The 144,179-nt window shown below is 44.7% G+C and overlaps 1 protein-coding gene across 1 annotated transcript; it reads right to left on the bottom strand.

The window, feature by feature from the left end:
- Positions 1-27,081: 27,081 nt before the first annotated feature.
- On the bottom strand, positions 27,082-137,988 carry LOC147685089 (uncharacterized). Its single transcript, XM_086940964.1, has 4 exons — positions 137,766-137,988; positions 133,937-134,056; positions 92,854-92,946; positions 27,082-27,318 (listed from the first exon to the last, which is right to left on the bottom strand). The coding sequence occupies exons 1-4, from the start codon at positions 137,958-137,960 to the stop codon at positions 27,220-27,222; spliced, it is 507 nt and encodes a 168-aa protein (XP_086797090.1). The 5' UTR covers positions 137,961-137,988; the 3' UTR covers positions 27,082-27,219.
- Positions 137,989-144,179: the final 6,191 nt, after the last annotated feature.

The raw sequence follows: 144,179 nt of genomic DNA, 5'->3' as shown, positions 1-144,179 counted from the left end.
TTCTTGTTTGTTGATCAAGGATAAAACAGGAACAGGTGATACAAGATATAAACCAACAAGTCAAGAGGAAGAAGTGACTCACGAAGACCAAGAAATCATAATGAAATTTCTAGATGAAATGAAGAAAAGATTAAAAATCATGGAGGATGACATTAAAAAGCGAAAACAATGCAAATTACACAGAGATTGTGGAGACTATGAGTCAGGGAGGATTCTGACTGATAGCAAGAAATATGATCACCTATATGAGAAGGATAAAACAGGAACAGGTGATACAAGACATAAACCAACAAGACAAGAGGAAGAAGTGACCAGTGTAAGTGACACCAACACAGAGGACTCAGAAACCAACAGAACCTCGGAAAGTTCATTATCAGACAGAGAGAGAGTCACTCGTCCAAAAACAAATTTTTTAGACGAATACCGGCTCATGAAGGAGAGCCGGCAAATAACAAGATCCATGTCCAGAATGAACCAAATGGAAGACTCCCCGAAACCGAGGGGAAGAGGAAGGGGAAGTGGAAGGGGAAGAGGAAGAAACGAATTGGACAAAGAAGAAAGAAAAGAGAAAAATACGGAGTACATGGGAAGAAATACACGCTCCAAGAAGAACTTCTAATGGATGACAAAATGGTATATCAAACCATTGTTAATTTAAGCTCTAAGACAATTAGCAATAGAGACAAACAAACTTTATGTTTGGGTTTATCATTTTGCCCATCAGTACCAATGAACTATGTGGACAGCAGAATTGATGTTTTTAAATATTGTCGTAAGTTAAAACTTAAAAAATGGCATAAACTTAAACCTATTAGTAGCAGAGAACTGCAGCATTCTGAGAGAGCCACACAAGAACAGAGACTAACAATAGGGGATTTTGACACCATGATAGTCCTTCATGAATTACAAAATGACCCAGATGCAACCATGAACAGTAGAGATACTTTATTGATCCTTGATGAACTAGAAATTAGGCATGATAAGGCAGCATGTAGCAATATTAAACCTCCATCTACTTTTGTCCCCAGAATACCCCATGACAATAGAATATTTCCAAAATCTAGTGAGCAATGATTTGTTAAAATTTAGACAAAATATTTGGCCAAAGAAAATGAAAAATTTCAAGCATAATTTGACTAACACACAGAAAAAAGCCATTAAAGATCTAGCTAAAGATGAGAATATAATAGTCAGACCATCAGACAAAGGGGACAACATTGTCATACTGGTACACAGTCAAAATATCGAATCTTTAATTTCGACTTACACTTATATCGAGTTGCTAATATCGAAGGGACAGAATATCGATGTCCAGAATATCGATGGCCAGAATATCGACCCTAAGGTAAGTAATATCGAAATTACTTATATCGATAGCATATATATCGATGTAAGTAATATCGACATTACTTATATCGATAGCATATATATCGATGTAAGTAATTTCGATTTACTAATATGTTAGAAATTTTAGTTAAGTATTTAAATTAATTGTTATAATATGTGTTTAATATGTTTTTATAAATAAAAAATATATAAAAGTAAATAATATGTTTTACTACCAGAGCGGGTTGTGGGTTTTTAGGGGAATAGAGTGGGAAGTAATTTATTTGTAATTAAATAATTATTTTTTAATGATTAATTTATTTTGCAATTAAATATTAATTGGCAATGAATTATTTTAATTGATTAATTGATTAATTAATTGATAATTTATGTATATTTTTAACTAAATTATATGTTTTACTACTGGAGCGGGTTGTGGGTTTATAGGGGAATAGGGTGGGAAGTAATTTAATTGTAATATTAATTAATTTTGGGTAAAGGAGTATTTTTAGGGTTCCGGGTCAGTTTTGGGTTTTTGGGTAAAGGGGTATTTTTAGGGTTCAGGGTCAGTTTTGGTTTTTTGGGTAAAGTGGTATTTTTAGGGTTCAGGGTCAGTTTTCAGTTTTTGGGTAAAGGGGTATTTTTAGGGTTCAGGGTCAGTTTGGGTTTTTTGGGTAAAGGGGTATTTTTAGGGTTCAGGGTCAGTTTTCAGGATTTGGGTAAAGGGGTATTTTTAGGGTTCAGGGTCAGTTTTCAGTTTTTGGGTAAAGGGGTATTTTTAGGGTTCAGGGTCAGTTTTCAGTTTTTGGGTAAAGGGGTATTTTTAGGGGTCAGGATCAGTTTTCAGTTTTTGGGTAAAGGGGTATTTTTAGGGTTCAGGGTCAGTTTTCAGTTCTTGTGTAAAGGGGTATTTTTGGGTTCAGGGTCAGTTTTCAGTTTTTGGGTAAAGGGGTATTTTTAGGGTTCAGGGTCAGTTTTCAGTTTTTGGGTAAAGGGGTATTCTTAGGGTTCAGGGTCAGTTTTCAGTTTTTGGGTAAAGGGGTATTTTTAGGGTTCAGGGTCAGTTTTCAGTTCTTGGGTAAAGGGGTATTTTTTGGGTTCAGGGTCAGTTTTCAGTTTTTGGGTAAAGGGGTATTTTTAGGGTTCAGGGTCAGTTTTCAGTTCTTGGGTAAAGGGATATTTTTTGGGTTCAGGGTCAGTTTTCCCTACTGTTGCACCCACTGGAGTGGGAATAGTAATTATTGTTAAGTAAGTATATATTATATATGATTTGTAAATATTATTTTTTTATTAAATATGTATTATTTTTTTTTACCATTATTAAATATATTTAAATATGTTTAAGTAATTTATAAGTATTATTTACAGTATTTTTTATGTTATTTTAAACCCAAAAAAACCCGATATATTTGACAACGATATTTTTAACATCGATATTATTTTTTCGATATTTTGGTACTTACCATGTTGTACATAGGGCGTCGATATTTTTGCAATCGATATAATTACGCCGATATTTGTGTAGGTCGAAATTCTGTCTGTCGAAATTCTGTCATAGATCCTGTCATACTACCCAAGGACCTGTACATCAAGGAAGTCCTTAGACAATTACATGATGACCATACCTACAATACATCCAGTAGAAGTGAGTACAATAACAGTATCATAGAGATTTGGGGGAAGCTACAAGAACAGAATGATAAGGGCCTCCTCGAATGGGAGGAATTTAGCTTTCTCAAAATAGACCATCCCGTTCTGCCCCTCATGTACCTACTGCCAAAGATCCACAAAAACAGGAACAATCCGCCAGGAAGACCCTTCATATCATCCTGGGGATGTGTTTTCGAAAAAAGTATCAAGATACGTGGATCCTTTTCCTAGAGAGTTTGTTTTCACCTAACCCTCTTACATCCACGACACAAAGGACTTTCTGGGCAAAATAGCTGATCTCAAATGGGAGAGTGACTATATTCTTATCACGTTAGATGTAAATTCACTCTATACTGTCATAGACCAAATGCAGGGAGTTGAAGCATGTGCTAGATTTCTAGGGACATTGGGTATCTAGATCACACAAACATGATCTTAAAGATGATCAAACACTGCAGAGAGAATAACTTTTTCTTATTCAATGGGGAAATGTATAAACAAAAGCTCGGAACCATGATGGGTAATGTGTTTGCACCGAATTTTGCAAATTAGTTTATGGGGGCATGGGAAGAAGACATCCGCACCAATGCACACTATCAGACTGCCCTTACCAAGGTACGGACTTGGCTAAGATATATAGACGATATCTTTATGATTTGGCAGGGAGAGAAACGTGAGGCTTTACTTTTTATTGAATCCCTTAATCATAACGATAGAAATCTGACACTGACTAGCACCATAAGCACAGAAGAGGTTGAGTATTTGGACACTAGGGTGATAATCAAGAAAAATACAATTGAGACGGTTTTATACCAGCACAGCGGGAAATACACTACTCCATGCTCCGAGCAGCCACCGGGATAATCTCAAATGGAGCATACCATACGGGGAGCTGCTCAGGGCCAAGAGAAACTGCAGCACGATATTTGATTATCACAAGGAGGAATGCGTCATGATTGAACGTTTCCAAGATAGGGGCTATCCCAACTGGGTCCTCAAAAAAGCAGTAGAAAGGATAACAGAGGTGGAAAGAGCAAATATTCTGAGGACAGCAGAACGAGAGGTTACTACCAAGGAAGAAAACACTTCACGCATGATCATGACATTTAATGGGAAATCCAAACTGATTCAAAAAGTCATCAACCGACATTGGGGAATCCTTAAGAACGACCCATAATTGGTGCAAACTTACCTGACAGAGCAAGCATTACCTACAAGAGAGGTAGAAATCTACGAGACTTGCTGGTGCATAGCGATCTGTCAAACATTGTAGAAATTAAAGGTATTGATCTACAATGGTTCTTCCCGTGTGGCCATTGCAAGGCCTGCGGGAACAGCAAAATGGTGAAAGAATATTGGTACACCAGCACCAATAAGAAGATGCCTATAACACAGTTTTTAACATGTACCAGCAACTTTGTCATCTACGTACTTGAGTGTCCATGTAAACTCAAGTATGTGGGTAGTATGACTCACATGGCTAAGAAACGCGTCCTCGAACACATGAGGGCGATCACCAACAAAGACAAGCAATATCCTATTGCCCGTCATTTTGCCAGCCACCATTACTCAGATTGCTCTAAATTGATGTACTATGCAATAGAGCAGGTCCTGCCCAAGGCCAGAGGAGGCAATAGAGTCTTGAGGCTAAGAGTCGAGACATATCGTAGGGATGTGTACACCCTTTCCAACAGGGCACAACCTTGATGATGAAATGGCTATACATCTACAAATGGAATGATTCTGCATTAAGCTCACACTTGATTAGATGTCCTAGCCCTGATGATGATGATTTTAAAAAAAAACATTGGATGCCACTGATATTTTTTTAATCATTTCTGTATTATATTTATTTTATGCATCTATGTATCTCTTTATTACAGGAGAAAAGGAAGGGGACACGTCTCTTACCTGTGGCAACAGGAACCCTACCCTTTTCTTCAATTCATCATTCAACCATGTTCCAAGGAGCAAATAGGAACGTTAAATTTTAAATTGCACTTTTGATCGTCTTAGGAACACAGGGGACAATGCATAGGGAGCACTTAGCAGTAGACAATTATAGACAGAGATAAACATTGAGGAGGAGTGAACTGTCTAATTTAATCATGTTGGCTAAGGAACCTATCCAATATACCCACTAACCAGGGAAGAATTGACACATCACATATGTTGTACTCAGATGCAATTTGGAGTCGTACTATTCTGCCCGATGAGTTCGCGGTAAAATACACCCACTGAAGGTTTAAATATATATATGTATTGTTAAAATCGATTTGACATTGACTGGTACCCACTAGTTAGATCGACACATGAACAGAAGTAGAATGGGCACTATGCCAAAATCACCGCGCTCAAACATACACACTCAAGGGGGGAATCACTGTATCCGGAATGCACAGCGTCCAGAAGATAAAACAAGAGAACTATATCGCAGAGGGAAGGATACCGAGTTAGATATAATGTTTGATAGATGCAATACACTTAAAGCACTAGGGGCCAGATGTAGGTCACCAAATACCGGTTGGTAATGGACGATTTCGGCCGTTACCGACCGGCATTTGGTGATTGAGATGTAGGGGGGCTTAAAGTTACGGATTCGGTATATTTACAGAATCAGTAAATTTACCGATTCTGTAAGTTACTGAATCGGTAAATTTACCGAATCTCAAATTTGTGATGTAGGTGGCACTGAAAACAGTGCCACCGGCCCTTAAGAATTTGTTATTTACCATGACATACTATGTCATGGTAAATAACTAATTCCTGTGTACATGCACATCAATGCATGTACACCTGTGCCATGTAGCACACATACATGCCCTAAGGGCATGTATGTGTGCCACGTGGCACACACGCGAGAATCAGGGGTGCAACAGGGTGTCAAAGTGACACCCTGTCCCCCTTGCAAATTCGGTAATTTTACCGAATCGGTGTTTACCGATTCAGTAATTGACATTGATTCCTATGGGCCTCAAGGCCCGTAGGAATCAATGGCAATTACAGAATTGGTAAATACCGATTCATTAATTACCGAATCATACTGATTCGGTAATTAATTCGGTAAAATTACCTACATCCCGATTGCCAGTTCTTAAATACCGAATCAGTATGATTCGGTATTTAAGAATCGGTAATCTGGGATTACATACATCTGGCCCTAAGCATCTAACAGTCTCCAAATGAGTGACATTCACATGACAATGGTTACATTAGCATATAATGAAGGACACTTAGCAGACACGAATGCAGCAAAAAATTACAAACAAGTACATATTGTCACCGAGATACATGACATGAAAGGTTGAAAGTTGACAGCCTCCAGGACATTACATATGTTTACAGCAGTACAAAACATAATTTATGGAGGGCAAATTCCATGTAGAATGTGCATACCAATATGGCGCTTATGAAAACGAGCATTACACTTGAGTTGGTAGTCCTTCCATTATGTTTACATTTCTATGTATGTACTGGCTACTGTTAGGGTGAAACGCTGTGTGAACAAGCCACTACGGTGGGGAAACGTGTCACGCCGGGTTTATGAACTATAATAAACCCCCACTTTAACTACACTCAGCTTGTGTGGATTGCGTCAGAGGTTTTCTGAGAGAGCAAGAGGATCGCCGTTATTTATGGATATTGTTTACCGGTTTCTCCACCGAACTCACGCCACCCCAAAGATTGGGAGCACTGTTTCGGAGTATCTCGCATTGGATTTATATATATATATGTGTGTTTACATATTTAAAACGAAGTTTATTTGCTGTATTTGTAAAAATATCAATTTAATTATATACATTTTTAAATTAAAGTTAGTATTTAATCTATGTTTATTTATATAATTTAAATCATATATATTTAAAATCGATATTTGATAACACTTTATTATTGTATACAATATTTGTTTTCACTATTTTTGTACTTACCTTTTTAAGTATAGGGAGTCGATATTTTTGTATTCTATATTTTTCCTTCAATATTTTTCTCATCTATATTTTTGTGGTCAAAATTCTGTCAGTGAACCGACATTGCTTTTACAGTTATTTTCAAACAAATGTTTCACCTTGTTAAGTGCAGTTTCTACATTTTATTACATTGCAAGTATCTCAATAATCTGTACTGCATATGTTTATGATTTTTAAGTTTCGGAAAATGAAGCTAATACATCTTTCTGGTCAGTTTTTGGTTTTTGGATTGATGTCCATGTGTTTGTAAGGGTCCGTTATCATGAAGGCAACATGCACCAAATTTAAAATTACAATAAAATGATACAGGTGTGTTTCTTTAAATTTCTTAAACAACCACATTACACAAACATATGGATTACACATTGGTATGTTATTGCTTGTAAGAGAGATTTCAACATGCACAAGTCTTGATTACATGTGAACTGACAAGTCAAAAGGTAACAAGTTATAAGAGAAGCTTACCTTTGATTCCGGCAATGACAGTGTGAATTTGCTTTGTGATCAAGTAGCAGCAGCAAAGGCAGGACTTGTACAATCGGATCCATGACAGTAAAGGGGAGTGTGAAATAGAAAGAAGGTAAGTTTCAGCCTTATATCTGTTCCAATCCGTCAACTCAGGTGTGGAGTGTCCCCCCCCACATTCATATCTGCATGAAGGCACATTGTGGCTGGCCCTGTGTGAAAACTGGCTGTACTCCCTCTGACAGCCACTTTTGCCTACGGTGAACATACCTGGCTGTCAGGGCCACTTCGACGGTCTTTCGTCTATGGTCCCATCAGTATAAAAATAGAGTGATCGGATCGCTTAGTAGGCGTATGAGAAATCCGAAGGAAAAGCCACAGTGGAACCATTTCCGTCAAGATCTAAATCAGGCCCTTAATCTTTTCAGAACTTTCCATGCATAAACACTTGAATATTTACGCTATTTCAAAGGAAATAGAGACAGTGTGTCATTTCCTTAGGTCCTCAATTAAGTTTGACACTGTCAGAGCCCATAGAAATAATCTGACTTGTCTAGTAAGCCCCATTAAGAAGAAAAGTATTGATTTTGAAGATAAGCGGGCTAAAATACACAATAGAACAATGAGAGGGATAGACATCATGAAGGATGCATAGAAGAGTGAGAAAGAGAAGTATAAGAAGATGGAAGTTTACACTAAGTTAAACATGGACTGGCAACATCTAGGAAAATGTTGTATATAAAGAAGGGATGACAAGGCTCACAACCAGTGTAAGGGGCTGAGTCAGTGTGAACACAAGTTTTAGATTCTAGATAACACAGACTAAGCGCTTGCAGGCAAGGATCCTGTTATTCTTGGAGTTTATTAAGAGTGTGAACAGCAAGCTTATTTTAAGTTGCCCGCCAATTGGGTGGGACATACTACTTAGTTTTACTTTTCTCTAAAATCTTCATGTTGATTGTTTAGATGCTCAAGCAGTTGTGTTTTGTACAAGGGCCAAATGTAGTAGTAGTGCCTCTCAAAATGCCAGAGACATCTTGGAGCTATGATTTCTCCAATAGGTGTTGTTTTAAATTATTTGATGATAAGAGAGCATCCCCCACTATTGCACATGCGGCCCCATCTTTAATACAGATAGCACTAGTGTCCATGTAATGCCAGTGATATCGAGAGGCGTTCCCTCATTTGAATCGGTGCGTGGCAAATGTGTAAATCACTTTTTCTCTGCGCCCATGCCGTGTTACCGACATGGGCAAACATACCATCTGGAGGCACAATGAAAGCACACAAAAAAAGATGACACGCTGCCCTCTCAAGGGATGAAAGAGTGTTCCATGGACCCCCACAGACATCCACTTGCATACAGGTGCAGTCATTCACTGTACTTGCCTGCAAAGGGACCTCTAATCCTTCTTAAAAGCGTTTTTTAAACCTCCGCTCCGTACTTCTCTTGAATGTGCTGCCCTAGGGGCAGCGTGATTTCATTGCTGCCCTAAGACAGCTCATTACCTCCAGTCCCTCCCTTGCCTTCCTTCCATACAATTGAGGCTCCGCCTCCCACCCAGACCCACCCCCAGCATAAAAACTCTGCCCGCCCCCTCCTCCACCTGTTTTTTTTTGTCTCCCTAGTGGGACTTACCTTCAGTTCCTCCCTGTGGCGGTGCCGGGGAGTCTTCGTGCTGGTTCTCTGCGGCGACGGTGTCCTCAGCAGCGTTCTCCTGGCTGTGTCTCCTCTCCTCGTCTCCCTCGTGGTTTGGGGGCGGAGCGGTGACTCGGGAAGCCGCAGCGTTGTTGGGCGGTCCTCCTGTGGCTGGGGCTGTGTTTCCGGGTCGGGCTGTCATGGATGCCTCCTCCCGGACTACACTCTTCTGGAAGACCTGGTAGGACGGGTTGCTGCCCGTTTTTGTTTTTATTTTTTATGTTTACTAAGTTGTAATGAGGGTAGGGCCTGTTTTTGGCGGGTTTTCAGGCCGGGCTGTCATTGGTTCCCGGTTGTGATTTTTTTCCCTTCATATAGCAGCGAGGGGTTTTCTGCTCCTCTGTACTTCTGCCATGGGTCGCAAGCAGGCGTTTAAGCGGAACAATGTGGTGTCTTCTTCCTCTTCCTCCTCGCCTGAGTTTTCTCCTGTTCCCTCCAAGCGCCCTCGGTGTCGGGGCCTTTCTGGGGGTGATGTGCCTCTCATGTCCAAGGAGGAGGTGCAGGGCATGATTGAGGCGGCTGTGTCTAAGGCTCTCCAGGCTCGTCCGGTGCCTGCGGCTTCTTCTCGTCCACGCTCCCTGGATCCTGCGAGGGAGGTTTCCTTGTCGGATGATGATGGTCCTTCTACCTCCTCGGGTGGGAAGTTTATCTCCAGGGAGGAGAGATAGGATATTCTGGCTCATGTGCGGTACAATTTAGGGTTCCCTCCTTTCCAGCTGGAGGCGGATGGGAATCTCTTTCCTCAGTATGCTTCTCCCTCCAGGTTGGGCATGCCTTTTCAGGGTCCGGTCAAGGACATGGTGCTGAGGGAGTGGCGGGGGGTTGATAAGTTAGAGGTCCCTCGCTTCCTTCAGAAAATTTACCTTTTGGAGGGGGTGGACCCCTTGCCTCACAATTTGAAGCTGGACTCTATCCTGGCCACTCTGATTGGCAAGACGGCTATTCAGCCTGAGGACTGTACCCCGGCGGATGCTACTGATAAGAAGGTGGATTCTGGCCTTAAACGCTCCTTTGCTGCTGGGAACCTGGGCAGTCTTTGGTTCAGGATTTTGAGAAATTGGCTGCAGCGGTTCGGGAGGGCTCTGAGTGCTCTGACCTCCTGGCTGCTATGGAACAGCAGGCTAGGCTATTGGCGAACATTTTGTCGGATGTTATAAAATCTTCGGCTATGTCCACTGGGGCTTTGGTGGCGGCACGTCGTTCCCTCTGGCTCCGGTCCTGGAAGGCTGATCCTGGGGAGAAGGCGGCTTTGTTGAAATTGCCTTTTGATGGACTGGCTCTGTTTGGGGACCAATTGCCTGCCATGATTTCGAAGGCTTTCAAGGAGCTGAAGCATGCCTTGCCGTATAAGGGCGGGGCGGCTCCGTCTGGTAAGCCATGGAGTAGGGCCCCTCGATCTTCCCCGAAGCGTGATTCTCGTCAGTCTTTCCGCAGGAGGCGTTTTCAGCCCCGTTTTTCTCCCAGGCACGCTGCCTCCGCTCCTAAGGGCCCTGCCAAGGAGGGTCCCTGACAACTACTGTCTGGCCGGTTCCCTGCTGGTGGGGGGTCGTCTTCGGCAGTTTCTTCCTCGTTGGCAGCAGGACGTTTCGGATGGCTGGGTCCTGGACACTGTGGGTCATGGGTACGTGATAGACTTCCTGCTGGTTCCGCCGGATTCTGGGGTTCGGCTGACTCCTCTGCCTGTCTCCGGTCCCCGCAGGGTGGCTCTGCTGGACGGGGTGTCCTGTTTACTTGCCAAGGCTGCCATCTACCGGGTTCCTGTCGAGGAGGTGGGGACAGGGACCTACTCCATTCTGTTTCTGGTTCAGAAGGTGACCGGGGGCTTTCGGCCTGTCCTCAATCTCAAGTGGGTCAACGCCTGGGTTCGGCCCGTGCACTTCGTATGTTGACCCTTCAGGCCATCATTCCTTTGGTTCAGCCTGGCGACTTCCTGGCATCCATGGATCTCGAGGACGCTTATCTCCACGTCCCGGTTGCCGCTGCTTCTCAACGTTTCCTGAGGTTCGCTGTGGGAGACGCCCATTTTCAGTTTTGCGTACTTCCCTTCGGCCTCAGGTCTGCGCCCAGGGTTTTCACAAAGGTCCTGGCGCCTCTCGTGGCTCTCCTTCATGCAGAAGGGGTTTTCATTCATCCTTATCTCGACGACCTCTTGTTGCATGCTGCGGGGAGTCTCTTTTGCTCTCGCACATCGGGAGGGCCTTGCAGGTTCTTCAGGGACACGGATTTTTGGTGAACTGGGGAAAGTCTTCTTTGGTCCCGTCTCAAGACTTGGTGTTCATCGGGGCTCGTTTTCAGACTTTGCTCGGCCATGTTACCTTGTCCGACAAGCACCTGGTGTCTCTTCAGTCACAGGTTCGGGGCTTGATGTCCCGGGAGGCTTCTCCGGCGGTCCAGTGGCTGCGGGTGCAGGGACACATGGCTTCCGTGGTGTTTTTGGTTCCATGGGCTCGTTTTCATCTCCTCCGCCTGGCCAACTGGATCCTGTTGGGTTGGTCACCAGGGTCTCAGAGTCTATTGTCCCTGCTGCCCATGACGGACCGGATCCGGAAGGAGCTTTCCTGGTGGCTCTGCCGCCGACACCTCCTGGCGGGGGTTTCTCTGACTCCCCCGGCTCCGCTTGTGGTGACTACGGACGCCAGCCTGTCCGGGTGGGGTGCTTGGCTGGGGTCGGAGCAGGTTCAGGGGTTCTGGTGTCTGCTGGATTCCCGGAGGTCCTCGAACTGGCGGGAGCTGAGGGCGATTGTGCTTGCCCTGGTGCACTTTCAGGACTCTCTGAGGGGGCATTGGGTGTTGGTTCAGACAGACAATCTGGTGGCGAAGTCCTATGTCAACCGTCAAGGGGGGACCCGGTCCAGGTCCTTGAACTTGATTGCCAGCGTCCTCTTTCGGTGGGCTCAGGTCTGGGTGCTGGGTCTGTCGGCTCTCTACATTCGGGGGGTGGACAATGTGAGGGTGGATCTGTTGAGCAGGGCCATTCCGTCGTCTCGGGATTTCTCTCTCCCTCCCGGTGTGTTCCTCCAGTTGGTGGGTCGTTGGGGCCTCCCTGTGGTGGACCTGTTTGCGGATCTGGGGAATGCCAAGGTGGTGCAGTTCTGTTCTCTGGGCAGGTGTCCCGGGTCTCTGGGGGTCGACGGCTTGACCTGTCCTTGGCCTCACGGTCTGCTGTATGCCTTCCCTCCCTTTCCGCTGCTTCGGTCCTTTCTGGTGCGGGTCCGGAGGGATTGTGCTCGGGTGTTGTTGGTGGCTCCCTATTGGCCTCGGGCGAATTGGTTTCCTCTCCTGACCGAGTTGTGTTGCAACCAGGAGTGGGTCCTTCCGGTGGTTCCGTCCCCGTTGGAGTTTCCGGCCCTTCCCCTGGATTCTCTCCGGAGGTTGCACCTGACGGCCTGGCTGTTGAGCGGCAGGGCTTAGCTGGGTTGGGGGTTCCTGCCCAGTTGGCGGTTACTTTGCAGGCGTCGCGTAGGTCCTCCACTCTGCTGTCCTATGCCAGGCATTGGCGGGTCTTTTCGGTCTGGTGTGCTGGTAAGGGTGTTGACCCCACGCTTGCTGACCTCTTTTTGGTGATGCAGTTCCTTCAGGATGGGGCTCTTCTGGGGCTGTCGGTGGCTTCTCTGCGGGTGCAGTGGGCAGCTATTCAGGCCTTTAGGGGCTCCTGGCGTAATTTGCAGGATGATGGGGCTCTGATGCCTCGTTTTTTTCGGGGTCTGTTGAACTTGTTTCCCCGTTCTGTTCGGTCCTTCCCTTCGTGGGATTTGCATCTGGTGTTGGATGTCCTGTCTGGTCCTCCCTTTGAGCCCCTTGAGGGTCTCGAGTTGCGTCTCTTGACTTTTAAAACATGCTTTTTGTTCGCTATCACCTCTGCGAGGCGCTTGGGGGAGTTGGGGGCCTTGTCTTGCAAGTTTCCTTTTTGTAAAGTCTTTTCGGATCGGGTGGTTCTGGTTCCCGTTCCGTCCTTTGTCCCTAAAGTAAATTTGGCTTTTCACCTCAGTCAGGAGGTGATTTTGCCTGAGTTCTGTCCTGCTCCTTCCTCGGCTGAGGATTCTCGCTTGCATTGTTTGGATGTCCGTCGGGCCTTGCTGTGGTACCTCCATGTTGTTGAGTCCTTCCGGGTGGGGGACTCTTTGTTTGTTAACTTTGGTCCGGCTCGGAAAGGGGTTAAGCCTTCCACGGCCTCTTTGAGTCGTTGGATTAGGTCCACGGTCTTGCTGGCTTACCATCTTAAGGGTGTGGTTCCTCCTGTGGGGGTTCAGGGGCGTTCCACTCGGAGTATGGCTGCTACGGTGGATGAGTTGCATGGGGCTTCTGTGGTGGAGATTTGTAGGGCGGCGACTTGTTTTTTTTCGTCTACTTTTGTACGCCACTATCGAATTGCGAGTCTGGAACGTTTGGATAATGTTCTGGGCCACAGGGTCTTGTCCTCTATGCAGGGCCAGGGATGTTGATCTGCTGTGTTTTGGGCACTGTATTAAATGTTGGTGTTCTTTATCACTTAGTTGTCCGTCTCTGTTTTCTTCTGCTTGCTATGTCCTCAATTGTATGGAAGGAAGGCGAGGGAGGGACGGGAGGTAATGCTTCCATTTCTAACGATAATGGCATTACTCCTAGTCCTACTCCCTCGCCTTCCTTCGAGGACCCTCCCTCCCTCCCGGTGCAGTTCAACTGAGTGCTAGCTCGGCTTGTTTACGTACAGGTGGAGGAGGGGGCGGGCAGAGTTTTTATGCTGGGGGTGGGTCTGGGTGGGAGGCGGAGCCTCAATTGTATGGAAGGAAGGTGAGGGAGTAGGACTAGGAGTAATGCCATTATTGTTAGAAATGGAAGCATTCTTCCTAATAGGGCGCACTTTCCCTGTTTGCACCCAGCGCACCTGCTTAAACATGCGCTGCGGGTCAAACAGGTAAAGTGTATTCTATCTGTAATAGTGTGCACTTCTCATGTTTACGTCACAGCGCCTGTTGGGAGTCAATCGTGACAACTCCAAATCAGGAGGGGGCCTTGCTGTTATTGCTAAGTCCCACCTCATTATGAATATAAAAAAAAATACCTAACCTGGGGCTCATTGAAGCCATGTATCTTACGATAATGGACTCCGCCACCACGATCTTTGCTGGCATCTTGGTTTATAATCCCCCCCCTTGCCACTTCCGCATCTCTTAGCGCCTTGCTACATTCAATTGCGGATTTTTCCCTTAAACACTCTTATTTTACAGTGTTGGGAGATTTCAATCTTCATGTTGACAATCCCGCCTGCACCCAAGCATTTTTTTTTCTTGAAACTTTACAGGGCCTGACCCTGTCCCAGTTAATTAAGGGTCCTACCCATAAAGCAGGTCACACGCTTGATCTTATTTTTACGAACCACCTTGGCATCACCTCTCTTCCTTCCTTACCCCTCACGTGGTCAGACCACTTCCTCCTCCCTTTTGAAATCAGTGTCCCCTCCCTGCCCCTTCCCTCCTCCATTAACAGAGATATTGGACGTAAATGGTCTAAAGTTACCTGTGAGGCCATTGATCCCTGTTTTCGCTATCATTTTAATCCATTAGTAGACCTTGACAAGGAAACAGTGAGATTTAACTCTGCTCTCACCACTGCATTAGATATAATTTCCCCTCTGGCCCCCATGACTTACTCTAGATCTCGCCCATCTGCTCCTTGGTTCTCTCCCACGTTGAGAGAGGAAAAGAGCAGATGCAAACAGTTGGAACGAAAATGGCGCAAGTCTTACGACCCTACCATCAAATCAGCCTATAAAACGGCTTTAAATAAATTTCAAAAACTTAAGAGGTCCACGATGAGAGCTTACTTCTCAAAACTTATTCAACAGGCTGAGAATTCTTCAAAAACTCTCTTCACAATTGTGAAGGATTTCGTGAATCCGCCTGTATTGAAAGCCCAATATGCCCCCACTCAAGGCCTCTGTAACAGACTTTCCGATTTTTTCCAGGAAAAAATCATCAAACTATCGTCTTCCTTTGATCCTGTCCCCAGCCAGGAGTATCAGACACCCAGCTCTGTTCATTTAATTCCTTTGTTGAGCTGACCTCAGATTCAGCCCTGACACTTTTAAACCAGGTTAAGTCAGGATCTCCGCTGGACCCAGTTCCTGCGAAAGTGATGGTTAATCTTGCCCCTGTTTTAATCAACCCCCTCCTCGCTATATGGAACTCATCTTTGACTCTTGGCCAATTCCCTTCAGTTTGGAAACAAGCTAGGTTGCTCCCTATTTTAAAGAAACTAGATGCAGATCCTTCCCAATTTAGAAATACCGTCCCATTTCTCTTCTGCCTAAACCTGCCAAAATTCTAGAGAAAGTGGTCCAGAAACAATTGGCCCTTTATCTAGAAACTAACTAGTTGCTGCATGATTCACAGTCCGGTTTTAGAACCGGATACAGCACTGAGACTGCTTTACTAGAGGTATCGGAGACAATTAGGGAATCAGTGGACAGGGGCGAGGAGGCCATGCTGGTCCTCCTGGACTTGTCCACTGCATTCGATACTGTGTCTCATGATATACTGGTGACTAGGATGCAGCAGTTGGGGATTGGAGGCACGGCCTTGGCATGGATCAAATCATTTCTCTCAGGGAGATCCCAAAGGGTACTTCTGCGTCCTTTTGAATCAGAGGACAAACCCCTCGTATGCGGTGTGCCTCAGGGCTCCGCCTTAAGCCCTCTTTTGTTTAACGTGTATTTGGGCCCTCTTGCCAGGGTAGTCGGATCTTGGGGAGTCAGAGTGGTCTCTTACGCTGATGATACTCAGCTCATTTTTTCTTTTAGAGACCATTCTGACTCACATTTTTCCAACTTTCGTAACTGCCTTGGCAACATCTGTACCTTGATGGCTTCCAATCATCTGGCCCTAAATACAGACAAAACTGAGGTGCTCTTTTTTAGTCAGAAATCAGCCCCCCCAGCCAACTTGTGGTGGCCTACCGTGCTGAACCCCCCTCCCAATCCAGTACAGTCAGCCCGTAATCTCGGCTTCCTTTTTGATAACACCATGTCCTGTAAAGCTCAGGTTAACAAAGTCACCGCAGCTTGCTTTGGCAAGTTGCGCATGATGAAATGAAATGAAATGAAATGAAAAATTCCACTTATATAGCGCATAACTGCCCGGAGGCCTCGCAGCGCTGGTGACTGATTACTGTGTTCGACTGCAGGGCAGAGTTAATGCGCTTTTGAGAACAGGTAGGTTTTTAAGTCTCTCCTAAATGACATCAGATTGTCATTTTGTCTAAGGGACAGAGGCAGGGAATTCCATGCCTTCGGCCACCCCAATGGGCTTTCTTGATTTTTGCCGTAGTTGCCAAGTGCAGAGAGGCCGAACGAAGAGTTCTAGACGGCACATAGGGCGGTACTAGGGGGAGCAGCACTGCCGGGCCAGTTTGATGAAAGGATTTGTGCAGAATGCACATGGCCTTGAACAATGTTCTTGCAGCCACTGGGAGCCAATGAAGCTCCTTTAGGGCAGTTCTCGCTGACTGCCAACGGGGGATGTTAAACAGTAAGCGCGCGGCACAATTTTGAGTGACTTGGAGTTTTTTTGTCACTGATGCCGGAGCCCCTAGATATAAAACATTTCCATAATCCAGGCGGGAGAGTATCAGGGCCTGTACCATGACCCTTCTCGCCTGGAATGGAAGTAAGGGGAGCACTTTCCTGAGCATTTTCATTAGCCCCATGCATACGGAGGCTGTTTTAGTGGCTTGAACCGAGAAATCAAGTGCTCTATCCAGCCAGATTCCCAAACTCTTTATCTGGTCCTTTGGGAGAGGAGGGGCGCCGAGACACGAAGGCCAGTTCAACAGAAAGGTAGGAGAAGGGTTACCTAGTAACATGATCTCGGTCTTCTCCCCGTTGAGTTTGAGATGGGAGAGTTGCATCCACTCAGCAACAGCCTCTAGACACGGACCCAGGGTGTTAGACGAACCCTCCTTGTGGTCCAAAGAGACCACAAGTTGGGTATCGTCAGCGTAGGTGACAATCCGCACACCGTAGGGGAGAACAATCTTCTCTAGAGGCTGCATATAGACATTAAACAGTGTGGGGCTCAGGGAGGAGCCCTGAGGAACCCCACAGCATGATCAGGAAGATCTTTCCTTACCTCCCTCAGACTTCCCGCAAAACAATTGTCCATGCTCTCATTACGGCACATCTGGACTACGCCAAAAGCCTATATGCTGGAGCCCCCCTCTATCTCAGTGACCGATTGCAAATCGTTCAGAATGCGGCAGCTAGGCTTATTGGAAACATCCCTACTCGCAATTCGGTTAAAGCATATCGGAATGATTTACACTGGCTCCCAATCGCCCGAAGGGTTCAGTTTAAAATCCTGACCCTTGCCTTTCGAGCCATTCACGGAATAGGCCCAACCTACCTGAGCAAAAGACTCAAACTATCTAAGTCAGAAAGACACCTAAGATCCAATAGCCTCCATCTACTGACTGTTCCCAGATTTAGGCTCGCCCGGAGTGGTGGCAGAACGTTCGGTGTGACGGCGGCTAAATACTGGAACGACCTCCCTTTGGACCTTAGGTTTACCGAGTCTGAGCAGATCTTCCGACGCAAATTAAAAACCTGGCTGTTCACCCAACCTTGAGTAGGAGTGCCTCTGCAGCACTAGGCTGGATGGTAGGACCCTGGCGGCCTTCTCTGGTGATTTACTTGTTCTCTTATAATGTAGTTGAAGAAACCAATAATACGAGTAGATAGGTAGTCGAGTTGAACAGAGTGGGTTTATTACAACCTCAGCCAAGCACAGCCACAAGTAACTGCCTAATACAGAATCCTGCAGGCAAGTACATTCTCAGAACCAAGAACGATGGGGAGAATGACATAGCTTAAAGGGGAAGGAAGAGACAACAGGAGAGAACATCACACATCTCCCTTCCTTTACAAAAAATGAAAAAGAACATCACACATCTCCCTTCTATTATAAAACAAGTAAAGAGAAATAAACAAAAGAAAAACAAGCTAAACATAATCTTTCAAGTAGTATGGAGCACTACGAATCCTTTGACTTCTTGTAGAAGGAGATGACAACCTGTCAAATGAAGAGTTGGAAGGAAAGGACGAATTATTGTACAAACCACTAACATCATGAGTTGTGTCAACAGTCAAATTGGGATTAACAACCACAACACGACTCCTGTTCCAGATTCTCTCATCTTCAGTCTTAACAGCATTTTTAAACACTTTTATAACAGATCTAACATCGGTATATTTGGACCATGGTTTGCGTCCAACAGGAGTCTTTATTTTTACCAAATCACCGACTTTAACATCTTGAAAATTTACGCTTTTCCTTTTGTCAAAGTAAGTTTTGCGAGCGTTCTGCTTGTACAACTCTCTTTCCCTCCAACCACCTATGTCATTATTCACCAGAGCTTTGTTTAAGCACATCCACCCAGGACACAACAAAGTATTAGGAATCCTTCCTTTGAACAGCTCAAATGGAGACCTCCCAGTAGTGGAATGAGGGACAAAACGATATGTATTTATCCTGTCCTGGAGAGTGGTTTTCCAATTTAAACCTGAAGCACGAGCAAGTTGGATTGACTCCTTCAGCGTTTTATTGACCCTCTCTACTGCACCATTAGTCTCTGGGTGATAGAGTGAACACTTCTTATGAGTAACACCACACCTTTTTAGAAAATCAACAAAAATAAAGGAACAGAACTGAGGTCCATTGTCGGACAGAATACTATTCGGGAAACCTTCCTTGTAAAACAAAGGTTCCAAGAACTTTATGATGGAATCAGAAGTGATTTCCCTGACAGCAGAGACCTCAATCCACCTAGAGTAGAGATCAATAAGTACAATAAGGTAAGGAGTATCGGAAATGCCAGATAAAGGACCCAGGATGTCAATGGCAACTTCATCCCAAGGATGAGAGGGATGATCGGATTTGTCATCCTTAACTTCAAAACAAATTGACCTTACTTGAGGTTGAGGCCACCTTCTTCTTGAGTTGTCACTATTATACGTTTTGCTCCTGCACAATTTTGCAAAATGACCCTTCTTATTACATACATTACATGTTACTTTCAAAGCAGGACACATAGGTGAATTAGCCAAATGATTAATTTGACCACATCTAAAACATGAAAATTTGTTTCCAGAGGAAGAGGAAGAAGGATTAGTTGGCCTAATATGTTTTTCATCATTAATGACATTTTCTACTTTCTTTAATTGATAAACAGTCTCATCAACTTTTACTTCATCCTTAGATTCAACAGTGGATGGCTTTTCTTTCTCTTTCTTTAGTTCACCAACACATCTCGTCATGTGTTCTACTTGTTTTGCAATAGTTAAAACTTCATCTAAAGGAGGTTCATCCTTCAGCCAGAGTTCCTTTCTTATATCATCATGCGCGCATCTTAAAACGAACTGATCACGTATACGTTCATCCAGTGTCTGTCCAAAGTTGCATGACGAAGCAAGTTTTCTCAAAGAAGATACGTATTCTTCTACTGTTTCATCCTTTTTTTGTTCACGCAAGCCAAAATGGTACCTTTCCATGATGGTGCTAAGTCTAGGTAAATAATGTCTGTCAAGTTGAAGAATGGCTATTTCGTATTCGTTAAGAGTTCTTTGTTCAGCAGCTGACAGATCCGGCAAATGTTCGAGAACATCTTGACCTTCACCACCAAGACAATGTAGTAAAAGTGAGTGTTTTCTTTCTGCGCTTAAGTTGGTTCCACAAACTCTGGCATAATTAGCGAATATTTTTTTCCATTTCTTCCATTTTACATTAGGCTCACCTGGACTCGTAAGAAAAAATGCAGGTTGTGTTACATTTTGCATTTTGAATTAAGGTAGGTAAAAAAAATGTTTTTAATATATATATATATATATATATTACCTACTGGCAATAGCCAGTAGGTATATATAGTTAGGATTTTTTTCCTATGGGATTTTTGAAAATTCTATGTCGAATAACTTTGGCGTTTGAGGACAGAATTGGCTGATATTTTCAGGAAAATGGAACATTTTGTTTCTGAGCAGCCCCTGAAAATTTGGGGGGGTTTCGTCAAGGGGGGGCCGAGAAAAAAGGGGGGTCCCAAAACGTGTTTTTCCCATGCAATTTTCCATAGGGCGGTTGGCCTCACTTTTAGCCTGAACGGCTGAATGGATTTACACCAAACTTGGCAAAATTGTAGGGACTGGTAGCCCGATGTGCCTTTGCTATGTCTCAAGATATAGGCTCCAGTGGTTTTTACGAAAATTAACTTTGAAAAATATGTATTGGGCTACATTGGGCTATATATATGTTGGAGCCCAAATGTAGCCCAATGTAGCCCAATGTAGCCCAAAGATGGCCACCAGAGACAAAAAAAAACAAATGTAGCCCAAATATCAGCCAGATGTAGCCCAACTATAGCCCAATGACAGAATGTCCCAGAGAGTTCTAAAGAACAACTAGAGTGCTAACAGTCCTGCTTATTACAAAGGTATGGCACACCTGAAGGCATCTTGATTGGAATAAAGTGGTAACTCTTAAAACATTTAATTTAAAAAGGAACAAAATGAGGGGGCTCATTTTGCCATAGAAAGTATGATTAGCGAATATATGACGAAATCCCGCATACCATCAGTCCGCAAAAAAAATCCCGCATGTACTATTAGGCCGCAAATTAAAATAACGAAAACTTTTAGAACGAATATGCCTTTAGCATACACTAAACAACTAAACTACCCTAAACCCTAAAACACTACCCCCAGCATGACCCTACGCTACACAAACAGTACAACACTACCCTACACCCTAAAACACTACCCCCAGCATGACCCTACACTACACAAACACTACAACACTACCCAAAACCCTAAAACACTACACCCCAGCATGACCCTACACTACGCAAACACTACAACACTACCCTAAACCCTAAAACACTACCCCCAGCATGACCCTACACTACGCAAACACTACAACACAACCCTAAACCCTAAAACACTACCCCCAGTATGACCCTACACTACGCAAACACTACAACACAACCCTAAACCCTAAAACACTACCCCCAGCATGACCCTACACTACGCAAACACTACAACACCACCCTAAACCCTAAAACACTACCCCCAGCATGACCCTACACTACGCAAACACTACAACACTACCCAAAACCCTAAAACACTACACCCCAGCATGACCCTACACTACGCAAACACTACAACACTACCCTAAACCCTAAAACACTACCCCCAGCATGACCCTACACTACGCAAACACTACAACACTACCCTAAACCCTAAAACACTACCCCCAGCTTGACCCTACACTACGCAAACACTACAACACTACCCAAAACCCTAAAACACTACACCCCAGCATGACCCTACACTACGCAAACACTACAACACTACCCTAAACCCTAAAACACTACCCCCAGCATGACCCTACACTACGCAAACACTACAACACTACCCTAAACCCTAAAACACTGCCCCCAGCATGACCCTACACTACGCAAACACTACAACACTACCCTAAACCCTAAAACACTACCCCCAGCATGACCCTACACTACGCAAACACTACAACACTTCCCAAAACCCTAAAACACTACCCCCAGCATGACCCTACACTACGCAAACACTACAACACTACCCAAAACCCTCAAACACTACCCCCCAGCATGACCCTACACTACGCAAACACTACAACACTACCCAAAACCTTAAAACACTACCCCCAGCATGACCCTACACTACGCAAACACTACAACACTACCCAAAACCCTAAAACACTACACCCCAGCATGACCCTACACTACGCAAACACTACAACACTACCCAAAACCCTAAAACACTAGCCCCAGCATGACCCTACACTACGCAAACACTACAACACAACCCTAAACCCTAAAACGCTACCCCCAGCATGACCCTACACTACGCAAACACTACAACACAACCCTAAACCCTAAAACACTACCCCCAGCATGATCCTACACTAAACAACCACCACAACTCTACACTACACTAACACAACACTACACTACACAACACTACACTACACTACACAATCACTAACCCACGAAAAAATTAACACAAACCCACTTACCTCTCTCGTCATCGTGGTTTTCACAACGCAAATGCATTTACCATACATGCCTTTAAAACGTAATTCTTTGTAAAGGCATGCGCGATAAATGCACATGAGTTTTGAAAAAATGCGGGATAATGGTATGCGAGGTCAATGACCTTGCGGGATAATGGTTTGCGGACTGAAAGTCTGCGGGATAAAAAATGCGGGGAAATGGCTGCAAACCATGATTAGCAGCAGACTTCCCTGGTGAGCACTAGCTTTACTACAGTGATCTAATGAGCAACTAGAGTGCTAACATTCAGAATTTATGGCAAATGTGTGACACATCTGAATGCCTTCTTGATAGAACCAAAGTAAACAAGCATTGAAAATGCAATAGATCTCGCCCTCGTTTAAGTTAAAGCCATTCTGTTTGTAATGAGGTGGCTTTTTAGCTTTGCTTTTATTAGTGTTTTTAAAACTTTCATGTAAATAACATGCATATGTATGCATATATGTATATGTATGCATGCATTTATATTTATATAGATATGCAGATTATATATGTTTATATATGTATATTACCTACTGGCGATAGCCAGTGGGTATATATAGTTAGGATTTTTTCTCTATGGGATTTCTGAAAATTCTATGTCTAATAACTTTGGCGTTTGTGGACGGAATTGGCTGACATTTTCAGGAAAATGGCACAGTTTGTTTCTGAGCAGCCCCTGAAAATTTGGGGGGGTTTCGTCAAGGGGGGGCCGAGAAAAAAGGGGGGTCCCAAAACGCGTTTTTCCCATTCATTTTTCCATAGGGCTGTTGGACTCACTTTTAGCTCGAACGGCTGAATAGATTTACATGAAACTTGGCAAAATTGTAGATATGGTTTGCCCGACGTGCCTTTGCTATGTCTCAATATATGTGCTCCAGTGGATTTTGAGAAATTAACGTTTAAAAAAATATATATATCTGTGACAGCGCTCCGGTTAGCGCCCCGGTTTGCGTACCTGACGCGTAACGGAACTTCGCGAAGCGAAGCTGATTGGCTCTCCGGTGTCTTTCAACATTCTAAACAGTCCGGAGCGCCCGCCATCTTGTCTCTCGGTACGATCGAGAGACAAGATGTGGTGAAAAATGAAGGGGGAAATGAAGGAAAGGGGGCAAGGTAGACCACTCCTGACTCCCTAGGATTGATGAGGGGGATATTAAAGTGCCCCGCGGGGCAATAAATAAAAAATAAAAATTTTTTGCGATTTTACGCCGCAGAGGCGCGTCCCGGTACGCGAACCGGGCAGCGAACCGGGCAGCTAACCGGGCATCTAACCGGCAGCGTAGCTGTCAACATTGTAAACAGTCCGGAGCGGCCGCCATCTTGTCTCTCGGTAAGTTCGAGAGACAAGATGTAGTGAAAAAAGAAGGGGGAAATGAAGGAAAGGGGGCAAGGTAAACCCCTCCTGACCCCCTAGGATTGATGAGGGGGATATTAAAGTCCCCCGCGATTTTTCACGGTAGAGGCGCTTCCCGGTACGCGAACCGGGCAGCTAACCGGCAGCGTAACGGGAGTCCGCCATCTTGTGTTTTTGGAGCGACCGGTTCGCGTACCGGGTAGCGTCCTGGTAAGCGTAACAAGGGGAAAACCAAGAGAAACAGTAAAAAAAAATTAAGGGAATAGATTTCCAGCAAACTTGGCAAAATTGTAGGGACTGTTTGTTTGATGTGCCTTTGCAAGGCCTCAAGATATGTGCACGTGTGGATTTTGTCTAATTAAGGTTAAAAAAATATATATATCTGTAAGCGTGCTCCGGCACGCTTACGTTACGGGTTTTGTTTGCGCTGCAGAGCCGATACGTCACGGTTATGCGACGCGTCATGAGGCGTCTCACGTGGCTACGTGATACGTCACGTAATAAAGAATATATTTTACAGCTATAGATATTAGCTTTTAAAAAACCAATGAAATTCACTGAAAAAACCATAGGTTATAGACCATATATAGTTAGGAATTTGCATTTACAAAACCTTGAAAATTCACTGAAAAAACCATAGGTTAGAGACCATATATAGTTAGCTGGACATTTTATTGACATAAAACCAATGAAATTCCATATATAGTTAGTTGCACTAACTATATATCGCGCACCCGCAATCCACTGCTGATGATGTCACATATTACATCATTCATGACATGGTCAGTGACATCACTGATGACATCACTGATGACATCTCAAATGACATCACTGATGACATCACTGATGACATCTCAAATGACATCACTGATGACATCATGACACACCAATACCAGTTACTACATACGCACTCACTGATTCCTACGTCTACACACACATTCACTCATTCACCCATACAATCACTCATACATACAGTCACTCATTATTACAACACTATCATATGCACTCATACACCTATGCAGACACTCACACACTGCCACTCATCCATGGAGTTACTCACACACCTAGTCAGTCCTGTAAAGAATCAATCACACTTCCATTTCCTCATCTATACAGTTAAACACAGAACACCATACTTCAGTGACATCACTGATGACATCACTGATGACATCTCAAATGACATCACTGATGACATCTCAAATGACATCACTGATGACATCATGACACACCAATACCAGTTACTACATACGCACTCACTGATTCCTACTTCTACACACACATTCACTCATTCACCCATACAATCACTCATACATACAGTCACTCATTATTACAACACTATCATATGCACTCATACACCTAGTCAGTCCTGTGAAGAATCAATCACACTTCGATTTCCTCATCTATACAGTTAAACACAGAACACCATACTTTTCACACATATACTAACACATACTTACTCTCTTATACAATCACTGATACAAGTACACATTGATATGCACAGAGTCACACACCTCCCAGCCAGCCATACACACACTCAGTCTTCCATACATCCACTCATTCTTCAATATGTAAAACATATTTAAATTTTACAAAAACACACAGACACTAGAAGATGTCATCAGTGATGTCATTTGAGATGTCATCAGTGATGTCATTTGAGATGTCATCAGTGATGTCATCAGTGATGTCACTGACCATGTCATGAATGATGTAATATGTGACATCATCAGCAGTGGATTGCGGGTGCGCGATATATAGTTAGTGCAACTAACTATATATGGAATTTCATTGGTTTTATGTCAATAAAATGTCCAGCTAACTATATATGGTCTCTAACCTATGGTTTTTTCAGTGAATTTTCAAGGTTTTGTAAATGCAAATTCCTAACTATATATGGTCTATAACCTATGGTTTTTTCAGTGAATATATATATATATATATATATATATATTTATTTGAAATAAATATGTGTCCTTTTCTCCTTTTTTTTATATATATATATATAAATCCTTTAGATTTATTACTACTTATCCGTGGACTGTTTGTTCTTGTTCATTATCTTCTATTAATTTTACTATGCAGTGTTTGAGTAGTATAAATAAACAAGGAAAAGATTCTATTATTACTTCTTCTTTTTTTTTTTAGACTCTGTAAAGAATAATTGAACAAGGGCGATTATATTAGTTAAACAAGGAAAGATCCTTTCAGAGAACGATGTAATAAAGAAACGTTCTATTTTCTTGTTGTGCAGGTTTAATTGACGTTCTGTTGACACAGAACGCTGATCTCCTGAAGCGCAGTGTCAATGGACGTTCTGTTGACACGCAGCGCAGAACTCCTGAAACGCAGCGTTGTCAAAACAATGCGTCAATGTTCGTTTCCGCTAGCGCGTTCCATCCGTTGTGTGAAACGCACACGTATGAAACGCAGATTGACGATTGACGTCACCAATCCCAAATGCGGAGCGCGACCATAAACAAAGCGCGAGCATCAAACGGATCTTCCTTTTCCTGCGCAAAGCCTTATTCTATATTTAACCCTTGTCAAACACCTCCCGCTCTCCTCACCAACATGTTAGTTTGGAATCCGCCGCTGGGAAGTCTTCGCTTCACTTCGATTAAATTTGATCAGCCGCTGCAGGAGAAGGTAGGACGGGAAATCTTCTGTGTTGTCCTGTTGAGGTCGTTTCGCTTCGTTTCCAATCGTCGCCAGTATAATGTAGTTGAAGAAACCAATAATACGAGTAGATAGGTAGTCGAGTTGAACAGAGTGGGTTTATTACAACCTCAGCCAAGCACAGCCACAAGTAACTGCCTAATACAGAATCCTGCAGGCAAGTACATTCTCAGAACCAAGAACGATGGGGAGAATGACATAGCTTAAAGGGGAAGGAAGAGACAACAGGAGAGAACATCACATCTCTCAGCACCGGGACACCCCCGACGGGGGTAGCTGCGCGCTTTATAAGCTTCTTAAATAATAAATAAGCTGGTGTGCCTGGTGCACACAGGGAAAGTGCAACAAATTATGTTGAATGTGCTGCTCTCAGTTCAGTCACGAACTCACGCTGCCACAGGGCAGCGCATTCAAGAGAAATACAGAGCAGCTGTTTAAAAGCTGCTCTGTGTTTTCTCTGTGCAGGCAGCAACTTGCCTGCACTTTTTTAAGAGGGATTAAAGATTTCCGTGCAGGCGAGTTCAGTGAGTGACTCCACCCGCCTGCAGGCAGGGGGCTGGGGGGCAATGAGGCAATGGGGCCCTCTTTCATTCCTCCAGAGAGCTACCTTTAGGAGGTGCGCTGAAAGTCCGCCACAAATGAGGGAATGCCGTCTAATGGTAGTGCTATCGCATGTGCAACAGTGCTATCTGTATTACAAAGGTGATGCTCAGCAATGACTTTTCATGCCTCCTCCAGAAACAGAATCCTAGAATAAGACCGTTTTTGACAAAAGGATACATCAGAAATGCATGTTTTAAATATAATATTTAGACACAATTTGCAAGTTTAAATGGACTAACGCATAACAATTAGAGTATTAGCATATTTATTGATTTAAAATTCCAACAGAAAATGTCAACACAGCGCTAGTGGAGATCTGGAACTGAGCTGGTCGGATGGATAGTCTCAGCAGTCTTCACCTTATGTCAAATCCGGTGCCTTCCGGTTTAATAGGTTAAATGATGGAGGAGCGTACCAGCATTTGGATATATCGGCCATATATTGGGGTGCAGAGTCTCACATGACTGCAATTGAGAATTCTGAAACTAAAAAGAAAGAATAATTACATTAACGACATTCTCTTGACATTAGTCAATGGAGAATAATACATCTCTATGGACAGAAACGAGATACAAACAGATCAATACCCGTCTCCCACACGCACTACGGGCATATTTATGACCCTTTTGGCGCAGGGCAACACAGCATGTCACCTTGCTGAGCTGCCCTGCGTCACAAGGAGAGTTCAGGGATGCACCTTATTTATCCAATACGGTGCATTCCTGACCTTTCCCCTTGCAGTGGCGCCATTTTGGCTGGAGGATGGAGGTATACCTGGTCTGCACAGATACCTCTCGGCTGGTAAATACAGCTGGCTCCTCTGAAATAGGTACTGAAAAGAAAAGGTGACCCCAGCACCAAAGCAGTCTGTATAGCATATAGTTAATCAAAGGACCATAAAGTTTCAGAATAAATGTAAACATGCTTTGAGCTAAGACAAAAAAAAAAGGAGATAGACAAAATTTGGGAGAAAAAGAAAGACAAAAGGGAACCAAAGAGAGGGAAGGATGCAGAAAGATAGATTTAAAAAAAACATGGTCAATGTGATAGACTGGAAACATAAAGCCTAAACCAATCGTCCCATAGTTCCCAGAATTTTGTTCGCTTGACAAGTTTATTAGCCCGGTCAAGATATGAGATTCTTTGAATAGAGCGAATCCATTCGGTGTCAGTGGGGGGACAAGGGAGGATACACTTAACACACCGTGGATATGTGTGCTGAGAGGGAGCATGAAGGGTGCCTCTGTTGTAGGCAGGATTGTTTTTATGCAGGGAGGGTCACCTTCCTGCTCAAAAACAATCTTCAGAGGTGTTTGCCTCTTTCTATGCGTGCTGAAGAATGCAACACACATAGAAAGAGGAAAAAACAAGGAGAAATAAACCTATTTCTCCTTGCTATGCCTCACCTGGGGAGTCGTATCTTTTTGGCACCTTCCCAGGTTTACCAGGTTTAGTAAATCTAGGAATGCATCAAAAACCATAGGAGTTGCGTGGGAACACCCACACAATGCCCATCGAATGCCTCCCTTGCGCAGAGTAATGCAACACAGCGATTTGCACTGTATTGCATTACTCCATATTTTTTAAGCCATTCAAAGCCACGCATGGTGGCTTTGTGTGGCTTCAAACATATGGCGTGGTGCATTCTAGTTTTCTCATCACTCATTTTCCCTCAAATATCATCCACCTTTAGAGCAGGTTTTGTGTACAGCTCACAGGTTTAGAATTTGTGGGTTTGACCTGGAGTGGAAGTTGTAACAGGCATGAAGGCGACGGATGTGCTGAAGTCGGAGGTTGTATCACAGAATAAACTACACTCATCCATACTACAGCCTGAGTATCTGGCCAGGAACTGATGGTGAGTGAAATATCAGGTGAAACCTATGGGTTACATGAGGACATATCCACACAGATACTTGTGCAGGTTGTGAAAAGCCCTGGACATGATTCTTAATTAGAATTTAGCATGAAATCATCTGTATTCGTTTTTAACATGGCCTAACTGCTTGTTTACTTTAATTATCAATCAGTGGTCATTTTGGCACCTGTCAAACACATTTTAAAGTGTTTTTCTTGCATTAAGGGCCAATTCCGATGTCGGACGGAGTGGAGTTCGTCTGACATCGGTCAGGAATCGTAACCAACCGACCTACTGTCGTCTGTTACAGACCTGCAAGTACGATGCACCCGAACCCCGTTCAGTCGCACTCGTATATTTCACAATGCGAGCATGCATTCCGAATGAAATGCATGCTTGCATTGTGAAATGCAGAGGTACAGTTCATCCTTGCACCGGGTGGCAGGCACCCCAAGGCCACCATTCGGCAGTCTTGCACTCACTGGGGCCCTACTGGGGGCCCTATTGGGGGCCCCCAAAGACAGTTTACGACTGTATTTTCGTGCCGGAAAGACCAGCACGAAAAGGCAGTGGGAAACTTCCATCGTATTCCCTCGGTCGGCCGGGAGAGTACTGAAGGGTTTCCAAGCCCGTCGTAAGCCATCAGGAAATTTGAGTCGGATTCCTTTCCGACCGAGCCCATTGGAATGGCTTGGTCGGAAAGGAATCCAAACAGCACGTTCCGATGTGGGCTGAAGGCTCCAACCGTCGGTCGGAGCCCTTCCGTCCGACATCGGAATCAGCCCCTCAATGTTGAAAGTATGTACTAATAAAGGAAAAAATCTTGAGGTCATTTTCCTAATTTTTGTTTCGGCAGGGACATTAAAATACCGGCTGTGCCAATGTAAAACCGGCCAGGTGGCACCCTAGTTACACAAGGAGTGCATTGTACTGACTTCAGTCTCTGGATAACTCTTTTTGCATAGTGATTTCAGAATCTGTATTACTACTAATGTGGAACATCAATTCCTGGTCAAATGGACATGGCCATACTCTGATGAATCCGATTCTACTCACTGAGAAAATAAATAATAGATAATAAATGTAGAATCTGAAAAATCTGAAAGCTCCAGTGCAAAAGCAGTTTCTACTATCATGTTCTTATGCTTGTTCACATGCTCATAGTCAGCAGGGTTACCGCCTGCCAAAGGGGCACATTCTGGTTAGGGATTGCAAAATTCAGGACAAAGAGTAAAAATTCAGGGCAAAATTCCACTTTACAGACACATCTGTGTAAGTCAAGTGGTAAAATAGCAGTAAGTATTAGAACAGTGACCCTCCACCCAGAGCAAATTCAATCATAATCCGAAGTACACTGCATTATATGCAAACAGTGATAAAATAGAGGCCATGACAAAGGAAATTAAGTGGCGTTCGACCCTAGATAGGTCTTCGGCCTACCCCCAGATGCCTTGGACCCTGACAGGTAGAACATCACTGATTTCATTAGTCTTTTTGGCTGTTTTCAGTTCCCTCATAGGTCCTTTCAACTTGCTTTGGCATCTACTGTTTTTCAGACACTTTTGACAGAATTGTTGGGAGAGATGTAGGGAGTTACCCAAAATGTAAATCAGTGGAAGCAATTGCTGTAAGGAAAATCCACAATCTTTATTATGATTAGCTGAGCTCTACTTGAAATGTGTTCATAAGTTCTTAGAAAACAATACCAAGTGAGACATCTTTTGCAGAACATAGAAACATTTGTGTAGTCATTTATAATATACCCTTTTTCTCTAATAAAATAGAGGACCCCAACATCCAAAAGGGTAGGGTACCGGGCGACAATTGTCAAAAAAAGATTCCCTTTTGGGTACAACTTTAAGTCATAAAGCAATAACTATCACATCACATTCATCCCGGAGCAATAAAGGAAAAGTCAATTAAAACAAGGACAATTTATTCAATACAATACAATTCATTAAAAAAGACTGTTCATTTTTGTACAACAGACACAAATAAAAATCACATTAAAATGCCATTACATAATACATTAACATCTTGCAAATGGGAAGCAAAGCTTAAGGAAAAAATGTATCCTATTCACATGAGGTAAGTACATTGACCATAATCAGGATCACACTCTGATCTCAAATTGTTTTTTTCTTTTTCCAGAGTTACTTTTTGCAAGGAAGGATATTAACTGAAAGCAAAACCATTGCAGCAACTGATATGAGTGAAGGATGGTTAGAGCCGATTTTTACCCAAGTGCAACACAGCAAATGATTATATTTGCTTCTCGGTCACAGTCGGATGCTGACGAGAAGTACTGTGTTATTGACAGGGCTGTGTTAGTGTGCATGTGGGCCCTGGATCCATTTTCAAATTCATTTTGGGGGAAAAAATGCCCTCATGAGTGACCATAAGTCGCTGATAAAATTGTTGACAACCCATGGGTTGTGAATATTTCCTACTAGGATTGAGAGATTAGCCATGCAGTTACATGATTATAAATATGAAAAGAGGTATAAACCAGGTGCAAATAATATTTTTGCAGATTTGTTGATCGGGTTGCCAATTTTAATGAAGGAATTTAATAAGAATGAGTGGAATAAGTATAGTGTTCCCATCTGCTTGGCGTGGATCAGGGGAAGAGTGAAGCAATAGCCAAGGATAAGCTAGTACTAGCGTATGGTGCAAATGGGGAGTTGGCAGTGATTAGGGAACATGTAAGGTATAGTTGGCTGTAAAAGTAGTTTTTACAGTAATTGTTAGAAAAAACATAAAAACATAATGGGAGGTTTCAGATGAACTTAATGAAGAATTTTGTTTTTGCTGACAGGAGATAAAGTTATTCTGACAAATGAATTGAGAAAAAATGTGTTTCACTGTGTCATGATGAACACATGGGTATATCCAGAACATGAAAAAGGAGCTAGAGATTTATATTTATGACCCGGATTGGCAGAATAGATGAAAGACATTAAAGCGACAACTTTGTGCCATGGAAAGTTCCCACAATGCTTTACAGTAAAAGGAACAACTTTGAAGTGCACAGATGTCTGAAGAAAGACTTCAGGTCCATTGCAGTAAGGTTTAACTAGTGACGTCTGTGCAAGGAAACATGATAATAGTGGCGTGTTCAAGTGGTGTGCATGAAGTTACGAGGTGCAGGAGAGCATTGGAATAATGTCTGTAGACTTGCATATAATAAGCAGTAATGACTGGATGCTATTTGGGTCTTCATGAGAATAGATTTAGGTTTTCCATTTTTAGGTTTGGACAGTCTGGTTGGAGTCTGTTAAAAGGTCCTGTACCCCTTTGATGTTTTTACCAAATGTAGCTAGTTCGGTTGGCTCCATTGTGGTAACAACAACATTCCTAGCCTCGTTTCCATTTCTTATGCTGTGGCTTGGGAAAAGCAGCTTTAAAAGGAGCATCCGGCATGGGGCATCTTTAGGCAGCAGCACAATATATGGTCGAAAGACTCAGTTTTGTAGCCACACAGCCTGCACTTCACAATCTTGTAAAGGACTGGCCAATTTGTATTTATTTCTTTAATTTTCAGGCCCAAAATCCTTGCGACCATAATTTGTTTGAGACAGGCTTTCCCAATTGAGCAGTGAAGGTATGGTTGCAGCCTGAATATTGTACGAGGTTGCCAGTGCTTCCAGTATCGGTGTGCTCTTCAATTTGGCACGTTGCTTGATCTTGACAGTACCTTTATCTGCTTTTTCAAAATAGTCTTGAATGCTGTGTGCGGGACCAATAGCTTAGTCAGTACTGACAGGTCTGATGAATCATTGAAATAAATGGATCAAGAGCTACTCCTGGTTTTAAATATGTGCTGGAGAACAGATTTCAGGGTGTTGGGCGCAGCAGTAATGCACCTGTTGTACTATTTTAGGAAAGCACCCACATTGGGCATAGGTGATTGCTGGTAGGAGGGTGGCCCTCAATATCCTTCTTATTGGAACTGAAGAGGGACTCTCTTGTATGGTGTTATGCTGGCATAGTCTGGTGATGATTACTGCGGCTTTTCGTTGAGGTGGCTCAGCTAGATTTTGGTTCTGCCATTTGCAGAGAGCCATACGCCTAGGTAGTTATATGATGTTGTCCTTGTGATTTTTAAAGGGCCCATTTTCCAGCAGTAGTTTGAGATATTAGATGTCCTGCCAAACGTTATAACTTTTGTTTTCAACTCCTTTGCCCTCGTTTTCTTTGCCTCATTATACTTATGAAGGGAAATTAGGGTTTTCTGAATCACAATTTTAGAGTGGTCCAAGAGGAACAATATCATCTGATATTGAAGTATGGTGAGTATGGTTGAAAAGCAACTAAGGGAGAGAAAAGTGTTTGATGAATCCAAGAAACTGATGCAAGTGATGAGAAATACCCTGAGGATGCAAGGTGAGGAAGGTGTGAGACTTGAGCCAACAAGCCTTGGTAAGGAGAGATAGAGAATCTTGTTGAGACATTATGGTGGGGAGTGGTAGTGATGGCAAAACATATTTGTGGTTTGAAAATAAAGCAGTAAGGGGAGGATGGAAGTGAAGTAATGAAGGATATGTGTGATGGAACTGAAAGGTCATCTGCTGTACTTATGACTGCTCTGAAAGTGGCATCTGGAGCAGAAATTGGAGCAATAGTTGTTGACAGTATCGTTTAGGGAACAAAGTTTGTCAATGAAACAGACAGTTTGTGGTGAATGGTTCTGCCAATACACATTTCTCCATTAAGCAATAATCCACCTTTTGAGCAGATTGTGTGTACAACTCCAAGTAGTAAAATATGTGGGTTGAAATGTTGATTGAAGTTGGGAAAGACCTGGAAGTGACATCGCTAGGGGAATATGTACTTGAGTCAGAGGTTGTAATAAAGAATAATCTACTTTCATGCATACTACAGAATAAACGTCTTCTATAGATGGCTGCAATGTGGATGGATATTGCCACAAATTAGCTCAATGCATTTCTTATCTGGGCATTGTAAATTTGCACTTATATTTTAGTGTAATAGATCCCATGGCCTTGTTCATTGGACTGCTTCTCAAGGACTGGTCGATGACTGTTTAATTTTTTAGCTCACTAACAAGCAAGCCAATGTTATGACCAATTACTGTTTAATGTACTTCTGTGTCAGACAAGGTAGATGGCGCGGAACTACTTTCATGCATGGCCGTGAAGTTGTTTTGATGGCAACAGTATTTACACATCGCAAGTCACAACAAAAACAAACTGAGTGGAAAATTCCACTGTTGCTTCAGACACAGAGATAGCATAATGACAGTTTGTTTACACTGTCCAGGTTATGATGACAGATTCATTCTCACCAAGTTAACATACTGTTGCCCAGGGGACAGGCGACAGCACAACATGAGCTGTTTCCGATATTTATACCTATCTGTTTATTTGTAGTATATATATTTATGACGTAGCCAGAGAGCAGTGGCATGCTTTAAATAAAATATAACAATATTTCCCTTTATATCTATAAAATTTGAGATAGTGAAACTTACTTCTGTTGCAACATCGGGAATAAGGGTCACGGACTGCATCCCCCTGGCTCCCCTTCCATTGCCGCGCCCACGCAGCATCACGGATGTGCCCGGAGATGGATAAAGTTGAACGTGAGCCCCTGCTGTGCAGGACGCGCCCGGGCTGTGCCTGGGCCAAGGGCCGGCACATCCACGCCGTCATTGCCCGGAAGAGGCTGGGCTGGACCACCCTCCTGACATCTCTTCTTAGTCGTTCACGTCTCAATATTCATGACATCTCCGACAAGGAAAAAGGTTCTGTGCTAAGATAGCGGCTCTTTGAATCACTATTAGTCTCCCCTTGTGGGCTACTTGTTGGCTGTGTTTCCTCATTTTTCATTGCTGTCAACCTGAATTGCAATGGGGAAGCGAAAAGTTTCTGTGGGAGGATCGAGGGACGTTTGTGAAAAGAAGGCGAAGAAGAAAGAACTGACCCCAAGACCAGATGAAGGGGTACTAGATTGTATAGACAGCTTATTATCCAAATGCGAGGGTCTTCTTGATACAACCTTCATCAATACGTCACGTAAGTACACCAAGTCACAGATACCTAGAAGCCCTACGTATACTGGCCGTATACCAGCTATGTTTAAAAGGGCAGTTAGCAGGAATCCGGCACTTGGCGCTCCTAACGTACCACCCAAGAGACCTGTAAGCGGGGACATCACGGCCAAGAGACAATGGCTAATCTGCCTGTTTTTCCTAGTAGCAATACTTTTACTCCACTCTGAGGGCATGTAGAACCACCCGTTACCCCTACTTGCCCAGGAAGTGAAGTGCAAAAAGAGGGTACTGAGGCTAGTATAAACCACACAAGGAATGTCCAATCTGTAGTACGTCCAGTCTTGCACTAAAATAGTCTAGACACAAATAGCAGAGACAGTCAACCAAACCACACAAATGCCATGTTAATTGAGGCACCCTCTTAAAGATTACTAACCCTGCAAATAATAGATCTAGTGCAGGAAATTAGAGCTAAAGTAACTGTTGGCAGCTTCTCTGATTCTCTAAGGAAGGTACTTATAGACGTGCAACATGTAAATAAACAATTGGGATCCCATCCAAATTTCATATCTAACAACAAGGGGAGGGGGTGGACCATGTAAAACAGCTATCTGGGTGTCCCACAAGACATAGCATGAGTAGAGTAGGCAGAGAAAATGTAACTATGTGTGCTAAAGTCAATCTCCCAGATCCTAGACAATCTAGGGTAACTCAAAATAGGATAGGCCTCCAACAATCTTTTAAACCTATTGAGGCCCTAGCCCCCCACTAGATCCTGTTTATCATCAGGCAAAGACGACTCTAGCTACGCAAACTGCCGTTAGAACCCCAGACATGAGACAAATAGTACACTTGACAAATGTGCCAAGGCTCCTACCCAGTCTTTCCAAAGAGGATGAAGGATCCCTAATAAATAGGTGCATTCATTGGATCCAGCAGGCGAGAGGGTGCCGGTCTGTAATAAGGGATGACATTATGGGGGCTAAAAGATACTCTCATCTGGGCGCTGTCCTTGATGTTATTACACTTACACTATCACACTGAGATCTTGTTGAGAATCTGGTTGCCTTTGATATCCGTACCCAACACCTCACCAGAACCAATATTCGTCTCAAACATAATCCTCCGGAAACGGTTTTAAAGACAAATCTAGCCCATCCCATAACATCCCATATTGGTGCGTCACCTCTACGAGAGATAGATTGAAGGTCTCTCACTCCCACGATTGTTCGTACCCAGGTCACCAAGCCAGCATACATCAGTGAGTTTATTGTCTCCCACCCAGAAGTAAAATCTTCTCTGGAGCCTAGTTGCCCCACTAGAGCAAAGAGTGAGGTGGGTTGCACACCAGGGACCGTAGATCCTAGGGAAAGGATGATATTAGATTTACATCCAACATCACATAGAATAGCACTTTTATCAGCTGAGGTCTAAGGGTGTTTCCCCTGAATGGAACACCCTCGTCAAAAGGTATGACATGCGCTTTCCAGGAAACTTGGTCAGTAGAACCAGTTCATCACCCAGGGTATTTAAACTATTATATTCCAGCTATTCATGGTGGCAAGGGTTGTCCTTCGGGGTGGATTAACAATATGGGTCTGTCAGGACATTGGTCTTCAAATACAAGTACTCCAGACCGAGAGTAAGGACATTCTCGCCATTCGGTTGGAGACTGGCCCCTATGGTAACATCGATATTTACAACGTATACGCGAAAGGACTTAGCAGGGGCGGAGGTCCGAAACTATATTGGCCTTAAGTGAACTCCCAGATAATCTTTCTTTGGTTGCTTCTGTTGTTTATAGCGGGGGACTTTAATTCGACCTCTGAGCCTCTTGACAGTGAGGAAAATGACCTGGCAGGGTAGGAAGATGCGCAGTGGGGTATCCCATGTCCTAAAATATCTCCAATCAAAAGATGGTCAGAAGTAGCTATTCAACTAAAAGCTACTTGTTTGGAATATGACTTAAGGGCGGCCAATAGCCGAACCATACCTGATAGGCAAGGGGTTGACACGTTCAACAACGGCCACCATTCAAGCCGCATTGACTATCTTTTAATTAGTTTAAAACAATGGCATACCCTCGAGGATATGGTAGTGCTGGACGATGTGTGGAGAGTGATCACAATCCACTATGCTCAGCATTAGAATTCAGGAAATCACATGAACCAACACAAACCCATAATCCATTCACCACAAGTGATTTGCAAATCACAAATGATATGCAGCGACTTAAATAGTCCATGATTTTAGAAAAACTGGATACTTTGTCCACTATTGCCAGTGACGTAGAGAATACCCTAGCAGAGATGGAGGTTTCCCTCCTTAATTCTCAACCTCTTAAAGAAATAATATTGCTCTATTCATACTATTTGCTAAAATGCGTTCACATTTTCAGAGACCTTATAGGGCTAAGGAGAAAGGTTCTCAGTCACAGCACCACTAGTTTAATAAAGAGTGCAAGTGAGCTCGTAGATCATTAGGGGAGGCTATTAGATCAGGTGACATGTCCAGGAAAACGCCAGGAACATTTTTAAGAAGGCAATGGTAAATGCTACAAAAAACCTGGGATGAGAACAGATGGCAGGATCTAAAATAAGCATGCCCAAGGAACAATAGCCAATGCTTTTGGCACCTGGTAAAATGGGGTAGGGTGGAGTTACATTGCCCCCCCAAAATCACGTAGACCCTGATATCTTGGTCAATTATTTTGCCTTACAATATGCAAACAATAATGTAGAGGTTTGTGAGCCGTTCCCGACTCACTTATAATTAATTGATGATAATGTATTTGACTCGATGGGCATAAGTGCTGCCCTTAGTGCCATCACAGGGGGGAGAGTGTCAGTCATTAACAGTATTCCTGCCGATATTTATTGCACAATAAGGCCAAATGGAGCAGGTATATAATGTTACTAGCAAACGCCATTACCCATGGCACTCCCATTCCGGATACCTGGAGGTGGCAGAGATCATCCCAGTATACAAAAAAGGAGACAAGTCGTTGCCAGGAAATTATAGGGCAATAAGCCTTATTGATTCGATCCCAAAGGTGGTAGCCCCATTTGCCCTGTCAAAAGCTCAAGAGTGGATAGATGACAATGACATCCTAACCCCGCTTTAGGCGGGTTTTCAGGCGCATATCAGTACCATAGACCAGGTCTTTCGATTCATTCTAATGTACTGGCGAACCGTAGTTTTTGGCAAGAGAAGCATGTATGCTGCTTTTGTCGACCTTAAGTCAGCTTTTGATCTGGCCTCACTTAACAAATTTTCGGTGGTGCTACAGGAGTTGGGGATGCCCACTGATCTGCTTTCCCTTATCGTCTCCCTACACGAGAAAAACTTTGCACAAATACGTTGGGGACCACAGGGGAATAAAACAGACCCCTGTCCTGTTGAGAAGGGAGTCCGTAAAGGATGTGTAATTTCACCCACACTATTTTCTCTTTTTATTAATGGAGTTGCTAAATTCTTAACTACCGTCTCAACGGATGCATCAGTTTTAGCAGGCAAAAAGATTAAAATGTTAATGTTCGCAGACGCCACTCTTATTATCTCAAAAACTCCTAGTGGGTTACAGCGTGCGCTGCGGCGTTTTGAAGAATTCTGCTCTCTACGATGCCTAAAAATCAACTCAACAAAGACTAAGCTTATGACTTGTAACCAGCACACAATCATTTAAGGGTAGCATTATTCTCAATGAGTCACATCTTGAGCAGGTAGATGCATTTACCTATTTAGATATCACCTTGCAGAAGGAAATGCGATGGAGGTCACACATTGATACGATCACATTGAAGCACTGTCAATTAGCTGGTGTCTTAAGTAATGAATTTAAAACATCCCTGACCAAGCCTGTTAGTCGAATGCAGCAGATTTATAATGCTAAGGTAGTAGCTCGGTTTTGTACGGGTCAGAATTATGGGGCTTTGAGAAACTTACACAGTTAGCCATATCGGAGAATAGGTTCTTTGAAGTGATTACAAGCCTACCACAAAGTACTCCTATGCTACCCTGGCTAAATGATCTAGGCAGGAGAGCACTGGTAGACTTAGCTAGGTAACGCCCTATCTTATACTGTCGTCGAATTTTTTTGTACGCCGGAACTGGCTACTTTTGCAGAAGGTCTTAGAGATATCATCGAGATTGATCATTTCCACAAAATCAGCTGGCTACGTGATATTAGAGGTGCCTTGGCCAGTATGGGTCTGTCGCACCTGTGGGAAACCTCAATTAGCACCCAGTACCCATCAAGAGATATAAATAATGCAGGGAAGATATTGGGATTTGAACAAATGAAATGTAAACAGGAAAAGTGACTGTACAACGTTGACGCAGAGCTTTTTACCAATCAAACCCTGGCCGAGCATTACTGGGATGCAATTTTAAAGCCCTGTGACCGCAAACTGTATTTTCAACTTAGATAGGGCAGCCTATCATTAAAGTCTTTTACCATCAAATGAACCACATTAGGCGACAACAAACGCCCTATATGTATTGATGAAGAAGAAACCTACTCACATGATTCGCTCAGAAGAGGTCGCTTCCCCACGCTCCCAAGGCTTGGTGATTTGGTGATTCCAGAGCGCTTTGAAGCAGATTAGCGGTATCGTAGCGCCTTCCAGCTGACCTAAACCACTGCGTCTGCGCTCCGCTCGCTCTGCTGCCTCTCATTAGCGCTATTATACCCCCCGCATTGCTGTCGCTGCCTACATTGTGAAATTGCCATCTGTAGTGCTGCATATTTCAATGAGCGCATTGTTCTGTTCGCATTGTTAATTCAAAAGTACTTTATGCTCGATTGTGCCTCTGATTGTGCCCCAGTCTCGCCCAGTTTCGCTTTCTACCTGTTGAAGCCATTTTGTTGTTGTTGTGCTTCTTAGCCCGTAGCTCCACCCCGCTCCCACCTCCCAGCTGATCCTCCCTCGCCCCTCCCCTTCCACTATCCATTTATGACAGATGCATTTGCGCGCAGCGGTCGCACCCCATGCGCGCCGAAGGTGCGCCAAAGGTAAGCCCGTCTACGCCCGTCCATGCCTGGACCGCGCCCAGCACCAGACCCCCTGGTCCTCGCAAAACCCTCTCCACCCGCATAATGTACGACGCCGATACCCTCTTTGCCCTCACCCCGGACGCACACCACAATGCTGTGAAGCTACCCCAGGACACACCCATGGACCATTCGCCTGCCACTCCTGCAAGTTCACCTGCATCAGGACACACACCAAAACCACTTCCTCCAAACACACCTCCGACTCTAACCACCTGAAGTGCATCCTGCCGAACACCCGCTCGGTCCACAGACACGCCAGTGAACTCTGAGATCTACTCGACACTACATCACCTTCCTTACTGAAACATGGATGAACGCCTCATCAGAACCCGACATCGCCATAGCCATCCCGGACAATTACAAGATCATACGAAAAGACCGCCCCATCCAAACAGGAGGAGGTATCGTCATCGTCCATAAGAACACCATCCGAATCACGACCAGCTCAGACGACAACCTTGCGGCCGCCGAACACCTTCACTTCCAGATCCACACCGACCCCAGGACCACACTCAGAGTCACCCTCATCTACAGACCACCAGGAACCCGCACACAATTCAGAGAAGACATCACTGACTTCATCAGCCCACATGCCCTCACATCCGAGAACTACATCCTACTGGGAGACCTCAACTTCCACCTGGAAAAGAAAGACGACAGCAACACCACCACCCTTCTGGACAACCTGGCCAATCTCGGACTCAAACAACTTGTTGACACCCCCACCCACCTAGCCGGACACACGCTCGACCCTATCTTCACCTCCAACAAACACATCTCCTTCGATCACACCACAGCTCTCCATTGGACGGACCACAGCTGCGTCCACTTCAGCTACAAAAAGACCATGGCTCACAACCTATTCCTCGAAGAAACTGGAACAAAATCACCACCGACCAACTCTTCACACCGCTTAACCAAAACCCTCCTGCCATATCATCGGACCCAAACAAGCTGCCACCAAACTCAAACAATGGATCACCCACAGCGCTGACGAATTAGCACCCTTGAAAAACCACCAGATCAAACATGGTATCAAAAAGGCCCCCTGGTTCAACGATGACCTTAAGAAATCCAAAAAGTTATGAGAAAAAACCCAACCACTGACAACCTTACCACCTTCAAGGACGCCACCCGCAAACACCACCAATTGATCCGATCCTCCAAGAAATCCGCATTCAAGGATCGACTCGACAACAACGCCCACAACAGCAAGGAACTATACAACATCGTCAAAGAATTTACCAACCCCATCGCCGGCACCAACGACATCACTCCCTCCCAAGACCTCTGCGACTCTTTATCCTCTTTCTTCCACAACAAAATCGCTGACATACATAACAGCTTTGAAAACCAGACCGAAGAACAGACCACTCCACCCACCTCCGAACCAAAACAGCACCCTCACAACCTTTACGCCTGGAACCCAATCACTACTGAAGACACCATCCGCCTGATGAACTCCATCCACTCAGGTTCACCAACCTACCCATATCCCCACCACATTTTCAACAAAGCTGACTCCATCATCGCACCCCATCTCCGCGATGTCATCAACTGCTCCTTCAACTACGCAACCTTCCCGGAAAGCTGGAAACATGCCGAACTCAGCGCCCTCCTGAAGAAACCCACAGCAGACCCCTCGGAACTTAAGAACTACCGCCCCATCTCACTCCTCCCTTTCCCGGCCAAAGTCACTGAGAAAGCCGTCAATAGTCAGCTCGCCGCCTTCCTCGAATCCAACAAATCGCTCGACCCTTCACAATCCGGCTTCCGAGCCAAACACAGAACCGAAACCGCCCTCATCGCAGCTACAGACGACATCCGAACACTACTGGACAACGGAGAAACAGTTGCCCTCATCTTACTTGACCTCTCCGCAGCCTTCGACACAGTCTGTCAAAGCACCCTCATACAACGCCTCAGTAACGTCGGAATACAAGGAAAATCTCTGGACTGGATCATCTAATTCCTCGCCGGAAGAACCCAGAGAGTCTGCCTCCCCCATTCAAATCAGAGGCCACTGAAGTCATCTGCGGCGTACCACAAGGATCATCGCTCAGTCCCACCCTCTTCAACGTTTACATGAGTCCCCTCGCATCCATCGCGCGACAACACAACCTCAACATCATCTCCTACGCAGACAACACCCAGCTGATCCTCTCCCTCACCAAAGACCCATACACCGCCAAAACCAATCTACACAAAGGAATGAAAGAAGTAGCCGATTGGATGAAGAACAGCCATTTAAAACTAAACTCGGACAAAACGGAAGTCCTCATCTTAGGATCATCCCCCTCTGCCTGGGACGACTCATGGTGGCCACCGGCCCTGGGTACAGCACCCATACCTACAGATCACGCACGTAACCTGGGCTTCATCCTAGACTCCTCCCTCTCGATGACCAGACAAGTCAACGACGTCTCATCTTCATGCTTCAACATCCTACGCATGCTCAAAAAAATATTCCGTTGGATCCCCACCGAAACAAGAAAGACAGTCACCCCGCACTGGTCACTAGTCGACTGGATTATGGAAATACCCTTTACGCCGGAACCACAGCCAAACTACAGAAAAAACTCCAACGCATTCAAAACGCCTCAGCCATACTCATACTGGACATCCCCCGTCATGCTCACATTTCCGGGCACCTGAAAGACCTCCACTGGCTTCCCGTAAACAAGAGAATCACATTCCGTCTCCTCACCCACGCACACAAAGCCCTCTACGACCTTGGACCAGAATGCCTCAACTCACGACTATCCTTCTACACACCCACCCGCCAACTACGATCATCCAATCAAGCCCGCGCCGCAATTCCGCGCATCCATAGATCCACCATGGGAGGAAGATCCTTCTCCTACTTAGCGGCCAAGACTTGGAATTCTCTCCCCACTCAACTCCGTCTTACACAGAACCACCTCTCCTTCAGAAAACAGCTAAAAACCTGGCTTTTCGATAAGTAATGCACCGATCATTCCCTTAAGCGCCTTGAGACCCTATGGGTGAGTAGTGCGCTATGCAAATTCCTGAACTTGAACTTGAACATGTATTATTTGTCTGCCTCACCTATGCTGGAACATGGGTATCAGTTTAAGTAGTGACACCCTGAGAATTTTGCATTCTGATTCATCACCCCTTTATGCAATCCCGATAGCAAAGTTCCTGAGATGAGATGGATGTGGACTATAAGGTCTCAATCACTGACTGCGACTAATTGAACCTGGAACCACGCCACTTGTGGATGTGAAATCAGTACTCTACTACTGAGCTGTGGTGCTTTTTAAAGATCTTAATACCTTAGGTACCATTTGATAATACCCATGTTGCTGCTCTTCCTCACGGGAATTTGTTTTATCATAATGTATTAGGATACTAATATCTTAACTCATTGTTTTATTTTTTTAATCAGTACTTCATGCTCAATTCCTTTATAACATGTATTGTCGAATAAAGCTTATTTTGATTGATACACAGGCCATCCATCAGCATTTGGAATCAAATGTAATTCCTAGGTATAGAAATTTAGTAGCCTTCATAACACGCCTTCCCTTGATATAGAAGGGGCCCACTTTAACTACTGGGGAGCCACATATCACATACTTAATTTTAGAAATATTAGTTTCCAAATCTAAGTTGTCTAAACAGGCAACAAAACTATTGATTAGGGTCCTGAGGGTGTGAGACATCAAGGTAGCATCATCTGCAGAAAGCAGGACTGGTAGTGAGGGGGACTTCACCTTGGGCAAATCCTTCCTTGAAGATTGCAGGTGGTTGTTTAAACCATTTATATAGAGAAGAAATGAGATAGGTGCTAGGACACAGCCTTGGAGTACACTTCTCTGCAAATCAAAGGGATCAGTGCATTAACCTCCTGGTCCATACCTTACTGTGGCACTTACCCCCACAGTTTAAAGCCTGTGAATAAATGACCAAGTCATAATCAAGCTCCGGGTCTAACAGGATTTTCAATAATTTACTATGATTAATTCTGTCAATGGCACTGCTTCAATCCATAAAAGAAAGGAACAGTGCCCCCCCCCGGTCCTGGTCCTCCTACTTTCTGTTAAATTAAAGGGCTCCATAAAAAGGCTTGAGGGAGACTACCCAAATTGTTTGGTAGTTGAAGTTAGTTCCCCCATCACTCTAAGCTATTGCTTGTAAATATTTATAACTCTGGGGAATCTGACTTTAGGAATCAACATCTGTGTATTTTGAATTCTCTTTTAGATAACTATAAACTAAATCAATCCACTTCTTATTATGTAGTACTTATGGGTGATTTTAATATACATTTGTGTGGCCTGAATTGTATTATTGAGGATGAGTTAGGGCATAATCATTCGGTAACCCCTCACTTTGAACACTCCTCTCAGGGGGAGGCTCTGGAAAATCTTTTGGCAGAAGCCGTTTTTTTAACTCCCAAGTCCGGTTTCCAACATTTAAGTCAAGGAATAGTGATACCATCATTGATTATATATTTTTGTCCCCTCAGTTATTAGCTAAAGTAGAGTTTTATAATGCCAGGGTGTCTTCCTTCAGTGACCATAACCCTGTTGTACTGGTACTGGAGAGTAGCTGTGGTTTTATGGATAAGGCAGAGGGAAATCGGGATAGAAATGTATTGGTTTCTCGGGATCATGGGAGGAGGTTAAAATAGGCTCAAGTCACTCCAGACTCCTTTTTTAAAGTTCTGTGTTCTAAGGTGCAAAGGGAGCTTGCAATATGTGCAGACTCCTCAAACTCAAACAGTGAGGTTCTTACGGCTTTTGGGGTTATATGTAATCAGATTACAACGGAACTGCCTATTGATAGCAGACCCAAAGGAACATGTATGAAAAGGTGGTTTGATGAAAAGTGCTCTCGCTCACATTGCTCCCTTATTTTAGCCCTGAAAAGTGTACCACGTGATAAGGTCCGGATAGCGAGCCTACAGAAGCAGTATAAATTAGCTGTCCAAACACGTAAGGCTGAGATCAAGACAGAGGCATGGAATGCTCTTTTATCTGTGGAGGTGTTGAAGGACAGTTCCAGATTTTGGGCAATAGTTAATGCCCCGTTCTTCTCTGAACTGGAAAACGATAATCAGGATAATAATATTACTGAAGAACAGTGGTTGGCTCATTTAGAAGGAATCTATGGCTCTGTTGAGTCGTCATATTCCCCTCCAAGGCCTCTTCCTCAATTGGAAATAGCGCCACTTGTGTTTTCTGTGGCGGATATTGAGAGAGCTATACAGGAGACCACTAGTAATAAAGCTCTGGGCGCTGATGGAGTGCCTGCAGATTTATATAAATCCGATCCCAAATTTTGGGCGGAAATACTGACAAATGTTTTTAACACCTCTGGGTCGCAAGGGTTTCCTCTTTCCTGGTCCCATTCAACTATTATCCCTGTTTTTAAAAAAGTCCAGAGAGGGGATCCTCGGTGCTATAGACCCATATCACTGATTGATTCAGCGGTAAAGATCTTAGGTAAGGTGGTCTTAGCGAAGATTTCTGACTGGGCCGAGGACAACAAGATCCTAGCCAACTTACAATATAGATTCAGGAAACGCAGAAGCACCATGGATCAATGTCTTAACTAGTATTTACTAATTAATAAATGTACAATAGCTAAAGCAGGATCCCTCCAGATGACATTTATGGACTTATCCTCAGCGTTTGACCTGATTAACAGGTCGAGGCTGTGGAGTATCCTGTTAGAAATGGGGATTGAGCCATGTTTAGTTTATTTTTTGGCTGATCTTCACCGGGACCTTTTAGCGTCTGTTAGGATCTCACAGGATGGCAAACGCACTAGGCCTTTTAAATCAGAGAGGGGCGAAGGCAAGGGTGTATATTGGCACCCTTGCTTTTCACCCTATGCACTAATGCTCTGGATAAATCCCTTTCAGAGGTGAGTCCGTGTGTAGGAGAACGTTTGGTCCCGGTTCTCCTATACGCGGATGATGCCATACTCTTAGCACGGACCGCGATAGGCCTACAGAGGCTATTGGATGCATTTGGTGCCTATATGAAGTCACTGGACTTGATTATTAATACTGGGAACTCCCATATTATGACTACCGGTAAAAGCTACAGGAAAACTAAGGCTTTTTATTGTAACAGGGTGGAAGTGACTAGGGTGTCCTCTTTTCCATACCTTGGTGTTTTATTTGACGAGAGAGGCTCCTGGGTCCCCCAAGAGAAAATTTTAAAAAATGCAGTCTCTAGATCTACATCAACCCTGTTAGGATTTGCTCAGCACCTGGCGACCAGGCCAGTCGAAACTATCCTTAAGGTATATTCTGCAAAGTGCCTTGCCATTACTTCCTATGGTTCTTCAATGTGGGGTTTTAAACAGCATGATGGGTTGCAGCAAGTTGAAAATAAATGTTTGCGTAGTCTTTTGTCTGTACTCCAGTCAACACCAATTTTCTCCATACATCAAGAATTGGGGCAGGGTTATGTTTCGGATATCAAGAGAACCGCCCGCTATTGGTCTGGCTTAAAACTTGGCTTAATCCAGAATTGACCCTAAATCATCAAATCCTTCGGGATTGTGTCAAACTGGAGAAAGCCAGCAAAATTAAGTGGGTGTCTTATGTTAAGCACATGCTACTTAAATTGGGGCACCCGGAATTATTATACAACACCAGACAGAATCTGTAAGGAAGATGAGAAGTGGGTCAAGATGAATTTATTAATGATGGAGCAGGAAGAACAGGAGATGAAGAAGCCCTTAGTTAGGGCGCACTTTTTAACTAAATCTACCCTGCTTATTGAACACTATCTGAAATTGATGAATCAGGCCTTTCATCGCTGGTTATTGACTAGGTTCCATTTTAATTTGATCCAGTTCACTTTGGGTGAGTTCCCTGTGTGGTCTAAACCTGAGGATGCAGCTCCCTGTCAATGTGACAATTATTCTGTACAAGACACTATGCACTTTATGATGTTTTACGACCTTTTTAATGAAATTCGAAGGAAGTTTTTTATCCCTATATTGATTGGCAAGGGTTTTTTGCAAGTTAGACCTGCTATACTCCACCTTTAAATTCTGAGTAGCCTCATGGATATGTTTGCCATTTCTAGTTTTCTTGTAGCCGCTGTTCGTATCAAACAAAAAGAGGTGCAAGCCTAACAATTGTATAATTATTCGGCCTATTATAGGATGATTTTAATTGCTTTTATCTATTCAGGCTATTTTATGGTTATGGAATTTGCACAATGAATTTATGAAAATGCATTTATGTGTGGATTAGTTTAATTTTGTTCAAATGTATAATGTACTTTTATTATTTTAATTAATAGAATAAAGTGGATTGACTGACTCATTGTTATGCCCCCAGCTTTCTGGTGCAAATGGCTTTTTTATATGCAACTCAACAAGCAGCCATTTTCACCCTGTCCTTTAGGGACAGATTTGCTGGCTTCCTGAAGCTGTTTGTTAGTCACCCTACACTCCTCATTAAACCAACCAGGTTTGGATTTGTTCTGAACAGGCACTGGGCATTGAAAGCTAGAACAATTGTATCACTAGACTGGTTTAACGAGAAAAATGTTCCATAAATAGAGATAAATTAGATCTGATCAGTGCACCAAGAAGTCTCGAAAAGTCAGCTTCCCGCCACCGGATCCTTAGCCCATGATCACTTGAGGTAATACCGAGAAGGGTGAGTAATCACTTGTAAATTAATAGAAAGCTTAAAGGGGTCACCAAAAGCACTTAATGAAATAACTACGGATCAAGCTGACATGCTCATAGTGGGAGAGACAAAGATATAGGCTATTATTGTACTGGACCCCTCACAGTAATATTGGGTGTACCAGAGTCAATGTTTCCTGCAATTCTATTGCGTTATACAACCCAAATTCAAGTAAGTACTTATATAGCTTTTCACCCCTTCGATCAGAAGAGAAAGACATATGATCCTCCTGGTAGGCTTGGAATGGCTGAAGTCCAGTGTGGTTGGAGCCCAATTTGGCATTAAAATCCCTTCAATTAAAATGATTAAACAATTAAAAAAGACCTTCTACGTAAACATTGCACAGTATAAAGCAGATAATCTAAACTGAAAGTGCTGCAGGAAGGGCCAACCACATTATTAAAAAAAATGAATGACCCCAAAATGAAATTTTGTAGAATGCACAACCCATAGCATGTGTATGTCCACATGTTTTATAACCACAGGAATAATCGAAAGTCATATGAACGAAAATCATTCAACCTCCACTTGCTCTTCCCCTATGGGATCTACGGGCTGGAACACAAAAACTGATAACTGTCCCAGGTGAGAAGTTCCAAACACCAGGATTCTTGAACCAGGATAAAGTCAAATAATTTGATTAAGTAAGCCAATCCTCATTGTCCAACTTGGTCATCAGACCTGACATGTTCCAACAAATCAATTTCAGGGGGGGACCTGAGCTACTGTCAATCATTGGGCTGTGGAAGGTAGTGATGGTGGCTGGGTTAACAGACTGTGTAACCTCAAGTACCTGGCTACAAGGAGAGAATAAGGCAGCAGTGGTATCATTTGCCTGAGAGTCTAACTTAGGCCTTTCTCGAAAGGATTTCGGCCATTTATGAGCATATTTCAAATCACCAAAATGCTGATAGCGTCAGTCCATACCATTAAGATCTGTCAGAAGTATAGAACGATTGTTACATGGAATGTTTGGATGAGGAATGCTAGGAATGTTTCTGCCTAAGTAGGAACTTGTGCCCCCGATAAAGGGGTCAGAGCCTGGCCCTTTTGTAAATGTCTATAGAAAAAGCCCAACTGCAAGATGCTTATGTTTCCCTCCATATCCAAAGTCAGTTAATGTTGGAAAAGAACACACCTTGTAAAGATCAGATGGCTAAAGTTTATGATTATACGCTTGCACAAAATAACTGTTATGTAGGCCCAATCCAATCCACTTGTCGAACCATCAAAATATTGTTGAAGTTAGTTCCAAACATTGAAATTCGAATGACCTATGGGGGATACATTCTTGTTGCATTTAATTAGAGTGCTGCACAGGGGGGGACTTCAGTCTCCAAGTTTTCCTGCGCCTGGAGTTGCTGACACCTGCTTCCTCCCATGCACCAAAAGAACATGTATGAAGCACAACCCTTTAAAGTAAAATAGGGTTAACTTGATCAAGCTTGACATTACGGCAGAAGTATATCATGTGTGTAAACCTCTTTTGACATGCATTGGTGCATGGCAGACCATTGTGCACCAATGCAGGCCAAAAGGACAGGAATGCGCAGTATTGCATAGATGTGGCACATTTCTGCCCTTTTCTTTTGCTATAGGGCAAAGCTGCAGGGAGGCGTGCGGCGCCGCCCTACGGCACAATTTTTTGAAAAAGACCCTTTGTGTTTTAGCTGAACAGTGGGCTCTGATTTAGTTTCCTCTAACTTCGGGACATTGGCAATGACGACAACAAAAGGAAAGCTTTCAGGAGGGAGATTTAGGCACATCAAAGAATATTTAGACCAAAGCTCAGGGTTAGAAGGTGTTTAGTTACTATAGGGTACATTGGCCACTCTATCAGAGGTTGTTCGGGGGGATATGCCTCTCAGGGGGCCTACTCCAAGATCTCTGAATGGTGTTATTAACTGGAGAAGATATACCCTGAGGCATAATAAACTTGAGCTCAATTATATAATTAGTTTTGTAATTATTTAACCTCATTACTAGGCAATGGTATTTACAATTATTAATTGTTTTACATTTTAATCATAGCATTATTTTTTATTAATTATGGAAATTATTTTATTGATTACGTTTATTAATGTGCTATGTTTTTGTTTGTTTCATTATATATTGTATTTAGTTGTAAACATGTTTAAATGGGTATATATTTCATAAGTAATTTTAGATTTTTTAAGTCATTTAGTACAGGTTGTTTATAGAAATGTGTTTTTTGTAGAAGATATATTTATTTGTACTAATTGCTGTAGTTTTTATATTAAACGTTTTGAGTTTCACTTATGTTTTATTTTAATTGTTACTTTGGTATATTTGGTTTATTTTCATATATTTTGGGGGATTTTATTCTACAGTACATTTTATTGCAATTTAATATTTGCATTTTATGGTTTGTGTTTTGGGCTAATATGAATTTTAGTAATTTGTTAAATGTCATCAAACAATTGAGAAACTTTGAGATAACCTCTATGAGTGGTGAGTACACGTGTTAACAGAATATGAAGAATATTAATACTTAAATATTTAAAATGCAATTTTCCTCAGACACCTGTTCTCTATCTGCTTCCCAAAGTACAAAAGGACCCTACCAGCCTCCCTGGTAGATCGGTAGCCTCTTCTATAGGGTGCTTACTAGAAAACAGTTCCAAACATGTTCACCACTTCATCAGGTCTGTCTGTCTTCCTTCTTTTCCCAGTCCATTTGACAAATTAGGGAAAGGTGTGGTCATAAAGCAGGAGCCTAAAAGCTGGAGCCGGCATCAGCATGGACCATGTGACTTCGGCTCCACTCTGATGCATGGTGCAGGTTCCAGCTTTCTGTTTCCTTCTTCAGTGCTTTAGGCAGGAACTCTGACCCGGGGGGAGTTGTGTGCCTGCCAAGAGGGTCCCTGGAGCACTAGCTTCTGAGGAGCTGAGGGGTTAGCAAAATATGCTCTCATGATGTTGCATGTGCAAGTGGGGGTGAGAAGCTGTGTGTGAGTGAACACGTGAGTGTATGCATGAAAGAGTGACTGTCAGAGTTAGTGAGTGAGCATGTGAGACAGATTGTCTGAGCATATTAGTGAAACAGTGAGTGACAGCACTTGAGTATTCGAGTATGAGAGTGAGGCAGTGAGTATGAGATTGAGACTGTGAGAGTGAGACATTAAAAGGCAGATTTACAAGCCCCTTGCGCCTCATTCACGCCGCTGTTGCTTCACTTTTGTGACCCAGCGGCAGCGCAAATCCGGCTCCATGGTGCGTGGGTACTTACAATGTGACGCATCTGGGAGAGGTGTCACGTTGCAATGCCCTACGCCACATGTTGCCGTTCCAGCGCAGGAACGCCTCCTAAAAGTGGCTGAGTGAAATCGATAAGATTTCACTCAGTCACTTTTAGGCCCATGCTGTGCCAAAACCCTGCGCCTGCATGAAGGAGGCGTAAGGATTGACGCAGCATTAACTAGATAGGGCCCCCAGAACATTGCTGGAGCTGCGTCGCGCTTGTGACGCAAGTCCAGCAATGCGTCACTTTTACAGTACAGATGCGTCACGCATCTGTGCCGTTTTTGCACCATGGTGCGCCGCATTGTAAGTGCGGCGCATCCATGATGGCGGAGCTGTGGCGCACAATAACTGGCGTATCCCTGCTGATTTGCAGGGATGCGCCAGTTATTGTAAATATGCCCGTAAGTGTCCAAGTGAGCACGAGTGAAACAGTGAGTGAGCACGTGAATGAGACTATGCGAGCATGTGAGTGAGATAGTGTGGGAGCCATTGAGTATATGATTGATTGGATGTAAGTAAGACAGTGTGTGAGAATGTGAGTGAGGCCATGTGAACATTTGAATGTGACAATGTATGAGACAGTGTGTTATCATATGAGCGAGTGTGTGTTATCCTGTGGGTCTGACACTGGTCATGGCATACCAAAGGAAATCCTTGGCTTATGGAGGCACCCTGGTAACATGCTAGTGCTTGCTTATTGGTGGTAATTCTGGGCAAAAGAGACAGCACTAGTAGCAAAATGCAGACCCTGGCTTAGTGGCATAATTCATGCTATATGGGGCATCCATGGCAACAATACTTTCAGTGGCAAATTGAAGGTACACCTTTGTGTAAGGGAGGAGACAACCATGTCAAATGGGTGCGTGCAACCGTGAACAACTGCTATCCCTGACATACTGGGGGTAACTTTTGACATAAAGGTCACATCTGTATAAATAGAGAGCATCAGTGGCAGACATCTTGAATTGGCATGTTGTAGATAATGTTGTAGATAATTCTTGACGTAAGGTGGGCACCCTTGACAAAATGTTGGGCCTGGCACTTTGGACGTAATTATTGACATATGGGGGGTGTCATAATTTGCTGAATATAGAATGTGGGGCATGGGCTATGTGGAGCATATTGGCTCTATAGAGAATGATTTGGATTTGACTGGGGGACAGTTGAAGACAGGAAGATAAACAATGTAGATGAATGGCTGCTAAGAATAAATCTACTAGTAGCTAGTTGTATGGAGTCTCTGATGTTCTTATTGGCGAGAAATCGTGTCCTGACAGATTGGCAATAAGCAGCACAAACGGGGTACCCTAGATCTGCTGATCGAGCTGACATTGATGATAATCTGTAATACACAAGAGTAGGGGTGGACGAAGAATTCCGCTCCACTGGCAGAGTCCGCAGAGTTTTGCCCACTCCGTGCAGAGAGCAGAGTTCTGATAAATTCAGAGAAGTGACTCGAAGCAGATTTTATTCTATCGAGCAACTTGCCAATGTTAAGTTGGCGAGTGCTCGCGAAATAAATTGCGCTCTAGACCTCCTCCTGGTGAGATTACTCAATGCGGGCAGTCACGGCAGGTCGCAACCGCTAGCACTGAGAAATCTGCAGCTCGCGTTGAGGAAGTGGCAGCTCGAGTAGAATGTCTACTTGAGCGGCAGAAAGCACTATTGCCCTCTGGCACGATGTGTAGTGTCGCTCACGCTGATTTTACATTGTAGGCCATATTTCCGGAGCTAAAAATCTGTGCAAGCATCACAACTTAACAGACATTGCCACTGGCAGAAGTCCGCAGAGCACGCCAAAGGTTTTATGGCATTTCATGGAGTTCCGAAGAGAAAAACTCTGCAAACTCCACTCAGACCTACATAAGATCTTCAAACGTCCTAAAATCACTGGATTTAAGATGAGCAGCATTGATGTTGGGACGCTAAAGCCAGTTAATTAAGATCATAATTGTTAAGGGAAGAATCCTACTGAGATCGTGCTGAAATAATGTGAGATTAGTCACATCGGCAGCACTTTTGAGGTCAGGTGCTGCTCATCCAAATGAATGGAAGGTGCCATTGTTAAGTTGGCTGCTGTAGATCTTTTAGAACCTAACCACCTAGATAAAGAGGAGATACATCCAACCTTTAAAGCACAGGGAAGGGAAACTACTATAGATTTTATCTTTATCTCCTCTACTATTTCATCCCAAGTAAACTCCTATAATGCTAAGTGGTCTCATTTTAGTGACCACAATCCGGTAATTCTTGTCTTGGACAGAGGTTGCAGTCTAAAGGGGAAATTGGAAAAACTAGGGGGTGAAATGTGTCTTAAAATATCTGATCAAGGACGGAGGCTAAAATGTGCCAAGGAACTCCCGGACTTATTTTTCCAAGACCTTTGTGAGAAGGCTGGGGATACGATAGCAATCTGTCTCGACAACTCCAAACTGGGACCGGGTGTTGTTTTAGCTTGTGAAGGTATCTGTTTGCAGGTAGCGTCAGACATAACCCTTCCAACAACATCTAGGCGTACTATTGGAGAGAAAGGGTTTGATAGTAAATGCTTGGAAGCGCATCTTAAATTTATAGGTGAATTTAAAAGGGTCCCACGAGATCATGACCAAATAGTTAGGCTACAAAAGGAGGACAAGTTTGCCCTCTTTCTTAGAAAAAAGGAAATCAAAAAAGAGGCATGGAGTAACCTTCTATTAGTAGAGGTTATAAAAGACAGCTCTAGATAGATTATGGGCTATTGAAATAAACCCTTCTTCACTAGGGGAGGATATGCCCCCTTTGAGTGTAATATCACAGAAGACCAAGGGCTCCCACATTTTGAAGCCATATATGAGGCCACTGATAGCTCAAAAGCAACCGCCTGCTGCGAATCTATGATGGCCTCCCCAACAATAGTCTTTAACGAATGTGAAGTAGAATTGGCAATTACACAGATGACCAGCAATAAGGCCCCCGGCCGAGACTGTGTCCCGGTTGATTTATATAAGCAGAATCCCTCTTTCTGGGCTAAAATCCTGATTAACGTCTTTAATGTTTAGAGCTGTCAGGGTTCCCCGTCATTGTGGGCATCTTCTATTATCATACCAGTCTTTAAAAAAGGCCAGAGAGGGGATCCACGTTGCTATAGGCCAATTTCACTAATAGATTCTGCAGTAAAAGTCCTAGGGGAAGTAATTCTAAATAAGCTAACGAATTGGCTGAAAGAAAATGAGGTTTTAACAGATTTTCAAAATGGTTTTAGAAGTGGTAGGGGAACCTTGGATCAGTGCCTCAATTTATATTTACAAGCAGGTAAATATATTATAGCTAAAGAGGGTACGCTTCAGCTGGCATTCATGGCTCTTTCGTCGGCATTTGACCTGGTAAATAGATCCAAGATTTGGCATATCCTGCTAGACATCGACATCGACTCAGATGTAATGTACTTCTTGGCTGACCTACACAGGCTCTCACTGCAAGGGTGAGGGTCAACCAAGACGGTAAATACACCAGGCACTTTACATCTGGCAGAGGCGTTCGCCAAGGATGCATCCTAGCACCACTACTTTTTACCCTTTTTATTAATAAATTAGACAAGTTTTTTAGATTTGGCTAGTCTTGAGGTACTGCGGGTAGGGACCAGGTCTATTCCTGAGCTCCTATACTTGGAAGATGCAGTTTTATTAGCTCGCACAGGTGTAGGGCTCCAGAGGCTTTTAGATTCCTTTGGGGCCTTTAAGAAATCTCTGGACTTAGTGGTTAACATAGCCAAATCACATATAATGACCCTGGGTCGGAAACATAAAAAACCTAAAATATTCATTTGTGAAGGTACTGAACTGACTAGCGTGACCTCCTTTACCTACTTAGGTGTACTTTTTAATGAAAGAGGCTCCTCGGTTCCTCAACAGAAAGTAAAAATAAATGCGATGGCTAGGTCGACGGCCGCCGTGATTGTATTTGCACAGCGACTTGGGGCGACACCAATAAAGGCTATGCTCAATATATTTAAGTCCAAAAGTTTAGCCATTGCATTATATGGCTCGGATATTTTGGGTTATAAGCCCATGGAGGGAATTCAGATAGTCGAAAATAAATTTCTTCGTACCCTCTTGTCTGTCCCTCAATCGATTCCTACCTATGCAATCCATCAAGAATTAGGTGTTGGTTTTGTGGCGGACAGGCTGAGGCTGGCCCTAGTGCTCTGTTGGCTCAATCTGCATCTAACACTGAACCATAAGATTGTTAGAGAATGTGTCCCCCTGGACCGAGCTAATTGCATTCCATGGCTCAATTATGTTTAAGAACATTTTAACTCAGCTTGGTCATTCAGATCTTCTATTTGTTTCCCTGATAAAATAAGAAAAGTTGATTTGGTGTGGATAAAATTACACATTTCAAATCTGAAATCGGCAGAGCTGGAGGAGACTGAGTTAATTAACCGGCAGTTAAAGCCCATTTTTTGATAAAAACTAACCCCTAGATTGAACCTTACCCGAGGGTTGTTACAGAGCCACTTCACCGCCTGCTCCTAACCAGATTTGGTTTAAATTGATTCACTTTTTTTCTCAGTAATTTGCAAGTTTGGAGAAGAACGTGTGATCTTGGTCCTTAAATTATAGAGCACTAATAAGCACACCGTTTAGTATTAACAGTCCAATAGGGTACTGGATAACTAAAGTAAGTCTTCTATGTCCAATGTTATATATACAATTCTTTAGCAATTAATATCCATCGAAGCCATCAGACAGCATACAGAGTCCACAGGAATCAAAGTTTTCTCAATTTGGCGATATTTTATTCTTATATTCCAAACATCCAGCATGAAGTCTGACAATATGATCTAGGTCCTTGTCCCTGTGACAATTTCTCGACCCAGGACACAATGCACTTTACTATGTTCTGTGACCACTATCATGATATCCGTAGGAGGTTCCTCGTTCTGATTCTTAAGGGGAAAGGCTTTACTCAGGTCAAACCTGCTTTACTGTACTTGCAACTGCTTAATGACCCATGGGAGATTTTTAACATTGCTAGCTTCTTCGTCGTAACTGTTGGACTAAGGAAAAATCGGTATCCAATGGTATCCTAAGTCTTTTGTATTATTAACTTTTAAATTCTTGCCTTTTTACATTGAATTATTTATAGTATGACACCCTGTTTTAACTGTTTTATTTACAGTCAAAATTTTTAACCTCATGAATTCTGATTTATAGCCTCCAGTACTGTACTTTGTCGCCCTCACCCTTGATGATTTGGATATGATATTTTATGGTGTGTTATATGTGACTTATGTATCACTTTTATCGTACTATTATGTTTTTTTACAAGCGAATAAAGGGGTTTGATGATGATGATGGAGTCAGGGACACAGGGGAACACATGGGATTACCTAAAATCTCAGTGGCCTTTTTGAAGTCAGGCAGAATTTCATTGAATGACTACAGAGTTCCATACTTAAGTCAAGCACATAAAGTAAATACAAGATATATACAAAGTGGAAATAGACAATACTAACAACAATTAAATAGTAAATACACGTAATGGAAAAGGAAGAGGAAATTGAAACTGAAAGTGTATCATCAAAAAACAGTGAGCAAGTTCAAGAGGAAGAAGAAAACATTTCAAGCACAATTTTCAGGAGCCCATTACCAGGTGTAGGGGAGTCACCCAGCCACTATTTGGCCTCAGGTATAACCTGGATGTAACGCATGGCACCCTCTGGTCGCGCATGACCAAAGTAGATAAATAAAGGGGCTGAGGATCGCACGTGGTCTTCTGCCCATACCACTAAGAATGAGTCTGTGTGAGTTATTGGCTGGTACCGGGCCTTGAACTTAGCAGCGTGGCTGGTGATAGCAGCCCTGGTACACCATTTGATTTCTCTGACCAACAAACTGGTGCTCAGTGATGGGGAAATGGAGACGAAGATTTGAAGATTTTCTTAAAGCAAATTGTAAAAGATTTGCTCCTACTCAGGCCAGATATTTGTTACTTAACTTGGTTGGCGATAATGTAGCTGATTTGATTGTGACATATCCAGGAAAAAGACACAAGAAAGTATAAAAATAAATCAAATGTTTAAATGAAAGATTTGAACCACAATGAAATATAGAATTTGAGAGGCACATGTTCAACATTGTATGTCAACATGAAGAAGAGTCTATGGATGACTTTGCAACAAGACTAAGCAAGTTGGTTACCTTTTGTGAGTTTGAGATATGTAATAATGAAGAAGCAATATGTCTCAGGATTATTTAACACTGTAATTCAATACAATTTTGAAAAAACTGTGGAAAAGGAAGGCCCAAAGCAATAGAACAAATTTGTCATATGACAAGGAACAATCTACAAAAGGAAAAATAATTAAACAATCCAAAACAGGAAAAGAAAACATTCTATATGTGTGGTTTGCATTTTCCTCATTTAGGAATGTGTCCTGCTATGGGACCAAGATGTTGTAAGTGTGGAAAACTGAATCATTTCAGTAATGTATATAGAGCTACGTCAGATCTAATTTGAAAAGAAGAGAAAATAGTCAAAAATATAAAGGAATAGGGAATACAAAATATATAAGATGGGTGGAAGATCCTAACTCTGATCAGGAGGATGGCAAAGAAGGAGAAATAAATGAACAATTGTGTATGATGCAAGAATTAAAAAATAAAGCAAACACAGGAAATGAACAGATGTGTCTCATACAGAGAGATAGTATTAAGAAAAGAGTAACCATAGACATTACTGTAGAAAATAAAGTAGGGCCTTTTCTCCTAACAAGTGGTGCATCTTGTAGGTCACTAAGTATGAGAAATTACAAAATAAGCCAAGGCTTAATGTGTCAAATGTGAGTGCTTTTCAGTGGAGAGCCAGAAAACCTGTGATGTGTGCTGCGTTCATAGAAACCTTGGAAAATGGAAATGTATCTAGTGAAGAAGAAATTCATGTATTAATAGAAGAAATTCCCGGATCTGCTCAGATAATGGGCCTATTTGTGTTAATATTCAATGTAACAATGCAGCATCCTGTGTTAAAGATTACTCAAGTTTATTTAAAGGATTGGGAAAATATAAAAATTAGAAGCTGACATTACAAATCAATGAAGCTGTTGCTCAAACGCAAAGACATATTTCTAAACACTTACAAAAAGAAGTGGTGGATGAAATTAGCTCTCTTTTACAACAAAACATAATTGAGCCTATAAGTGGCCCACCTCCTTGGGTTTCACCAATTGTGATAATACCAAAAAAGAATACTGATAGCATCAGAATATGTGTGGATATGAGAATACTACATTTAGCAATTGGAATAGAAAGACACCCAGGTACATATTTAGATGATATGATCAGCAATTGAAAAGGGGCAGTGGTGTTTTCGAAATTAGATTCCTACAAATTATATCATCAATTGTAATTAGATGAGCTGTCAAGATATATAACAACATTGTTTAGGTATAAAAGTTTACATTTTGGTATATGCTCTGGTGCAGAAAGCTTTCAAGAGACTATGAAAAAGATCATCAGACCTATAAAAAAACTGAATGAAATACAGTGATGATATTTCAGGTTTTAGAAAGCCACAAGAAGAACAATATTTTGCTTCAAAGGAAGTGTTTAAGAGTTTAGTGTAAGCTGCTTTAACCATAAATGTTGAGGAAATGGATATGTATAAGCCTCATTTAGTATTTATGTCTGAAACTCACATTAGTTACCAAGACAGAAAACTACTGTCTCAAATGGGCTATGATTTGGTTGTTTGCTCCTCTTTAGGAGCTTCGATTCGTGGAGTTGCTATACTTAAACAGAAAAGTTTGCCGATGGAAATTATTAAAACTGTTTCTGATGTACAGGGCAGATGGGCGATTGCGCAAGTTCAATTGGAAACTAAGAAATTTGTTCTGTGTTTGATTTATGGGCCTATTATTGATGATCCGAAATTGTATGAGCAGTTAAACATCGAGCTATTGGAGTGGGAGGGGGAAACTTTGGTAATGGGTGATTTCAACTGCGCAATGGACAATAAAATGGACACTACTGGTTTAGGCAGTGCTAAGAGGATGCGTAAGGTTAGGGCTGCTATCACGGAGTTGGTAAGAATCCACAACTTAAAAGATATATGGCGCTCAAAACATCCAAAATTAGCTTGTTTTACTTATTATTCCTCCCCTCATCGATCTTGCTCTAGAATTGATATGGTATGGGCTTCTGATCATATAATAGAAAATTGCACTATAGAACTATGCCCGAGGGTGACCTCGGATCACAACCCGATATTAATGGAACTTAGAATTACTGACCAAAGTCCGGGTGCACGATTTTTTACATTTCCAAGGTATTTGTTTAGTGACTCACAATTTGTTTTAGTTTTAAAGGAACATATTAAAGAATATATAGATTTAAACATCAACACTGCTCAGATAAATACAGTCTGGGATGCTTGTAAGTGCACCATTAGGGGCTTTGCCCAACAGTATATTTATAGGAAAAATGCTGAAAGTCGTAGAGAAACTAACATAACTATTTCTAATATTTTGCGGGTAGAGCAACAGCTAGCAGAAGCTGTCATTCAAAAAACATCAAATATTGAACTATTAAGGATGGAGCTGTTAAAATTACAATCTTCCGTCAAAAAGTCATTAAGAGAAGGGTACAGTGCTAAAATCCATAAATATAAATTGGCTCAATATGAGGGAGGGGACAGAATTGGCAAAGTTCTTGCATACAAAGTTGCTGATAAGAAAGCTAGAACCAGTATTAAACAAATTAAAGGCACTGATCTATGCAATTATGAACAAACAGATCAGATCCTTGACCAATTTACTAAATACTATCGCAAACTATACACACCTGACAATGTCCCCACTACTGCTAAAATTCTTCAGTACCTTGATGAGTATATGCCCACACCTATAGACACTCAAGCTGTGCAGCAGCTTAACTCCAAAATAACAATGTCTGAAATAAATGAAGCAACCCTCGCCCTACCCTCTGGTAAAGCGGCAGGTGAGGATAGCTTGCCTATAGAGCTATATAAAGCATGCACACAAGAACTACTCCCTCTTCTGGAAACAGTGATGGACTCTATAACTGAGACTAGAATGGCTCCTATGTCTTGGAAAATTGCAAAAATAGTTTTCTTTTTGAAGAAAAATAAACCCCCGGAAGAATGCTGCTCTTATCGGACGATTTCTTTGATCAACTCAGACGTAAAAATATTTGCTAAAATCTTGGCTAAACGTTTAGCCCCCATAATGCCAGTCTTAGTTAACTCCCAGCAACACAGCTTTGTGACTGGGAGAGATACCACAGCCCATGTAAATATGGCAATTACTGCCTTTGATGTTGCCTTAACTACTCTAACCCCACTCGGGATGGTGATGTTAGATGCGGAAAAGGCATTCGACCGAGTGGGGCGGGAGTACTTGTGGGAGGTTTTGAAGAAAATTGGTATTGAGGGCCCTTATTTTGATTGGGTATGCTCACTCTATGATGCACCTCGGGCAAAGATCAGCTATGGGGGAACGGAGTCACCTACGTTCTTGATAGAGAGGGGAACAAGGCAAGGTTGCCCTCTGTCCCCTCTACTTATCTTTGGAGCCTTTTTTAAATGCATTAACAGCTCAGGATAATATCATACCTGCACAACACGGGGGTAAAAATCTGAAGATAACTGCCTATGCAGATGATATAGCAATATACACTACTGATTTGGTTACAGCAATTCCGGCAATAATACAAGAGGCTGAAAATTTCGGAGATGTGTCTGGCTATAAACTTAACGTAAGCAAGACACAAGTTATTGCTAATCACAAACCTTCGGAACCAATCTTGGGTTTATGCCAAAGCGCAACTTACCTTGGAATTAAGTTGGCAGCCAATATAGAAAAGGTGATAACTATGAATTATGACTCCATGCTAAAGGAAATCACGTCACTTCTAAAAAAATGGCACACGATTCCGCTTAGCCTAGTGGGGCGTATTAACTTAATTAAAATTAAGATTTTGCCCAAACTTTTGTATTTATTTAGATCAATCCCCTTACAAATTAACAAACTTTTCTTTAAGAAACTAGAAGGCATCTGTAGCAATTTTGTGTGGGGCTATAAAAAAGCACGCAGATCTATCAAATTACTGAAGCTACCTATTGAAAAGAGAGGCTTGATGTTTCCTGATTTTAGATTATAATATTTCGCTACTTTTTTTTTACGTATACGAAGCTTGTTGAAAAACGATAGTTCCTTGTTCTACCACCATTACATGCTGGGACCTGACTGCAACCAATTTTTATTTCGTGCACACGATCCTAACTACTTCAAAAGAGTTAAATTCAAGACCGCGAGACATATCAAGAAAATTTGGGACCAAACTATGACTCTAGAAAGAATTTCTTACTATAATGCCGAGCTTAGACTGTGGGGCAATCCTGGGCTACCTGGTATTTTTTCAGACGGTGTAGGGAAGATATGGGCTAGGCATGGAATTACTACTCTGGGAGACCTTTATGGCCCAAATGGCTTACTAGATTTTGGCATACTTAGGCGTATATTTGAATTAAATGAGGATATGTATTTTAAATATATCCAAATCAGGGATTTTTTACTTCGTAAGATGAGGATTGTGGAAGTATCACACTCGGACACTTTAATATGTCTCTATTCAGATAAAGTTAAATCACTTATAAGCCTAAGCTATGGTTATTTGACTGCAAACAAACGGGATGACTGTGGGAATCTAGCGGCTAAATGGTCGACTAGACTAGGAGTCAACATTAACCCTAAACAGATCTCAGCCTCATTATGTCAAATAAACCGGGTAGTTCAATCCTCAAATTTAAGGCTCCAGCTATATCGAACAGTTACCCAGCTATATTATACTCCACAGAGAATAGCTAGTTGGACATGTGGTAACCAGACTAACGATCGTACTAAATGTCCGAAATGCGATATGGATGCAGCTGGCATCGAGCATATGTTGGTTTTATGTCCGAAGCTATCTATATTTTGGAAAGGGATAACTGATGCTCTGTTGAAGAAAAAAATTAATACTCCGCCGATATCGCCAAAACTGATCTTACTTGATATTCAAGATAACCACAGTCAATATAGGGATCTATTAACAATTGTATACGCATGTGCAAGGCTAGTTATAGCCAGATCTTGGATCTTAAAAGATCCTCCAAGCGTAATGGAATGGTGGAGTTTGATAAACGAAATTAATGTTATGGAACTTTCCTTAGCAAGACTTAGAGGACCGAATGCCTTGAAAAAGAAAGAAAAAATGTGGGGAACCTTCTTTTGTTTTGAACTGTAATTATGTTTAGAGGCCAGTGTTAAATCTATTGTTCTAACTATGGTTTCCTGAAAAGCATTTTTGAAACTATATCGGTTTATCCCCTGCTTTAGCTGTTAAATGAAAAATTGTATATCATTTTTTTTGTTTTTTCTGTATGATGATGTTCTTCCTGCAATAATAAAAAAATTTTTAAAAAAATTAAAAAAAAAACATAAATGTTGAGAAATGTGAAACTGAAATATCAAATGTATATTTTGTGGGCATATTTTTCAAAGTTAGAAATGTGATCAGATCTGGCAAAAGGGTCTTTTAAATTTGACTACAACTCCAAAATATATATCTAGGAACTTCATTTCTAGGAATGACTAGATATTGTGTCAGCTATATAAAAGATTATGCTACAATAAGCAGTCCACTTTGTGAGTTAAGAAAAAAAAGAAAGCCATTTCAATGGAAGGAGGACTGTAACACTGGATTTGAAAAGACCAAATGTCATTGTCTGCTGATTTAGCATATTTTAATCCAATGCTTTGTAGAGAACTCATGTAGATGCAAGTCCTGTGGGACTTGGAGCGATTGTAATTCAACATAAGCCTGGAAGAGAGGTAGTATGTCACATGGTTTAACTGAAACATAAACATAAATATTCTCAACCAGAAAAGAAAAGTATAGTATTGTCCACTATTTAGGAGCAGATATGTGCTAATATGCTTATGATAGAATTTCCAAATTTACAGCGATTAGTTGTACAAGATCAATCAGTCAAAATCTGAAGCTCTATTATTCAACTGTACTTCAGATATTCTTCCTGCTACCATGCACGTGGAGCACCAGACAGAGCACCCGATTCGGTATTTAGATGTTAGGATAAGCAAAAATGTGATGATTTATTCTCTCTTAATTATGTCTCCAATGTCCACCCTCACCAAAGCACGTGGCTTACTTAAGCAATGGAATAATCTCCCCCTCACGATCATAGGGCGGGTTTTGTGATCAATATGAACATGTTACCACTGTTTTTATTTATTTTTACTAACGTAATGATTAAAATTCCACAATCCTTCTATGAAGCAATTGATGCAGAAATATGTGGCTTCATTTGGCAAAGGAAGGAACCACAGATAAAACTGTGGGCCATGCAAGTAATACTAGTAGATGGCAGTTTGGCACTTCCATGATTTAAAACTTACTGTCAAGCGGCCCTTTTAGATTGGTTGTCGTGTGCATTCAAAAGGATGACTAGTAATGATAATTTCTATTTGAACATCATGATGAACGCTGTCAACATTGATCTCTTTTCCTTCCTACAGATCCCCAGATTACCAAAGAAAAGGATGTGTAAGACCCCTCGAATTTTCCTAGATCGGTTCAATCTGATCTTGTAAGAATATACATTTCCTCATCTACACCCTAAATAAAACTTGTTCCTTGTTCTGGGTTGGGTTTACAACTCGGTCAGTCTATACCTAGCTGCTGGGCCACCCTTGGTTTTTGGAAGATTAATGATTTTCTCTATAACAATTAAATCATTTCATGGCCGACATTACGAGAAATAACCTCTTGCTTAGCCCTACACTTTTCTTTAGCTATACCTAAGTCAAGCATTTCTGCTCAGGCTATACCTTCAACACAAAAACATTATCTGAAAAAATTTGGCGGGCATTTTTTATCATTTGATTTGTAGGAGTTGGAAATTGGTATAGAAGTTTACTCCAGAACTTGGGTCTGAATTTATTGCCTGACCACATGAGCAAGATCACCTCCACTATAGGTTGCAAAATAACTCTCACTCAATTGTGTTACCATACTCAGGTTAGTATTAAAACCATTTGTGTGGCTAATTTTAAAATAATGGCTTTTAACTGTAAATGGATGTTATACTATTTGCCAGATAAGATCAAAACGATGTACGGCGGAGTTTCAGATATGGCATGTTTCTGATATGGATCTGAAATTGGTGACTGGCTCCACATAATGTTTAATTGTCCCAGGTTGTTTTCCTACTGGACTGAAATTTTCTTTGTAACCAGGACTCTGATTGGGCAAATAAATCACTACTGATGCTCTAGGAGCCCTATTTGGCATTCTGACAGTCTCTAATAATTTCTCAATTCCTCCATTGGGCTGACACAGTTTTTTTTATTGCTACTTTAGTGAAAAGTCACTGATTCTTGCAAATTAGAAATCCAACTGTCACCCAGTGGTATGCCAAAATGTGCAGCGTCACATGTTATGAGCATTTGCTAGCAAAGAGAGTGGGCTCAAATGAAAAGTTTACGAAAAATTGGCAGAACTGAGAGGAAGGGGAAGACTGCGGATTGCATGTGGTTTTAGATAGATGGCAGTTTTTTAGGTACCTTTTATTCAATACTGTAATTTTAATAACTGAATGAATGCCGGCTCTCATTGTGTTTTTCAAAATGTGCACCTTTGTGAACAAATATTTATTGATTAAAGAAATGTGATCTTGATCTCTGCTGAAATGTCACTGCTGCATCATCATAACTAAAAGTAAAAAAAATAAAGAAAATTCTTATATGGGAAAATGTTTGTGATAATAACTGATCAATCAGCATTAACAATGATTTTTGGAAATCCAAGGGCACGTATACCACCTCGGACAGAAAGATGGGACATAAGATTGATGGGCTATAATTTCAACATAGTGCATCACCCTTGGAAAGAACACAATCCAGCAGACTATCTGTCATGATTCAGTTGCAGAGGAATAGTTATTTTTTGTAAAAAAAGCAATTCAAGAAAGAATTTCAGAAAATGAATTAATGCTCTATTACTTAGAGGTAACCTTCGTTACCCCAGGTCCCGTTGTCCTCGTCCCATTCATTAACTTATTGGAAATAACCATCTCCAGACAGAAAAAAATAGCAAAAGCATGCTGGGAACCTAATACTGCCCCTCCCACCGGGAGTACATAAGCTGTACTTACCCAGCATCCTGTCTGTACAACCAAGCCCATACAGGAAGGCCGGCCGACCGGGAGGGAGGCGAGCATGAATGGGACGAGGACAACGGGACCTGGAGTAATGAATATTACCGGTAAGTAATTGAGCATTACCCCCAGGTCCCTTATGTCCTTCTCCCATTCATTAACTAATTGGAGAATACCAAAGCAGAAAACCGGCCTTCCGCAACCACAAGAACACCGAGGAAACCACAACAAAAGCAGCAACCCAAGGGAGAACCGAGAAGGAGGAAAGGAAACCGCAGGGAACAACCGAGCCGCAGCCCGAGACAGCAGGGCCAAAACAAGGACCGGAGACAACCCAAAAAACAGAAGGCCAGGACTCCAACAAGGAGGCCGCCAACCAGAGAATCCAGGGACAGAGCAAGCGGAACCAAGACCCAAAGGTCACGGCCAAGCAACCCACCAGACAAGGCCGCCCAGTCCAGAACGGGAAGGCCCACAGGACACGCCAACCTCAAAGACACGGAGCAAACCGCGACCGCCCGAAGAAGGCAAAAGAAAGAAGCGAAGACCGGCCAACATAGCGCAGGCACAAGCACCCAGACAAACAAGGAAGGAGGAGATCACAGGCCAGAAACCGGCCCACCCCACCAAACCTAGCGACGCGCCCCCAGAGGGACCAGAGCAGGGGCCGAAGAGGAGCAAAACCCCAACCAAACAGAAATATAGGGAAGGGGAAAGACACCAGAAAAACCCAGGAGGCCAATAAGAACCCACAGGGAAGGAGGCCACCAACCAAACCAGGAAGGCCAACAAACTCAGAACAGCAGGGGCAGAGGGGGCCAACCCAAAGACCACAGGCCAGAGACGCCCCCAGAAGCACCAGCCGAAAGCCGCCCAACAAAGGAGAGGTCAACAAGACTGGAAACCCACAAGAACAAGCCCAACAAGGGTGGGGACAGAGCCATAGTCCACAACCCCCAAAAAACCCCAATAGGGAAGGGAAAACAAAGCAGGACCAGAGGCCAGAGCAACCGGGAATACCCAGCAGCCCCCACATCAGGCACAGAGGGCAGAAAAAAATAGGTGCCAACACAGCAGAGGCCCGTACAGGAACCCCACACCCAGGCCAAGCAAGCAGCAAGGGCAGGAGCAGCTGAAAAAAGAAACAGTCCCAGGGCGCACAGCACCCAGACCAAAAGCCCACAAGGCCTGACTCCAGCAAACCCAGAGACGAGACCAGAAAACAGCCCAAACCAGGGCAACAAATGTCAAAGGAACCAGGAAACCAGGACCAGAGCCAAGCAACTCGACCATGCAGAATGAAACGCAGGCCCAACCAAACCCCAGAAGGAGCCCACGCAGCGCCCAAGCCAGAGCAAGCGGCAGGGAGGAACAGGGAACCCCTAGCACACCACCGCCAGACCACGCAGAAGGCCGGAAGGAAACAGAGGAAACCGCCCAAGCAGAATCCGGAGGAAGCAGAGAAGGTATAGGGCCAGGCAGCAAGAAACCCCAGACAATCCGCAGCCCGGAGGGTGGACCCCACCCAGGCAAGAGCACCACAGAACCGCACCCAAACCAGAGAGGGGGGGGCACCCAAACAAAGCCCGGATAAGCAAGGGAGGCAGGAGCGAACCAGGACACCACAACCTGGAAACGCCCAGCAAAACACCCCAAAGAGCAGGCCGAAACAGCCAGGAGGCCCAGGAGGCAGGGCTCGAGGACAACCAGAACAGCAGGAAGCTGGCAGACCCGGAGCCACAGGATTCCACACAGGCCCAACACAGGCGAAGCAAGCCCGGGAAGTGAACCGCCGTCAGGAGAAGGCCCCAAAGGACCCACCAGGACGCGGCCACAAGCGCAGAGCGCCCCACCAGGACACAAAACAGAGCCCAGGCAAGGACGCAGAGCCCAAAAAGAAGACCAGTACTTAGGAGCGGAAAGCCCCAGCCGACAACCAGCCAGGCACCTAGCACGGGAACCATACGAGACCAGAACCCCCATGGAACAAACACACCAGGGCGCAGACAAGGCCCACAGCACCTGGCAAACTCACAGAAGAGGGGAAACAGGCGCCTCCCCAAGGACACTGCAGCAGCTTAAGACAGCCAGGCCCAATCAGAAGTGGCACAAACCCCAGGGAAAACACAACCCGGGGGGAGGGGCATGGAAAAAAAAATCAAGCGCCCAACAACCCCAGCTAGAGAAGCCCCATTCAGGCCCCCACAGGAGGCCCCATCCGGGAACAAACCAGGCAGGAACACCAGTAGAACCAGGAGGTGCAGGCAGGATACCCCCTAAGCAAGCCAAAGGCAAGCACAGGAAGAGCCAGGGCAGGAGCAAACAAGAACAGAAGCAGCCAGAGCCCAGAAGCAACGAAGCACATAGAAGGCCCCGGGACAACACCCGAAGCCCCAGGAGAACAGAACAGGCTCACCCAAGGCAGCACAAACCACCCAGGAGCAGGCAGAGCGCCCCAGAGAGCACCAGGCACAACACCAGGAAGCCGCAAGAGGGACTAAGCACTGCCCAAGGGACAGGAGGAACAAAGCCAGGAACCAGGAGTCCCCGCAGACCAAACCCCGACCAACCAAGCTGAAGCCAGGAAGCAGAGGCGCACAACCAGAAACTCAAATGGAGCAAAGGCCACAACACAACAGCCAGCCCGCAGCGGAGGCAAGGCAACCCAAAAAACAAGCATTTGCAATGCAATAGGTCTCGCATTAGGAAAGTTTGAGCTATTGGTCTTGTAAATGCCAATTTTTTTATTTATGTGTTGGTTTTGAAAATAGCTAAATTAATAGCTTTGTCATTTACAATGCCAATAGTTATAACTTTCGCAAATGTGAAACCTATAACATGGGGTTGCACTGAGTGATGCTGTGGTGGTGCTGTGGTGGTGCTGAGTGATGCTGTGGTGCTGCTGAGTGGTGCTGTGGTGGTGCTGAGTGGTGCTGTGGTGGTGCTGAGTGGTGCTGTGGTAGTGCTGAGTGATGCTGTGGTGGTGCTGAGTGGTGCTGTGGTGATGCTGAGTTGTGCTGTGGTGGTGCTGAGTGATAATGTGGTGGTGCTGAGTGGTGCTGTGGTGGTGCTGAGTGGTGCTGTGGTGGTGCTGAGTGGTGCTGAGTGATAATGTGGTGGTGCTGAGTGATGCTGGGGTAGCGCTGAGTGGTGCTGTGGTGGTGCCGAGTGATGCTGTGGTGGTGCTGAGTGGTGCTGTGGTGGTGCTGAGTGGTGCTGTGGTGGTGCTGAGTGATGCTGGGGTGGTGCTGAGTGATGCTGTGGTGGTGCTGAGTGGTGCTGTGGTGGTGCTGTGGTGGTGCTGAGTGATGCTGTGGTAGTGCTGAGTGAAGCTGTGGTGGTGCTGAGTGGTGCTGTGGTGGTGCTGAGTGGTGCTGTGGTGGTGCTGAGTGATGCTGGGGTGGCGCTGGGTGGTGCCTTAGTGGTGCTGAGTGATGCTGTGGTGGTGCTGAGTGATGCTGTGGTGATGCTGAGTGGTGCTGTGGTGGTGCTGAGTGATAATGTGGTGGTGCTGAGTGATAATGTGGTGGTGCTGAGTGGTGCTGTGGTGGTACTGAGTGGTGCTGTGGTGGTGCTGAGTGGTGCTGAGTGATAATGTGGCAGTGCTGAGTGATGCTGGGGTAGCACTGAGTGGTGCTGTGGTGGTGCCGAGTAATGCTGTTGTGGTGCTGAGTGGTGCTGTGGTGGTGCTGAGTGGTGCTGTGGTGGTGCTGAGTGATGCTGGGGTGGTGCTGAGTGATGCTGTGGTGGTGCTGAGTGGTGCTGTGGTGGTGCTGAGTGATGCTCTGGTAGTGCTGAGTGAAGCTGTGGTGGTGCTGAGTGGTGCTGTGGCGGTGCTGAGTGATAATGTGATGGTGCTGAGTGGTGCTGTGGTGGTGCTGAGTGGTGCTGTATTGGAGCTGAGTGGTGCTGTTGTGGTGCTGAGTGGTGCTGTGGTGGTGCTGAGTGATAATGTGGTGGTGCTGAGTGATAATGTGGTGGTGCTGAGTGATGCTGGGGTAGCGCTGAGTGGTGCTGTGGTGGTGCTGAGTGATGCTGGGGTGGCGCTGGGTGGTGTTGTGGTGGTGCTGAGTGGTGCTGTGGTGGTGCTGAGTGATGCTGGGGTGGCACTGAGTGATGCTGTGGTGGTGCTGAGTAGTGCCTTAGTGCTGCTGAGTGATGCTGTGGTAGTGCTGAGTGATGCTGTGGTGATGCTGAGTGGTGCTGTGGTGGTGCTGAGTGATAATGTGGTGGTGCTGAGTGATGCTGTGGTGGTGCTGAGTGATGCTGGGGTGGCACGGAGTGATGCTGTAGTGGTGCTGAGTGATGCTGTGGTGGCGCTGAGTGATGCTGGGGTGGAGCTGAGTGATAGTGGAGTGGTGCTGAGTGGTTCTGTGGTGGTGCTGAGTGATAATGTGGTGGTGCTGAGTGATAATGTGGTGGTGCTGAGTGATAATGTGGCGGTGCTAGGTGATGCTGGGGTAGCGCTGAGTGATGATGTGGTGGTGCAGAGGGCAGAAAGGCACAACAAACGAGTCTAACAGGGCAGAAGGGCAGAAAAAGAACGGAAAATAACAGAGGGCAGAAGTGCACAAAAAACGAGTCTAACAGGGGGCAGAAAGGCACAAAAAACGAGTCTAACAGAGGGCAGAAAGGCACAACAAGAATTAGGTGGATGACGGAAGCGAGAGTAACACAACTAGGGGGAGTGGGAGCAGGAGGGGGCAACAGACGGGTGTGGGAGTAGCGGGTGGGGAGGAAGGGAAAATAAGGACACGTTGGAGGAAGCAACGTGGAGCTCAAGGGAAGACGCACACGAAAAAAAATGGAGAAGGGCGAGTGGTGGAAAACAACTTGTAGGAGACAAAGGGGCAAACGCTAGCGCTTATTTTGTAGAAGGCAGAAAAATCGCTTTGCCACACCAGCTTACGCACTATTTACACAAAAACGTAAAAACATTGTAATCTCGCAGATGCTTAAAGGAGAATCGGAGTGTATTTAGGTGTGAATAAAAGCACCATAAAATGACATATGGTACCATAATGCTAGAAAGCCATCAAGAATTAGGTGGACTACGGAAGCGAGAGTAACACAGCTGGGGCAGTGTGAGAGGGAGGGGGCAACAGACATGGGTGTGGGAGTAGCTGGTGGGGAGGAAGGGAAAATAAAGACACGCTGGAGGAAGCAAGAGGAGATTGAGGGAAGACAAGTCGGATGGGGTGGGGGGGTGGGGGAGAAGGGGAGTGAGCGAGTGGGAGGGAAGCGCTGGCTCTCGGCATTGCGTGGGTGAGGGGGGCGCATTCCTTTAAAGTGTGAAGCAGGGGGCGGGGGAGCGGATCCCTTTGAAGTGAAGCTCTCAGAGGCAGGCGGCTCAAGGAGCAAATGGCAAGTGCGTGCATGAGCACATGCACTCGACGTAATCCGCCTGGTGGTTACAGAGCTTGGTTTGGCCTCAATACTCTCATCCTATCATCCCTTGCGGGATTATTAGGATGAGACCTAAAGACGCAGCACAACCAACCCCAGGCCACGACACCTGCCCCGCGTAACCCCCAAGAAGGAGGGACGCAGACGGACAGAAAGAAAAGCGGGTAAACCCGCGGCAGGCAAACAGGAACCCAGGGGAGCCAACAGGACCCCAAGTAGCACCCCCCGAGGAGCCGGAACACCGACCCACCACCAGCTGGGGGCAGGGAGCTGCAGAGGAACCCGAAGAAGGGGGAAAGAAAAGCACAACCCCAACAGGCTGCCATAGAGGAAGCGAGAGGCGACCCCGACACAAGAGCAGCAGAGGGCAAGGCGGAAGCAAGCAGGCAGGGAGACCCCAACAACACAGGGAACCCCCAGGAGCAAGCACAGACAGAGCCAGCAAAAAAAAAAGAACCAGCGAACCACTGAGGCGACAGGAACTGATGCCAACCTGAGGCAGGCCACCAAACAGAAGAACAAATGCCAACAGCCCAGAGAAGCAGCATACCAACCCAACAGAGAGGAGAAACCTCCAACAAGGCCCGGAACAAAATGCAAAAAGCATGCGAGGCCAGGAGCAAGGGCACCACCCAAGGCAGCGACCCAAAGGAAGAAGGCCTGCGGTGGGAACAGAAAACACCCACCACGGGAGGAGAGCAGAGAAGCTGAACAGGAAGAGGCGGTGGCGGGCCACACCATGCGAGCCACCGACCGAGGGCCGCCAGCAACCAGGAAAAAAACGTGACCACCCCCCCAGACAACACGCCGCAAGTTGGGGGCGGAGGCCAGAGACTAGAGCAACCAGGCAAAACTGAGAAGCCCAGCCCCAACCAAAGGTGCACCTGAACAGGGAAGAGCACGCCAGGAGCAGTGCGAGGGAGAGGAGCCCGCAGCATGGGAACCAAGAAGGAGGGGGAGAGCAGTCCCGACAGAACTCTCACCGAGAGGAGTGGCGCAAGCAAGAGACCGCAGCAAGCCACCCACGAGGAGCAGACCAGCCCCAGCAGGAAGCACCCCAAGCGAAGCCGGCAGAAAGCACAGAAAGCCAACGCCATGCCCCAACCTTGAAAGCCAGCGAAAAAAAACGGCAGCTCAGGAGCAAGGCAGGAGGAGCGCCTCACTGCCATAGGCACAAACCCCGGCAGAAGGAGAAGGACCCGGTCACACAGCCAGTAAACCGGCCGAAGGCAGAGCAAGGAGCCATGCACCCCAACACCACCGGATCCGGTCAGCCCAAGCAAAAAGCAAACCAGAAGCACAACACCAGTACGCAGGGAAGCCAGGAGTGCACCGACCGGGATGTAGCTCAGAGGCAGAGCGTATGCAAGCATGAGGTCCCAGTTTCAAAACCTAGCATCCCCAGGAGACTCCCACGGCCAACAACCAGAAGGGCCAGGTAAAACAACTGCCAGAACCCCCGCTCGGACAGGGATCAGCAACACAAAAAGTCAGAGAAAGGGTCCACGCCACGGCAGGAAAGAGGCCCCGGGTCCAACCCCCGACATCCCCAGGAGACAGCGTTGCACACCCTGGCATCCGCCAATATGCAGAAACAAGAGGCACGCAATGCAGAAGGGGTGAGAACCCCATTAGAAAATCCAAATGTTGCCAAGACAAGGCGGGACCCGAACCCATGGAGCACATGTGCCCGCCACACCAAAGCCACAGGACACTACCACAACGGGAGCTGCAAACAAAACATAGCAGGCACCAACAGCAAGAACGACAACCACACACAAAGCCGCCGTACTCATCATGACTTTAACTTAGTGCAGAAGCAAATAAAAACCGCTACGCTGGACTTACCCGGGAAGGAGGCTGGTGCAACACACTCCATATTGCCAACAAGGGCCCCCTTCGCACTAGCCCAAGTCGCACCACAGGAATCACGCCAGGGCCGGGCATTTAGGCAGTAGCAAAGACAGTGCAAGTTCCACATAGCCAGGCTCCAGGAAGACGCACCGTGACCCGGAAGAGACCCGGAGGCCGGCGCACCAGCCGCAAAGTGCCGGAGCACCCAATATCCAATCCAGGGAGTAACCAGCCTCCCAGCAAGCCCAGCAGACCAGGAGGCAGGACAGCCAACACCCCAACCGAACAGCCAGGCAGCCGGATGGGGAGCACCAGAGAGGGAAGCCACTCAAGCCCAGCAGGAGCAGCACCAGCAACCACAGCAAATTCTGTCGATAGACAGAAAAAAAGAACAGACGGGATGCTGGGTAAGTACTGCTTATATACTCCCGGTAGGAGGGGCAGTATTAGGGTCCCAGCATGCCTCTGCTCTTTTTTTCTGTCGGAAGATGGTTATCTCTAAATATTTAATGAATGGGACGAGGACATAAGGGACCTGGGGGTAATGGAAACGTCTCTAGTGGATAAAATATTTTAATGGTTTTTTTTAGAGATAAGTAGATGAAGATTGATAATTGTGGCATCTAGTTTTCCCAATTGAGTGTGTCAGAAAGAAATTCTTGCTTTAAAAAAAAATATTCATGATGGGTTATCTGTAGTTTCATCTGGGATTCTCTTAAGAGGGACAAGATTAGTGATTACTCATTCATTACAACAATAAATAATTGAGATTGCTGATGACAGTCAAAGAGGACCAACGGCAACATAGAGATATTTAAGAGATGAAGTTTAGTGTCCAAAGTTAAATGATATAGTGGATAAATTGTTCAATCTTGCTATCTATGCCCATGTACAATGAAAGGATCACGTCCAGAAAATATAAAAAAGGTTAAAGTTACCTGATGCACTGCATACTTTTATGACACTTTAGATTCTGGACAATATTTATTGGAAATTTATTGATGAGTATGCAGATATCATCAACATCAGCATCAGCTATGTTACCAGTGTTGGATGATGTTTTTCAACATGGATGATATCAGATATCTAAAAAACAGATACTTTTCCACCTTTCAATAGTCACAAATTCTAATGATTAATGATTTACATGAGCGTAAATCATAGAAAGATTACTCCTATGTGCCCTCAAGCAAATGGAACAGCTGAAAGGTTAATGCCCACCCTTATAATCACTGTTTTGAGAGCCAAGTTACCTCAAATGACACCAGTCACTTGGAGTGGAGAAGAGCACAAGGAGTAAGATATTATTATGTCTAGAACCAAATGCCGAGCCAGGGGAAATGCTAATGGCCTTTTGGGGCATTTTAGAGAATCTAAAAATGGCACTCACTTGCTCAAAAGGGTCAAAGCTAGAAGTTGGGAAAGGTTAGTTTATTTCTCCCTGTACTAAGACAAGGAAGTCACCAATGTACGCCCTAAAACCTTTCCCCAGAAACCAAGATCTAATAAAGGTACTAAGGGCTGCGTATAAGCTAGCCCGCAGGAATAGAGAAAAGGATAGGAAGGAGGAAATTCGGGGAGGTCTCGACCACGCAGCCAGAACAGGTAACAGTACTGAGTTTTGGAGGCTAGTGAATGCTCCACATCTTAAAAATACCAAGGACCCCTCACTAGACAGTAACGTAGTTGAGGAACCCTGGGTAACCCATTTTGGAAATATTTTTGACTCTCCACTCTTCCACAAACACCACAATTGACCACAGAAGAGAGTACCTTTGGTCCTATTTCCTTCACACTCACTGAAGTGAAGGAAGGTTTGAGCTCATGCATTCCAGGCAAAGCTCCAGGACCAGATGAAGTCCCAATTGACTTCTTCCAAGAAATACCGGACTTATAGGCCCCTTTACTAATGAGCGTTTTAAATACTATAGCTAGGGTAGGCCCCCCTCCTTCGTGGTCCACAGGTGTCATTGTCCCAATGTACAAAAAAGAGGACAGGGCAAATCAAAAAAATACAGAGCCATCTCCCTGCTAGATACTACATCGAAACTCATGGGTCGGCTCCTACTATTTAAACTAGAGGGTTGGGCCGAAGGAGAATAATATACTAATCTAGGCCCAGTATGGGTTCCCGCAGGGAATGGGCACCATGCACCAGTGTTTGAATCTAGCAATGATCACAGGAAAATATGTTAGAATAAAGGGATGTAAGATCTGCATGACTTTCATGGACTTGTCGGCAGCGATTGACTGCGTCATCCATGGAAAGCTATGGAAGATATTGGAGGAGATAGGTGTTGACCATGCCTTATTAAACTTTATAAGACAATCGTATGTAAATGCTACGGCAATGGTCCGATATGCGAAAAATGGTGACTGCACACGCCCCTTTCAAATTGCTAGAGGAGTAAGGCAAGGCTGTGTCCTTGCCCTATTTCTCTTCTCTGTTTACACAAATGGCGTTGAAAACGCACTTATTAAGGCCACTTGTGAAATTCCTATCTTTGGGTCCCAGCCTCTACCTATCCTGGCATATGCGGATGATGTATTGATTGCTAGGACACGGTGTGGACTCCAAAGTTTGATAAATACTTACATATCTTCTATGGTCTCCCTATATCTAAAGGTAAATCAACCATAGCTGGGGCAGGAAAAGAAATAAAATCCCCAACCTTTGAGAAGGCCTGGAAAAAAGACCCAAACACCAGCACCAGGGACGCCTTCAAAAACGCCACCCGCATACACCACCAACTGATCCGGACTGCCAAGAAAGCCGCATTCAAAGACCGACTAGACAACAACGCCCACAACAGCAAGGAATTATTCATACTCGTCAAAGAGCTTACCAACCCCACTGCCAACTCCAACGACATCACTCCCTCTCAAGCCCTTTGCGACTCCCTAGCTTCGTTCTTCCACGACAAAATCGCAGACATCTACAACAGCTTCGACAACCAACCTGGAGACCAACCCACCCAACCTTCTGCCGCACCTTCACCCCCCCTTGAACATCCTTAATGACTGGAACCCAATCACCACTGAGGACACCATCCGCCTGATGAACTCCATCCACTCAGGATCCCCCACAGACCCATGCCCTCACCACATCTTCAACAAAGCAGATTCCATCATAGCACCACACCTCCGAGACGTCATCAACTGCTCCCTCAACTCCGCCACCTTCCCGGAAAGCTGGAAACACGGCGAACTCAGCGCCTTTCTGAAAAAACCCACAGCTGACCCCACCGAACTCAAAAACTACCGCCCCATTTCGCTCCTTCCATTCCCGGCCAAAGTCATCGAGAAAGCTGTCAACAACCAGCTCGCCACCTTCCTCGAAACCAACAAATCCCTCGACTCCTCACAGTCCGGCTTCCGAGCCAAACACAGCACTGAGACTGCACTCATCGCAGCAACAGACGACATTCGAACTCTACTGGACAATGGAGACACAGTCGCCCTCATCCTCCTCGACCTCTCCGCAGCCTTCGACACAGTCTGTCATAGCACCCTGTTACAACGCCTCGGATACATCGGAATCCAAGGAAAAGCACTAGAATAGATCACCTCGTTCCTTGCCGGAAGAACTCAGAGAGTCCGCCTCCCACCATTCAAGTCAGAGGCCACTGAAGTCATTTGCGGCGTGCCACAACGATCTTCACTCAGCCCCACCCTCTTCAACGTTTACATGAGCCCCCTCGCAACCATCGCACGCTAACACAACCTCAACATCATCTCCTACGCTGATGACACTCAACTGATCCTCTCTCTCACTAAAGACCCTAACACCGCCAAAACCAACCTACCTGAAGGAATGAAAGAAGTAGCTCAGTGGATGAAGCACAGCCGTCTGAAACTGAATTCAGACAAAACAGAAGTCCTCATCTTAGGTACCTCCCCCTCCGCCTGGGACGACTCTTGGTGGCCAGAGGCCCTTGGAAAAGCACCCATCCCGACGAACCACGCACAAAACCTGGGCGTCATCCTGGACTCCTCACTCGCGATGACCAGACAAGTCAACGCCGTTTCATCATCTTGCTTCAACATTCTTCGCATGCTCAAAAAAACATTCCGCTGGATCCCACCGAAACTAGAAAAATGGTCACCCACGCACTGGTTACAAGCCGCCTGGACTACGGAAACACCCTATACGCCGGTACCACCGCAAAACTTCAGAAAAAACTCCAACGCATCCAGAACGCATCAGCCAGACTCATACTAGACATCCCGCGTAAAGACCACATTTCTGGTCACCTGAAAAACCTCCACTGGCTCCCCGTCAATAAGAGGATAACATTCCGCCTCCTAACCCACGCACACAAAGCACTTTACGAACTTGGACCCGAATGCCTCAACACACGACTTTCCTTCTACACCCCCTCCCGCCAGCTACGCTCTTCCAACCAAGCCCTTGCTGCTGTACCTCGCATCAACAAAGCCACCATGGGAGGAAGATCCTTCTCCTACCTGGCGGCTAAAACCTGGAACTCACTTCCCATTCACCTTCGCCTCACTCAGAACCACCTAGCATTCAGAAAGCAACTTAAAACCTGGATATTCGACAAGTAATTCCCCACCCTTCCTCAAGCGCCTTGAGACCCTCTGGGTATGTAGCGCGCTATATAAATTATTGATTTGATTTGATTTGATTTGATTTGGGGGTTCTTTTTGACAAAGAGTCATCTTGGTCAAAACTGATGGAAGGTAGGAAGATGGGAATCGAGAGAAGCCTCTCAGCTATTAAAACTTTCACCCAAAAATTGGGTGTAAGACCTTTGAAACCGCTAAAAAATGCCTATCAGGCCAAGGGTAAGGCAGCGGTAACTTATGGGACGGGAGTATGGGGCGGGTAACAACAAACACACTCCAATCCATCGAAAACAACTTCTTTAAGTCCTTGGTCGGCCTCCCCCCCTCCTCATCAAATTATACTTTACATCTGGAATTGGGCCTCACGTACATTCAAGACACAATTCAACTGGCTCCAATCTTACTGTGGCACTCGGTTTGGCGGAAGGATACAGTGCCACTCACACAACTGATACTAAGGGACTGTTTGAGCATGGAAACAGTTCTGAAGGAAATTGGCCTTCACGATCTATTCAAGGAACACTCGACTTGTAGAAGGATCTCAAAGAATAAGGTTTCTAGTATGTTCATCTCAATGGCAGATTATAAGCAGAAGGAACTTTTATTTAATAACTGTAACCATCCCACAGCACAAATTTATACTGTTGAGGTTCTGCATGAATATGATCCCTCTAATGTTAGGCTATCCAGAGAAAACGTGTAATCATGCAGAGTTAAGTCTATGTCCATGTGATAGCCTTTCAAAACAAACTGAATTGCACTTGGTATTATTTTGTCAGCTCTACGAGAAAGAGGGGAATTGCTATCTTAAGCCTATTTTAAAGCAGAAGAATATTAGGCACTGCTGAGTTGCACTTTTCTTTTTAAAATTGCTATCCGACCTCTTAATATGTTTCTCATTAGCCTCGTTTCTCTGGGCCTGCATGAGAAAAAGGAAGAGGGGGGTTGTTAGTATTCATGGGCGGACGGCGAGTTGACCTGTCCTGTAGACCATAGTGTTTTTTTTTACAAGTTTGTGGCTAAATGGGTTTTTATTCTTTTTTGTTATCTATATTTAGATCGAAATCGAAATATTTTACGACCATTAATTTTGTTTTATGTATTTATTCTGTGCTTTTATGATATTTTTATAATTGATCCAATAAAGAAGAGACTCACTGACTGACTGTGAATCAAGCTTTATGTCAAGTTTGGGAGATTATAGAAACATATCCATCAACTCAGCAGGAAAATATATGTCAGAACTAATGTTCGGGCAGGTTTGAAAAACATAGAGGCCTATTAGGATGGCGGACGGACCTGCCTCCATCCGCCACCCCCAAGGTGGAGGGACCGTCCTCAGGGGCAGCGGCGGTCCCTCCATTGGAATTAGGATGGGACCCCCACCCTGGCGGTCACATCCTGTATATCTAACCTTGCGGCGGGTGCTGCTTTAAGCAGCACCCGCTGCAAAGTCAGATATGCATGCTGTGCATTTGCATGCACGAAGCGGCAGGCACCACGCGGTGCCTGCCGCTTCGTGCATGCAAATGGGCATGCAAGTGCAGGGGGTAACATAGGTACCCACCATGTGCACCCCGCAACGCCCTAGGGGTTCGCAACGGGCCCCCAAAAACAAAAGACCACATGCTTTTCCACGGCGGAAAAGCATGTTTCCGCCTGCATTATAGTATGGCTGGCGGTGTCTGATATATGCGTACACCCACCGGGGATCAGCGGGGGACGGTCTTGCCGTCCGCTGCTGATCCCAACGCCATCGTAATTTGGCGGTTGGTGTTTTCCCTCACCAAGGCGGTGAATCCGCATCCTCCAACCCGGCGGTGGCTTCCGCCGGCCCGGAGGATGCGAATTCACCGCAATCCTAATCGGCCCCTTAGTTCCTCTAATAGCTGCAAAAGCTTCAAAAGATTTGGAAAAGAATTCAAACTTAGATTATTTGAATAAAAATAAGATGAAATAATAAGCAGACGAGCAAGAGCTCAGGAATGTCAAGTTGAACGTTTGGTCCTTGTCAAACAACGTCAAGTAAAAAAATCTTAAAGTTTGTTTCATCCAGAATATTAAAAAATATAAAATATTCATGGTACAATGGTATTTGCAGAAAATGAAGACAAATGAATGACAAGAAACATCACCCATTTTTAGTAACTTAGGACCTTCGTGGGTGATAGTAATGAAAAAAGGTTTAATTTGCTTGAAAATGAGCATAATAATATAAGTGTTAGGGATCATTCTAGTAATGTTGTTCTTAGAAGATCTGTGAGATGTCCAAAGAAAACTTGCAGCTTAATTGAGCATTGTTAGCAAATGTAAACCTTGCCGTTTATTTGAGCATTGTTAGAAAAATGTATCCTTTTAAGTTAGTTTTATTTGTTTATTTTAAAAAAGGAAGGAATGTTGATATTTGTGATTGTGTTTATATTGTTATTGGCATCTAGTCTGTAGTATATGCAGTTACGTTATTGCAGGAATGTCATTTGTCTTGATGTTCATAGTTATGTTTGTATTTGTTTTCTGCTAATTGTGATCGCTGTTATTGATTCCTGTTCTTGTTGTTGTTCTAGATGAGAAAGGGGGGGCAGATGTCATACTTTACAGAAAATAGAATATGGAGCATACGCTAGAATATGGAATGCAGAGCATAATGGTTCTAGGTAGAATGGTTTGGATTTGACTGGGGTACAGTTGCAGACAGTAATATGAAGAATGTAGATGTTACCTTTGGATGCTAAGACTAAATATACTTGTAGCCAGTTGTATGGGGCCTCTGATGTTCTTACCGGAAAGAGCATGTCCTGACAGGGGTTACCCATAGAACATTTAAAACAAGCATTTACAATGCAATAGGTCTCGCAGCATTAAAGTTTGAGTTATTGGCATTGTGTATGACAATGCGTTGCATAACATTTTTTGCAAACTTTGAATTGGTGAGCAGTGAGAGTGTGTGCAAGAGTATGCTGTTTGTGAAAGCAGTGTGGTAGATATTTGGGTGACCTGAGCAATGTGGATGATGCAACTCATGCACGGGGCTGACGCAGTTATTATTCACACAGCTCTGATGATGCACCTTAGGCACGGGCTCACAGCTGTTATTATTCACAGAGCTCTGATGATACACCTCCTGTACGGGGCAGATGCAGTTATTATTCACACAGCTTTGATGATGCACCTCAGGCACGGGCTCACAGCTGTTATTATTCACACAGCTCTGATGATGCACCTCAGGCACGGGGCTGACACAGTTATTATTCACACAGCTCTGATGATGCACCTAGTGCTCGGGCTCACAGCTGTGTTATTATTCACACACCTCTGATGATGCACCTCCGGCACTGGCTCACAGCTTTTATTACTCACACAGCTCTGATGATGCACCTCATGCACGGGCTCACACCTGTTATTATTCACACTGCTCTGATGATACACCTAAGCACGGGGCTCACAGCTGTTATTATTCACACCGCTCTGAGGATGCACCTCACACACGGGCACACAGCTGTTATTATTCACACAGCTTTGATGATGCACCTCACGCACGGGGCTGACGCAGTTATTATTCACACAGCTCTGATGATGCACCTCACGCACAGGGCTGACGCCTCCTGAAAGTGCCTGTATTTCTGAGCCTCCCTTGAAACTCGAAAGAGAGGCAAATTAGTGATGCACCTAACGCACAGGCTCACAGCTGTTATTATTCACACAGCTCTGATGATGCACCTCAGGCACGGGCTCACAGCTGTTATTATTCACACAGCTCTGATGATGCACCTCACGCACGGGTTCACAGCTGTTATTATTCACACAGCTCTGATGATGCACCTCACGCACGGGGCTGACGCAGTTATTATTCACACAGCTCTGATGATGCACCTCACGCACGGGCTCTACCACGGTCGTATCAAGAAATCACCTTGTGACTTTTATACTAACAAAATTCAGTCTACCCACAATCCTCTCATGAAAGGCTCACCATTGTTAAGTCTGTCTCTTCGCTATCCCTAGTCCCAGCCTCTATATTCACAGATCTTTAAAAGATGGAGTAAAAATAGCTCTCTAAGTGCAGTCATTTTCACAGTGTGACTGATACATTAGTCATAGCAGCTTTGTATTACAAATCGCATGAAAACTGACTTTTTTTGCACCTGGAGGACACAGACCCTTTAAATAGTTTACTGCATGCCATCACTACGGAGGTCAGGTTTACCACGAGAGGCTTGCTTTTCCAGAGAGCCGTTATCCTCCATACCTAATTATAGGAAGGTAAACACAGCTGCGTACCGTGTCCACGACTGCTGCCTATGAACATGTATGCGCCGCGCAAAAGAGACATTATCCTAAAGCAATTAAAGAAGGTCCCACGGACCTGCTTCTTCCACGCGCAGTAGAAGTTACAGATTAAACTCCAGTTCTAGTTAATCATGCAGTCCAGGATCCTGAGCTGGGCCATGCCTGCCTGTAGCTTCCCTGTGACTCAGCTACCCTGTACCCACGCGCAGCCCAGGAGCCTTGGAACATCTACGCAGTGACGAGCGCGAGAACAGGAGACAGGAGATGGCCACAGTGAGCGCGTTCGATTGTGTGTGGCCCGCTCCGGTTCTTGGAGATGCGCATGGCCAGGTCTTGTCTCCTAGAAAGCTGAGTCGCTAACAATAGGTCTCTGGCGAGACCGCGCTTCCGCGCGGTTAACGCCACGAGACCTAAAAAATGGGGTGAAATCCATTGAGGCACCAACTTTCATTGGCAGAACATAAAAGTACCTGAATAATTAATGTGCATCTTTTCAGAGCCTGCGACTTTTTAGCAACTTTATGTGAAAAGTCTGATTTAAAATGCATCACTTGACCCTGCTGTTTCAAACTTTTCTTGGGGAAGGGAGATTCCCCACCTCAACATCTTAGAAGAATACCAGCTTGACCAATCCAATCACTGGAAATAGGGTCAACTATTACGCCCTACCATTTTCAAAGATCACTACTGTTTTACTATATATGTGCATTGATAAATAAGCATTGGCAAAGCCAACAGGTCTTGCTATTTTATTTAAAAAAAAATGTTTTTATTAAATAAAACAAACTCCACATCGACAGGTATTACAACAGTTAGTCAATGATTGTACAGTATTCATCTTATGCATCTTAGGGTACTCAGTTCTTATTAATACATTACCACCACAAATGTTCCGGATACAGTCATATCAGCCTTCACAGTTACAGTATTATCCTATTCTTCCTCAATCTCTTCATCTGAGCTATCTACAATCGACTCAGGCAGTAGATCACAAAGGTCTCCCCTGAAACTATTCCAGGCCACCCAAAGTTTGTTCCATTTACGCGGACTTCCCCTGTTCGCATACACCGTTCTCTCCGTAAACATTGCGAGGTCCATGTTCCCACACCACAGTGCCAACGTTGGTAGGTCTCCCGCCCCCCACTTCTGCGCTATATCTCTCTTGGCAATCATGAAACCCAGTGTAGCCGAGACCTGCCCATAGCGTGTAAGATCGTTAGGGTCCCATATGTTCAGGAGACATTTGCGTGGTTCAGGCAAAAGGGACAGCTCCAATGTTTGGGAAATTGTACGTAGCACCTGCCTCCAATAGTTTAATATTACTGGACATTCCCATATAGTGTGGAAAAAGGTACCCTCTTCCCCACATCCCCGAAGACAGTACAGATGTTGTGCTCTCTGCAGCTTATGTAATGTGGTTCTAGTGTAGTAGATACGATGTATTATCTTAAGCTGCACCAGTCTGAGTCTAGCAGAGATTCCCATATCTTTAGGAGATGCCATTGCTTCCTCCCATTCTGAGTCATCCAAGTCTCTCAATTCTGTTGCCCATTTTTCCCGTAGCTTAGCTGTAGGTTCTGGCATGTTATTGATCAACTTCCGATATGTGAGAGATGTCGTTCGCATTTGCATGAAATCAGTGAGCAGACGATCCTCTAATGGGGAGGCCTCCGGAAATTCAGTACCGGGGGGGAGTGCCATCAACAGCGCATGTCGTATTTGAATATATCTGTATGTTTCATTCTGGCCCAAGTCGTATTGCTGCCACAGTTGGGTAAACGGAATGACTGTGCCTTTATCCCACAGGTCGCCCACAGTGGAAATACCGGTATTATCCCATTGGGTGAAGCCTCTACTGTGTCTTAAGTATCCCAGGGCATTGGTGTCCCAGAGTGGGGTAATCTTAGTTATAATCTCTTTCCACCCCAATTTCGCCTGCGCTGTGTACCAAACCGCAACTGTTTGTTTCGTGGGTCCCTTTAGTTTCGAGGCAAGTCCTCTGTTATAGAGCATCGCCAACATATTATTGGAGTCTAGCTGCACCCTGTCCGCCCTGTATGCTGGCTCTTCTTGGGGAGTATGTATCCACTGATTAATAGTTTTAAGCTGCACCACCCAGTAATACAACTGCAGATTTGGTAGCACTATTCCACCCTCATACCAACTAGGGTGTAGCTTGACTTGTGCTATACGTGTGCCGGGCGAGCACCCCACAACAGGGTCGAAACTTGGGTCGCTATTTGTTTAAAATATCTATGTGGGATCGGAAACGGTGCGTTGTCAAGCGCGTAAAGGAAGCGCGGAAGTGCCATCATTTTATATAATGCTACTCTTCCCAGCAGTGTTAGGGGCAGAGACGCCCAGTGTGTTACATTGCGTTTCAACCGTTCTAGAGGGGGTGCCAAATTTTTTGCAAAGAAGTCCGCCGCGTCCTTAGGAATGTATATACCTAAATATTTAAAGGCGGTCCCTGCCCGCACCAGTGGGTACTCCGCAGGAAGCACAGGTCCTGCTCCCTGTAGAGTGTACAGTACCGACTTGGCCCAGTTTATCGTGTATCCCGATGCTGCGCCGTGGGTGTTGCACAATTTAAGGAGCTCCGGGATGCTGTGCTCTGGGTCCGTCAAATAGACTAACATATCGTCAGCATAAAGCGAGAGACGATCTTCCCATCCTCCGTCCCAATCAATACCCTTTAACAATGAGGTCGTTCTTATTAACGTCGCCAGTGGTTCTAACACTATTGCAAATAGCAACGGCGATAGCGGGCATCCCTGGCGTGTACCTCTCGTGAGAGACATGGCCATTGGCCATTACCTGTGCCCGTGGCTCTGAGTATAATAGCTGGATCGAAGCTCTAATTTTTGGGCCGAAACCGAAACCCATATGAGCCAGTACAGCAAAAAGGTACTGCCAGTTTACCATGGCAATAGGATGTGCAGTCTATCAGGGGTTTACCTGGCTTTGGGATCGCCACTATTGTCGCTATGCATTGATCCAGCGGGAGCATTGCATTCTTCAAACTGTCATTATACATTGCCAACAGGGGTGCACTGATAGTCTCGGACATAAGCTTGTACCATTCTATTGGGATCCCGTTAGGACCCAGGGCCTTCGATTGAACCGAACGAATTGCCGTTTGAATTTCATCCTGCGTCATCCTGCGTCAGATCTGCTTCTAAATCTAGGGCTGCTTCAGGCGTAAGTGTCAGTGTGTCGATGCCTTGGAGAGACCCTGTCACATCAGCTTCTGAAAGGGTCCGACTTGGAGTGTACACCTCTCTAAAATACTCTGCCAATGTGCACACAATCTCCGCTGGGTGCTTCTGGAGCCGTCCCTCCTGTGTCTGTAGCTGTTGTATTCCCCTTGAGCCCATCCCCCGCCTGTCTAGCCAAGCTAACATTTTGCCCGCCTTGTCACCCACCTCGTATATTTAGTGTTTTGTCGCCGTAATATTGCCCACTGTTATAGCCTGCAGATGAACCCTGTACTGTTGCTGACATATATTCAGGGAGTGTGTCGCTTCTGTTGAGGGATCTGCCATGTGTGCTGTGTTTGCTTCCTGTAATTTTATCTCTAATTCCCCTAGCTCCTTCTGTTGTGCCCGTTTATACCCAGTGATGGAGGCAATCGCCTGGCATCTAAGGACTGTTTTATATGCTTCCCGCACTATGGACGGTGATTCCACTGAGGCAGTGTTTTCTTCAAAGTAATGTTTAGTTGCGTTTTTGAGTTCCTTTCTAATGCTGGGAATCTTAAGATATGCAGGATAGATAGGAATATACACCGACACTATATTTAAAAGTTTACCTTCCCATTGTCCCTGTATCGCTGCAAAAAGTCCCTGATCATCTACCTTACTCTGTAACAGTATAAACGGGGAGGCTTTCTTGATTAATATACCTGTCCCCCTTGAGCCTGCCGAAAACTCAGAGTGCGCCACCATTTTGTACCCCTGTCTATCTAGAGCCTTACATGCTACCCCCAGGAGGTGCGTTTCCTGTAATAACACTATGGCAGGGCCTTATAGCTTTAAAGCCTGTATCACTAGGCCTCTTTTTATTCTGTCACCTAGTCCCCTTATATTCCAAGTTAATATTCGAAGGGGGGCCACTAGAGTTTCATGCGACAGTACAGCGGTGCGATCAAGTTGTGAATCTACTGCCATGTGGGACCTGCTGGAGGAAACGGAAACGCTTCCCTGCGAATACATCCATGCATCTGTCAATCATCCTAACCTGCAATATGTCATCTCTGCCGATAATAACTATGAACCTACTCAACAAAACAATCATAACTTCCCTCTTCCACCTCACCCCCCTCCCTGCCTCCCTGCTCAACGGACTCGCAACCGCCCGCCTCCCCAACTTAGCAGAGTGCTTCACCCACCCCAACGCATGGTACTTGCTTGTGGGGGTAAAGGGTCCATGAGAACTGCGGCCCTTCTTGCCCTCCTAGGCACGCCTCAGTCCAGTGTTCATAACCGGCCCATCCGACTGTACTGTTCAGCTGTTAGTCCTTTGGGAGCTGGCCTCGCGGGGGCCTATCCATGTTCATTCTCCGCATTTCTCGTGTTTGGCGAGCAGAGGGGTCCTTCTTGCTGTGACGCTTGAGTCCCGGGGGGGTCGTCGTCTTTCCGGCGTTGACGATGTTGCTTTCCCCGACAAGGGCCTTCCACTGTTCTCCAGCCTTCTAGCCAATCATAAGCCGCTTCTGGTGTCTAAAAAAACTATTGCCCACATGCATCAAGCTATTTAGGAATCGCAAACGGTGCGATTCGGTAAAATCGGCCGTTTGCGATTCCTAAATACCTTTTTACTATGCATCAAGCATTTTGGGAAAAATCGCTATTTTTAGCGATTTCCAAAAATGCGATTGCTTTTAAGGAATCGCAAATTTGCGATTCCTTAAAAGCAATGCATGATTGTTTTTAAAAATGCGAATTCGCAATTATGGGGGGCAAATTACCACGAGGGTGAACCTCGTGGTAATTTGCGAAAAATGTTTAAAATGCTCAAATTAGCATTTTAAACACTGTCATGTTACTGACACACATGTCCTTAGGACATGTGTGTGTGAAACATCCATTTTAAAATACATTTCAGGGGTGCAGGGGGGGCTCCTTTGGACCCCCCCTGCACCCATGGAATGCATTAACATTTTGCGAATTCCAATTTGCGAATTCGCAATTCTCATTGATTCCCATGAGCCTTTTGGCCCATAGGAATCAATGGGAATTGCGAAATCGCAAATTGGAATTCGCATAATATTTGCGATTCGGTAAAAATTGCGATTTTTACCGATTCGCAAATTTTATGCAATTTAATTCATGCATCCCGTTTTGTGATTCCTTATTTGCGATTGGGTAAAAATTGCAAATTAGGAATCGCAAAATCGGACCTTGATGCATGTGGCCACCACTGTTCCCAAGAAGCCGCGCGCACAGAGGGCACAGAGGGCACATCCCGTGAAAGTATTCGTGCCGCCGTCGCTTTTAAAAGGCGCGCGGCGCAAAAAGTGGGCTTTTCCAGAAGGTAGGAGACGGCGCAAAAGGGGCGGAGGTAAGTGTTTCCATGTGGCCCCTTGTGTTATGTATTTTGCTGAAGCACCTGTATTGTTTTGATAGTAACGAGAGGCTGCGGGGGAGATGGAGTGCTTTTATTTAAGAATCCATGTCAATTGCCCTTCACGAGCGGCGATTAACGTGGATATTTAAATAAAAACACTCCATCTCCGCCGCAGCCTCGCGTTACTATCAGAACAATACAGGTGCTTCAGGAAAATACATAACAAAAGGGGCCACATGGAAACACTTAGGGGCATATTATCAAGGGGGTTTATCTCCGCTTTTTTGGCTTTAAAAGCCAAGAAAGCGGAGATAAAATTATCTCACTATTACCAAGCTGTCGCTAACACCAGTTAGTGACAGCTAATAGGAGATAGCGACCATCTTGGGCCCCGCTTTGCATGTCAGTGATATTTATCACTAATGACATGCAAAGTGGGCGTGCCAAGATGTTAGCGACTGGAAACAGTCCCTAACATCGCTATCTCCTATTACCAACTTTTGGAGATATTCGCGCTAAGCGCGAATATCTCCAAAAGCTAACACCTGCCCTGAGCAGTTCTTAATCATGTTATCCAATGGGAGGTGGATAACATGGCTAAGAGCATTTGCTCGATAATGCATGAATATTGCTGACTTTTCAGCGATATTCATGCATTGCGGCCGTTTTTTATCGCATTTGCGATAAACCTTGCTAATAGCAAGGTTTATCTGCGATAAAAATCGCCGATGTGCGGCGATAATTTTTGTCTCTAAACAAGTTAGAGACAAAAATTATCGCTAGTTGTTGGTAATATGCCCCCTTCTTCCGCTCCTTTCGCCGCCGTCTCCTGCGGTGGGACCAGTAAACCTGAATGAGGCACAAATGGAAGTCTGCCCCTGAATCAGGATTACAAGTAGATGAAAAAATACTACACATTTTCACATTGCCAGGATGAACTGAGCAGTTTGTGCGGAGAAAACGCTATATTCCTAGTTTGACATCGGACGAAAGCATCTGGTATCACTTATCCCAGTTTAGTTCTCGTTCTGAGACTGCACCCTGCAATATCTGTTTTTTCCGTTTGCAGTATTAAACATCAAATAACCAGGCACTCGGATGAGGCCCAAAATGTTTAAAGGCTACTGCTGCAAATGAATAGTAACTGCTACCCGAGATATAAATATGCTTCAGAAAGAAGATCACAAATTCAAAGGCGTTCACAGAAGCATGGACACAATTTTTCAATTTTTATTCTCCAGACTACCACTTCTGTTATGAAAAATTCACTTCCCACAAAATGTTCACCGCACAAGTTATTTTCTAAAAAGTATGATGTGTGGAAAAAAGCACCAAATCGAGAAGGCAAATAATTAATATGGAATTCCTTTTTAGTGGTTTACTGACTAATTCATGTGTGAAATAAATAAAGCGCACTACCAGAGGCAACTCGGACACAAATTGCTGCTACATGAAGTTAAAATTAAAAAAGCACAGAAAATATCTAAAGATGTCAAAGCTCAAGAAAGTGAAGATCGAACTTGCTTACATTAAATTGTGTACCTTGTGAATGCTTTAGTACATTTGTCAGGAGCTATCTTTGCACTGTTTCTGCTTTACCCCGTATGTGTTTTGTTCTCAAAAGCTATTTGAAGGAAGTGGGACACTGCAATCCGGTGGCTGTCTGCTAATGTATATATAGACAAAAAGGGCCAAGTGGGAGATTTCGAAACCAGCGGGTATCAGGTCCCCACAACATGATTTAGAAACACAATAAAATACCCGGGTCTAAAATGATACATAAATGCAAAAAACGAACTCGGGAGTCTTTGAAATTGTGTTTTTAAGGACGAGAACCCTCATCCACCAAAGGTGGCATGCTTCGTCATAACGTCCCTCCTCACACCACCTTTTTGTAGGACCATATGTGGCACAATAATTTAGGTGAATGATGCTGTGTGTTTGAAAATAAAAGAATAGTTAATTAAAAAAACTAAATACCCCACAGGCATTCTGCTCTATTCTTGTCTGTTGGGTGTTAGGATTAAAACCATGCAGAAGTGATTCCACTGGGAGGAAAAATTATTTTGCTGATATGGTCAACATGTTTCTGCCCCTCAATTGCCCTAACCTTAGTTGTAGGCGAATTCATTAGAACTTAGCAATACAACACTGCTGCTGTATAGTGCTAAAAAATGTGAAAGTAAAGGGAAAAAAATAGCATCTCATTAGGTGGTCACAAATGCTTTCTAGACAAGCCACTTCTACTGGACCCGCAAAAGTCAGGTCTTGACATTAGCCCTGGCAGGGTACTCAAGGTCCTCACTGTAGCAAGCCTCTCACTCGCCCGGTGCATATATATTGTATAGGCTCTCAACATTTCCCCACCCAATGAACAGTGCTCCAGTTAAGAATATTTAGTAAAAATCTCATGATTGTACCACCGTTGGAGTCTTGTGCTTTTCTAAACCTGAAGTGTACTTGCCTGTGCAATCAATTCATGTCATGGCGTGTTTATCCAATTTGCTACTCGGCCTTAAGATCGGCCTTTTCCCTTTTTTAAGTAAACGTTTAGACTGACATTTGGCGCTGCACACGCGCGTCTGGTTCCTGGCGCACATAGCCACGTTTGCAGCACACAGAGACCCTCAACTGCCGCACACAGAGGAAAAAAATTAGAGGGAACATTGGTGGCCACTAGTCTTTCCGTCGGCCACTACTCTCAACCGTGCCGAAAACAACATGGAATAGGGTAGTTCTGGAGCCTTCAAAGCTTTTTTAACCTCCATGAAATTTCAACTGCGACGGGCAACTCGGATGTGTAATCATGAAAAAAGGCAAGTGTAGAGTTTTGTATCCTAATTGGTGGAGAAATGTTGCCGTCTGTAAGATCACATCACGTCTCTGAAGTTAAACAATCTGGCCAACACTGGCTTTGGGGCCACTCCGGGCTTTGGTTTTCCGCCGGGGACTCTATGTGCTCTCTCCAAGGAAAAAAAACTCGACAGCCCTTTGGGTTGTAGCCTTGTCTTAATCAGGTCTTCGACATAAAGGTCCATTGCTCGGGTGCCTTCGGTCTCGAGCACCCCAAGAATGCGTACATTGTTCCTTCTGGAGCGCCCTTCCTGATCATCCAGCTTCTCATGTAGTAGTTTATTCTCTGCTTGAATACGGGCCATTGCCGTCTGCAATTCTGATGTGTCCTCCACTGGTAACTATCTCCACTTCCTTAATCCTTTCCGTCATTTTATGGAAGTCTGCCCTCAGTAGCGATACGTCAGTCGATATTGTGCCCACCGTCGTTTGAACACTAGATAGCGCTTTCATAATGTCCTCTAGCGTCACTTTCCTTGTCCCGTCGCTATTAGAAGTTTTCCCCATAGAGGGGCGGCCATCCGTCAGGGGCGAGAGATTCTTGTCAAACGCATATTTTTCCAGTTTTGGTTGCATCAATTGATTTCTGGGCCCCCTTCCCGCCATGGTAATCTAGTCGTGAGATCCGTGTAGTAGTGACTTCACGAATGGCCCTTCACCCAGTCTTGGGTCGTTCCAGCTGCTGGGTGCGTTTTCACACCTCAATATTCGGCTCAGCAGGGCGAGTAAGGGAGGAGTCAGAGACTATTACGGGCTCCAATACTTTGGCTGGTCCACCACAGTATATTGCCAGACCAGTTCCTAAATGCCCTTATTCCCCTTTCTCTTTTGTCCTGTTGTGGTGTTGGTTTCCCTGCTTACTTCACTATAACGCCGAGTTGGGTACCTGTGTCCCAAGCAGTGTCCCCTCCATCCTTCGGAAACGTAGGCGCTCTCCTTCAGTAACAGGTGGGGATGGGGGGGGCCGTGTCTCCTTCGGAGCCTACAGGTAGTGTTCACCCCTATTTGCTCTGTGGTACGTGCTACGAGGGCTTGGAGACGGGCCTTCCACCCACTCTAGTTCAGTCTTTTTCCCGGCCTCAGGCACCCACTTGCTGCAACTCTCACCTCCGATACTGCCGCCGCCATCTTGTCTCCGAGTCCACCCCCTTCCTCCATCGGCCTCTGATTTCTGTACACCCCCGTATTGTGTGCCGGGTCCACCGCATAAAGTGCACCTTTTTCAGTGGGGGCGATGTAACATAGGTTCTGGGACTCTAGCGATGCACGATGATGGCTACACCGCACCTCTCCGTGTAGACTGCAAGCGGATTCCGCCTTACGTAGCGGGACCCGCGGTTCACCGACCTTCGTCCTCCTCGTTGCGCCGTCTGTGAGGTGTCCGCTTTCCCTCGCCCCTTCTGATCGCCGCCACGGCTGGGCACCTCAAACCACCGACTGCACCGCAGTCTCAGGGGTCGCCGCGCCGCACTATTCCGCCGCTGCCTGTAACGCCTATCTTGCCGCTCTGCAGCTCGAGGCACTTTATAGGGCGGTCTCCAACAGCGGAATAGGCCACAAGTCGCCGCTCACTGTTTAGGATACTTCCCGGCTCTGTGTCGGGTTCAGATTTTGCCAGGTCAGTGCCGCTTGGTCCTGGACATCGGGCAGTGCCCTCAGAGTGTTCTCATGTGCCGGATCAGTTTACGGATTACCGCGAAGAGCCGGGTCTTCCCCGGAGCTCTCGGACTATACAACCATCTTGATCGGCTGTAAGCCACGCCCCCAGGTCTTGCTATTTTTAAGGAAGTCGTGGTATTCACGTTTTCATACCCATCTAAAGCTGAAATGAACACTTTACCAATACAGGCTGCAGTACATTAGGCTGTCTGCTATTGGGTATACACATATGCTTTCTATAGCAGGCTGGAGTACTTTAAACCGTTACTAGAGGTTCCAAAGGTGTAACTTGCTCTTTTCACTAAAGTTTGTGATTCTTTTCCATAATATCCGCTTTCTCCTACGACATTTTTGTTTCCTCAAAATAGCTGCATCGGCAACACATAGGACTGTATTCCTGATAGGGAGCACTGACATTGTCTGCGCTTCAGTGCAGCTTTACCTGGATGTGCCAGGTACAGGATTGTATCAGTGTACACTATTACGATGAATGCACTGCCACAAACCTGTGCTTGACCTGCAGGTAGGGCATTAAAGAAAAGTGGACTAGCTGTTTGAAGCAGCTGTTCTGTCTTTCACTGTGCAGTTGGTTGCCGGTCTGCACTTTGAAAGGGGACACTGCAAACAAGTCCAGTGAGCAATTGCACCCACCTAGGATCTGTCCCCTTTCCCCACTTCTGAGGGTCACCCTCTTGGGAGCACCTCAATGTGTGTCATCTCTTTGTGGTGCCCAGTAGGTGCACCCCTGGCAGCATCTTTACCTGTTTTCCAGTGTTGATGATATGGTTTGAGCACAGATACAAAGTGTTTTCTCATTTTGATGGGGCCACCAGTCATGCAAATGAAAGAACACCCCCATGACACCCTTATTACAGATGGGCTGAGCAACTATCTGTGGCCACTTCTGTAAGGTCAATGTGCCCCAGGGGTGCAAAAATGCAGGCGCAAACATCCTTAGTCTCTCCATGGTACTTTTGATAATGCAGCCCCTGAGCCTGACTTTTTGAAAACAGAAGTCCATGAGTTGAAAAAGCCATATAGACATCAACTGTGCTTATTGGTAGGCTCACGTGTCCTACATTAGTATGAATTATTTTGTAGTGGGTAACATTGTTTAATTGTGGATGTATGTACTTTGTTTCAACAGGTGCATGGGTGGTAATCAAAGAGTGGAGAAATTGCTACAAAGAACAGTTAGCAGATTGGAATGAGTTTATTGTGTTTATTGTCAGTGTGTGCTCTTCAACTGTTTCATTTTCCCATTTTGACTCAAAGTGATTGTGTTCATTCATGAATGTGTGTGAGTGTGTGTGGGGTGTGTGCGTGTGTGTGTGCGTGCATGCATGTGTGATACTTGCTGTGAGCAGATAAGTTAGACTATATTTGATTAATACGTGGGTGTATTTTTTTAGTAAGCACTCTTTCTGAATCACAAACTCATATGTATTATAACTTATTTGGCTACCTAGAGACACACTTTTATAGCCCTTAGCCAATCCCATTTTTGAACCGTGATTCTTTTCCCATTTTTGGTAGGACCCACATGGGAACCACTACATTTTCTCCTCCAAGTAAAGATTGACAGTGGAAAATCTACAGAGCTGGCAGATTGTCCCCAGTCAGATATCACAAATATCACTTCTCAAAAGCAAACTGTACAAAAAAGTCAATGTGATACTATTAGCAAAATCATCTCACTTACCCCCTTTTTGTTTGGTGTGCAGTTTGTTACTCCATGCATGAGGATATCTTCCTGATTCGTAGCACTGAAACATGCTCGGCAGCGCATCATTCTCTGAGATTGGGAGGAAGGTAAGAGGTGAATATTACCACATGATGCAATAAACTAAGGCGGTTCATCACCTTCATACCGCAACTTTCATTCCGCATACCTTCAGTCCGCATACCATTATAACGAAAGTACCATCAGTCCGCAAAATTTTAAAACGCATGCCATTATATCTTATATGCTTTTACCACGCATGCTTTTACAACGAAATTCGTTGTAAAAGCTTAAGTGTAAGGTAAGTATATGGTTTTAGTTTGGGGGTGTTGGGGTATATGTTTTAGGGGTTCAAGAGTATTTTAAGGGTGTGTTTGGGGGTGTTGGGGTATATGATTTTGGGGTACAGGGGTATTTTAAGGGTGTGTTTCGGGGTGTTGGGGTATATGTTTTAGGGGTACAGGGGTATTTTTAGGGTTCAGGGATAGGTTTGGGTTTTGGGGTACAGGGGTATTTTTAAGGTTTAGGGAAAGGTTTGGGTTTTGGGGTACAGGGGTATTTTTAGGGTTCTGGTCTAGGTTTGGGTTTTGGGGTACAGGGATATTTTTAGGGTTCAGGGATAGGTTTGGGTTTTGGGGTACAGGGGTATTTTTAGGGTTCAGGGATAGGTTTGTGTTTTGTGGTACAGGGGTATTTTTAGGGTTCAGGGCTAGGTTTCTGGTTTAGGGTACTGTGGTATTTTTAGGGTTCATGGGTAGGTTTGGGTTTTGGGGTACAGGGGTATTTTTAGGGTTCAGGGAAAGTTTTGGGTTTTGGGGTACAGGGGTATTTTTAGTGTTCAGGGATAGGTTTGGGTTTGGGGTACAGGGGTAATTTTAGGGTTCAGGGCTAGGTTTGGGTTTTGGGGTACAGGGGTATTTTAGGTTTCAGGGGTAGGTTTGGGTTTTGGGGTACAGGGGTATTTTTAGGGTTCAGGGATAGCTTTGGGTTTTGGGGTACAGGGGTATTTTTAGGGTTCAGGGCTACATTTGGGTTTTCGGGTACAGGGGTATTTTAGGTTTCAGGGGTAGGTTTGGGTTTTGGGGTACAGGGATATTTTTAGGGTTCAGGGATAGATTTGGGTTTTGGGGTACAGGGGTATTTTTAGGGTTCAGGGAAAGTTTGGGGTTTTGGGGTACAGGGGTATTTTTAGGGTTCAGGGTTAGGTTTGAGTGTTGGGGTACAGGGGTATTTTTGGGGTTCAGGGCTAGGTTTGGGTTTTGGGGTACAGGGTTATTTTAGGTTTCAGGGGTAGGTTTGGGTTTTGGGGTACAGGGGTATTTTTAGGGTTCAGGGATAGGTTTGGGTTTTGGGGTACAGGGGTATTTTTAGGGTTCAGGGATAGGTTTGGGGTTTGGGGTACAAGGTTTTTTTAGGGTTCCGGGATGGGTATATGATTTTGGGGTACAAGGGTATTTTAAGGGTGTATTTGGGGGTGTTGGGGTATATGTTTTAGGGGTACAGGGGTATTTTTAGGGTTCAGTGATAGGTTTGGGTTTTGGGGTACAGGGGTATTTTTACGGTTTAGGGAAAGGTTTGGGTTTTGGGGTACAGGGGTATTTTTAGGGTTCTGGTCTAGGTTTGGGTTTTGGGGTACAGGGATATTTTTAGGGTTCAGGGATAGGTTTGGGTTTTGGGGTACAGGGGTATTTTTAGGGTTCAGGGATAGGTTTGTGTTTTGGGGTACAGGGGTATTTTAGGGTTCAGGGCTAGGTTTCTGGTTTAGGGTACTGTGGTATTTTTAGGGTTCAGGGATAGGTTTGGGTTTTGGGGTACAGGGGTATTTTTAGGGTTCAGGGAATGTTTTGGGTTTTGGGGTACAGGGGTATTTTTAGGGTTCAGGGATTGGTTTGTGTTTTGGGGTACAGGGGTATTTTTAGGGTTCAGGGCTAAATTTGGGTTTTGGGGTAGAGGGGTATTTTAGGTTTCTGGGGTAGGTTTGGGTTTTGGGGTACAGGTGTATTTTTAGGGTTCAGGGATAGGTTTGGGTTTTGGGGTACAGGGGTATTTTTAGGGTTCAGGGCTAGGTTTGGGTTTTGGGGTACAGGGGTATTTTAGGTTTCAGGGGTAGGTTTGGGTTTTGGGGTACAGGGGTATTTTTAGGGTTCAGGGATAGGTTTGGGTTTTGGGGTACAGGGGTATTTTTAGGGTTCAGGGATGGGTTTGAGGTTTGGGGTACAAGGTTTTTTTAGGGTTCAGGGATAGGTTTGAGTTTTGGAGTACAGGGGTATTTTTAGGGTTCTGGGAAAGTTTTGGGTTTTGGGGTACAGGGGTATTTTTAGGGTTCAGGCATAGGTTTGGGTTTTGAGATACAGGGGTATTTTAGGGTTCAGGGCTAGGTTTGGGTTTTGGGGTACAGGGATATTTTAGGGTACAGGGCTAGGTTTCGGGTTTAGGGTACTGTTGTATTTTAGGGTTCAGGGATAGGTTTGGGTTTTGGGGTACAGGGGTATTTTAAGGGTTCAGTGAAAGTTTGGGGTTTTGGGGTACAGGGGTATTTTTAGGGTTCAGGGATAGGTTTGGGTACAGGGGTATATTTAGGGTTTAGTGCTAGGTTTGGGCTTTGGGGTACACGGGTATTTTAGGTTTCAGGGGTAGGTTTGGGTTTTGGGGTACAGGGGTATTTTTAGGGTTCAGGGATAGGTTTGAGTTTTGGGGTACAGGTGTATTTTTAGGGTTCAGGGCTAGGTTTGGGATTTGGGGTACAGGGGTATTTTAGATTTCAGGGGTAGGTTTGGGTTTTGGGGTACAGGGGTATTTTTAGGGTTCGGGGATAGGTTTGGGTTTTGGGGTACAGGGGTATTTTTAGGGTTCAGGGAAAGTTTTGGGTTTTGGGGTACAGGGGTATTTTTAGGGTTCAGGGATAGGTTTGGGTTTTGGGGTACAGGGGTATTTTAGATTTCAGGGGTAGGTTTGGGTTTTGGGGTACAGGGGTATTTTTAGGGTTCAGGGATAGGTTTGGGTTTTGGGGTACAGGGGTATTTTTAGGGGTCAGGGCTAGGATTGGGGTACAAGGTTTTTTTAGGGTTCAGGGATAGGTTTGGGTTTTAGAGTACCGGGGTATTTTTAGGGTTCAGGGAAAGTTTTGGGGTACATGGGTATTTTAAGGGTTCAGGGATAGGTTTGGGTTTTGGGGTACAAGGGTATTTTTAGGGTTCAGGGCTAGGTTTGGGTTTTGGGGTACAGGGATATTTTAAGGTTCAGGGGTAGGTTTGGTTTTTGGGGTACAGGGGTATTTTTAGGGTTCAGGGGTAGGTTTGGGTTTTGGGGTCAGGATGGGTTATTGTTTTAGGGTGCTGGGGTATTTATAAGGAGTAAGGGGGGGTTATGATTTTGGGGTGCAGGGGTATTTTAAGGGACCAGGTTTCGTTATTTTTTTAGGGTTTATAGGGTAATTAAAAAAAATAATATATATTATATATAAATATATACATATTAAATATATATATATATTTATAAACAATTATAATTATAAATAATTCAATTTAAATGAAAAAAAAGCTTCTTTTTAAATTTTGTAAAATATATTTGTATGTATATATATATATATATATATATATATATACATATTTCCTACTGGCTATCGCCAGTAGGTATATATAGTTAGGATTAATTCCCTATGGGATTTCTGAAAATTCTATGTCTAATAACTTTGGCGTTTGTGGACAGAATCGGCTGAAATTTTCAGGAAAATGGCACATTTTGTTTCTGAGCAGCCCCTGAAAATTTGGTGGTGTTTCGTCAAGGGGGGGCTGAGAAAAAAGGGGGGTCCCAAAACGCGTTTTTTACATTGAGTTTTCCATAGGGCGGTTGGACTCACTTTTAGCTCGAACGGCTGAATGAATTTGCACGAAACTTGGCAAAATTGTAGGGACTGTTAGCCCGATGTGCCTTTGCTAGGTCTCAATATATGTGCTTCAGTGGATTTTGAGAAATTAACGTTTAAATCAAGATATATATCTGTAACAGCGCTCCGGGCAGCGATCCGGTCCGCTTACTTTTCGCGTTTCGGAACTTTGCGCGCAGAAAGCTGATTGGCTCTCCGGTATCTGTCAACATTCTAAACAGTCCGGAGCGGCCGCCATCTTGTCTCTCGGTAGGATCGAGAGAGAAGAAGAGGTGAAAAACGAAAGGGGAATTTAATGAAAGGGGGCAAGGTATCCCCCTCTTGACCCCCTAGGAATGTTGTTGGGGTTATTAAAGGGTCCCGTGGGGAAAAGAAAAAAAAAATGATTTTTCACGGTAGAACGCTTCACGGGCCGCGAACTGGGCCGCAAACTGGTAGCGAAACGGGAATTCGCCATTTTGTGCTTCGTTAATTAAATTACTAGGTATAAGGGGGTGCGGGAGACGTATCCTAATCCCCTATGTTTCCTGAGGGTGGCTGAGGAGGCTGATATATGTTGATACATCTCTTCCAGCGGCTGTGCGTGAGCTTTTTTTTTTTTTGCTGCCTGACAGTCCGGAGCGGCCGCCATCTTGTCTCTCGGTAGGATCGAGAGAGAAGAAGAGGTGAAAAACGAAAGGGGAATTTAATGAAAGGGGGCAAGGTATCCCCCTCTTGACCCCCTAGGAATGTTGTTGGGGTTATTAAAGGGTCCCGTGGGGAAAAGAAAAAAAAAATGATTTTTCACGGTAGAAGCGCTTCACGGGCCGCGAACTGGGCCGCAAACTGGTAGCGAAACGGGAATTCGCCATTTTGTGCTTCGTTTTAATTGTTTAGAGACAAAAATTATCGCCGCACATCGGCCACAATGCATGAATATCGTTGAAAAGTCAGCGATATTCATGCATTATCCAGCAAATGCTCTTAGCCGTGTTATCCACCTTCTATTGGATAATATGGTTAAAAACTGCTCTGTGCGTGAGCTTTTTTTTTTTTTTTTTTTGCTGCGTGACGTTTGTTAACGTTCGATTCGATGGAAATCAGGAAGTGTTGACCACCATTTTGTCACTGCGAGTAAATATTTTGTTATAAATGAATCCTTATTGATAAACATTGTCTGCGCCATCTTGCGTTTTGTCCAATGCCACAATTTTGTCGTGCACGGCAGCCATTTTAGATGCCTTGACCAGGGCCACTCTCTGCACGCCGCCGATTCTCAGCATGGCTCCCCACCCTCGCACGCATCTCCCCCACGCAATGGTCACCCCCGCTCTCTCTCTCATGCATGGGCCATATACTTCCCCCATCTGCGCTGCTCTTCTCTGAGAATCACACCCTGTGCCCGCTCGACACCTCCCTTTCACCCTATTCACTACCGCACCCTCTGACACTCCTCTTCCTCTGTGTCCGATTGTCCAGGCCGGACCTAGGCTATCACCTAGCCCTGCGGATGTAGTTTATGGCCCCAGCTGTAGAGTATCCAGACATGCCAACCCTCCCGATTCAGGCGTGAGACTACTGATTTCAGTGCTAGTCTTTCGCTTCCCGATTCCTGCAAGGAAAAACCCGGGGGCATATTACCAACAACTAGCGGTAATTTTTGTCTCTAACTTGTTTAGAGACAAAAATTATCGCCGCACATCGGCGAATTTTATCGCACATAAACCTTGCTATTAGCAAGGTTTATCGCAAATGCGATAAAAAACGGCCGCAATGCATGAATATCGTTGAAAAGTCAGCGATATTCATGCATTATCCAGCAAATGCTCTTAGCCATGTTATCCACTTCCCATTGAACAAGCGCATGGTCTTTTAAAGATTTGTGAAGTACTCGGGGCGGCGGTGTGTGTGTGCCCTCTTTCAGGAGCGGGCGGGGGGGCACTGCCAGCAATTTGCAGGCCAGGCAGTGTTCAACACGTGCATCACCCTTTCTCTGCCTGCTATTGCGCTCCATGCTTCGGAAAGGTAAGAAAAAGAACGTGCATTTGAGTTTGAAATGTCCGATCTTGTAGCAGTGCACTTGCAAAGCCCACACATGACAATAACCCGATTCAAGGCCCCATTCACCCGATTTTTAAAAAAAATATAGTACTCCAAGACAGTTACATTTTAAAACTTTATTAACATTTAAATATAACAAACGCAACAAAAACTGTAAATATATTTAACCATTTTTTGAAATTAACCAGAACTATAACGATAACAACAACATCAACAATAATATAACTTTTATGCCTAAATTACGCAAACATTTAGCTAATCTGCTAAAGGGGGGAGTCGCAATTTCTTTACAATAATCAATAATGAAAAATCCACATCAATAGGGTTGTCCGTTTTCTCGATGCAGCACTATAGTGCAATATACACAGCACCTGGGGTGTCAAGAGTGAACAGGTCTTTCTTTGTTCCTTAAGATGTTATCTCCGAGAATGCTGATGCATTGGTGTCTGTACACTTCTTTGTCAATTCTGTCAAGATGATAACTGCTTTATAAACAGACGATATCTTTGTTTAGTCATTAGTGTTAAGTGTGTCTGAAACTACAGTTCCCTTCTGTTTTTTTTTCTTCAGGCTCTACAGAGTTTTGTGTGTTGTTCTTTTGAGCGACAATTATTCCAGAGGTTTCAGGTTCACTTGTTTTGTCCTGCAGTGAGTTAACAGCTTTAGAGAGTTCATGTTTATTTGCTATGTCCTGCTGTTCGTCAACTGCTTCAGAGACGTCAGCCTCATTCTTTATGTTTCAGTAGATCCTGGACCTGCCCGGCCGCGCCCAAAATGGCGCCGGTGTAAATGGGACTCGTAACTGCTTGTTCTGTACTGGTTGCCCAACCTTGATATCACGAGATACATATGCAGTTTTGAAGCACATGGCGGAGGCTTGTCTGCTGTAGTGGGGCGCCCCTTTATCGTTTCAGTCGCCATTCCGCCCGCTTTTGCTACACTGTGCCTTTTCCGCCGTTCAGCTGTTTAGCGCCCGCTCTTACGGCTACAGCGTCTCGCTCACCATGTAGTTGAGTTGCTCCCACTCTTGCGGTGCAGCGATAGGCGGCTGCCACAGGACTCTTAAAATGGCGGCCGGCTCTTCGGATTTGGGCCTGGTCCAGTAAAATGGCCCTGGGACACCTTGGAACTCGGACGCTTGTCTGCCAGGGCTTGGGTTCCATTCTCGAAAGCGTCCCCTCAGCCTTGAAGATTGTACAAAAGTCTTGGGGGCCCTCGACTCCCGCAGGCTTCCGGTGGGGAGCGGCTGCCATGATTGCTTGCGGAATGGCCACGACGGAGCTACGAGATGGTGGTGCTCTCATGGTGACGCCAGCTTCAGTCTGAAACATCCAGAAACAAGGTGGGGCTTTCATCGTTTGGGGAAAAAAAATGTTTTAATCCAATGAAAAGTGTTATTTTTAGGTCACATGACCTAGTCTTACATAATTAGGAAAAGAAAAGTAAAATGAACCAATGAAAAGTTTTATTAACAAGTCACATGACCTGTTATGCTTACGTTACGCGCTGCGCGGCGCGCTCTGGATCGTTTCCGGGAAGCTGCGCCTTGCGCACCGGAGCACTTCCGGGTGCGCTAACGCGTCGCGTCATATGACGCATTACGCGACAATGCAGTTGCAGAATATAGTCAAAATGTCTCCACCAACCAGCGGTCGGAATACAACCGCTTTCAGCAGTCCAAAAAGTTCGGTCAAATCTTAAGAGCGGGAGCAACTCAACTACATGGTGAGCGAGACGTTGTAGTCGCAAGAGCGAGCGGTAAACAGCTGAATGGCGGAAGAGGCACAGAGTACCAAAAGCGGGCGGAATGGCAACTAAAACGGTAAAGGGGCGCCCTACGACAGCGTGTCTTCAGGTGAAACGGATTGTGGGACAAGGTCCAGAATGAAAGATTCTTCAAAAGGGAAAAAATTCCGCCGGACCCCGGGAGCCGGCCGCCTACGCCGGGGGCGATCTCAGGCCTCACCAGGGCAACACGACTTGGGGAGGGGGCAGGAGCCAAGCGCCCCCTCTCAGTCCGCGCCATCTCACCGCCCCTCGGGGGCCTCCGTCAAGCGGTTTAGGGAGGCACCGTATCACATTGTTTTCCAATGCAGTCAGATCCACAAATGGACCCCACTTACTTTGAATAGTGAAGCTGCAGCAGGTGCAAATAAGGTTTAAACAGTGTTACAAGAGCTGCTTAGAACTCTGAAGTATGGCACTCTACAACCAGGACTTATGCCATTTATGTAAGGCAGTGACATGGAAGCAAGTCAGGGACAAAAAGCATGAACGAACATTCACGTATGAAAATCTTATTTGGAGAAGGGGTAGAATCCAAACGCCCCCTGCCAGTTCGCGCCACTACACCGTATGTGGAAAATCTGAAGCCATCATTCTACAAACTCTCAACGCTTGTTATCAGTGCATGAGTTTCATGCTCGATCGATTGAGCTAGCCGGATCGGGCAATAAAAAGTATAAAATAGTTATGTAAATAGTTATTTAATAAAATGTTTTACTCTGTTTCTTTGCTGGTGTGTTGTGTATATTTATAATATTTGCATAGGGTTTGCCGTTATTTTGGGCGGTGTGGGTGGCGGAGTCGAGCTGTTTTGGAGCCCTCATGGTGTGGAGCTCAGTTCATTTCACTATTTTCGTATTTCTCATGAAGGGTTATTCCTAATGTTTGTATTTTACCGAGGTCAAAAAGAGATCGAATTAGTGGTCTACTGATTTTGCTCGATTACTTTTATTTTTTTACACGATTTTTCACTATCTGCAAAGACTAAACAGAGTATTGCGACTTTGTGCTTGTTTGTAAATAGAGAATGATCCAAAGAGAACCAATTGTAAAACAGTAAATGCTTGGATAATAATCAATCAAATGGAGAGACAAGCAGGTACGACGGATTACAACAGGGGTAAAGGTCTGAGTTAACTACCGTTCACTATCTGCAAAGAGAGAGTACTACTAAGAGAAAAGAGGGGAGTGGGGGGGGGGCAGCGTTCAAAGCACATCAGCGTGCATAAACACGAAAACGTTTTTACCTATCACGTACTTGACATTTGACAGCTTTTGATATTTGCTATTAAAAAACCATTGAAATTCACAGAAAAAACCATAGGTTATACTCCATATATAGTTAGGAATTTGCATTTACAAAACCTTGAAAATTCAATGAAAAAACCATTGGTTGTAGGCCATATATAGTTAGGGATTTGCATTTAGAAAACCTTATTTTACTCGCATAAAACCATTGAAATTCCATATATAGTTATAAGCGCTAACTATATATCGCGCACCCGCAATCCACTGCTGATGATGTCACATATTACATCATTCATGACATGGTTAGTGACATCACTGATGACATCACTGATGACATCTCAAATGACATCACTGATGACATCACTGATAACATCTCATTTGACATGACTGATCACATCACTGATGATATCATTCATGTGATAATACCATGAACCTCTTCAGACTCTAATATAACCTTAGATACAATCAGTGTAAACAGACAGTCACTCATCCATGGAGTTACTCACACACCTAGTCAGTTATGCCAAAAATTAATCACACCTCCATTTTCTCAACTATACAGTTATACACACCTTACTTATTCAAACATATACTAACACATATTTACTTTACTCTCTTATACAATCTCTGATACATGTTCACAATGATCCATACAGCCACTCACACATTCACTAGCTCTTATGCACAGTTATTTATAGATGTCAACTCTCACATGTACTGTGTTTTACATATGTACTTAATTTGACATGTAGCACTGAGATATCCATTCACTCACTAATACACTCATGCACAGTCAACCGCCCATACAGCTGTTTCCACATGCAGTTTTGAATCTATACATATAGTGAATCAACTACTCACAGATCTATGTACAGAGTCACACACCTCCCAGCCACCCATACACACACACTCAGTTTCCCATACAAATACTTGGAGAACCAATCAATAACCCATACAGTTACTCATATAGCTACTGATCAACATATGCAGCAGTTTGTAGAACAACAGATATAATGATGCACAAATTAAAACAGTTTAGTCACTAACCCATGCACTCAGTGAGACACATTTAATCACTCACTCAATCAGTCAGTCATGCACCTAGTAAATCCTTCATCCAGACACTTATACATGCACTCATTCTTCAATATGTAAAACATGTTTTAACTTTACAGAAACATACAGTCACTGGATGTTGTAATCAGTGATGTCATCAGTGATGTCATTTGAGATGTCATCAGTGATGTCACTAACCATGTCATGAATGATGTAATATGTGACATCATCAGCAGTGGATTGCGGGTGCGCGATATATAGTTAGCGCTTATAACTATATATGGAATTTCAATGGTTTTATGCGAGTAAAATAAGGTTTTCTAAATGCAAATCCCTAACTATATATGGCCTACAACCAATGGTTTTTTCATTGAATATATATATATATATATATATATATATATATATATATATATATATATATATATAATGTACTTTTACAAAGTAAATGCCTTCACCACTCATGCCTTTGCGTTGTGATGGTATGCGTGGTAAAGGCATATTGGGAGTAAATGTTTTGCGGGATAATGGAATTTCGTTGTTTTAGTTTTGCGTTATCAAAAATGCGGACTAATGGTATACGGGATGTTATCCCGCGGGATAACGTCATATATTCACTAAGGCAGTGTGTGGCAGCCAGTGTTTTCAGACTATAGTTGCCATGATGAACAGTATGCCCCACGGAAACATGTGCCATTGCACCCCTGGCTAGCTTATCGTTGGTGCACTTGGTGCTCTCTATGGGGCACTACAATTGATAGGAAAGTCTGTTCTCTGTCTAAAATAATATAAATTGATTTACGGAGTAGTTTATGGACATATTGTAAGCGATTTAAATGCTAATATTAAAAGACAAGCAGTTTTGAATTCGTTTCAAAATTATAATGCTTTGATTATTTAATACAGGAAACTCATATTTTGCATAAGTGGACCAGGCCAACTACATTGAACAGTCTTAATTTTTTTTCTGCTTCCTTGGCTCACGGAGGAGTGGCAGGACATTTTTGTTTATAAAGGATAGAGGGTTGCTATCTCGTCATCCTTACTTCAGCAGAGGATTTAAGGATCACAATCTATTTATATAATAAATGCTTGTGCCTCTCCGAAGTACTTATGAACCAATTAATCATGACCTTCATGATTTAAAATGTATTTCCTCTACTCTTTTCCCCTTAAAGACAATTATTGCACGATTTTAATATCTCACAATCCTTATGAATCGACTCACTAACCCCAAAAAGAATATAAAACAAGCCAAAACCTGTGAAAATAGTTAAAGCCATTTTAAAAAATACGAGGCAGCTGTATCAACAATGTTTTAGGTCGTGAACACTCCGACCTGGAGTTTGCAACCACAATTTGTTTTTAATACTGAATCAGTATGTTATATATGAATGTTTGGTGATTAAAATCTGGTCACAAAACATTGGAAAATTACAGACTCTCAAGTTCGAGTGATACCTATTTTCAAAAGGTAAGGTGTGCCCTAGGGACTTCTTCCTCTTTGCAAATTAAAAAAAGTTTTTTGAGGATTATGCAGTAGTTCAGAGCCCCGCTACCAATTCTTAAACAAACTTTTGAAAAAATTATAAACTTTTTTAATTCAGCCTCATTTCCTTCAAAGAAAAGAGCTGCATTTAAAAAATAAAGTTTACTAAACGGTGATCACAGACATGGTGGTCTACTTACCACACCAGTTCGGTAGTTCGGTTTACAACACACTACGATTTGGAATTTCAAAAACTGACCTATTAGTACATAGGAGAGTTCGTAAGTTCTTTAGTGGTTATAAAATACTGGTCATAGGGGTATATTATCAAGGGGGTTTATCTCCGCTTTTTGGCTTTAAAAGCCAAGAAAGCGGTGATAAAATTATCTCTGTATTACCTAGCTGTCGCTAACACCAGTTAGCGACAGCTAGTAGGAGATAGCAACCATCTTGGGCCTCGCTTTGCATGTCAGTGATATTTATCACTAATGACATGCAAAGTGGGTGTGCCAAGATGTAAGCGACTGGAAACAGTCGCTAACATCGCTATCTCCTATTACCAACTTTTGGAGATATTCGAGCTAAGCGCGAATATCTCCAAAAGCTAACACCTGCCCCTGAGCAGTTCTTAGCCATGTTATCCAATGGTAGGTGGATAACAAGGCTAAGAGCATTAGCTCGGTAATGCATGAATATCACTGACTTTTCAGTCGATTTTTATCGCTTAGGAGATAAACCTTAATAATATTAAGGTTCCTAAGCGATAAAAATCGCCGCAGCTCAGCGATAAAAATATCGCCGCTAAACCAACATAGCGATAATTATCGCTAGTTGTTGGTAATATGCCCCTAAGTCCTTCCAATACCTGTTTCTCAGATAGATAATCTGTGTATTGGATTTTGTAGCACATGAGAAGGACTACAAAACTACTTTACATACTACAAACTGAAGTTTGTGAATCAGTCCCTATATGTATTTTGAAGTCGTTTTTGTAATCTATTTTTACAATCAATGATAATAGAGCCTCATGCTCAATGCATTATTAACACATAGATTAAATAGAAAACAAATTCAAAAGTTCATTTTCCAACTTTCCACATCCATGCAGGTATTAATTAGGCTAGTACCTAGCAAATATAACTACGAAAAAATATCAGTTCTTGATAGAAAAACCTGTTTGAATAACCAGTAATAGTAACTTACTAGAAGCAAACCCTAGATACAGTGTACCTCATTTCCACCAAATCGCTGACACAGTATGATGCAAATATATGTACAAAGATCAATATGCTTAAAGCATTGAGAATATGTCTGAAAACCGCATTTAAATAGTTTAGTTGTGTTGCAGGATAAATCAAAAACAGCATTCTAATAGCCACCTCAGTATATTAAAATTGTACCTTACAGATGAATGAGATCAAACAATTTTATAATATGATTATTAGGAATAGCTAATCCTAGCTCCCATCTCACAACTTGTATTGTCTCCGGATCATTCAGAAAAATTATTGCCACAACTCATGTCAATAAATAGTAAAAGTCTCACTCTCAAGAAGATTTGGGTAACCTAAATTCTTTAGAATAACTATCTATTTCTCTGCAGCCGATAAAATTCAGAAAAAACTAAAAATCCTAAATCTAGAGATCCTTTGACAAGCTGACAGTGTGATTTTGTAAGTCAGAGTGAATTTAAGACCTTAGTGCAAAACACTAACCACTCAAATGATATCTCCAGCCCTTTCAATTTTTAATTCAACATTCCAATTTTGAATTTTCTTTTGTGGTGTGGAGTTTTGAAACCAAGTGATCTCGCATCCTTACAAGAACTCCCACCAAACCTGTCAACAAGCGATCATACGATTGAATTTGTTTTTTTTTAAAAAGAGAGGTGCAAGATTTTTCGATGAGTTCTGTCTACCTTATGGGTAATTTACATAGGAAAAGAAAAGCAAGCATTGGCATAGCCAATAGGTCTCGCTTTTGGGACCTTACAAGTATTTAGTTATGCAGCACAATATCCTTGGTGTAACAAGAACTGTTGCATGGCTAAACACTTATAAGGTCCCATAGGCGAGACCTATTGGCTGTGTCAATGCTTGTTGGAATGGGCCGTGGCATCTGCAGATCGATCTGTTGGTGATGCACTTGTCCAGCTTGAGCGTTTGAGCATTCTCTGTGGCTTCCTTTCTGTAAAAATCTTAATTTGCTGTACAAGCTTTCGAAAAATAAATGCAGCTGCAGCCTATATATGCCTCTAATGTTCGCCTTCCTTGTGAACCCTATCTTCGAACGTCTGCCGTGCTTGACTGTTGTGTTTGAACTAATAGGATAGTCATGCTTATACTTTCCTTCCTTGTTGGCTTAGTGGGTGGTTTTATCAGCTGTCTTGCTATACAATCTTTTATATATATATATATATATATATATATATATATATATATATATATATATATATATATATCTAAGACAGGAGGCAGGCATTGGAGAATGTAAGTGGATCCAACATGTCAAAAACATGTTTATCGATAGGCAGAAGGTCTAAACCGGCATTGTATATTAGATTGTAAAACTTGCACCAGAAACTCTGAACATGCGGGTACTATCCTAGTCAAGTCAATTTTTATTGTATAAAATTATTAAAAATTATTACAAAAACATTTCTAAAAAGTTAAAAACACATGTGTAACTATTACTTATATTAGAGTTTGTTGGTCATATGAAAAATAAAAAGAAATACATTTCAGTTTTTTACTATAATTCCCTGTTCGGCTTGCTGTAGGAGGGATTGGGCTTTCATCATATATTTAACCCCCTTACATGCCAACATAGGAGGTGATCCATCTAGCCATCGAATTACTGCTTGCCTACATGTCCGAATGTTCAATTTGTTAAAAATGTCCTTTAAAAGCCGTCTCCTCAAATCATTAAGTGCCGGGCAAGTACATAATAAATAAGTTAATGATTCATTTTCATATCCACATAGACAACAATGAGAGTCAATGTAACAATTTTGCCAGGATGGTAACAAGTCCTTTGAAAACTGTAGGCCTAATCGATGGTTTATATATCTTTGTTTTAGGAACCTATTGAAGTGACTTTCCAGATATGTCTGCGGCTTTATCCCGGAGTATGAATTTATCACGGTCCACCCGTGTCGTCGTTTTGCTGTACTTGTTTTATCTTCCAGATAGGATTCCCATTTGACAGCATTGTTTGTGATTTTGTCAAAGGTATTTCTATCGGTCATTGAGGCCCAGGTTTCTTCGATTCCTATACTGATCAAGGATTGAGACAAAAAATCTCCCCAACTGTTTGGCACGTGTTGTTTCTGTTGAGTGGTAATTTCTTCCCAACACAGGTTATCCAGTGAATCTTTTTCTGCCGTTCGTAATTTGTGACAGAGTTTCACAAAGGTTCCCATACTGCGAAACTTCTGGTTCAAAAGGCCAAATTCTAGACGAATCTGCGCCGGCGCTGCCGATTTTGGGACGTTTAGTGCTGCTTTATAGATTTTTGTTTGTAAACTGTTTAACAGTTCTGCTTCCTTACCACACCAGGTGACCAATGTATATGACAAGGTGGGTAAGGATTGTGTTTTCATCACTTCCAGCAGATGTCTGTAGTTTGGGCAGCTTAGTTTTTTTTGCAAATGTCGGTATGCGTAGATCAAGGACTGTGTTTTTGCTTTTAGATCTGTTTTGTGTTCTTTGCTCGTTTGGCCTCTCCCCAGTTTCAGACCTAGGTACTTATATGATGTTTCCTCCTTTATTGGGGTACTATTTGCGTACCATTTGAATGTTGTCTGTTTTGGACCCACGATGCGGACCACTTTGGTTTTGTCTTTATTTAGTTCCAGGCATTCGTGTTCCAAATAAGTTACCAAGTTGCTAATCAACCTTTGCAGGCCTATTGGCGTTTGACTCAGAACGACAATGTCATCAGCATACTGCAGGAAGGGGATTGGGATTTTTGACAGATAGGGAGGATGACCTTTCCCGACCTCCATGTGACTGACGATGTCTGCCATATATAGGTTGAATAAACTTGGTGCCAGTACACAGCCCTGTTTCAGGCCCTGTTGTGTTGTAATTTCGTCCGTGGCGCTGCAACCGTCTCCCAATTTAACTCGGGCCCAGGTGTTACTATACAAGCTTATAATTGCATCCTGTAATTTCCTCGGCAGACCCCATGATCTCAGTTTTTCCCACAGTCGTGTTCTGTTCACCCTGTCAAAGGCTGCTCGCAGGTCTATAAAACAAGCGTACAGTCTTGTCTTTCTTTTTTCTGCTTTTTCTTCAACAGAGACAGGGTTGTCAGGTTTGTTAGTGTACCGGTTCTTGGACGGAAACCTGTTTGGAACATTGGCATTATATTTGTGGTTTCCATCCAATCTTGAAGTTGAGATAGTAAGCATGACCCATATAGTTTTGCCTCCACATCCGTCAGTGAAATCAGCCTATAATTCCCAGGCTCATTGTGATCACCTTGTTTGAAAATGGGGTGAATTATGCTCCCGTTCCAGGATCTGGGCAGTTTTTGCTGGTTGTAAATTGCGTTAAAAAGTGGTGTTAAATATTCTGCCCAGAATTCAGGTGAGTGTTTAAAGATGGAGTTTGGAAGCCCATTGGGACCCGCTGCCCCCTCTTTTTTCAGGTGATTTATAATTGTTTTTAGCTGGACTGTTGTTACTAGGGTATCGGTCACTATATCTACTAATTTTTCTGATTTACTTGTGAGAGTGTTTTCAGTTTTCCTTATGTTCCCATTGTCACAACCCGCAGGTATCTCTGAAGTTTCATCTGGTAAACTGTTTCTTGTTCTTAGGATAGTACCCGCATGTTCAGAGTTTCTGGTGCAAGTTTTACAATCTAATATACAATGCCGGTTTAGACCTTCTGCCTATCGATAAACATGTTTTTGACATGTTGGATCCACTTACATTCTCCAATGCCTGCCTCCTGTCTTAGATATATATATATATATATATATATATATATATATATATATATATATATATATATATATATATATATATATATATATATATATATATATATATATATTTTTTTTTTTTATCTGGGCTGTTGCACTTCATCTGCAGTGGTCTGCTTCTCTCATACCCCACCCAAATCTGTTGTTAGCTAATTACTGGACAGTATCTGCAGCCACCCCCAGGTGATTCTTCAGGAGATATTTGATCTCATTTAGAGTATTTACTGTTGTCTACTTATGATTTTTCGGTCGAGTCTAGGCAGCGCACTGCTGCTCTGGGAGGCATGCTGTATTGAGGTATGGCATTGAAGCTCCGCCCATTTCCTGCCCATCTTTACAAATGGCTCCTGTTACTGTCCTTGTGAAATCTTTGCTTTACTTTTTTTCCCTATTGCCTATTTTAGCTGTTTGAGCTACTCTACGACAACTAGCTTTATTTTCCCCACTTGCTAATCTAGGAACTAAATTGCATCTTGGGTAGTTACTTTGTTATCGGTAGGTGCAGGCCTTTCAGAAATCTTCTATACAATGCCTTTGCAAGTCTACTTACCTGTACCTGCCTGTCTAAGCCTATTTTTTTTTTGTAACATCGTTTTTATTGCATCACCAAAATAAATGTATAGACAGTAATTTCACAGTACAATCAGAGAGCATAGCAAGAAGATACAGTGGTGATTGTTGTCCCCCATCCTGAGTGGCACGTCCCCATAAAGAAGACAGTTCTGCCTTTATCATTAGGACATTCCTTGCTGCATACTTCATTGTCCGACATCGTTGTTGCAAGAAAAAGTGGGTTGCTTTTGTGATCTTCGCACCTCCCCCACCCCTAGACAAACACCCTCCCCTCATCACCCCAACAGTTCCGAACTACCCCCCCCGTGGCCGCGCTGTGCAAAAATACTAGTCAGAGTAAAGTCTGGTGTGTTGAAGGAAGGTCTTATACATTCGCTAAGGTGTGTCCCCGGGTAAGTTAGCGGGGTTAGCTGCCCCTAATGCTTCCATCTCCTCATTCCCCTCGTCAGCATCATCTCGGAGCGCCTGTACCATCATTTCCCATGCAGTCACCCTCTCCATACCTTTCTCATCATCCGTTCTCCAAGCCACTTGGTACCTCAAGGTGCTTTCACATGCCGCCCACCGCAAACATTCACCATACCATCGCTTATATGTGGGTCCCGCTTTCGACTTCCAATTTCTCGTGATCTCCCGCTTTGCAAGGATCAGCCCCAAATCTATAAATTTACTGCTATTTTTATTCTTAGACGTGTGCGGAAACCAATGTAGGACCCCCACTGCCTTGGTGTATTGTATGTCCCTATCCGTTGCATTGTTCAGAGCCCTCCCAATATCCTGCCAGTAATCCCCCAGGGCAGGGCAGTCCCACAGCATGTGACCCAAGTCCGCTCCAACTGTATTGCATCTGGGACAGGCTGCTTGTTCCACCCCAAAGTATTGCCGTATTTTCCCCGGTGTGAGGTATGCCCGATGAATAATGTAGAAATGTATGAGCTGAAACCTGGCGTTTCTCGAACTTTTCCGTGCCCGTCGCAGCAGCTGACCCCAGGTCGCATCAGGGATCTCCATTTGGAGGTCCAACTCCCACTTGGCCTTCAAAGCTGCGAGCGGCTGCAAAGCCTCCCGCAACATCCTGGAGTATAGACAGGTGACAGCCTTAAAGGTCCCGGCTGCCATCATCGTATATTGGCACGCCAAGGAGGTCCCCGGTTCCTGCAGCCCTTCTCCCCAATGGTCCTGCATAGCGCCCGTTACCGCCGCATGCAACAAGTAGTCGCCTCGTGGGAGGTCGAACCGCTCCTGCAGTTCCTGAAACGGGAGCAGCACACCATCCTCGTACAAGTCGCCCAGCATTTGGACCCCAGCCTCTTCCCAGCCCAGTAAACGCGACCAGTCCCCTCCATGAGGGAGGGCCGTAACCATCCCCAAGGGGATTTCAGGAGCATACATAAGGCGGACCCACGCTCGTTTGCGCGCCCGATTCCAGCAGAGTCGAAATGTCTGTTCCTCCACTGTCAGGTCTCTCACCAAGAGCTTCTGATGCAATGTGATGTACGCCAGCACATGCCGCGGGGTGCCCTAGTCTCTAGCATGCTCCGGGCCTCTATATACCCTCGCGACCTCCTGAGTGAAAGCCTGCAACTGAGCTGCTAGATAATAACCCTCAAAATCAGGCACCGCCATGCCTCCCTCATCCTTGGGCCGCAAAGGAGTATCCAGCGCGGTGCGCCGCCTCCCAGTGCCCCAGAGAAACGCTATGACCAGTGATTTCAGGCGCTGAAAAACAGAGCCTGGGATCCATACCGGAAGCGTCCTAAAGTAGTACAACAGCCTGGGCAGAGCCACCATCTTAAGTAGGGAGATCCGACCAGCCAGGGACAGTGGAAGAGTGGACCAAAAATCCATACTCCCTCTCAGGGCGGTCATGCAATGGTTGATATTACCATCCAGCATATCCGTTGGGGTATGGAAGACGTAAACTCCTAGATAATGCAGACAATGCGGCTCCCACCGGAGTTCCTGCGCCGTGAGAGGGCACGGTTCTCCTGGTCTCAGGGGGAATAAACAGGATTTGGGCCAATTGACCTTCAGGCCCGACAGTCGCCCAAACCGCTCCAACAGCCGTCTCGCCCCCAGTAGCTCTGCGTCCGCATCGGCCAAGAACATCAGTAGGTCATCTGCATACAACGAAAAGAGATGCGGCCTGTCCCTATACATCAGTCCTGCATAGTGGCAGCCCGATCTGGCCTCCACAGCAAAGGGTTCCATTGCCAAAGCAAACAGGAGGGGAGAGAGGGAGCACCCCTGCCGAGTGCCTCATCGCACGGAGTACTGCCTCGAAATCAGGGAGCCAACCTTGACTCTAGCTACAGCTTCGGTATACAGGACTTTGGTCCAGTTGATATATCCGTCCCCCAGCCCGAAACGCCGCATCACCTCGTACAAATAACCCCATTCAAGACTGTCAAAGGCCTTCTCGATGTCTATAGAGAGTACAAACGGAGTAATGGTATCTGACCAGTGGGCCCCCATCAACCTGGTAAGCCTGCGGATATTGTGGGTGGTGTTACGTGTTGGGATAACGCCGCACTGATCCTTGTGAACCAGACCGGTCATGTGGGCCAGTAGTCGATTCGCCAGGATCTTACTCAGGATCTTGTAGTCCGTTGTAAGCATGGACAACGGACGATAGGAGGATAGAGCCGCGCCCTCCCTGCCTGGTTTTAATAACGGGATCATAAGGGCCTCACACATGGAGCCTGGGAGCCGGCCACGCGATTGCGCTTCATTATAAACCAATTGCAGTTGCGGGGCCAGGTGCTCCAAATATTTACTATAAAACTCAATCGGGAGGCCGTCAAGGCCCGGAGTCTTATTCCTGGCCATCTGCTTCACTGCACTCCCTATCTCCCCGATCGTGATCAGCCTACCCAACTCCTCTGCCTCCGATTCCTCCAATTGCGGTAGCTGTAACCCTTCTAGAAAGGAGCCCAGCTCATCCGCCCCGCCCGTCTCTCCACCCTCGTACAGACATTTGTAGTACGCCCGGAACCTATCCAGTATCCCGGCTTGGGTGTGGCAGGGCTCCTCCCCCACCGCCTGGATCATCATGATTGGCATGCCCCACCTGATCGGGTTGGCAAGCCACGCCAGCATTGACCCCGCCTTATCACCTTCCGCATGCGCCTTTGTCATATACGTTTTATTGTCAAAGCTACGTAGCTGTTCCAATTCCACCGGTAGCGCTTCCCTGGCGCCACTAAGCCCCTCCTATAGCTCGGGGTGATTCGGGCGACCCCTCTCCTTCTCCCTCAACCGCTCTTCCGCCTTCTCAAGATCATCCAGCAAAGTTCTGCGGGCCCCCACAGCGCTCCCAATACAGTGCCCCCTGACCACCACCTTTAAACGTGTCCCACTCCACCGCCCTAGTGGAGGCGGAGCCACTATTCTCCACAAAGAAGCGCTCTATTCGCTCCCCAAGGGCCTCCCTGAAAAGCAAGTCATCCAAGGTGTCAGGTTGCAGACGCCATGTTGGCACACAGTTAACTTCCACCATCCAGTTCAGGGACAACAACAAAGGATTGTGGTCCGACATTGTTCGAGCCAAATACTCCGCCCCACCCACCGTGGAGAGCATATGTGATGAGCACAGAAAAGCATCCAACCTAACATGCAGATCATGCAAATGCGAGTGAAAGGAGTAGTCCCTAGTGGTGGGGTGCAGTGTCCTCCAGGCGTCTCTGAGCGCCCAACTCTCCTGCCACTCTAGCCTGCGCTTAGCCATCCTATGCGCTGGGGATGCGCGCAGCGGGGGATGGGACCTGTCCAAATCAACATCTACCACCGAGTTAAAATCCCCCCCCATGAGCATCGGCCCTGCTAGATAACTCGCCAGTTTGCCCGAGAGTGTGGATAAAAACGCGGGCAAATCCACATTGGGGGCGTACACGCTGCAGAGGGATACCACCCTACCCCTCAGTCTCCCCTCCACGGCTACATATCTGCCCTCTGGGTCTACCAACATTTTAGTGACTTGGAAAGGGACCCCCGCATGTATCCAAATCAATGTCCCTCTTGCGAAGGCTGAATACGTCGTGTTAAACAGTTGCCCCCTCCACCTCCTCTGTAGCGCAATCCCTTCCTGCTTGTTAAGATGTGTCTCTTGTAAGAACGCTATGTGCACACCCCTACGCTTGAGGTACGCCTGAACCTTGTGCCTTCGTGTCATAGTCTGCATACCCCGCACGTTCCAGGTCACACATTTTAGAGCCCCCGTACTAGCCATATCCCTTCGCACACACAGAGAGAACAATAGAAGTCATCGACCATGCGCGTTTGCCAACCACGTACTGCCCATCCCTCCCACTCCAAACAGAAGAAACCCCCCCTCCCCAAAACAACCGGAGCAACCCCAACTACTCTTGGTTCCCACCCCCCCCAGGACAGGCCCCCCCACAAATGGAAGCAACCCCATCCAAACTGTCACACCCAACTACCCCTCAAAGAAAGGCACTAGTGTTCGCAGTCTCCACTGCGATGACCGTAAGGGCCAGTAGGGCGGGGATCGATGTCGAAAGGTTCGTCAAAGCAAATCAATCCCGCACATTCCGCCCCACAATCCCCTCATTACAGAATCACGAAACCCCAAATAACAGTGTTCTGCGCTCACGGGCATAGCGCCCCAGTGTCTGACCAGTAGGCCGCTCCCTCCGTCCAGCGTGTCATGCCTCAAGGATCTCCCCAGAAGTTTGCGGTGTCACTGTAGGGCCTTTGGCTCCACCAAATTCCGAAAGTCCCGTCTCCGACCCTTTGCCCGGCTCATCAGAGTCCGTGCCCTTCCCGGACTGGCTCCTGGTCGCGCTAGACAAGTCCACAACTGCCTGCAGAGCCGCCTTCCTCTCCGTCTCTGTTTGTGACACAGAGGGTTTGCCAGTTCTCCGACGATTTTTCCGAATCCGTTGGGATTTCCTGATCGGCTGCGCCACTCTGGCCTCCTCCGCCCTGGCTTTCGCTCCATCCGTTCCTGCTTTATAAGTGTCCCACCAGGCCCAGGCATCCGCCGAGGTCGTAAAGAAAAGTGATTTTTCATCCACCACCACTCTCAACTTCGCCGGGAAGAGCAGGGAATATTTTATGCCCTCACCACGGAGCTCACGCTTGAGGGACAAGAAGTTGGCCCTGAGCCTCTGAGTCTCAAAGGTGTAGTCCGGGAACATGGTGACTCTGTTATTATCCACTTGAAAAGGCCCCACTTCCCTCGCCCTCTGCAACAACCAGTCTCGGTCTCTGTAGTGGAGCAACTTGAACACTACCGGGCGAGGTGGAAGGCCCGGGGCTGGTGGCCGAGCTGGCACCCTGTGGGCCCGTTCCAGGGAGAAGAAAGGAGACAATCCCTCCGACGCCACCTCAGTGCGTAACCAGTTATCGAGGTAGCCCACCATATCGTCGCCCTCGATTTTTTCCGGCAGGCCCACGAGGCGAAGGTTATTGCGCCTACTCCTGTTTTCCGCATCCTCGGCCCTCCTCTCCAGCACCTTCAGTCGGTCTAGTGCGTCTGCCGTCTGCGCTTTCACCGCTGCGTGGTCAGGGGCCAATTCTTGAATAGTAATCTCCACAGATTTCACTCTGTCCTTAAGCTTGTCGTGATCTGCTTTCAGGAGGCCCAAGCCCGTCGCCACCTGGGCTATGTCCTGCAGCAGGGCGTCTTTTGTGGTGAAGATGGCCTCCAATATACGGTCTTGCATGCGTTGAAGAGCAGACTGATCACGATCCGCTCCTTCTACAGCCTCAGTGTCGGTCGCTCCTTCCCCCTTCCCTTTCGTTTTCACCATCTCGTCTGCAAATAATAACGGCCTCTAGGGTCACCTCGTCGCCCCCACTCCACACTCTGCAGGGCTCCACCACTAGGAAATTCCCCGGACAATAGGAGCAGATGGTCCTGCTGTGCTTCGCACCTCGGGCTCCGCTCCAAGCACTCTGGGTAAAGCCGCCCTCTAGGGTCCGGTGTCTCCGATGAGCCGTTTGACGTCGTCTGATGCCAGTTTGTGCTCAGAGAGCCGGGGCCATCGTTACAGGGCAGTCGCCATGTTGTCGCTTCTTCAGCGCACTCACTTGTGGTCCTGACGCCCAGCAGCTCGCATCAGCGCGAGAAAAGTTTGCCCAAATTCACCGAATTAGTCAAGAGGGGCCTTTCAATCCATCCAACACCACCAGCAACAGGCCAGTAGAAGAGTCCGGCCTCGAGCTCCCATCGTTTCTTTGTCTCAGGCTCAGGACGCCATCTTAGCTCAACGGATTCACGCCCGATGCCAACTTTCAAAATCAATTTTTGGGTCGGAACAGCTTTAGGTTGTCCGCTGTGAGCGCCGTGCCCTCCGTGATGCCTTCAGATTCTGAATTTTTCCAGTTTCGCCGGGATCCGTTCAGATAATCAGGATGATATTCGGGATCGGGCGTGGAGCTGCCTACCTCCTCGGCATCCAAGCCACGCCCCTTGCCTGTCTAAGCCTATGACCTGGATTACAGCATTCTATCTGCACACCTGTCCATGGCTTGTTCGCACTACTGATGGTGAGTGCAGAGATGTGCCTTTATTCTCCACACTTGGTTGCCTGAAAAACTGTATCGTACTAAAACATTGCTGGTACTTCTCCCCTTTACCTTACAGAGCAGGTGCAAACAGTTGCAGATCTTTTCCTGCTCCCATTTCTCCTGGGTTGTTCATGTCTGTTTCTGTAATTGGTTATGTTTTTCACCACTGCCTGGCTGAGCTGATGGTTGCGATTTTTTTATTTTTTATCTGACTGTACTTTCCTCGTTTACCTTTCTATATCGGGGCAGGTGATTGTAGCTATCCTCCTGTGCTATCATACTTTGCTTGCCAAGATCTTTGCTGCCAGGACTGGTCTGTAATTTCCACCTTGTTTACCTGTCTGTTTGTACAGTGAGTTACTGCCTGCACTCTTATCTGTATAAGTTAGGCGCTTGGTTGGCAGAAAGTCCCACATTGCCTGTCCAAACATGCATGACTGGAGTGCACAGCAGACTGCGTGGGCTTTTCTCTCAGTTCACTCTTTTCGTCCACAGTCTCAAAAGTAATTGCAGCTGGCTAAGTGTTCTTGCAACATTTCTGATCCAATTGTGAAATGGGATTCTGTAGGATTTTGGCTGAAAGGGGCTCAGCTCAGCAAGGGTTGCTCAGTTAGAGCCAAGATCACTGCATGCAGTTCAGATTTAATGAACATATCAAAGTTTCTGCATCACTAATATGTCAAGCCGCACTGTTTGGCAGTAGGATGTGCTACCATAGCGGTCAAATGACTGGTGCTTGCGGCGTTATGAAATGGTGTGCTTTAGTAGCACATGTGCAATAATGTAAGTCTGCAGAACATGTTCGTCTGGAATATTCAGACTTGTATTGCTTGTTAAGCCATAACATGAAAAGCTGTAAGATTGTAACTCTAGTGTTGCCTACCTTGTAACCTGGCAAACTGTCTTCTTCTGATGTATCGTCATCAACTGTAGGGTTTGTGCTCTTTATAGTATGTAGTGTTTGTTCAGCTATAAGGGCATAAGATGTGAATGCGTGTGTGGCTACAGCTTATAGGGCTTAACATGATGCTGTTGTATTGCTTTGCTTGACTGTGGCACAAAGGTCCCTTTTCGGCTGTAGGTTGATTGACTGAAGTACTTCTTTGTAATGCAGAGGGTTGTGGTGCTTACTCTGCTGTAATATCAGTTTAGTTGTAACTGTGAGCACTATTGGATGAAAGGTTGTAGTGTTGCTGTGCCTATAGCTTAACTGACTGTAGTAATTCTTGTTGACCCTGATGGGCTATTACGCTTTTGTGGATCTCATAGCTGCAGTTAATATAAGGTATTTTGTGAGCACTTGTAAATCAATTATTATGTCATGTTGCAGGCCTATGAGCTTTGTGGACTTTGGTGATATGGTACTTGCCGTATGGTAATGTATTAATGGTACTGAATGTTAAAAGTAAAGTGCGGGTGCCCCGATTATAGCAAAAGTCAAGAAAAAGAAGTTTTTTTCTATTTCTTCACTTTTGCTATAATCACGGCACCCATGCTTTACTTTTACCGTTAAAAGTAAAGCGTTGCATGTGATGCATGTGCCCACTTTCTGTATAGTACTTATGGAGCGGTATTGAACTCTGTCATGGTTAAATTTGATATGGAGGTGTTGCAGGGTGCCAAAGATGGGAACGGTAATATGGTACCAACATTTACTGGTAGGAATGCCTGTACCATCATTGATCACTTGTTGACCTCTGTAAATGTAAGCGCTAGCTGTACCACACCGAAGATATTAGAACTATCCACTAGTGACCACAATGGCATTGCTCTAACACTTCAAATTTAAGGTTCTAGAAATCAGACTACCCAAACCATCGTAGATGATATTGCCCCATGTAGAACCAACGGCCCCAGGATTAAGTGGAAGGGGGAAAATTCTGTTAGACTCCAAAAAAGTATTGTTGCAGCATGCCAAGCCGAGCTTCATGAGTGTCTGGATGACGATGTTGACCCCATGCATACCCTTATGTGCTTTAACACGATTAATGCCAAAATTAATACCATCTTGACCGCCAATAAGGCAATAGGTTAGCACAGAATAAAGGGTGGTTTGACCACCCTTGCACACAATCCCTGCAGCAATTAAAGCTAGCTTTATCAGAAAGACCCAGGGATAGGACAACCGTTACTAACCTGAGAATAGCATATAAAGAACAGGTAAAACGAAGGAAGAAGGAGCTACAGGAAGAAGCCTGGGACAAATTGACTATGGCAGTAGAGTTATCTAACAGTAAGATGTTCTGGGACACAATTAATTCCCCTTTTTTTAAAAAATGAGGATGCCCCTGACTTAACATCTCACATCAGTGAGAAAACATGGGTAGCACACTTTTCCGGTACTTTTAACCCCGGGTAAATCAGCCGGGATGTAGATGTCTGGCCAAATATCCCTCTTAATATTACACACTTAGAGGTAGAATATGGTATTAGCAACAGCAAGGAGGGGAAAGCACCGGGCCGGACGGTGTGCCAGTTGACTTGTACAAAGCCAATCCAGCACTTTGGGCCCCTGTGCTGACCAGGGTTTTTAATGCGGCTGTTTTGGTAGGTACACCGTCAACCTGGGGCGAGTCCACAATTAAACCTATATTTAAAAAAGGAAATAGATCCGAGGCCAAAAACTACTGGCCAATCTCCCTCCTGGATTCGTCAGTCAAGATCATGAGTCGGGTCTTGTTAGTTAGCTTGGAGGAGTGGGCTGAGGACAATAATATTTTGGCTCCGTCACAATATGGGTTTAGGAGGGGAAGAGGAACTCTGGATGAATGCATTAACTTAGATCATTTAATAGGGAAATATACGCGTGCAAAGCAAGGATCACTTTACCTTTGCTTTGCAGATCTAAGTAGTGCATTTGATCTAGTAGATCATGCTCTTTTGTGGCCAGTTTTATTGGGCCTTGGTGCCCCAGAGCCGATCATATTCTTTTTCGCTAGACTCTATACCAAATAATCTTCTTGTGTACGCTACGGACAAGCCGTAGAATGCACCACTAAATTTAAGGTAAAATTAGGCATTAGGCAAGGCTGTGTGCTAGCGCCTCTCATTTTTACTCTTTGTATCAATGCTATTGACTCTGAACTTTAAATGGTTAAATGTGATGCACCGCAGGCTGAGTGTCTTGAGGTACCAGTGCTGTTATACGCAGATGATGCGGTACTTCTCTCAAGGACAACACCTCTGGGACTTCAGAGACTAATGGATACATTTGCAGATTTTATCAAAGGCAGGAAACTGCAGATCAACCAAACTAAAATATATGCCTTGATCTGCGGTCATAGTGTAGGAAATAAGAAATCGTTTTACTTAGACCACCAAAAAATCTCCCAAGTCGAGAAATTTTGTTATCTGGGTGTAATTTTTACCAGCAATGGAATGTGGTCGCAGGAGGTAATGAACGTTAGGGCCAAATTGGCCAGAAGTGCATACAGGGTTTTTAAATTGGCTGCCACACTTGGGGATCGTCGTATTCAAGACATGCTACATATCTATCAAACAAGATGTGTCTCAATAGCACTCTATGGAGCCGGGGGTTGGGGACATTGCCGCCATGCAGAACTTAAAACAGAGGAAATTCGTTTTTTTTTTAAAAAACTACTCTGTTTACCGATATCAGCTTCCTCTGAGCTCATACATAATGAAGTGGGGATAGAATATTTGACAGATCTAATTGGGTTAAGACCGTTGATGGTCTGGAGATCTATATGGGCTAAGGAGGAGACCACTTTTAACAGGAGCATAATTAACGATTGTCTCCACCTGGACAAATGCCTTAGATCCCATGGCTCAAATATGTAGTAACAACATTTAAGGACATTTTTAACATTAACATCATGGAAAATCCTAGTAGTGTAATTGTAATCACCAAGAGATAAATGAAACATATTTATTTGAGGAATAAAGCCTCTGATCGCAAATGTATTAGTGGGCAGTTGTCAACGTTTAAACTTTATACTCTCCACGTGGATACTGTTGGTTTTCAACAATACTTAACAACGGTCACTAGAACATCACATCGGTTCGTACTCACTAGCATGAGACTGAGTATTGTCCATCATTTGGTGGCCTTTCCATGTGTCAGAAAATATCCAACTGCACCATGTCCATGTGATGGAGTCACAAAACAGAGCACAATGCACTTTCTCCTCATTTGTGATTTATATTTGTACCTTCGTATTGCCTCCCTTAAACCTCTTTTAAAAAAATATGGCATTTTAACTGTAAATATGGCCATGAACTTGCTGTTTTCACTACAAGAGTCGGATATCTGTTTTCTCACTGCAACTTATATCTTTAAATCCATTGCTGCTAGAAAGAGTATGACATTTTAATTTTTGTTATCCTGTTTTTACATAGCCCGATATACAGCAAATTGCATCCCAAAATGTATTGTTGTTAGGAAGAATATGATTGCTGCTATATGTATAAAATGTATTGCTGTTATAAAAAATAGGATATTTTAACACTGTTACCTTGATTACTGCTATATGTTTAATGTTTTGTCTGTGTTTTTAATGCCTGTGCTTTTATGATTGTTTTTAATAATCGAATAAAGCTTACTGAACTGAACTGAACTGATTCATGTGATTATTCTTGAGCTTGGCATACATTTAAATACTGTGATTCAGCATCAATATGAGTCTGTAGGATAAGCAGAGAAGAGCCTTCTTCTATGGCCACTCCAAGTAGTTTGTATTTGAGCATTTAAAAAATGTAAAGTTAGCAGAACAGAATTTGCCACCAGGAATGCACCATTTCAATTTTGAGGGAATGAGGTCTGGTGACTTCTGATAGACAGCTTCACGCAGTGCAGTCAAGGCTTTGAAATAGATATGCTTCCTGATCTGTATCTAGTACAGAGCCCCACACAGCATGGCAAAGATGTGTTCATGGCTTAATAATGCAAGCATCGGGTAGGCCAAAGCATTTTACAAAGACATTCAATATGAAACTACCTCTGATGTTGTCTCTGGGCTCCTTCACTTTCACCACTCCAATTTATCAGAATACTCTAAAGAACAACACAAAGTATGAAAAGGAGGCATCCCCAACAACCTTTTCTATGTCACATCTCCACTTTTGGCAACCTGTCTTACTTGTTAACAAGATCTGGAAGACTTCTACAAAAAAGAGCATAGCAAAATGGGAGAACTGTTAAATTGTTCAATAATGACTTCAGCCTATTAAATTACTGACTGCTTAGAACAGAAGTGAATTGATATATCAAGTCCTGCACCAGCTGCAAGAGCACCTTTCAAAGAGTCAATGAGGTGTCATATTTGCCAAGAACTGCACTGAAGAAGACATGACCCATCTACTCTATTGGATGCATGAGGCAAGCATTGACATGGAGTGCTTGATGCCGCCAAAGGTTATGCACATAGATTGAAAGGGGACTTGGTTTTGTTCTGTTGTTTCCTCTCTTGAATAAAGCCCTATTGAGTCTAAGATTTAAAAGGCCATTAGAAAAGTTAACAATGAAGATCTTAGGATCGATCCATCAACTCCCTATTATGAAATGAGTAACCCACACATTGTTGCGATGCTGCCAGTTTTTTTATCCAGTCAACTTTAAGTCAACATCTGTAAACCGGGAAGGGAGTCCTTTCCTAATTCACAAAAGTGTCTTCTGTAAAAGTGGCACACACATCCATTGCATCCAACCATATTATCATCTGGTTAACTTTCTGGCTGAACTTACTTACGTCACTTCATAGTTACTGGTTAGCAGCACCTTCAGCCTCAACTTGGGCAAGAGTCTCTTAAAGGTGAACCCGTTTGGATCATATATTGATTTGAGTAACCCCTGCAAGTTGTCCCCCCTTGATTCAGAATGTTGTGCTAGGCTAGAGAAATTCTACAGCAATGTTGCTCAGAGGGGAAATTCCTCTGCGGAATGGCCCCAAGTTAGATGTATTTTAATATGTTATTTTTCGTTATGTTTTCTTTTTCATATAGAAAACGAAATTTATTTGTAAGAGAACAAGTGATTAGAATTCTGGATGGGTTGTATGTCAGAATATCAACCACAAATAATATTGTTCTGCAAAAATACTGTAGCTAGAATATCGCAAAGTTAAGTCTACATACGGATTTTCTATTCTTCAATCCACATCTACTTACCTCAAAGACATATGTATCCTCAAGGTGCATATGCGAAGTTAGGCATGGTAAATCCACAATTACCTCTACTTACTTATCTTCACAATGTTTTTCTAGTTGATAGTCTAATTTTCTTTTGTAGCTGTGCAATATTTTACATTGAATAGTCTGATGCAATAAATCCCATTAACAACATTTGAATTGCTAAAATTACATCTCTCAGGACAAGACAGTTTAGATGTTGAGCACTTTTTCTTCCACCTAGACAACTTTCAACTCCTGTTCTGTTAGCACCCGGATCACACAGAGCAGAATCTTTCTTTTCATTTGTGCCTATTTCCTCTGGCTATGTTATATTAACTCACTGAACCCGCATTCTATATTTCGAACAGGGACCCCATCTTTTTCATGGTTCCTAGGGCAGCCTTTCCCACTGTAGATATATTTTTAAGCTAACATACAGCAGCCTGTGTCTGACAATGGCCCTAAAGCAATGTTCAGAGTAGAGATGCTGCCATCAATGCTACATCACTGAAGTTATGGACATAGTGGACAATCCAAGCGTAACATAAAAACAAAGTACAATAAATGAGTGACACCCATTCAGCATGAGTTGTATAGCTAACTCTATAAGAAGCATAAGCGATAACATAGAAATAGGGTTTCAGTACATGTTTAACGTTTGCACATCACACAAGTACAATGTCTTGTTTTGTTTTGATTCTATTAAAATTTTTGTTTCCATCACACTTCAGAATTACAAACAAACCAATATGACTCATTTGTACTTTCCTTGTTTCTGATATATTTTGAAATATAATTATTGTTCTTCTCCAACTATTTAAACTACGTTGTGTGTTAGAAAACAAGAAAAACGACAGGAAATAGCCCATAAATCTTGCTGAATGGTCGACGGCGTTTCAACCTGTAAGTCAGGTCATCATCAGGAACGGGTTAAGGTCCACAAGAGGTAGAGAATAACTCCTATGGCCAGGGTAAATCTGTCAAAGTTTCAAAGGCTTGCCACCACTTGATGCCATCAACCATTCAGGGCATCTTTGGGCTTCTTCATGGTTCCTCAAATCAGTAGATTATGTTTTGTACTACTAATATACTGTTTTGTAACCATTTTTTCAAATCATATTTTTTGAGCTGTTCACAGTTCCTCACATTATTTCATGTGTCACTTGCGCCGCTCACTTATTGTACGAACACATATGTGCACATGAATGTTTTGGTTACACCCTGATACTATGTAAATAGTGCCTATATAACTATTGCTGTCTATATATGTTTCTAAATATAGACTGCTCTATGAGTTTCATACAAATCTTTGTTGTCTCCTCTTCTCCCCTTCTCCCCGTGCAACTGTAATTCAGGTTTTTACTTTGTGAAACTGCCTACTAAAGTATTACCTGTTGAGACATTGTTGATTGCTGCACGTGTGTTGGAAAACAGGCATTCCCTGTACCCCAGCAAGATTGTATCTTGGTTCACGTAATAAATTTCCCTCAAGGCGGTTAGAGAATAGAAAAGTATATCCCAACCTCCTTGTTAAAAGAATATACAACGATTTGTCAGAAGGGTATGTCTGACACTGGATCACATGCACAGCAAATGTTACAAAATCCACAGAAAATGTAAAGACCTTCTTACTGCATATCCCCTCCTGATTTGCAAGGATGTTTTAAGGGTGATGATGCTCCTCCCATACTCGTATTTCCATTGACCCTGATGTTGGAGCACCATTTAATAAAAGTCCGAATTTTTGGGTTATCAAATTGTCTGGTGACATCTAAACAGTCTTCGATTCCAGGACAGACCTGGGGCTGTATTACAGATGGTGCCCCCGGGGGTGAAACAGGCATTTACGAGTCCCCCTGGACACTTTGGTATTTTAGAAGGGGACGCAGACGGGTGTGCGTCCCCTTCTATAATATCGATAGTGCTGACACACTTAAAGCGCCAGTGCTATCAACAACGGGTGTTCCCTCATTTGCATAGGGGCGGGCCCATTGCAAAAGAGGGAATTCCTTTGACTATGCGCCTGCGCCATACTACAAACATAGGCACAAAGAGTCAAAGAAGCCCGCAAGAGGCGCACTGAAAGTGTGCCATTTAAAAGGTGGCACACTGTCAGTGCGCATCCTGACAGCAACCCTCTGCAAGGGGTAACGGGGGTCCCATGGATCCCCCAGACATCCCCTTGCAGGCAGGTGCAGTCACTGACTGCGCCCCCTGCAAGGGGATCTCTTAACCCCTTTGAAAGTGCAGGCATGCGCTGCCTGCACCGTGAAAACACGGAGTGGCTGTTCCGTATTTTCACATGAATGCGCTGCTCCCCTGCCCTGAGGGCATCGCATACACCATAATGGGGGGCATTATCACTGTTTGCGCCGGCACTCTTTTTGAAAGGTGCGCTGGGCCCAAACAGTGATAATGTGTGATACGGCCCCTGGATTCTTTTGCCACCATCAGAACCTCCTTCAGGGATGAATTAATGTTTCAAGGATATTTGTATCGCGCACAAATCCCATCCTGGGAGTCTCATGGCGCTTGCAGACGGTTCTGACAGGAGAATAAAAGTGGTTTAATTTGAAAAAAGCCAAGTCTTCAGCTTCTTGCGAAAGCGGCTGTGTTCAGGGATAATGCGGAGATTAAGAGGCATTTTATTCCATGAGGCGGGGGCGATGAAAGAAAGCGTGCAACCGCCATTTCTGGAGGTTTGTATTCTCAGGGGCGTCAGCCGAGACTCATTACTAGATCTGAGTTCTCTTCAAGGCTGATACCATCTTAGCTTTTGAGACCAGTATTTTGGACCGTGTCCATACATGTGTTTGTGGACCAAGCATAGAGTTTTAAAAAGAATTCGTTTTTTCACCAGGAGCCAGTGAAGGCTTTTTAAACAGCCGCTGATGAGGATCTTCGCAGAAGATTGAGAACCAGCCGAGCTGCAGTGTTCTGAAGAACCTGGAGCCTGTTCAGGTGGTGTTCATTTATGGAGAATAAAAGCGCATTCCCATAGTCCACTCTTTTTTTGATTAGACCCTGAACTAGGGGTTTCCGGGCCTCAACGGGGATCCACTTAAAGACCTTCCTCAGGCTGCGCATTAGTCCAAAGCAAGTACCCACAATGTGATTAATTTGGTTTTTCATGGATAGTTTGTTACCCATGTATAAACCCAAGTTCCGGATTGATTCCTTGGGCATTGGACAACTGCCCAGATTACACTAAGTTCAGCGAAGGGTTATGAGAGTGTTCAGAAATGAATGGCGCTCTACAGGTAGTGGTTAGGGGGTAGTCTTGTGCAGTTTCAGTGGTTGGTGCTTCTTGATCTGAGATAACCCTGTCTCAGAGAGACGAAGGGGAGGAGATCTCCACCTTCTGTATACATAAAAGCAATGTCAAGCGCACACAACCTGCATGAGTTTATACATTGAGTTATATAGTCAATCAATGCAAAGGATAAGATCCAACTCCAATGTGTATAACTTATTAGTTGTTTATTCATCCAGTGTGAGTATTTGTTTCACAACAAAAACCAGCCGACACGTGTTTTGTCAAACCGGGGTAAACCCGTGACTCTTCAGGGCTGAGGATAATGGGATGAAAGCTGTGTCGTCGGACCGGTGATAATTCCAACCCGGTCCTAATCGGGTGTAAAATAAGAATGGACGCTTGAAGTGGGTGCTCCTAAAGCGTCGGGGTGGTGTAGGTGGATCAGAAACACCGCCGCTGGGTGCGCGGTCGGCAATAGCAGGGAAGCAAATCCGCTTGCCCTCGCTTGTAAGCTTAAGGTCGTTGTACGGAGGTAAAAGGAAGTCCGTGCACGCTCGGTTATCTGAGACCCCAGTTGGCCACCAATCATGAGTCCAGAGTTCTGCAGCTTTGCCAAAAAGCTTAATTTCTGATTTGCTGCTGTTGGACTTGGCCTTTTTCCCCCAAAATTTTTCGCTTTTGACCCCCTTACCTAGGATGTCTCCCCCATGGGATTAAACCTGTATAGGCCATGAGTGGTGTGAGACACTTTGTTGAAAATGTAAAATTACATGTTGTTAAATGGTGTACAGAAAATATCCCCCATTTTAAAAATGTACCTGACTAAAATGTGCTGAGTCTTAAAATGGATGCCATGGCCCTGGGTAGTGCCACCTGACTGCGTTAGGTCAGCGGTCTAGATAATATTACCCAGCTACCCCTAGCTTTTGGAGGGAAAGCCTGGCACCCAGGGTGCTCACCCCCTCCCCTAGAACCAGTTTAGGCTAGATGTGCCAACATTCTAGAAGGTCCTGGCACTGCCTGGGAGGAGGGTATAAATAGGGAGAAGTGTCACCAGAGAGTCAGTCAGCGCTGGGACAAGGAAGGGAGGGGACCTGCTGTGAGGTGCTACCGCCACATGGGCCTGTGAGCTGGGCCCTGCACCCCTATAAACCCCCCCCCTGCTGCTGTCCCCATGGGCCCCTGACAAGGGAGGGCCCCTACCCAGGTCACTGACGCTGTTGTACCAGGTACCACGCCAGCTCTGCGTGAAGAAGCGCCCAGGAGGTGAGAAATAGGATTGTCCACTCCCTCTGCTGAAGCTGTGACCCTGTGGAAGTACTGGGTCGTGAGGAGCTACCTGGAGGAACTGTTGCCCCTTGTGAGGTACTGCCCGGCAAGCGCTATTCTGGGGAGGTTGATGCCCCCAGGGAAGTTGTGGCCCCTGTGGAAGCGCTGGACGGGGAGGAGCTGCCCAGGGAGGAGTGTGCCCTCGAGGAACTGTGTCTCTTAGACTGCCCCTGGACTGCCTATCAAGCGCTGTGGGGAGAGAAGCGCTGGGGCTAGTGTGGCCCCCGGAGTGCTGTTGGCCCTGGAAGTGGTGTGGGCCGAGGGAGGAGTGGTGCGCTGTAAATAGCGCTGTTTTCACTGTTTTCCTGAGGAGACTGACAGCCTGTGAATAGCGCCGTCTGTGGAGGCGCGCTGTCCGCCATATAATTAAGTAATTGAAAGGGAGCCTACCCCTTATCACTGCTGGAAATCACCGCCGCAGCCCGGCGTGTGTGGGACCCCCCCACTGTGGTGGGTATCGTTGCGGCGGCCCCCGGTACCAGGAGAGGGCCGCCGAAGTGAAGAAGGGGCCGTGCTAGGCCTGAGGCCGCGTCCCTCGCGTCAGGTGACGGGGGTGTCCGGCCGCGTCATCGGCCCGCCCCCGCCGCGCACGGATTGGCTGTTGGCCGGGAAGGCCAGGAGAAGCGGAATCCAAGCCCCGGGTCCCCGTGAGGTAGGAGGGGGACCCGGGTGAAGACTCGTTGCGGGGCCCCGTGATCGCAAGAGGGGAGCCCCGATTGAGATTGACCGGAGCAGGAGCCTACCCTGCCGGTCTATGCCCTGAGTGTGGGGCCGGGAGGATAGGCGGGGCCGGGGCACACTGTCGGTGCCAGCCCCGTCTCCCCAAACAAAGCCGGGCAGCAGGAAGAGGCCTGAGAGCAGAGGAGGGAGCCCCGCTCGGTCGAGGCGCCTGCAGCCTCGCGGAAGCTGCCGCGAAGTTTCGGGGCCCCGTGAGGGAGAAGGGGCCCGGGTGAAGGCGAGAAGCCTGCGGCAAGACCGCTCCGCCGGGCAGGGCACCACGAGAGCCGCGCGTCGCCTGCAGGGCTCCGTGTGGTGGAGGAGCCCTGCAATCACGCACAGGAGTCGGCCGGAGGAAGTCTGTATTCCTGCGGGGCTCCCAGCCAGTGAGGAGAGCCCCGCCCACCGGCACAGTGAAGTCCTGGGCCCCCGTGAGAAAGGAGGGGCCCGGCTGTCATTGTGAGAGAGAGGAGGGGGCATCGAGGCACATTGCCGGTGCCTGCCCCCCTCCACGGAAAAGAGCCTTGCAGGGGAAGAGGACCCCTGGAGTAGCCCGGTGAGTGGGGCTTTAATTAAACTGTGTGGGGAGTGAAGAGGGCAACGGGGCACATTGTAATTGAGCTCGTGGGCACTAATTATACACCAGAGCCCCCCCGTGAGAAGTGACAGCGGGATTGCCAGGCCTCTGAACTGGGCCACGACATTAGTTAATCCCTGCCTGGGGTGTCCAGGTGAATGCCAGCTAGTGTAGGCCCTGGGATTTGTGTTAGTGGGGCAAGGCAGTGCTTTCGCTAAATTTCGCACCCAGTGTGTCAGTGTGTTTATGGCCTAAGGGCACGCCCCCATATAGGTTGGCTTGAGTGAGCCGGGAGGGAACAGATGCCTAGGAAGCCTTCATTAGATGATGCACCAGTGGGGAGGATTAGGCTCATGCTCATGGTTTAATGCCTGCCATTGCTCTATAATGTGGTTATGCTAATGTTATGCCTACACTAAGGTTATTGAGGCCCAGGTATACTGTGGTTTTACACCTGATGGGTGATTGTATGCTTTTGTGCCCTTTTAGTGCAGTTGCGCCCCTAGGCTGGCCTGATGAGTTATTCCAGGCCCTGGTTTATGCCCTTGTTAATGAGCCTGCCGTACTGATTTCTTTCAGGTGCTCCTGTCTAGTATGCGCTGTGAAGCTCTGTTGTTCTTCCCTTACAGGGGTGGGGATTGGCGTTATAATGCATGAAGTGTATTTATGCATAATGTTGGATTTTGCAATTACAGCCTACCCCGAGGATGAGAGCCTGAGTTGGCCCCGCCAGATTGGCCCTAGGTCTAATGATCATTTAACCATCCCTTTTCTCTTTCAGCATGGACTACTTCCTATGTAAATAATTCCCCCCTTTATTCGCTTGGCTCTGGCGCCATTTGGCGCCCTGTGTGACACTACTGTTTTGCATTCTTTTGCCTTGCAGGTTGGAAACCCTACTAAACTACGTATCTTTTTCCAACTCAAACTGGTGTCCTGCCTCTTTTGTGGTGTGCCTGGTGTGTTGACTGTGGGTACTGCGTGAATGCTTCACATGTCCTCGAAGTTTGGCCTGCCCGCTTGATGCCATGCTACCCCCTTGGAGATTTGGGTAACCCCCATTTCTTACAGCTGCCATTTAGCTTAAGGTGATTGGCGTTCATCCATTTCTCAACGTGGGTCCGGCAATTTTTGAAACGCTGTTTGGTTTCATTTGTATCTGGGCCCAGTGTGATTAGAATCTGGGAATCGTCGGCATAGGATAGAACATCAAAGCCATAGGCTCTGATCAATCTGGCCAATGGTGCCATATAGACATTGAAAAGCGTTGGGCTCAAGATAGAGCCCTTTGGCTATCTGCTATGTTTTTGTCAATATGGACAGCTGTTGTACGTTCGGCTAAGTAGCTAGTGAACCATTTTAGGGCATTTCCTTTGACACCAATCTCCCACAGCTGTTGAACTAAAATGTGATGGGAGATGGTGTCAAAGGCCGCAGACAGGTCGAGCAGGACGAGGATGGTTGATTGGTGATTATCTAAAGCCAATCTGATATTGTCAGCAACCTCGACCAACGCTGTCTCCATGCTGTGTAAAGGGCATGCTGTGTGAAGGGCCTAGGATTCCTTGATTTTCAAGGTGGCTGACAAGCTGTTTGTTGACAAAGAATGTAAGTATTTTTTCGAAATATGGGAGTGTTAGACCTGACATCATTGGCTTGAGTCTCTCCTCCGTTTTTCTGTTTGCCTCTACTGTTTTTACGATGTTTTGCTGGTATATGCTTTGGGCGCCGTGTCACTGCTGATCAGTGCCATAGCGCAAGTGCTCCCTCTGTTAAAATGATGTATCTATTGTATCCATGTTTGGCTTATTTGGTTTACTGTCAGTCCCTAGTCTAGTGCACCAGGAGTGCCGGGGCTTGTAAATACAAATGCCGCTCGTGGGCTTGCAGCACGTGTTGTGCCACCCACAGGAGCGGCCTTGGAAAAGAATGTCTACGGGTCGGTCATTGCGAGACCCATGTGCAGTCTTGCACTGTCACGTCAGCTGCGCAGGTATACCTACCTGCCAGCCCCTCCAACCTTCCCTTAAACTTCATGTTAGTCACCCCTATGGTAGGCCCCCGGGCAGGGTGCATTGTAAGTGTAAGGTAGGACAAGCCTGACCAAGTTGGCATGTCCTGATCGTGAAGTGCCGCCATCTTAGTGCTTCACTATTGCGAGGTAGCCTGCTCTCCGTTGGATAGAATGGGCCGCCGGGATTATTAACGCTATGATCCTAGCTGGCTCGGAGAGTACGGTGCAATGTCGAGTTTGGTATCCCTGAACTCGGGGTTTAATTACGCATCCGTTGGTGTGGATGGTTTTTGGACTCTGGGTTCGAAAGTAGTACTTTTAGAAAGTGTCTATTTTCTTGTCTAACCATATCTGGTCTCTGCTGGTCTTACGTGTGTGTGACAGGAGCTGGGTGGCTCCACGAGGTCTGGATGAGTCAATGTGGGATGAGTGGGACATTTACGTTGAGAGTAGGGGGAGAGTAGTTGTTGATAGCCTGCCTGGCCTGATACAATGCTGGCTCCACCTCCTGCCAAGCGACTGATGGCTCTGTGCCTGCCATGGACGATCCTAGCCCCACCTCCTGCCAGGAGGGCGATAGCTCTGCTCCTGCCAGTATCAATGCTGGCTCCACCTCCTGCGGGCGTCTGAGGACCCGGCCCGGCTCAATGAATAGGCCAGGTTACTGCCTAGCTCCACCCACCGCAGACCCAGGATGTTGGGAAACCCCCGGCATAGACAAAGGGATCAAAGACGAAAAGGGGTATAAGAGAAGGACCCCTGAACTAGGAAATCAGATCACTTCTGACAAGGAACCCTGTAACCAAGGACAAGAAGCCTGCTGATCTAAAGGACTGCCTACCCCTTCTGCCAGTGTGCTGTTGTTGGGGGAATCCTGCAGTGCTTCTTTATTTTTGCCAAGGAACCAGGAGAGAGGAACTGTGTGTGTACTCTCACGCTTGCTAAGAAAATCTCCAAGGACTGGAAGAGTGCCAGTCTCCTGCTGAAGTCACAGGGCTAAAGGACTTCATCTGCTAAAAGTGCTATTTGCTGGAAGTGTGAATCCAGCATCTCTGAAAGGGCCAGCAATCACGACGATCGGACGCTGGGCCCAACCGACGCCAGCAGCAACGCCAGTGAGTAGGAGTACGGCTCTAACTCCAGAGGACCTCGTGTCTGCCCCGCTGCTGATCGCATCAACTGTGTGCCCTTCGACGCCGTGAGCGCTGCTCACTCTGTGCAACTGCATCATCGACAACGCCTGCTGTGGCCTGATCGACACCGAAGACGCGACGCCGGAGTGCTCGACGCCGCTGATCATCGTGTGCTTCAATTTCCTAAGGTACTGTGTTGTTGGGGGTCCGTGTGACTCCAGGCCCGGCGCAGCGCTCCTCGCGGTCGACGCCGAACCTGTGGATTATCTTTGCCCCAGCGTTGTGTAGCTCCCGTGGGAGTTACCCTGTTGCTACGAACTTTGTTTCCAAGAAGAAGATTTGCTTGATACTAAAAGACTTTTGTGCTAAAGAAAAAACTACCTTTGAACTATCCTTTTTCCTTCCCGAACGTATTTATTCCGATTATGTACAGTTTTGCCGTTATTTGGTCTTGTGCTAAGTCTTATATAAAAATACTTGTTTTTATAATACTACTGTGTCGTGTCCATTTGTAGTGTATTCACTTTATTACTGTATGTGGTCATAATTGCTTAACACACAGCCTCTGAGATAAGCCTGTCCTGCTCTGCCAAGCTACCAAGGGGGTGAGCAGGGGTTATCGAAGGGTGTGATCCCCTTGCCCTGACTAGAAAAGGAGTGTCTCTATTTGTCAGAAGTGTATACCTCTGCCAACTAGAGACAGCCGGTTCTAACAGGGAGTAATGAGATGGGCCGGTAGTTTAAAAGGATTGTTAGGGTCGGTCGTGGGCTTTTTTAGGATTGGTCTAATGCTTTCTGCTTTCCATATTGTAGGGAAGTCTGCCTCCGAGAGTGATTTGTTGAAGAGGCTGGTCAAATGTTCCATCAGTGCCTGGGCAAGTACAGAGAGGAGTTTGGGGGAGATGTGATCAGCGGGAAACCTGGACTTTATTTTCAGCCCGACTGACATGGTCGCATCGCAGTCAAATTTTACAAATTCATTCAGAACATATGGCGGGTCGGGTGACAAGTTTGCCAGAGCTTCAGACTGCGTTGTATTTTGATGAAGAGGAAAGGAGAGGTGAATAGCAGTTGTTTTATCCTCGAAACATTTCGAAAGAGCATCGGTCTACTCTTGGGAATTCGGTATTTCTGACGGGTTTCTGGAGGTGGTAAATTCTTTCAAGATTTGGTACAGTTCTTTGGAGGAGTTTTCAGCTTTATTTATCCGCTCCGTAAAGAATGCTCTCTTTGTCGCCTTTATGTCACTCATATAGCTGGAGTGCAATATTTTGTATGCTTTTTGGCCGGCCTGATCTTTGCTTTTCCGACATTTTTTCTCAGCAGTTCTGCATAGGTATTTAGTGATTTTTAACTGCTCTGTAAACCAAGGGGCAGTTCTAATCTTACACTTGACGTTACTCAGGGGGGCAATTTTGTCCAGTGCTGTCTCTATGGCATTGTCAAAATGTTGTGCTGCTATACTTGCACTCATGGTAAGAGTTACCAAATCAGGGTGAAAGTGTTTGAAAACATGGGTAATGTGATTTTTTTCAGGGGCCTGCGTAATGTAAGTTCGCTTTCGAGTGCCACTTTAGTTATGGTGATGGGAAAGGAAAATTTCAATAAGTAATGATCTGTCCAAAGTAATACGATGGGAGGGTCTACCATGATATCAGGGGAGTTTGAAAAGAGGAGGTCCAACGTGTGACCAGCCCGGTGTGTGGGGCCTATGACCTTCTGAACAAGACTCAGAGTGTTCATGTTGAAGATTAACTTTTCAGTATCCAGGTTATCCTATCAGGAGGAATTTATCAGAGGCTATGACATGTGGTGCAATGATCTCAAGTAGATTGTTTCAGATTCGAATCAGTTTCACTACTTGGCTGTCCTCATTTGTGTTCCTTTATAAGAGTACATTTGTCAAGTTATGTACGCAGAGTCAATCTCAACCATTTTTTGTGCCCATTTTGATGCTGTGTTATTCTCAAGGCTGGTATTCCTGGTACAGCAGGGCGCTGGGAACTCCTTCACCCCTTTTGTGGCCAGACTCTGCACTCCTGGCTGTCCACAGTTTGTATTGTCTGTGTGTGCAGTGCTTTGCAACCATTGGGCAATGGGATCTTCTATGGCGCCACGCTACTCTACTGCCAATTTAGCTAGAGGCAGCACAGACAAGCATACTCATGTCTGACAGCCACATGTACAGAGCCACTGCAGAGCAAACAGCAACACATTGCAACACAACAGCCCTTACTAATGAGTAAATTAACTTCACTCTTCTCACTACCAACCAGCGGTGGGCATAGCAACAGAGTCACTTACCCCATTTTCCTTGTGTTCACATTTATTGAGATCGAAGCCATCTTTCCAGATGTCTTCGGACTTGCAGCTTGTCTCTTTCACGGCAAACTGAATGTCAACATACTCCGTTACAAAATCCATCTATAGAGAATTGCACACCGTCAATTACATAAACTAACATGAGTATTCAAAAAGCACACTGTCACTCAGAAGAGTATCCGTGGGAGCAGGTGACGTCAGCAAAGTTGGGAAGTGGATGAAGAGAAGGAAATTACAAAGCTCCAATGCTGCAGCTTAGTTCTGCATGAGGTTGAAGGATCGAGTGTTGTGTACATGTCTGAGTGTCTATGTATGCATATGTCAACCTTATTCTCTATGTATCCACGATTGCTGTATCTGTGCATGTGCATGTCTGCTCCGCCTTCAGTCAGATGGTCACCAGACCTGTACCTGATATCTGCTGGCTGCTAACCCCTGGCATCTACTGCCTGCCAACCCCTGGCATCCACTGGCTGTCAACCCCTGGCGTCCACTGGCTGCCAACCCCTGGCATCTACTGGCTGCGAACCCCTGGCATCTACTGGCTGCAAACCCCTGGCATCTACTGGCTGTCAACCCCTGGCATCTGCTGGCTGCCAACCCCTGGCATCTGCTGGCTGCCATCCCATGAAACATGCCTATTCGAAAAGTTAAGGCTGCATAGCTACTGTCAATGCTGAATATTGTGTGTATTTGTGCACTGGAACATAGTCTTAATATGACTTCAGCTAAGAAAAGTAAATGACTATAAAATTAAATAGCATAGAAAAGGGATAGAAGAGTACAAGAGGTGAGAAAAGGGCATACATTACAATACATGGTGCAGATAAATGCAGTACAAGAGGGAAATATACTCCATCAGGTATGCAACTTTTGAACACAAGTATGCAAAACAAAAAAAGATGCTGGTAATGGCTCAAGGTGGTAAATTCATGGGATTAGCTTCCTGCAGGGCTAGTGGAGGCTATAATATAGCAGAATTCAAAAGGTGTGGGGGTAGAAACATGGGGATTAAAATAATGGGGCCCATTAGGATGTCGGGCGGATGGCCACCGCAATGCGGGCGGTGGCGATCCACCCGACATCCTTTGCCGCCCGCCACCCATTTCCCCCACCATATTAGTATGGCGGGGGGATCGCGGCAGACGGAAAGACCGTCTGCTGCTTTTCCGCCCCGGTCGCCTTGCGGCCGGGACGGAAAATGTTTAATATGGTGGCGGTGTCTCTTAGACACCGCCAGCCATATTATGATGGGCTTTGGGAAATGCCTTTCTGTGGCGGCAATGCCGCCATGGAAAGGCATGTGGAGACTTCATGCGGGGGCCCGTTGCGGGCCCCCTGGAACTCCGGGGGGATGGGGGGTGCACATAGGTAACCCCTGCATTTCAAAGTGCAACATTGCAGGCACCGCGTTGTGCCTGTCATGTTGTACTTTGAAATGCACAACATGCATTTTTACCATTGCGGCGGGCGGCGCTTTCAGCACCTCCCGCCGGAATGGTAAAAAGACAGGATGCGCCCGCCAGTGTGGCGGGTGCATCCTATGGCCAAGGTGGGGCCGCCGCTCTGATGGCGGGCGGTCCCGTTTTGCACGGGGCCCGCCCGCCATCCTAATGGATCCCTATGTGAGAAGAAGTATAGCACAAGGGTAAACATAAATCAACATTATACTGTGTAATCTCTGCCTTTTGGTGCTTAACATGTGTTGTTGTGGGTGTATACCTCTGTTTGTTTGCAACTCCACTTTTGTGTCTATGTGCCTATGTACTGATGGCGTTGTGCCATAATATTGTAACAAAAATATCGTCTGACAGTCTGCCAGAAATATTTTGTGTTCAGTATCATTTACACAAATATTACCTGATTGGAGTAACAGAAATGTGGCATCCAATTAGAATAATACATTTATAAACAATATTTAGGACATAGTTCTTTCAAGATAATATTTTTTCTAAATAAAGTCTGACATACAAACAAAATGATATATCTATGTACTTATGCAAATAGGCCACGATTTCAAAACGTTCTGAGCACCAACGCTGTATTTAGATTTGAGATGTTATGCAATCTACGATTTAGTTTAGATTAAATGTATATGCATTCTAAGGCCCCTATTCAAAGAATAGGCTCTGTGGGATAGGTTCCGAGACTGAACTCAGAATGGCAGAAAGCCCGTTAGTACAACCTCCCTACTGCAATGCTAAGCTTAGGGTTAAAGGGGGAAAACAAGGCATTACTGGAGGGCAGGAAGAATGCAAAAAAAGCATAACACATCAAACATGTAGGATCGTGTGAATTTACAATCACTTTGCGTGGTCTTTCCCAACGTGGAAACACAAGCAAAGCAAGGTCTGGATAAAAAGAATAATGCACATGTGTTTGGTGGGTCGTGGATGGTAAGATCCGTTTTTCATGGTGTTAATAGAAGGGCTTTTTTCCATATAGAAAATAATGTATCCTATGAAGAAAATAAATGTGAGAATGCACATTTATGCCAAATGTAGACATGTGTATTATTCGTCACACAACAATCTTCTGGTGCAGGAGTCTCCAACCTTTTCTGTCATAAGAGCTACTTATGTTCAATGGGTCTCATCAAATATTATAAGTGTTGTAACAGTAACTATATCAGACAAGGTTTCATTAGTAGCCACCATATGCAAGATTACTTTCAGTGATCGCCTCAGTGCCTCCGGCACGGTTGCAAACAGTTATGTATAAAAAACAGGAAACAACCTTTACAACGCAGTAATTACATCGCACTACCTTTAAAAAGCAGTCATTACATCGCAACATCCTTTACATAGCATGTCATTGCAACGCAGCCATTTCATTGCATGTCATTACATCGCAAGTCATTACAATGCATAACATTACAACGCATAGTACCCTTACCCTATCCAACACTTACCCTACTGTTGCAGTCACTGGAGTTAGAATAGTAATTATTACCCTATACTATCCAACATTACCTTAAATGTGATGTAATGGTATGCATTGTAATGGTATTCATTGTAAAGTTATAATGCAAAGTAATGGAATACGTTGTAAAGGTAGTTTCCGAAAATGCGATGTAATGGAATGCAATGTAAAAGAATGCGTTGTAAAGGATGTTGCGATGTAAAAACTGCGTTTAAAAGCATGCATCGTAAATGTATGCATTGTAACGTCTTTCATTCAATTTGGCAATATGGAATGCCTTCACATGGGTAATACATAAAAACTGTCACTGCAGTACCTCTGTCACCAAGGTAATACCATTTATAAAAATGTATTTTCAAAGCCACATTATATGTCACTCAAATATCAGCATTAAATATATTTTGGAAATTCAGCCATGTTTCTCCAAATATGAGCCTATGAATTGTGAAAAGAAAATTTTTGACTCAAATATACAGTTTAACTTTTGGTATGCATATATTAATTCAAACAAGTAAAAGCTTCTAATGTATTAGTCTGGGTTGCAAAAAGGAGAGCTACTTACAGGTACCTGGAGAGCTACTAGTAGCTCACAAGATACTGGTTTGAGCTGCCTGCTCTGGGGAATGCTAGGAGGTAAGGATTATGACTGGAAATGAGTGACTTGTGTAGCCATCATGCCAAATCTAAACGACTTTCTGTTAATCTCTGAAAATTCTGAAATATATACAATATGTATAGTAAGTCTACAATGCATAATGTTATGCCTTTATCCAAGTTTCATTCTATCTTTGTCATTATGCTTCTCTGCATTGGTCTGTTTTCTTAAGATATCGACAAAGCCCAGAAGTTGGGCTCATAGATCCTCGTCTATGCTCTTTGCCATACCTACCATTATTTTAATATCGATGAACGATGAGGGCTTGTAGACAATGCGAGCTCTCTGGTTGAGATTCTGCACTGCAAGACTCAAGTAGGTTTCAGCCAAGGGGGTCGCCGTTTTCAGGTCCACCCCCGCCTCTATGGTGGGGATCAAGCTCCCCAAGGAGCTAAGCAAGAGGATGATAAACCAGGTATTCATCTTCATCAGCCTACCCTCCAATGCCCAAGTCTGATCAGATCAGCTTTATTTTCCAGTTTCTGTTTATTTTAGTGGAAGATTAACTTCCCAACCTCAAACATGACCAGTTCATGGAGGATTTCCATTCTCTTCATTTGCAAAGGAATGTGGTCTACGTGGGCAAACACTCTCTGCTGTGCTTTGCAGGGGTGAAAGTACAGTTAGTTTACTGAACAGTGTGTGATGCTTTGAGTTCATGGGCAATAGGTTTGCCCTTCAGATGCCCCCCATTTCTTTTATTATTTTTCCTATTCGTTGAGGGTCTACGAAGCAGATTCAGGCATCGTATGAAAACTGAATACAGTTATTAAATACTATGGGCCAGATGTAGGTAATTCCGATTTACCTACTCTTAAATACCGAACCATACCGATTCGGTATTTAAGAGTAGGTAAATTGGAAGTAGGCAGATGTAGGTAATTTTATTTTTTTCAATTGCCGATTCTGTAAGATTCGGTATTTACCGAATCGATATATACAGAATTGGTATTTCCCATTGATTCCTATGGGCCTTGAAGCCCATAGGAATCAATGGGAAATACCGAATCGGTATTTACCGATTCTGTAAATACCGAATCCTGGCAGGGGGAACGGGGTGTCACTTTGACACCCTGTAGCACCCCAATTGCAGGCTTGTGTGCCATGTGGCACACATACATGCCCTAAGGGCATGTCTGTGTGTCATATGGCATATGTGTACATGCACCGATGTGCATGCACACTGGAATTCGGTAATTTACCACCCAATAGGATTGGGTGGTAAATTAAGAATTCCTAAGGGCCTGTGGCACTGCAAACTGTGCCACCTACATATGGATTTGCAGAATCGGTATATTTACCGATTCGGAAAAATACCAAAGCGGTGAATTTACCGAATCGGTAAATATACAGATTCTGTAAATTCAGAGCCACCTACATGTCAGAAGCCAAATACCGGTCGGTAACGGCCGAATTCAGCCGTTACCGACCGGTATTGGGCGACCTACATCGGACCCTTAGTAAGATAACAAACAGTCTAATGGAGGTAGGCCACCGTGAAACTGGCGCGGCACAACATCCTTCAATGTGGAAGATGACTAAGAAAGGTTAGTGGATGTTAAAGATCTATCAGCCCCAGTTAAATACCATGTGATTTTACATGTTTTCGGTACTTTGTGTATTATCATCAGATGTGAAGAAAAGGGGTCGATTAAGCACTATCCTACAAATTGTGTCAAAAAGTGACCTATTAGTTTCATGTCCAAAGTAATCATAACATTGCACATTTCATCAACAATGGTCTCCTTGAGACAGGATAATCAAGCCAAAGTCCTTTTGTATATGTTATTCCATTTCTTCATAAACATCAGAAGAAACAGCCAACAAGTGTTTCGTCTGTACGTAGTCCGTACCAAGACTTCCTCAAGGCTGTGAACATAAAAAATAGTACATAAATATACAAATATGAATAACCCGAAAGGACATTAGATCATGTCAAGAAAACAGCTTTACTAAAAAAACTCTTAGTAGAGATAAGATTGGACGTGACCAGAAAATGTGAAAGGAGCCAGATACATGTGATGAAGAAGAAGAGGCAAACCCAGATGAAAGTTACAGAATATCAGTACCTTGGTGGAAGAAATTTGGAAATACAGAGTGAGCCAAGAGGGGAGCAGTGGACAATTAAATATTATAGTTAACCAAAATAGAACAAAGGAAAAAGGAGATTGGAAATGTCAGCCATAGTGGATCGTGATAGTGAGACCTAACTGTATAATAAGTTAGTGAGCATAATATAGGACCCAATAGCCAAGGTGGAAATTACACATATGACATGAACATATAATAATCTAACCTCGATGGATGAATGGAACACTGTAAATAGAAGATTGATGGTAGGCACAAAAAATAAATCATCCCAGACCTAGAAGTTGAGAAGCATAATATAATTAAATAGCAATAGTGTATCCTGTTATTGTGATAATCGAGCAGCCAGGTTATCTCAAAGAAAACCAAGGTGGACATAAGCAAGTCGCACATTGGAGGGAATACATAGAGCAATGATAACGGATAATATGGTAGAAGCAAAGTCAATATCATACAATAGAATACATGCATAGCCAACGAAAATGCATAAAGTTAGAAACAAGAAAGATTGTAAAGTCAAATAATGTCAATAGGCTTGAAGACGGCATAAGAGAGTATCTGGACAGGTAGTATGCTCGCCCGAACAATACTGATGTCCGGGAGCACAGATCACAATAGCCGTTATCATCAGATGTATTCTGCCTAATGTGCCCTGGCTTGAATCATATGTTATGACTTCACAGATCAGGAATCTTTCAACCTGAAGCAACAAAGCTGGTAGGATAAGGGGTTAGTTTAAGCCCTGTAATGGATTCAATGTACACTACTCTGACTCCCCCAAAAATATAGGATCTGGGCCCAGTATGTGGGAGCATTAGGTGAGTTACAAGAATGAGAAATGTTTACAGATAACACTGTGTTCCCATTACAACAGGTAATATGAGAACATTAGAAATTATTGTGGCAGCACAGGATTTCCCCAAAAGTGAAAGAATATTAGAAATATATGTTGCATTACAAAAAACCTACAAATATACAAGCTTCCACCTGCACAAAAGGCATGACAGTCATAACATTTAATATGGCATGATACAGGTTTGAGCCCCATTGGAGAGGTCTGAGCAAGCCCTCAATAAATGCAGTTTGGACCATCCAAGTTTCAACACAATATTTTAGAGCATAGTGCCCAAACATTAGACCTTAATTTAATCTGTTGCGTCATTTAAATATCACACAGGGTCTTACATTGTTTTGCATAATCATTTTATAACTCAATCTGCATATTTCTTCAGGGAATATGCGGAGGATACAGCAGCTTGTGTATGTATATACAATAGTTTATAAAATGTCCAGACCTCCTCGACTTTCATCTTGGTGGATAGTGATTTCTCCCTGCTCACTTTGTCCCATTAGTGTTTTACTGACAGGGTATTTTGTGGTACATCCACCGAGAATGCTGGATATAGTGCTGTAACTGGCCCCATAGGTGATCGCAGGTTTAACATGGGAAGCAGCCTTTACAATGTGGCTGGGACCACGCATACCTTTACCATGCAGGTTTCAAAATGCATGCGTCTATCACGCATCCCTTTACCAGGCTTTTACAACAGCTATGACTTTTCCCCGGATACATTTACAATGAAAGTGTAAGTATTGCACAGGTAAGTGAATATATATATATATATATATATATATATCACTGAAAAATCCATAGGTTTCACAAACGTTATAGTTAGGAATTAGCTTTTAAAAAACCTTTGAAATTCACAGAAAAAAACATATGTTTCACACTCGTTATAGCTAGGAATTAGCATTTAAAAAACCTTTGAAATTAAGGCCCTAGCGAATCGGTTGTTCCCACATATCACGGACCTAGTCCATCCGGATCAGGCCGGATTCATGCCTCACAGGGCAACGCGGCATAATATCCGTCGCGCGCAGGCAGCGATTGATGCCATGAGTACCACAGGAGAACAGGCGGCTCTGTTACTGGCCGATATCAATAAAGCCTTTGATTCAGTCAGCTGGACGTACCTATTTGCACTTCTGCCCCGTCTTAATCTGGGCCCGGTCTTCTTGTCATATATCAAGCTACTCTATACAGACATAACGGCCTCGGTGCGGGTCGCAGGGGCGGTGTCGGAGACGTTCCCATCGGCCGTGGGACCAGACAGGGGTGTCCGCTTTCCCCCTACTTATTTGCTCTGGCCATGGAGCCTCTGGCTGCCAGGCTCCGCTTAGATGCGCAGCTGCGGGGGTTTGTGTGGAGTGACACCCTATCGGATAGAATTGCACTCTACGCGGACGATGTCCTTTTCTTTCTTACCGACTTGCAGCGATCGGGCCGCGTGTGCTGGAAGTTTTGTAATTCTTTGGGGACGTCTCGGGATTATACCTGTATGCATAAATTCACCCTATGGGTACTGGGAGACGGCTCAGTGACGGATCCCTGGACATCGGGTCTGCGGGTGGCTACAGATGATCTGAAATATCTGGGGGTGTTCCTCTCTGAATCGGCAAACACTGCCTGGGAACGCAACGTGGTGCCCGTTTGGGAGCGAGTTCAGACAGACGTGAAAACTTGGTCACGGATGCCCCTTTCTATATTCAGCAGATCTGCGATTTTCAAAATGGTTGCACTCCCACGCCTCCTATACCAATTACAGAACCATCCTTACCCGATCACACCCCAGTGGTTTTGACAGGTCAATTCGGTCTTGGGCCGCTTTCTATGGGCTGGGGGAGCAGCCAGGGTAGCGCTACGTACGTGCTTCCTATCCACCTACTGTGGAGGTCTGGCCACCTCGGACTTACTGTCCTATTACCAAGCCGCTCACCTCCTTATCCTGAACAAATGGTGGTATGGAGACAGTGGATATCCGGCCTATGCCTTAGAACGCTCATTGATGGGTGACAATACGCTCCACACCATCCTCTACTCACCCCGGCTGCCCCGGACGTTGCCGAGGGTCACAAGACTCGTCTTTGCCGTGTGGAGGCAGGCCCTGCGCCGCATGGGCTGGTGGGGCAGGCTGACTGCCGAAACGCCGCTGTGGCGTAATGGTGTACTACCCGAACTATCTACATTATCGGGATTCGATGGCTGGGACACGATCGGAATCTCGCAGCTGGGACATGTGATGTCCGGGACGACGCTCAAGTCCTTCCATGCGCTTAGCACGGAATTCGATATGCCCCAATCCCAATTTTTTCGGTACCTGCAGTTCCGACACGCACTGACGCCCAGTATTGCCGACCTAGACTCGCTTCCTGAATTTAGTCCGATTGAGGCGAAGGTCTTTATGGGTGACCTGGGGGATAAAAAGGTCTCTCGTAATTACCAGACGATGGTCATTCACTGCTCCTCCACCCTTCTTCCTTTGAAGGCTGCTTGGGAAGCCGATATCGGTCCCCTGGATGAGGATGATTGGAGGGAGGCCCTGGAATCCCCCAGGGGGGCAGCCATTGCAATACGGTTTAGACTAATCCAATTCAAAATTCTCCAAAGGGCCTACTACACCCGAGAGCGTCTGTGGAAAGCGGGCTTGATTGGGTCCCCGGAATGTTTGCGCTGTGGGACTGCGGTGGGCACATTGCTTCATACGGTATGGTCGTGCCCAAGACTGGTTGGTTTCTGGAGGGGTGTGTGGGGCTGCCTGTCTGAGGTGCTCGGGTGGACCCTTCCTTGCACTCATCGCCTAGGCCTGCTCCATATCCTGGAGGGGGTTGGTGGAAACATATACAAACGACATTTGTTGCTCCTGGGGCTGGTGGTTGCCAAAAGGGACTTGGCCCGAGCTTGGAAGGATGTGAGAGCCCCCCCCGTGAGTGCATGGAGAGCTGGACTGGACTTTTGTATGGGTCTGGAGCGACCGATCTTTGAAGCACGAGGGTGCCCCCGAAAACACTACAAGGTGTGGAAGAGATTGGCAGACTATAGGGGTTTGACACTGGACCCCCCGGCGGACCCTGAGGAAGATCTTTAGCCCCCTAACGTCCAGCAGGCCAGTAAAATTATGCCTTGATTGCCATGTCACGACCAAGCACCAACACTATTCGTACACACGTGCACAGGGTTAGAGTGGGTCACAGGGAGGGGTGTGGGGGTGGTGGGCAGTTGGGGTTGGAAGGGATAGTGGCGGGTGTAACTGTTTTCTATTATGACTGCTTTTATTGGTTCCTTGATTGGACGTTTCGTCCTGTACTGTACCTGTACCACAAATGCCTAGTGGTGTTCTCCTGACTGTGGGGAGCCACACTTTTTACTATGCCCGCTTCTATCAATAAAACCTTGTTGTGAAAAAAAAAAAAACTTTGAAATTCACTGAAAAAACCATAGGTTTCACACCAGTTATAGTTAGCTGAACAGTTTACTCATACAAAACCATTGAAATTCCCACGTTATAGTTAGTTGGATTCGCTATAACTTGCGCGCCCGCAATCCACTGCTGATGATGTCACATATTACATCATTCATGACATGGTCAGTGACATCACTGATGACATCACTGATGACATCTCAAATGACATCACTGATGACATCATCCAGTGTCTGTGTGTTTCTGTAAAGTTCTATACATCATTTGTGTGTTACTGTAAAGTTTAAATATGTTTTACATA

The sequence above is a fragment of the Lissotriton vulgaris genome, chromosome 10 (genome assembly GCF_964263255.1).
Source record: "Lissotriton vulgaris chromosome 10, aLisVul1.2, whole genome shotgun sequence".
NCBI lineage: Eukaryota > Metazoa > Chordata > Amphibia > Caudata > Salamandridae > Lissotriton > Lissotriton vulgaris.
The sequence above is the reverse complement of the archived record's forward strand: the minus strand, read 5'-3'. Positions and strand labels throughout refer to the sequence as shown.

What these genes read in the sequence shown, in the direction of transcription:
- LOC147685089 (XM_086940964.1), bottom strand. Translation starts at nt 137,960, where the DNA reads ATGAAGATGAATACCTGGTTTATCATCCTCTTGCTTAGCTCCTTGGGG. An exon ending in TCATCGATATTAAAATAATG is followed by an intron (nt 134,057 to 137,765) that starts GTAGGTATGGCA and finishes AATTCTCTATAG; the next exon opens with ATGGATTTTGTAACGGAGTA. An exon ending in GTGAACACAAGGAAAATGGG is followed by an intron (nt 92,947 to 133,936) that starts GTAAGTGACTCT and finishes TCCCAATCTCAG; the next exon opens with AGAATGATGCGCTGCCGAGC.